Consider the following 122,214-nt stretch of genomic DNA (forward strand, 5'->3'; position numbering starts at 1 on the left):
ACTTGTATCTTGTTCGCCCGATCTTAATGTTGTGGCCACCACTCAGGTGTCTCACTAGGGAAACTCTTTGACACGTCCATGATTTCCCTGAGTGGACGTGGGGGCAGGCGGTCTCGGTGCACTTGAAGTGTCTTGGAAGTGGGAACCAAATGATGAGGGTTGTTCCCTGTCTTTGTGGCTGTTGGTCCGCACTTGGGGTGTCTGGGGCTGCCCTGTTCGCGTTGTTCTCTTCTCCAGGGGCAGGGGACCCACGGTTGGGGGGTCTTTGTGTGTTATTCTGATCGTTTATTCCTCCAGGGGTTCCGTTCCTCACGTGGTTCAGGAGCCCGTTGATCTCCTGGCTCATTGTTAGGGCATCCCGGCTGTCATTGCTGCTGTCGGATTCATTCTGTACCCTCCTGAATGTATAGCGCCTGTTCCGGGGTCTTTGGGAGACAGGGCTATCCCAGAAGTCCCGTTCGTCGCTGACGCCGACCCCTAAAACCGTCACCTGGCCTGTGGCTGTCTGGGAGTCGTCGCTGGGGTCGGCCCTAGTGGTGGGAATCTTGGTGGAGCCAGGGCCGGCCCTCAGGGGTGTCTTGCCGGCCCTCAGGGGTGTCTTGCCGGCCCTCAGGGGTGTATTGCCGGCCCTCAGGGGTGAATTTCCGGCCCCAACACCACCGGGTTTTCGTGTGTAGTGTGTTCCTGGGCGAACGTCGCTGGCGCCGACCCCTGGTCCAGTTTCCACAACTATGGCTGTCTGGGAGTCGTCGCTGGGGTTGGCCCCAGTGGTGTATGTCCTGGCACTGCCAGGGCCTGCCCTCAGGGGTGTATTGCCTGCTCCAGCCCTTAATTGTTTGTTGGTGGCGTCAGCCCTAGGGCTAGTGTCGCTGGAGCCGACCCCGGGGCTTGCGTCGCTGGTGCCGACCCCCCGATCCGCGGGCGTCGAGCCGGACCTCAGGTGTGAAGCGCCCGCCAATCTGGGCTTATTGGTCTGGTCGCTTAAGCCGATTCCGCCAGCTGATCTGATTAAGTCGCCTAGGCCGACCCTCGATGTAAAACTGTAGAACGGCGTCCTAGATGGGGTCGTCCTTGGAGCCAACATATCCGGGTCGTCCTCGGGGCTGTCATCGCTGATGGTGATCATCTCATCAGGGACTACTTTCACATTCCTGGTCCCCGGGTTTGTCCTGCCGAAGGTGGTCCCAGTAGAGGTCCTCCTCGAGGCCGCCTCGCCAAGGGCGACCCCGGTGGTACTGGTGGAGTCACGGGGTATCCTCACATCTCCTTCCACACCCTGCGCGTCGACCTTACCCTGAGCCAGCCGCACAGGACTGGCCCCAGGGCAAGGGAGTATGGTCCTCCTCGAGGCCGCCTCGCCAAGGGCGACCCCGGTGGTGCTGGTGGAGTCACGGGGTAGCCTCACATCTCCTTCCACACCCTGCGCGTCGACCTTACCCTGAGCCAGCCGCACAGGACTGGCCCCAGGGCAAGGGAGTACGGTCCTCCTCGAGGCCGCCTCGCCAAGGGCGACCCCGGTGGTGCTGGTGGAGTCACGGCGTATCCTCACATCTCCTTCCACACCCTGCGCGTCGACCTTACCCTGAGCCAGCCGCACAGGACTGGCCCCAGGGCAAGGGAGTATGGTCCTCCTCGAGGCCGCCTCGCCAAGGGCGACCCCGGTGGTGCTGGTGGAGTCACGGGGTAGCCTCACATCTCCTTCCACACCCTGCGTGTCGACCTTACCCTGAGCCAGCCGCACAGGACTGGCCCCAGGGCAAGGGAGTATGGTCCTCCTCGAGGCCGCCTCGCCAAGGGCGACCCCGGTGGTGCTGGTGGAGTCACGGGGTATCCTCACATCTCCTTCCACACCCTGCGCGTCGACCTTACCCTGAGCCAGCCGCACAGGACTGGCCCCAGGGCAAGGGAGTATGGTCCTCCTCGAGGCCGCCTCGCCAAGGGCGACCCCGGTGGTGCTGGTGGAGTCACGGGGTATCCTCACATCTCCTTCCACACCCTGCGCGTCGACCTTGCCCTGAGCCAGCCGCACAGGACTGGCCCCAGGGCAAGGGAGTATGGTCCTCCTCGAGGCCGCCTCGCCAAGGGCGACCCCGGTGGTGCTGGTGGAGTCACGGGGTAGCCTCACATCTCCTTCCACACCCTGTGCGTCGACCTTACCCTGAGCCAGCCGCACAGGACTGGCCCCAGGGCAAGGGAGTATGGTCCTCCTCGAGGCCGCCTCGCCAAGGGCGACCCCGGTGGTGCTGGTGGAGTCACGGGGTAGCCTCACATCTCCTTCCACACCCTGCGCGTCGACCTTACCCTGAGCCAGCCGCACAGGACTGGCCCCAGGGCAAGGGAGTATGGTCCTCCTCGAGGCCGCCTCGCCAAGGGCGACCCCGGTGGTGCTGGTGGAGTCACGGGGTATCCTCACATCTCCTTCCACACCCTGCGCGTCGACCTTACCCTGAGCCAGCCGCACAGGACTGGCCCCAGGGCAAGGGAGTATGGTCCTCCTCGAGGCCGCCTCGCCAAGGGCGACCCCGGTGGTGCTGGTGGAGTCACGGGGTAGCCTCACATCTCCTTCCACACCCTGCGCGTCGACCTTACCCTGAGCCAGCCGCACAGGACTGGCCCCAGGGCAAGGGAGTATGGTCCTCCTCGAGGCCGCCTCGCCAAGGGCGACCCCGGTGGTGCTGGTGGAGTCACGGGGTATCCTCACATCTCCTTCCACACCCTGCGCGTCGACCTTACCCTGAGCCAGCCGCACAGGACTGGCCCCAGGGCAAGGGAGTATGGTCCTCCTCGAGGCCGCCTCGCCAAGGGCGACCCCGGTGTTGTTCGTGGAGTGGGCCAGCCTCACAGCGCTGACCCCCGCTTTTCTGCCTCGGGCGTCGACCCCACCCTGAGCCAGCCTCCCAAGACTGACCCTAGAGTGGGGGAGTATGGTCCTCCTTGAGGCCGCCTCGCCAAGGGCGACCTCATGGCCGGCGGTCGTCGTCATCCATGCAGTAGACTCATCAAGGTCGATTACCAGGCAGTCGTCATCACTGGAGTCGTCTTCTTCTTGCAGGGTTTGGTCCTCCACCCCCCCTGGGACCGTCAGCCTTGAAGGCCGTCGTGGATCCATCACATGTGATGGACGCGCGAGGCCGTGACTGGGCTAGAGACAGACATTGACTATGTTGCCCCATTAACTCCGAAAAACGGGCGTGCGGACGGCAACACAGTCAGTGTTTAGCATAGGCTATGTTCGTCCTCCAGCACCTGGCTCAAGGCACAGATGTGGAGGAAGACAGAGTCTATGGTCTCTCCTTCAGGCGACTGGCCCCGGACAGGCCAGCCCCTGAAGGTCGACGGCAATCACAGGGGACTTGCCGTTTTGCCAGCCACTATGTAAAGTTTGAGAAGCTTGCTCCCCCCTTTACCAGTGATCGGGTCTGGGCTAACTCCCAAAGCCGCCACTAGATGGCTGGACGGTCGGTGTTTGGTGGAAGCGCGCTCGCTGATTGGGCCGGTCCTTTAACTCCTTCTTGCCCGGAGGGGAAGGTCGTGCGGACACCGACACAAACTATGCAAGCATAAATTGCGTTTCCCTCCGAGCTCCTTGAGCCTTATACAAGGCAGAAGCTCAGAGAGAAACGCAATTTATTGCGTTTCCCACCGAAAGACTGGCCCCGGACAAGCCAGTCGGTGGAGGTGGACAGCAAGCCGTGAGGCTTGCTGTCTCACCGGTCGAGGCGGATGGGCGACGCGGCGACCCAACTCCCTGGTAGTTTTAAGACTACCAGGATCGCTGAAGTGTAGATTCTACTATTCCTTTAACTCCTTGCGGGCGTGCGGACAATAGTACAGTACTACACTTTGATCTTAGCCAAAAGGCCGAGAAGCGATAGGATGCATGGTTGCTCTGCAACACCAGGCAACAATTGCGGCTAGAAACCACGTAGCGAGTTTCAATTGCAAAAGGGCATGTGATTATCGTTGAGTAATATTCGAATTCAAGCATACATATAAACGCCATGCAGTAAAGGCTTTAACCATTTCTTACCTGATCAATGAATTTATATATATATGCAAATTCATGATATTACATGGTTTCATTCATGAGTAGTGAATATGTAACTGGCGGCAAAGTGGTAAACAGACTCGCGTGGCGTTTCACGAATTCGCTCCTGGCCAGGGAGTATAGCGCTTAACTCTAATACATAAACCTCCATTTGTCATGTGTCTTAAGGTAGCTACAGCTTTTGAAAAGTACAATAACGAATTAAAAGTGCAAGGGGCCTGTTACGCCAACGCTCGTCAAAAAATATAAATAGGAGACGTTCTCTCTCTGATACCATAACAGAAAACGAACAGCACTATTACGCGCCAACTATTCCATTTTTGTATATATATCACGACTTTTTCACATCTAACACTTTGCTTGATACATCGTTTTCACAAACCGGAGACGAGGCGAAGCGAGGCAGGGCTGGGTGGCGAGAGGCTAGAGGCTAGAGGCTAGAGGCGAGAGGCGAGAGGCGAGAGGCGAGAGGCGAGAGGCGAGAGGCGAGAGACGAGAGACGAGAGACGAGAGACGAGAGACGAGAGACGAGAGACGAGAGACGAGAGACGAGAGACGAGAGACGAGAGACGAGAGACGAGAGACTAGAGACTAGAGACTAGAGACTAGAGACTAGAGACTAGAGACGAGAGACGAGAGACGAGAGACGAGAGACGAGAGACGTGACGTGATGCCATGCCATGCCATGCCATGCCATGCCATGCCATTCAATGCCTTGTGATTCAATACCATGCAGTTCAATGCGATGCGATGCAATGACATGCGATTCGATGCCATGCGAGGCGAGGCGAGGCGATGCATCATCTAACATAACGCGATTCCCTGGAAAACGACTCTGTTGTTGAATGAACAACAAAGCTAAGATATAAGAAGATGTAAGTAATTCGAGAAGTCTGAGTACTGTAGGTACTATAGCAAATTCATTGCTTAATATATGTGAATGTGTAAGGAATCCATCCATCGCTTTTACCGAGTATACAAATACTCGGTCATTGTTGGTGTTTAGGGAGGTAAATGAAGTATTGCAAAGCTAATTACGAAACTAGCTTTCACAATGACATTTGGTGGTTGGTCGCTTTGCAAATTATAGTAGATTCTATATCAATTTTATTCGTTATTTTACGTGAATGAATGTGTGCCTGCATACATTGCCTAAATAAAGAATGTAAATATACGTCGGTGGTGTTTAGAGGGGTGAATGAAGCATTTGAAATCTAAATAGGAAACTAGCATTCAAATGGAGAGGGGTGAGAGTGCAGGTGCGCTTGAACTTGGGTGGGTTCTGGGTTTCATTGACGTATATATTACAGGTGAATGTGTGCATCGAATGCTCGATTGAAGTATATAAATACACATTGTTAGTGTGTATTGAGGTAAATGATGGATTGTAAAGCTAATCAAGACACTGGAATTCACTTTGAGGCTAGTGGCTGGCCGGCTGGCAGGCAAGCGTGGAAGTGGCAAACGATCGTTGAGTTGCCGTGTAAAACCACACCAAAGCAACACCTCCCTCCATCTCAAGTCGAATTTCGTCTTTATTACGCATTGGTACATTCCAGCAATGGTAAATTAAATAGATAAACGTCTAATCTTGATGTATGTATGAATATAATTTCGCCGTCAGAGCCGACTAAGGAATTCCGAGTGATATACACACACACTCCTCCCTCCCTCACTCACAAGGGAGAGTGAGTAAGTAATTTCGTAAAAAAAGAGAATAGCATGCCAACAATGGGTAACTATTATAGTTAGGTTCTCGATCATAGTAAACCCGTTGATTTAGAGTTTATTTGCACAATGACCACATCATATTAGATGCCATTTAAATACCAAATCCAGTTCTCCAGTAAATGCAGACACAAGTCTAACACTATTCAACCCATCTCTACCAGCCTTTTCATAACAAACCACTAAGCTACCTAAACCAGTTTCCACACTTATATAAATAGAGAAAAACTTCACCCTATATAACCTATCTCAGAAAACAAACAAAATCAATTAAAATTGCACTAACTGGCAACCCCCCATTCATAAAATCAACTTCTTTCCTTCCACACCAACCATCGTATTTCTTTGCTCGCACATAATCTTTAATCTAAAGTTATTAAATGATATTACTCACCTCACTCTCCTTCTTTCTCCTTCTTTCTCCTTCCTTCCTTCCTTCCTTCCTTCCTTCCTTCCTTCCTTCCTTCCTTCCTTCCTTCCTTCCTTCCTTCCTTCCTTCCTTCCTTCCTTCCTTCCCTCTAACTCGTTGCAGTTGTTCAGCTTCGACCCATCAAACCCGGACTCGACTGACGACTCACTTCTGCTGCTCGTTCCAAGGCTTTTTCCTCATACGATGTTGGCTGGTGTGAAGTAATTACTGCAATTCAAATTAACACGATTCATTAATGTACATAACCAATTAACATAATCGTCTCCTACTTGATTTTGACTAGTTGATAGGGTTGTTTTTGGTCTCCCCGAAGGGAGTGGACCGATCCCAGAGGTACTGCAATACCGGGCCGATCCGCGGCAAAGGTGGAGCAAGCTCCTAGCACTTCGCCATGTTGCAAAAATCAGTTTAATATCGAGGATCCCACATGGGGATCGTATCAGATATTAAGCTGATAAGAACAGATTTAATTTTTTATTGACGAATGTTTTACATATTGCTTACAATAGCCTTGTGTCTTCACAAGGGTGCATGGGTACATAGTTACATTGGTGTACATAGAATACAATATACATTTTCATACATAGTTGTTAAGGGATCTTTATTTACATTGTGCCGTCTGCCATTAAAAAACTCAAAACAGATGTAATATACAAATTGATATTCTGAAATGAGAAAAAGGTACAGACATGTAAACTAGTATTGTCGAGCGCCTGTGATGTGCTCTATGTACATCATCCGTGACCACCGGATGGTGTCGCTCACGCATAGCCTCCTAAACAGCCTCTGATATCTTCTAGAGGCCAGCCTGTTCATTGGTTTGTCGTTCTTAGGGTCGTATGATCCGAGTGATCCTACAATAAAGGCATATACAGTGACCTGCCTGTAGGTCCGTCTCATTGTCGCTGCTAGCTCTGCATACTTTTCTTCTTTGCCTAGTCTAGCTTCTGCGAAGGCGTCTGGTCCGTTTTCGAAGGGGCAAGTGACGTCAATCAGCATCACCTCTCCGTTTTTTTCTAGAACAATGTCTGGTCTTAGTACATTGTTCGTTCCTGGAACTTGCCGGTTAGTGGAAATGATCTTCCAGTGTCTTCCTTCTGAGGCCTTCAGGATACGATCGACCAGCGCGTTGTGTCGCTGGATCATCGCATTTGATAGCCTCAGGCAATGGTTGATGACGTGGGGTAGCGTCTCGTTCTGGTGGCGACATCTCCTACACCGTTGGTCTCCGTTGATGTTGAATCGGCGGGCTCCGTTTAGGGGTAGAAGATTCAGTCGTGCCCTGTGGATGAAACGCCAGTCAGCAAAGGTTGTAAAAGCCCCGTCCCTAATAAATGCAGACGAAGCCCTCTCCCTCCCAACTTGCTCCATGACTTTCCCCTGGTCAGGTTTACTTCTCAGGTCGTCGTCGCGAAGGCCTCTGTGATGGTTTCTGATGTTCCTTGCGACCAACCTTCTTTCTTTGTGAGTCATAGTTCTCTCCCCACAACAGACTTCCAATGCATCTCCGTCTGTAGACCACTTGGTGTTCAACCTTCCTGACGAGTTGCGGGCTCTTGACCAGAGCGTCTCATGTCCAGAGGGTCTTTGTTCCAAGTCGTCTTTTGAGAGATACTGGCATACATTTTCCAGAGTTGCTTCTTGGCGAATTCTTCGCGACGTTACTCTCTTGCAGTCGTCCCTGGCGATATTCCTCGTTTCTAGATCCGGCGTGGTGAGAAGTTTGAATGCGGAGTCTATGACGAATATGTCAGAGTCTTCTGCGGCGAGGGGTATGCCGCACGAGCCTGCTGCACTCTTTCCATACAGGTAGCCATTGGTTGCCCGCTGTGGCAGGTATAGAGTTTCTTTTATTAGTGGTCTTAAACGGTCATCAAGTTCCTGCCAGTCTCCCTTTCTCAGTTGCCAAGTTCTCATGGCGAACACCGTTGTTGGGAAGACGAAGGACTTCAGGGCATCGATCCTCTGCCAGGGAGCCAATTTACTTGACATTATGGCTACGCCTAGTTGCTTGAACTCATCGATTGCATTTGCGTTCGGGAGGAGGTGGAAACCTACCGGTCTACCTAGGAATTTGGTTTCCTCCCCATCTCGTCTGCTGCAAATCTGCGATTCCCCTATTGTAAATATGGAGTTTCGCATTCCCCTTGGTTGTCGTCCAGACATGTGCATTGACGAGCATTTCCTTGGGTTGAGTTTTAGGTGCAACTCTTCACAGGCTGCAGAGGTGATGTTGATGAGGTTCTGTAGGCCTTCCGCTGTCCTGGAGAGCAGGGTTATGTCATCTGCGTAGGCAAGGCAGGGATGCTTGAGACCTGGGTCTGCTTGTAGTCCGGTGTTGATGATGGACCTCACTATAGGTTCAATTGCGATGTTGAACAATAAGCCACTGATGGGGCATCCTTGTCTGACCCCGCAATCAGCTGGGATATCATTTGTTTCACCACTCGCCGTTTGAATCTTGGTGGAATTTCCTCTTGTAATGCCCTGGATCACCGTGACAAAGTCTGCTCCCACGCCCATCCGTGTGAGGGAGGCGTCGATGAGTTCTAATGGCACGGAACCAAAGGCGTTTGTGAGGTCAAGTGACGCAATGCAAATCTCTTTGTTGCTGTCTCGTGCCTCGTCAAGGTAGTGCTGGATGATGTAATTGTGCTCAAGGACCCCGTCTGATGCCATAAATCCTTTTTGCGCAGAGCACAGGGCCTGATTTTGCTCAATCCATCTCCTCAGTCTTGCGGCCAGAACTCCTGTGTATAGCTTGTAGATTGTCCTACACAGAGCAATGGGCCGCCAATTATTGATGTCGTGTGGGTCACCATCCTTGGGAATGAGGATGGTTCTTGACGTTTTCCAGTCCTGGGGGATCTTTTTCTGTTGCAGGCAGATGTTGAATATCGCCGCTATCACCTTACAGTCAGGGTCAGCCTGTTTCCAGTGTCTGTAGGTGATTCTGTCATTCCCAGGGGCGCTGTTTTCAGCTCTCATCAGCCTCACCCCCACTTCCCCTTCTCTAATTGGGTCCAGATTAATTTCAGCGCGATCTTCCTGTGCATCCGATATGGACTGAAGTGTGGCTGGGTCTTCTATTGGTGGTTGAGCGGCTAGGACTTCTGAGAAATGCCTTTCTATGGTCTCACAGGGGATCTCACAGCGGCGACTTTCTCCTGATGTGATCAGCCTCACTGCCCTTCGTCTGTTCCTTCTGTAAAGGCGTTGGATCGCCTTGCAGTTGTTGACATCGATGGCTGGGGGGGCTGGTCTACTCTCGTCTATCCGGATGTTGCAGTGGGCTTGGACCGCTTCTGTAATTTCATTCAGGAGGCTCGAGAACTCGTCCCAGTTCGGGGAGCGTAGCAGTGCCAGCAGGGGAGCGTAGAAGGGTTCTAGTGCCCAGTCTTGGGTCGCCTCATCTGGTTGCAGTTCTTGTTGGTCGGCCTCGTCTGGTTCTTGATCTAGCCGTACCGCTTCACCACCGTTGTCAAGTATTTGAGACACATCTCCCCCGTGGTCTTCATTGTCGTCCTCGCCGCTCGCCTCTGGGGAGGCCCGGTCTTCGTCCTCACGCCCTGTGGGATCAGGGTGGATAGGAGAGGGGTGTTGGGTGAAAGGAACCTGTATCACAATGGGTGATAGAGGGGGGGGTGGTCGGTGAGGCTGTGGGTGCTGGAGAGGGGGTAGGATTGGTGGGGGTGAGGGGGTGGGGGATGGTACTGGGGATAGCGGAATAGGTGATGCGGGTGGTGGTGGCGGGGGTGAGGGGGTGGGGGATGGTACTGGGGATAAAGGAATAGGTGATGCGGGTGGTGGTGGAGTGGGGTTGGTGGGTGGGGGGGGTAGGGTGTCAGGGCGGTGAGGTGCTGGGTCAGGTGCTTGGGTGCGGGGTGGCTCCCTTCCGTCTGGGTCCTGTTGGTTGTCGTTCCGTCGCTCCGGGCCTGTTCGTCTCACGTGGTACAGCTCATGACTCATTTTCCCTATGACTGAATTGCATGAAAAGTCGCAATTCGGTCTGTTACATGGGAACGCTAGCTGGACGCTGTCATCTTGTCTTGCTGCCATAATACCTTGAAGCCGAGCACATGAGTGGGTGGACGGTCTTAGTCCCAACGTTTTTCTGCACCCTGCACACTTGTATTTTGTTTGCCCGATCTTAATGTTGTGGCCACCACTCAGGTGTCTCACTAGGGAAACTCTTTGACACGTCCATGATTTCCCTGAGTGGACGTGGGGGCAGGCGGTCTCAGTGCACTTGAAGTGTCTCGGTAGTGGGAACCAAATGATGAGGGTTGTTCCCTGTCTTTGTGGCTGTTGGTCCGCACTTGGGGTGTCAGGGGCTGCCCTGTTCGCGTTGTTCTCTTCTCCAGGGGCGGGGGACCCATGGTTGGGGGGTCTTTGTGTATTATTCTGATCGATTATTCCTCCAGGGGTTCCGTTCCTCACTTGGTTCAGGAGCCCGTTGATCTCCTGGCTCATTGTTAGGGCATCCTGGCTGTCATTGCTGCTGTCGGATTCATTCTGGACCCTCCTGAATGTATAGCGCCTGTTCCGGGGTCTTTGGGAGACAGGGCTATCCCAGAAGTCTCGTTCGTCGCTGGCGCCGACCCCCAAAACCGTCACCTGGCCTGTGGCTGTCTGGGAGTTGTCGCTGGGGTCGGCCCTAGTGGTGGAAATCTTGGTGGAGCCAGGGCCGGCCCTCAGGGGTGTCTTGCTGGCCCTCAGGGGTGTATTGCCGGCCCTCAGGGGTGAATTGCCGGCCCCAATCCTACCGGGTTTTCGTGTGTGGTGTGTTCCTGGGCGAACGTCGCTGGCGCCGACCCCTGGTCCAGTCTCCGCAACTATGGCTGTCTGGGAGTCGTCGCTGGGGTTGGCCCCAGTGGTGTATGTCCTGGTACTGCCAGGGCCTGCCCTCAGGGGTGTATTGCCTGCTCCAGCCCTTAATTGTTTGTTGGTGGAGTCAGCCTTAGGGCTAGTGTCGCTGGAGCCGACCCCGGGGCTTGCGTCGCTGGTGCCGACCCCCCGATCCGCGGGCGTCGAGCCGGACCTCAGGTGTGAAGCGCCCGCCAATCTGGGCTTATTGGTCTGGTCGCTTAAGCCGATTCCGCCAGCTGATCTGATTAAGTCGCCTGGGCCGACCCTCGATGTAAAGCTGTAGAACGGCGTCCTAGATGGGGTCGTCCTTGGAGCCAACATATCCGGGTCGTCCTCGGGGCTGTCGTCGCTGATGGTGATCATCTCATCAGGGACCACTTTCACATTCCTGGTCCCCGGGTTTGTCCTGCCGAAGGTGGTCCCAGTAGAGGTCCCTCTCGGGGCCGCCTCGCCAAGGGCGACCTCGGGGCGTCTAGTATCGTCGGTAGCCGGCCTCGTAGCACTGGCCTCCTTCCTCTCGTTTGTCGAGTCGACCTTTCCCTGAGCCAGCCGCACAGGACTGGCCCCAGGGCAAGGGAGTGTGGTCCTCCTCGAGGCCGCCTCGCCAAGGGCGACCCCGGTGGTGCTGGTGGAGTCACGGGGTAGCCTCACATCTCCTTCCACACCCTGTGCGTCGACCTTACCCTGAGCCAGCCGCACAGGACTGGCCCCAGGGCAAGGGAGTATGGTCCTCCTCGAGGCCGCCTCGCCAAGGGCGACCCCGGTGGTGCTGGTGGAGTCACGGGGTATCCTCACTTCTCCTTCCACACCCTGCGCGTCGACCTTACCCTGAGCCAGCCGCACAGGACTGGCCCCAGGGCAAGGGAGTATGGTCCTCCTCGAGGCCGCCTCGCCAAGGGCGACCCCGGTGGTGCTGGTGGAGTCACGGGGTAGCCACACATCTCCTTCCACACCCTGCGCGTCGACCTTACCCTGAGCCAGCCGCACAGGACTGGCCCCAGGGCAAGGGAGTATGGTCCTCCTCGAGGCCGCCTCGCCAAGGGCGACCCCGGTGGTGCTGGTGGAGTCACGGGGTATCCTCACATCTCCTTCCACACCCTGCGCGTCGACCTTACCCTGAGCCAGCCGCACAGGACTGGCCCCAGGGCAAGGGAGTATGGTCCTCCTCGAGGCCGCCTCGCCAAGGGCGACCCCGGTGGTGCTGGTGGAGTCACGGGGTATCCTCACATCTCCTTCCACACCCTGCGCGTCGACCTTACCCTGAGCCAGCCGCACAGGACTGGCCCCAGGGCAAGGGAGTATGGTCCTCCTCGAGGCCGCCTCGCCAAGGGCGACCCCGGTGGTGCTGGTGGGGTCACGGGGTATCCTCACATCTCCTTCCACACCCTGCGCGTCGACCTTACCCTGAGCCAGCCGCACAGGACTGGCCCCAGGGCAAGGGAGTATGGTCCTCCTCGAGGCCGCCTCGCCAAGGGCGACCCCGGTGGTGCTGGTGGAGTCGCGGGGTATCCTCACATCTCCTTCCACGCCCTGCGCGTCGACCTTACCCTGAGCCAGCCGCACAGGACTGGCCCCAGGGCAAGGGAGTATGGTCCTCCTCGAGGCCGCCTCGCCAAGGGCGACCCCGGTGGTGCTGGTGGAGTCACGGGGTATCCTCACATCTCCTTCCACACCCTGCGCGTCGACCTTACCCTGAGCCAGCCGCACAGGACTGGCCCCAGGGCAAGGGAGTATGGTCCTCCTCGAGGCCGCCTCGCCAAGGGCGACCCCGGTGGTGCTGGTGGAGTCACGGGGTATCCTCACATCTCCTCCTACACCCTGCGCGTCGACCTTACCCTGAGCCAGCCGCACAGGACTGGCCCCAGGGCAAGGGAGTATGGTCCTCCTCGAGGCCGCCTCGCCAAGGGCGACCCCGGTGGTGCTGGTGGAATCACGGGCTATCCTCACATCTCCTCCTACACCCTGCGCGTCGACCTTACCCTGAGCCAGCCGCACAGGACTGGCCCCAGGGCAAGGGAGTATGGTCCTCCTCGAGGCCGCCTCGCCAAGGGCGACCCCGGTGGTGCTGGTGGAGTCACGGGGTATCCTCACATCTCCTTCCACACCCTGCGCGTCGACCTTACCCTGAGCCAGCCGCACAGGACTGGCCCCAGGGCAAGGGAGTATGGTCCTCCTCGAGGCCGCCTCGCCAAGGGCGACCCCGGTGTTGTTCGTGGAGTGGGCCAGCCTCACAGCGCTGACCCCCGCTTTTCTGCCTCGGGCGTCGACCCCACCCCGAGCCAGCCTCCCAAGACTGACCCCAGAGTGGGGGAGTATGGTCCTCCTTGAGGCCGCCTCGCCAAGGGCGACCTCATGGCCGGCGGTCGTCGTCATCCATGCAGTGGACTCATCAAGGTCGATTACCAGGCAGTCGTCGTCACTGGAGTCGTCTTCTTCCATTCTTGCATCACTAGGGACAGGGCATGTAGTCGTCCTTGAGTCATTGTCCGTCTTGAGCACCGAGGCCGACTCACCAAGGTCGACCTCGGTTCCCACCAATGCTGCTGGTCCATCGTTCTGGCGGCCGGTGTGGTGTGGGTTGTGTCTGTGGGCAGCGACCTGGGTTGTCGCCTGCAGGGTTTGGTCCTCCACCTCCCATGGGACCGTCAGCCTTGAAGGCCGTCGTGGATCCATCACATGTGATGGACGCACGAGGCCGTGACTGGGCTAGAGACAGACATTGACTATGTTGCCCCATTAACTCCGAAAAACGGGCGTGCGGACGACAACACAGTCAGTGTTTAGCATAGGCTATGTTCGTCCTCCAGCACCTGGCTCAAGGCACAGATGTGGAGGAAGACAGAGTCTATGGTCTCTCCTTCAGGCGACTGGCCCCGGACAGGCCAGCCCCTGAAGGTCGACGGCAATCACAGGGGACTTGCCGTTTTGCCAGCCACTATGTAAAGTTTGAGAAGCTTGCTCCCCCCTTTACCAGTGATCGGGTCTGGGCTAACTCCCAAAGCCGCCACTAGATGGCTGGACGGTCGGTGTTGGTGGAAGCGCGCTCGCTGATTGGGCCGGTCCTTTAACTCCTTCTTACCCGGAGGGGAAGGTCGTGCGGACACCGACACAATCTATGCAAGCATAAATTGAGTTTCCCTCCGAGCTCCTTGAGCCTTGTACAAGGCAGAAGCTCAGAGAGTAACGCAATTTATTGCGTTTCCCACCGAAAGACTGGCCCCGGACAAGCCAGTCGGTGGAGGTGGACAGCAAGCCGTGAGGCTTGCTGTCTCACCGGTCGAGGCGGATGGGCGACGCGGCGACCCAACTCCCTCTTCCCACAGGTAGTTTTAAGACTACCAGGATCGCTGAAGTGTAGATTCTACTATTCCTTTAACTCCTTGCGGGCGTGCGGACAATAGTACAGTACTACACTTTGATCTTAGCCAAAAGGCCGAGAAGCGATAGGATGCATGGTTGCTCTGCAACACCAGGCAACAATTGCGGCTAGAAACCACGTAGCGAGTTTCAATTGCAAAAGGGCATGTGATTATCGTTGAGTAATATTCGAATTCAAGCATACATATAAACGCCATGCAGTAAAGGCTTTAACCATTTCTTACCTGATCAATGAATTTATATATATATGCAAATTCATGATATTACATGGTTTCATTCATGAGTAGTGAATATGTAACTGGCGGCAAAGTGGTAAACAGACTCGCGTGGCGTTTCACGAATTCGCTCCTGGCCAGGGAGTATAGCGCTTAACTCTAATACATAAACCTCCATTTGTCATGTGTCTTAAGGTAGCTACAGCTTTTGAAAAGTACAATAACGAATTAAAAGTGCAAGGGGCCTGTTACGCCAACGCTCGTCAAAAAATATAAATAGGAGACGTTCTCTCTCTGATACCATAACAGAAAACGAACAGCACTATTACGCGCCAACTATTCCATTTTTGTATATATATCACGACTTTTTCACATCTAACACTTTGCTTGATACATCGTTTTCACAAACCGGAGACGAGGCGAAGCGAGGCAGGGCTGGGTGGCGAGAGGCTAGAGGCTAGAGGCTAGAGGCTAGAGGCTAGAGGCGAGAGGCGAGAGGCGAGAGGCGAGAGGCGAGAGGCGAGAGGCGAGAGGCGAGAGACGAGAGACGAGAGACGAGAGACGAGAGACGAGAGACGAGAGACGAGAGACGAGAGACGAGAGACGAGAGACGAGAGACGAGAGACGAGAGACGAGAGACGAGAGACGAGAGACGAGAGACGAGAGACTAGAGACTAGAGACTAGAGACTAGAGACTAGAGACTAGAGACGAGAGACGAGAGACGAGAGACGAGAGACGAGAGACGTGACGTGATGCCATGCCATGCCATGCCATGCCATGCCATGCCATTCAATGCCTTGTGATTCAATACCATGCAGTTCAATGCGATGCGATGCAATGACATGCGATTCGATGCCATGCGAGGCGAGGCGAGGCGATGCATCATCTAACATAACGCGATTCCCTGGAAAACGACTCTGTTGTTGAATGAACAACAAAGCTAAGATATAAGAAGATGTAAGTAATTCGAGAAGTCTGAGTACTGTAGGTACTATAGCAAATTCATTGCTTAATATATGTGAATGTGTAAGGAATCCATCCATCGCTTTTACCGAGTATACAAATACTCGGTCATTGTTGGTGTTTAGGGAGGTAAATGAAGTATTGCAAAGCTAATTACGAAACTAGCTTTCACAATGACATTTGGTGGTTGGTCGCTTTGCAAATTATAGTAGATTCTATATCAATTTTATTCGTTATTTTACGTGAATGAATGTGTGCCTGCATACATTGCCTAAATAAAGAATGTAAATATACGTCGGTGGTGTTTAGAGGGGTGAATGAAGCATTTGAAATCTAAATAGGAAACTAGCATTCAAATGGAGAGGGGTGAGAGTGCAGGTGCGCTTGAACTTGGGTGGGTTCTGGGTTTCATTGACGTATATATTACAGGTGAATGTGTGCATCGAATGCTCGATTGAAGTATATAAATACACATTGTTAGTGTGTATTGAGGTAAATGATGGATTGTAAAGCTAATCAAGACACTGGAATTCACTTTGAGGCTAGTGGCTGGCCGGCTGGCAGGCAAGCGTGGAAGTGGCAAACGATCGTTGAGTTGCCGTGTAAAACCACACCAAAGCAACACCTCCCTCCATCTCAAGTCGAATTTCGTCTTTATTACGCATTGGTACATTCCAGCAATGGTAAATTAAATAGATAAACGTCTAATCTTGATGTATGTATGAATATAATTTCGCCGTCAGAGCCGACTAAGGAATTCCGAGTGATATACACACACACTCCTCCCTCCCTCACTCACAAGGGAGAGTGAGTAAGTAATTTCGTAAAAAAAGAGAATAGCATGCCAACAATGGGTAACTATTATAGTTAGGTTCTCGATCATAGTAAACCCGTTGATTTAGAGTTTATTTGCACAATGACCACATCATATTAGATGCCATTTAAATACCAAATCCAGTTCTCCAGTAAATGCAGACACAAGTCTAACACTATTCAACCCATCTCTACCAGCCTTTTCATAACAAACCACTAAGCTACCTAAACCAGTTTCCACACTTATATAAATAGAGAAAAACTTCACCCTATATAACCTATCTCAGAAAACAAACAAAATCAATTAAAATTGCACTAACTGGCAACCCCCCATTCATAAAATCAACTTCTTTCCTTCCACACCAACCATCGTATTTCTTTGCTCGCACATAATCTTTAATCTAAAGTTATTAAATGATATTACTCACCTCACTCTCCTTCTTTCTCCTTCTTTCTCCTTCCTTCCTTCCTTCCTTCCTTCCTTCCTTCCTTCCTTCCTTCCTTCCTTCCTTCCTTCCTTCCTTCCTTCCTTCCTTCCTTCCTTCCTTCCCTCTAACTCGTTGCAGTTGTTCAGCTTCGACCCATCAAACCCGGACTCGACTGACGACTCACTTCTGCTGCTCGTTCCAAGGCTTTTTCCTCATACGATGTTGGCTGGTGTGAAGTAATTACTGCAATTCAAATTAACACGATTCATTAATGTACATAACCAATTAACATAATCGTCTCCTACTTGATTTTGACTAGTTGATAGGGTTGTTTTTGGTCTCCCCGAAGGGAGTGGACCGATCCCAGAGGTACTGCAATACCGGGCCGATCCGCGGCAAAGGTGGAGCAAGCTCCTAGCACTTCGCCATGTTGCAAAAATCAGTTTAATATCGAGGATCCCACATGGGGATCGTATCAGATATTAAGCTGATAAGAACAGATTTAATTTTTTATTGACGAATGTTTTACATATTGCTTACAATAGCCTTGTGTCTTCACAAGGGTGCATGGGTACATAGTTACATTGGTGTACATAGAATACAATATACATTTTCATACATAGTTGTTAAGGGATCTTTATTTACATTGTGCCGTCTGCCATTAAAAAACTCAAAACAGATGTAATATACAAATTGATATTCTGAAATGAGAAAAAGGTACAGACATGTAAACTAGTATTGTCGAGCGCCTGTGATGTGCTCTATGTACATCATCCGTGACCACCGGATGGTGTCGCTCACGCATAGCCTCCTAAACAGCCTCTGATATCTTCTAGAGGCCAGCCTGTTCATTGGTTTGTCGTTCTTAGGGTCGTATGATCCGAGTGATCCTACAATAAAGGCATATACAGTGACCTGCCTGTAGGTCCGTCTCATTGTCGCTGCTAGCTCTGCATACTTTTCTTCTTTGCCTAGTCTAGCTTCTGCGAAGGCGTCTGGTCCGTTTTCGAAGGGGCAAGTGACGTCAATCAGCATCACCTCTCCGTTTTTTTCTAGAACAATGTCTGGTCTTAGTACATTGTTCGTTCCTGGAACTTGCCGGTTAGTGGAAATGATCTTCCAGTGTCTTCCTTCTGAGGCCTTCAGGATACGATCGACCAGCGCGTTGTGTCGCTGGATCATCGCATTTGATAGCCTCAGGCAATGGTTGATGACGTGGGGTAGCGTCTCGTTCTGGTGGCGACATCTCCTACACCGTTGGTCTCCGTTGATGTTGAATCGGCGGGCTCCGTTTAGGGGTAGAAGATTCAGTCGTGCCCTGTGGATGAAACGCCAGTCAGCAAAGGTTGTAAAAGCCCCGTCCCTAATAAATGCAGACGAAGCCCTCTCCCTCCCAACTTGCTCCATGACTTTCCCCTGGTCAGGTTTACTTCTCAGGTCGTCGTCGCGAAGGCCTCTGTGATGGTTTCTGATGTTCCTTGCGACCAACCTTCTTTCTTTGTGAGTCATAGTTCTCTCCCCACAACAGACTTCCAATGCATCTCCGTCTGTAGACCACTTGGTGTTCAACCTTCCTGACGAGTTGCGGGCTCTTGACCAGAGCGTCTCATGTCCAGAGGGTCTTTGTTCCAAGTCGTCTTTTGAGAGATACTGGCATACATTTTCCAGAGTTGCTTCTTGGCGAATTCTTCGCGACGTTACTCTCTTGCAGTCGTCCCTGGCGATATTCCTCGTTTCTAGATCCGGCGTGGTGAGAAGTTTGAATGCGGAGTCTATGACGAATATGTCAGAGTCTTCTGCGGCGAGGGGTATGCCGCACGAGCCTGCTGCACTCTTTCCATACAGGTAGCCATTGGTTGCCCGCTGTGGCAGGTATAGAGTTTCTTTTATTAGTGGTCTTAAACGGTCATCAAGTTCCTGCCAGTCTCCCTTTCTCAGTTGCCAAGTTCTCATGGCGAACACCGTTGTTGGGAAGACGAAGGACTTCAGGGCATCGATCCTCTGCCAGGGAGCCAATTTACTTGACATTATGGCTACGCCTAGTTGCTTGAACTCATCGATTGCATTTGCGTTCGGGAGGAGGTGGAAACCTACCGGTCTACCTAGGAATTTGGTTTCCTCCCCATCTCGTCTGCTGCAAATCTGCGATTCCCCTATTGTAAATATGGAGTTTCGCATTCCCCTTGGTTGTCGTCCAGACATGTGCATTGACGAGCATTTCCTTGGGTTGAGTTTTAGGTGCAACTCTTCACAGGCTGCAGAGGTGATGTTGATGAGGTTCTGTAGGCCTTCCGCTGTCCTGGAGAGCAGGGTTATGTCATCTGCGTAGGCAAGGCAGGGATGCTTGAGACCTGGGTCTGCTTGTAGTCCGGTGTTGATGATGGACCTCACTATAGGTTCAATTGCGATGTTGAACAATAAGCCACTGATGGGGCATCCTTGTCTGACCCCGCAATCAGCTGGGATATCATTTGTTTCACCACTCGCCGTTTGAATCTTGGTGGAATTTCCTCTTGTAATGCCCTGGATCACCGTGACAAAGTCTGCTCCCACGCCCATCCGTGTGAGGGAGGCGTCGATGAGTTCTAATGGCACGGAACCAAAGGCGTTTGTGAGGTCAAGTGACGCAATGCAAATCTCTTTGTTGCTGTCTCGTGCCTCGTCAAGGTAGTGCTGGATGATGTAATTGTGCTCAAGGACCCCGTCTGATGCCATAAATCCTTTTTGCGCAGAGCACAGGGCCTGATTTTGCTCAATCCATCTCCTCAGTCTTGCGGCCAGAACTCCTGTGTATAACTTGTAGATTGTCCTACACAGAGCAATGGGCCGCCAATTATTGATGTCGTGTGGGTCACCATCCTTGGGAATGAGGATGGTTCTTGACGTTTTCCAGTCCTGGGGGATCTTTTTCTGTTGCAGGCAGATGTTGAATATCGCCGCTATCACCTTACAGTCAGGGTCAGCCTGTTTCCAGTGTCTGTAGGTGATTCTGTCATTCCCAGGGGCGCTGTTTTCAGCTCTCATCAGCCTAACCCCCACTTCCCCTTCTCTAATTGGGTCCAGATTAATTTCAGCGCGATCTTCCTGTGCTTCCGGTATGGACTGGAGTGTGGCTGGGTCTTCTATTGGTGGTTGAGCGGCTAGGACCTCTGAGAAATGCCTCTCTATGGTCTCACAGGGGATCTCACAGCGGCGACTTTCTCCTGATGTGATCAGCCTCACTGCCCTTCGTCTGTTCCTTCTGTAAAGGCGTTGGATCGCCTTGCAGTTGTTGACATCGATGGCCGGGGGGGCTGGTCTACTCTCGTCTACCCGGATGTTGCAGTGGGCTTGGACCGCTTCTGTAATTTCGTTCAGGAGGCTCGAGAACTCGCCTCAGTCCGGGGAGCGTAGCAGTGCCAGTAGGGGAGCGTAGAAGGGTTCAAGTGCCCAGTCTTGGGTCGCCTCATCTGGTTGCAGTTCTTGTTGGTCGGCCTCGTCTGGTTCTTGATCTAGCCGTACCGCTTCATCACCGTTGTCAAGTATTTGAGACACATCACCCACGTGGTCTTCATTGTCGTCCTCGCCGCTCGCCTCTGGGGAGGCCCGGTCTTCGTCCTCATGCCCTGTGGGGTCAGGGTGGATAGGAGAGGGGTGTTGGGGGAAAGGAACCTGTATCACAATGGGTGATAGAGGGGGGGGTGGTCGGTGAGGCTGTGGGTGCTGGAGAGGGGGTAGGATTGGTGGGGGTGAGGGGGTGGGGGATGGTACTGGGGATAAAGGAATAGGTGATGCGGGTGGTGGTGGTGTGGGTTCAAGGATGGGGTTGGTGGGTGGGGGGGGTAGGGTGTCAGGGCGGTGAGGTGCTGGGTCAGGTGCTTGGGTGCGGGGTGGCTCCCTTCCTTCTGGGTCCTGTTGGTTGTCGTTCCGTCGTTCCGGGCCTGTTCGTCTCACGTGGTACAGTTCATGACTCATTTTCCCTATGACTGAATTGCATGAAAAGTCGCAATTCGGTCTGTTACATGGGAACGCTAACTGGACGCTGTCATCTTGTCTTGCTGCCATAATACCTTGAAGCCGAGCACATGAGTGGGTGGACGGTCTTTGTCCCAACGTTTTTCTGCACCCTGCACACTTGTATCTTGTTCGCCCGATCTTAATGTTGTGGCCACCACTCAGGTGTCTCACTAGGGAAACTCTTTGACACGTCCATGATTTCCCTGAGTGGACGTGGGGGCAGGCGGTCTCGGTGCACTTGAAGTGTCTTGGAAGTGGGAACCAAATGATGAGGGTTGTTCCCTGTCTTTGTGGCTGTTGGTCCGCACTTGGGGTGTCTGGGGCTGCCCTGTTCGCGTTGTTCTCTTCTCCAGGGGCAGGGGACCCACGGTTGGGGGGTCTTTGTGTGTTATTCTGATCGTTTATTCCTCCAGGGGTTCCGTTCCTCACGTGGTTCAGGAGCCCGTTGATCTCCTGGCTCATTGTTAGGGCATCCCGGCTGTCATTGCTGCTGTCGGATTCATTCTGTACCCTCCTGAATGTATAGCGCCTGTTCCGGGGTCTTTGGGAGACAGGGCTATCCCAGAAGTCCCGTTCGTCGCTGACGCCGACCCCTAAAACCGTCACCTGGCCTGTGGCTGTCTGGGAGTCGTCGCTGGGGTCGGCCCTAGTGGTGGGAATCTTGGTGGAGCCAGGGCCGGCCCTCAGGGGTGTCTTGCCGGCCCTCAGGGGTGTCTTGCCGGCCCTCAGGGGTGTATTGCCGGCCCTCAGGGGTGAATTTCCGGCCCCAACACCACCGGGTTTTCGTGTGTAGTGTGTTCCTGGGCGAACGTCGCTGGCGCCGACCCCTGGTCCAGTTTCCACAACTATGGCTGTCTGGGAGTCGTCGCTGGGGTTGGCCCCAGTGGTGTATGTCCTGGCACTGCCAGGGCCTGCCCTCAGGGGTGTATTGCCTGCTCCAGCCCTTAATTGTTTGTTGGTGGCGTCAGCCCTAGGGCTAGTGTCGCTGGAGCCGACCCCGGGGCTTGCGTCGCTGGTGCCGACCCCCCGATCCGCGGGCGTCGAGCCGGACCTCAGGTGTGAAGCGCCCGCCAATCTGGGCTTATTGGTCTGGTCGCTTAAGCCGATTCCGCCAGCTGATCTGATTAAGTCGCCTAGGCCGACCCTCGATGTAAAACTGTAGAACGGCGTCCTAGATGGGGTCGTCCTTGGAGCCAACATATCCGGGTCGTCCTCGGGGCTGTCATCGCTGATGGTGATCATCTCATCAGGGACTACTTTCACATTCCTGGTCCCCGGGTTTGTCCTGCCGAAGGTGGTCCCAGTAGAGGTCCTCCTCGAGGCCGCCTCGCCAAGGGCGACCCCGGTGGTACTGGTGGAGTCACGGGGTATCCTCACATCTCCTTCCACACCCTGCGCGTCGACCTTACCCTGAGCCAGCCGCACAGGACTGGCCCCAGGGCAAGGGAGTATGGTCCTCCTCGAGGCCGCCTCGCCAAGGGCGACCCCGGTGGTGCTGGTGGAGTCACGGGGTAGCCTCACATCTCCTTCCACACCCTGCGCGTCGACCTTACCCTGAGCCAGCCGCACAGGACTGGCCCCAGGGCAAGGGAGTACGGTCCTCCTCGAGGCCGCCTCGCCAAGGGCGACCCCGGTGGTGCTGGTGGAGTCACGGCGTATCCTCACATCTCCTTCCACACCCTGCGCGTCGACCTTACCCTGAGCCAGCCGCACAGGACTGGCCCCAGGGCAAGGGAGTATGGTCCTCCTCGAGGCCGCCTCGCCAAGGGCGACCCCGGTGGTGCTGGTGGAGTCACGGGGTAGCCTCACATCTCCTTCCACACCCTGCGTGTCGACCTTACCCTGAGCCAGCCGCACAGGACTGGCCCCAGGGCAAGGGAGTATGGTCCTCCTCGAGGCCGCCTCGCCAAGGGCGACCCCGGTGGTGCTGGTGGAGTCACGGGGTATCCTCACATCTCCTTCCACACCCTGCGCGTCGACCTTACCCTGAGCCAGCCGCACAGGACTGGCCCCAGGGCAAGGGAGTATGGTCCTCCTCGAGGCCGCCTCGCCAAGGGCGACCCCGGTGGTGCTGGTGGAGTCACGGGGTATCCTCACATCTCCTTCCACACCCTGCGCGTCGACCTTGCCCTGAGCCAGCCGCACAGGACTGGCCCCAGGGCAAGGGAGTATGGTCCTCCTCGAGGCCGCCTCGCCAAGGGCGACCCCGGTGGTGCTGGTGGAGTCACGGGGTAGCCTCACATCTCCTTCCACACCCTGTGCGTCGACCTTACCCTGAGCCAGCCGCACAGGACTGGCCCCAGGGCAAGGGAGTATGGTCCTCCTCGAGGCCGCCTCGCCAAGGGCGACCCCGGTGGTGCTGGTGGAGTCACGGGGTAGCCTCACATCTCCTTCCACACCCTGCGCGTCGACCTTACCCTGAGCCAGCCGCACAGGACTGGCCCCAGGGCAAGGGAGTATGGTCCTCCTCGAGGCCGCCTCGCCAAGGGCGACCCCGGTGGTGCTGGTGGAGTCACGGGGTATCCTCACATCTCCTTCCACACCCTGCGCGTCGACCTTACCCTGAGCCAGCCGCACAGGACTGGCCCCAGGGCAAGGGAGTATGGTCCTCCTCGAGGCCGCCTCGCCAAGGGCGACCCCGGTGGTGCTGGTGGAGTCACGGGGTAGCCTCACATCTCCTTCCACACCCTGCGCGTCGACCTTACCCTGAGCCAGCCGCACAGGACTGGCCCCAGGGCAAGGGAGTATGGTCCTCCTCGAGGCCGCCTCGCCAAGGGCGACCCCGGTGGTGCTGGTGGAGTCACGGGGTATCCTCACATCTCCTTCCACACCCTGCGCGTCGACCTTACCCTGAGCCAGCCGCACAGGACTGGCCCCAGGGCAAGGGAGTATGGTCCTCCTCGAGGCCGCCTCGCCAAGGGCGACCCCGGTGTTGTTCGTGGAGTGGGCCAGCCTCACAGCGCTGACCCCCGCTTTTCTGCCTCGGGCGTCGACCCCACCCTGAGCCAGCCTCCCAAGACTGACCCTAGAGTGGGGGAGTATGGTCCTCCTTGAGGCCGCCTCGCCAAGGGCGACCTCATGGCCGGCGGTCGTCGTCATCCATGCAGTAGACTCATCAAGGTCGATTACCAGGCAGTCGTCATCACTGGAGTCGTCTTCTTCTTGCAGGGTTTGGTCCTCCACCCCCCCTGGGACCGTCAGCCTTGAAGGCCGTCGTGGATCCATCACATGTGATGGACGCGCGAGGCCGTGACTGGGCTAGAGACAGACATTGACTATGTTGCCCCATTAACTCCGAAAAACGGGCGTGCGGACGGCAACACAGTCAGTGTTTAGCATAGGCTATGTTCGTCCTCCAGCACCTGGCTCAAGGCACAGATGTGGAGGAAGACAGAGTCTATGGTCTCTCCTTCAGGCGACTGGCCCCGGACAGGCCAGCCCCTGAAGGTCGACGGCAATCACAGGGGACTTGCCGTTTTGCCAGCCACTATGTAAAGTTTGAGAAGCTTGCTCCCCCCTTTACCAGTGATCGGGTCTGGGCTAACTCCCAAAGCCGCCACTAGATGGCTGGACGGTCGGTGTTTGGTGGAAGCGCGCTCGCTGATTGGGCCGGTCCTTTAACTCCTTCTTGCCCGGAGGGGAAGGTCGTGCGGACACCGACACAAACTATGCAAGCATAAATTGCGTTTCCCTCCGAGCTCCTTGAGCCTTATACAAGGCAGAAGCTCAGAGAGAAACGCAATTTATTGCGTTTCCCACGAAAGACTGGCCCCGGACAAGCCAGTCGGTGGAGGTGGACAGCAAGCCGTGAGGCTTGCTGTCTCACCGGTCGAGGCGGATGGGCGACGCGGCGACCCAACTCCCTGGTAGTTTTAAGACTACCAGGATCGCTGAAGTGTAGATTCTACTATTCCTTTAACTCCTTGCGGGCGTGCGGACAATAGTACAGTACTACACTTTGATCTTAGCCAAAAGGCCGAGAAGCGATAGGATGCATGGTGCTCTGCAACACCAGGCAACAATTGCGGCTAGAAACCACGTAGCGAGTTTCAATTGCAAAGGGCATGTGATTATCGTTGAGTAATATTCGAATTCAAGCATACATATAAACGCCATGCAGTAAAGGCTTTAACCAAGTTCTTTACCTGATCAATGAATTTATATATATATGCAAATTCATGATATACATGGTTCATTCATGAGTAGGAATATGTAACTGGCGGCAAAGTGGTAAACAGACTCGCGTGGCGTTTCACGAATTCGCTCCTGGCCAGGGAGTATAGCGCTTAACTCTAATACATAAACCTCCATTGTCATGTGTCTTAAGTAGCTACAGCTTTTGAAAAGTATCAAATAACGAATTAAAAGTGCAAGGGGGCCTGTTACGCCAACGCTCGTCAAAAAATATAAATAGGAGACGTTCTTCTCTCTGATACCATAACAGAAACGAACAGCACTATTACGCGCCAACTATTCCATTTTTGTATATATATCACGACTTTTTCACATCTAACACTTTGCTGATACATCGTTTTCACAAACCGGAGACGAGGCGAAGCGAGGCAGGGCTGGGTGGCGACGAGGCTAGAGGCTAGAGGCTAGAGGCGAGAGGCGAGAGGCGAGAGGCGAGAGGCGAGAAGGCGAGAGGCGAGAGACGAGAGACGAGAGACGAGAGACGAGAGACGAGAGACGAGAGACGAGAGACCGAGAGACGAGAGACGAGAGACGAGACGAGAGACGAGAGACTAGAGACTAGAGACTAGAGACTAGAGACTAGAGACTAGAGACGAGAGACGAGAGACGAGAGACGAGAGACGAGAGACGTGACGTGATGCCATGCATGCCATGCCATGCCATGCCCATGCCATTCAATGCCTTGTGATTCAATACCATGCAGTTCAATGCGATGCGATGCAATGACATGCGATTCGATGCCATGCGAGGCGAGGCGAGGCGATGCATCATCTAACATAACGCGATTCCCTGGAAAACGACTCTGTTGTTGAATGAACAACAAAGCTAAGATATAAGAAGATGTAAGTAATTCGAGAAGTCTGAGTACTGTAGGTACTATAGCAAATTCATTGCTTAATATATGTGAATGTGTAAGGAATCCATCCATCGCTTTTACCGAGTATACAAATACTCGGTCATTGTTGGTGTTTAGGGAGGTAAATGAAGTATTGCAAAGCTAATTACGAAACTAGCTTTCACAATGACATTTGGTGGTTGGTCGCTTTGCAAATTATAGTAGATTCTATATCAATTTTATTCGTTATTTTACGTGAATGAATGTGTGCCTGCATACATTGCCTAAATAAAGAATGTAAATATACGTCGGTGGTGTTTAGAGGGGTGAATGAAGCATTTGAAATCTAAATAGGAAACTAGCATTCAAATGGAGAGGGGTGAGAGTGCAGGTGCGCTTGAACTTGGGTGGGTTCTGGGTTTCATTGACGTATATATTACAGGTGAATGTGTGCATCGAATGCTCGATTGAAGTATATAAATACACATTGTTAGTGTGTATTGAGGTAAATGATGGATTGTAAAGCTAATCAAGACACTGGAATTCACTTTGAGGCTAGTGGCTGGCCGGCTGGCAGGCAAGCGTGGAAGTGGCAAACGATCGTTGAGTTGCCGTGTAAAACCACACCAAAGCAACACCTCCCTCCATCTCAAGTCGAATTTCGTCTTTATTACGCATTGGTACATTCCAGCAATGGTAAATTAAATAGATAAACGTCTAATCTTGATGTATGTATGAATATAATTTCGCCGTCAGAGCCGACTAAGGAATTCCGAGTGATATACACACACACTCCTCCCTCCCTCACTCACAAGGGAGAGTGAGTAAGTAATTTCGTAAAAAAAGAGAATAGCATGCCAACAATGGGTAACTATTATAGTTAGGTTCTCGATCATAGTAAACCCGTTGATTTAGAGTTTATTTGCACAATGACCACATCATATTAGATGCCATTTAAATACCAAATCCAGTTCTCCAGTAAATGCAGACACAAGTCTAACACTATTCAACCCATCTCTACCAGCCTTTTCATAACAAACCACTAAGCTACCTAAACCAGTTTCCACACTTATATAAATAGAGAAAAACTTCACCCTATATAACCTATCTCAGAAAACAAACAAAATCAATTAAAATTGCACTAACTGGCAACCCCCCATTCATAAAATCAACTTCTTTCCTTCCACACCAACCATCGTATTTCTTTGCTCGCACATAATCTTTAATCTAAAGTTATTAAATGATATTACTCACCTCACTCTCCTTCTTTCTCCTTCTTCTCTCCTTCTTCCTTCCTTCCTTCCTTCCTTCCTTCCTTCCTTCCTTCCTTCCTTCCTTCCTTCCTTCCTTCCTTCCTTCCTTCCTTCCTTCCTTCCCTCTAACTCGTTGCAGTTGTTCAGCTTCGACCCATCAAACCCGGACTCGACTGACGACTCACTTCTGCTGCTCGTTCCAAGGCTTTTTCCTCATACGATGTTGGCTGGTGTGAAGTAATTACTGCAATTCAAATTAACACGATTCATTAATGTACATAACCAATTAACATAATCGTCTCCTACTTGATTTTGACTAGTTGATAGGGTTGTTTTTGGTCTCCCCGAAGGGAGTGGACCGATCCCAGAGGTACTGCAATACCGGGCCGATCCGCGGCAAAGGTGGAGCAAGCTCCTAGCACTTCGCCATGTTGCAAAAATCAGTTTAATATCGAGGATCCCACATGGGGATCGTATCAGATATTAAGCTGATAAGAACAGATTTAATTTTTTATTGACGAATGTTTTACATATTGCTTACAATAGCCTTGTGTCTTCACAAGGGTGCATGGTACATAGTTACATTGGTGTACATAGAATACAATATACATTTTCATACATAGTTGTTAAGGGATCTTTATTTACATTGTGCCGTCTGCCATTAAAAAACTCAAAACAGATGTAATATACAAATTGATATTCTGAAATGAGAAAAAGGTACAGACATGTAAACTAGTATTGTCGAGCGCCTGTGATGTGCTCTATGTACATCATCCGTGACCACCGGATGGTGTCGCTCACGCATAGCCTCCTAAACAGCCTCTGATATCTTCTAGAGGCCAGCCTGTTCATTGGTTTGTCGTTCTTAGGGTCGTATGATCCGAGTGATCCTACAATAAAGGCATATACAGTGACCTGCCTGTAGGTCCGTCTCATTGTCGCTGCTAGCTCTGCATACTTTTCTTCTTTGCCTAGTCTAGCTTCTGCGAAGGCGTCTGGTCCGTTTTCGAAGGGGCAAGTGACGTCAATCAGCATCACCTCTCCGTTTTTTCTAGAACAATGTCTGGTCTTAGTACATTGTTCGTTCCTGGAACTTGCCGGTTAGTGGAAATGATCTTCCAGTGTCTTCCTTCTGAGGCCTTCAGGATACGATCGACCAGCGCGTTGTGTCGCTGGATCATCGCATTTGATAGCCTCAGGCAATGGTTGATGACGTGGGGTAGCGTCTCGTTCTGGTGGCGACATCTCCTACACCGTTGGTCTCCGTTGATGTTGAATCGGCGGGCTCCGTTTAGGGTAGAAGATTCAGTCGTGCCCTGTGGATGAAACGCCAGTCAGCAAAGGTTGTAAAAGCCCCGTCCCTAATAAATGCAGACGAAGCCCTCTCCCTCCCAACTTGCTCCATGACTTTCCCCTGGTCAGGTTTACTTCTCAGGTCGTCGTCGCGAAGGCCTCTGTGATGGTTTCTGATGTTCCTTGCGACCAACCTTCTTTCTTTGTGAGTCATAGTTCTCTCCCCACAACAGACTTCCAATGCATCTCCGTCTGTAGACCACTTGGTGTTCAACCTTCCTGACGAGTTGCGGGCTCTTGACCAGAGCGTCTCATGTCCAGAGGGTCTTTGTTCCAAGTCGTCTTTTGAGAGATACTGGCATACATTTTCCAGAGTTGCTTCTTGGCGAATTCTTCGCGACGTTACTCTCTTGCAGTCGTCCCTGGCGATATTCCTCGTTTCTAGATCCGGCGTGGTGAGAAGTTTGAATGCGGAGTCTATGACGAATATGTCAGAGTCTTCTGCGGCGAGGGGTATGCCGCACGAGCCTGCTGCACTCTTTCCATACAGGTAGCCATTGGTTGCCCGCTGTGGCAGGTATAGAGTTTCTTTTATTAGTGGTCTTAAACGGTCATCAAGTTCCTGCCAGTCTCCCTTTCTCAGTTGCCAAGTTCTCATGGCGAACACCGTTGTTGGGAAGACGAAGGACTTCAGGGCATCGATCCTCTGCCAGGGAGCCAATTTACTTGACATTATGGCTACGCCTAGTTGCTTGAACTCATCGATTGCATTTGCGTTCGGGAGGAGGTGGAAACCTACCGGTCTACCTAGGAATTTGGTTTCCTCCCCATCTCGTCTGCTGCAAATCTGCGATTCCCCTATTGTAAATATGGAGTTTCGCATTCCCCTTGGTTGTCGTCCAGACATGTGCATTGACGAGCATTTCCTTGGGTTGAGTTTTAGTGCAACTCTTCACAGGCTGCAGAGGTGATGTTGATGAGGTTCTGTAGGCCTTCCGCTGTCCTGGAGAGCAGGGTTATGTCATCTGCGTAGGCAAGGCAGGGATGCTTGAGACCTGGGTCTGCTTGTAGTCCGGTGTTGATGATGGACCTCACTATAGGTTCAATGCGATGTTGAACAATAAGCCACTGATGGGGCATCCTTGTCTGACCCCGCAATCAGCTGGGATATCATTTGTTTCACCACTCGCCGTTTGAATCTTGGTGGAATTTCCTCTTGTAATGCCCTGGATCACCGTGACAAAGTCTGCTCCCACGCCCATCCGTGTGAGGGAGGCGTCGATGAGTTCTAATGGCACGGAACCAAAGGCGTTTGTGAGGTCAAGTGACGCAATGCAAATCTCTTTGTTGCTGTCTCGTGCCTCGTCAAGGTAGTGCTGGATGATGTAATTGTGCTCAAGGACCCCGTCTGATGCCATAAATCCTTTTTGCGCAGAGCACAGGGCCTGATTTTGCTCAATCCATCTCCTCAGTCTTGCGGCCAGAACTCCTGTGTATAGCTTGTAGATTGTCCTACACAGAGCAATGGGCCGCCAATTATTGATGTCGTGTGGGTCACCATCCTTGGGAATGAGGATGGTTCTTGACGTTTTCCAGTCCTGGGGATCTTTTTCTGTTGCAGGCAGATGTTGAATATCGCCGCTATCACCTTACAGTCAGGGTCAGCCTGTTTCCAGTGTCTGTAGGTGATTCTGTCATTCCCAGGGGCGCTGTTTTCAGCTCTCATCAGCCTCACCCCCACTTCCCCTTCTCTAATTGGGTCCAGATTAATTTCAGCGCGATCTTCCTGTGCATCCGATATGGACTGAAGTGTGGCTGGGTCTTCTATTGGTGGTTGAGCGGCTAGGACTTCTGAGAAATGCCTTTCTATGGTCTCACAGGGGATCTCACAGCGGCGACTTTCTCCTGATGTGATCAGCCTCACTGCCCTTCGTCTGTTCCTTCTGTAAAGGCGTTGGATCGCCTTGCAGTTGTTGACATCGATGGCTGGGGGGCTGGTCTACTCTCGTCTATCCGGATGTTGCAGTGGGCTTGGACCGCTTCTGTAATTTCATTCAGGAGGCTCGAGAACTCGTCCCAGTTCGGGGAGCGTAGCAGTGCCAGCAGGGGAGCGTAGAAGGGTTCTAGTGCCCAGTCTTGGGTCGCCTCATCTGGTTGCAGTTCTTGTTGGTCGGCCTCGTCTGGTTCTTGATCTAGCCGTACCGCTTCACCACCGTTGTCAAGTATTTGAGACACATCCCCGTGGTCTTCATTGTCGTCCTCGCCGCTCGCCTCTGGGGAGGCCCGGTCTTCGTCCTCACGCCCTGTGGGATCAGGGTGGATAGGAGAGGGGTGTTGGGTGAAAGGAACCTGTATCACAATGGGTGATAGAGGGGGGGGTGGTCGGTGAGGCTGTGGGTGCTGGAGAGGGGGTAGGATTGGTGGGGTGAGGGGGTGGGGGATGGTACTGGGGATAGCGGAATAGGTGATGCGGGTGGTGGTGGCGGGGGTGAGGGGTGGGGGATGGTACTGGGGATAAAGGAATAGGTGATGCGGGTGGTGGTGGAGTGGGGTTGGTGGGTGGGGGGGGTAGGGTGTCAGGGCGGTGAGGTGCTGGGTCAGGTGCTTGGGTGCGGGGTGGCTCCCTTCCGTCTGGGTCCTGTTGGTTGTCGTTCCGTCGCTCCGGGCCTGTTCGTCTCACGTGGTACAGCTCATGACTCATTTTCCCTATGACTGAATTGCATGAAAAGTCGCAATTCGGTCTGTTACATGGGAACGCTAGCTGGACGCTGTCATCTTGTCTTGCTGCCATAATACCTTGAAGCCGAGCACATGAGTGGGTGGACGGTCTTAGTCCCAACGTTTTTCTGCACCCTGCACACTTGTATTTTGTTTGCCCGATCTTAATGTTGTGGCCACCACTCAGGTGTCTCACTAGGGAAACTCTTTGACACGTCCATGATTTCCCTGAGTGGACGTGGGGGCAGGCGGTCTCAGTGCACTTGAAGTGTCTCGGTAGTGGGAACCAAATGATGAGGGTTGTTCCCTGTCTTTGTGGCTGTTGGTCCGCACTTGGGGTGTCAGGGGCTGCCCTGTTCGCGTTGTTCTCTTCTCCAGGGGCGGGGGACCCATGGTTGGGGGGTCTTTGTGTATTATTCTGATCGATTATTCCTCCAGGGGTTCCGTTCCTCACTTGGTTCAGGAGCCCGTTGATCTCCTGGCTCATTGTTAGGGCATCCTGGCTGTCATTGCTGCTGTCGGATTCATTCTGGACCCTCCTGAATGTATAGCGCCTGTTCCGGGTCTTTGGGAGACAGGGCTATCCCAGAAGTCTCGTTCGTCGCTGGCGCCGACCCCAAAACCGTCACCTGGCCTGTGGCTGTCTGGGAGTTGTCGCTGGGGTCGGCCCTAGTGGTGGAAATCTTGGTGGAGCCAGGGCCGGCCCTCAGGGGTGTCTTGCTGGCCCTCAGGGGTGTATTGCCGGCCCTCAGGGGTGAATTGCCGGCCCCAATCCTACCGGGTTTTCGTGTGTGGTGTGTTCCTGGGCGAACGTCGCTGGCGCCGACCCCTGGTCCAGTCTCCGCAACTATGCTGTCTGGGAGTCGTCGCTGGGGTTGGCCCCAGTGGTGTATGTCCTGGTACTGCCAGGGCCTGCCCTCAGGGGGTGTATTGCCTGCTCCAGCCCTTAATTGTTTGTTGGTGGAGTCAGCCTTAGGGCTAGTGTCGCTGGAGCCGACCCCGGGGCTTGCGTCGCTGGTGCCGACCCCCCGATCCGCGGGCGTCGAGCCGGACCTCAGGTGTGAAGCGCCCGCCAATCTGGGCTTATTGGTCTGGTCGCTTAAGCCGATTCCGCCAGCTGATCTGATTAAGTCGCCTGGGCCGACCCTCGATGTAAAGCTGTAGAACGGCGTCCTAGATGGGGTCGTCCTTGGAGCCAACATATCCGGGTCGTCCTCGGGGCTGTCGTCGCTGATGGTGATCATCTCATCAGGGACCACTTTCACATTCCTGGTCCCCGGGTTTGTCCTGCCGAAGGTGGTCCCAGTAGTAGAGGTCCCTCTCGGGGCCGCCTCGCCAAGGGCGACCTCGGGGCGTCTAGTATCGTCGGTAGCCGGCCTCGTAGCACTGGCCTCCTTCCTCTCGTTTGTCGAGTCGACCTTTCCCTGAGCCAGCCGCACAGGACTGGCCCCAGGGCAAGGGAGTGTGGTCCTCCTCGAGGCCGCCTCGCCAAGGGCGACCCCGGTGGTGCTGGTGGAGTCACGGGGTAGCCTCACATCTCCTTCCACACCCTGTGCGTCGACCTTACCCTGAGCCAGCCGCACAGGACTGGCCCCAGGGCAAGGGAGTATGGTCCTCCTCGAGGCCGCCTCGCCAAGGGCGACCCCGGTGGTGCTGGTGGAGTCACGGGGTATCCTCACTTCTCCTTCCACACCCTGCGCGTCGACCTACCCTGAGCCAGCCGCACAGGACTGGCCCCAGGGCAAGGGAGTATGGTCCTCCTCGAGGCCGCCTCGCCAAGGGCGACCCCGGGGTGCTGGTGGAGTCACGGGGTAGCCACACATCTCTTCCACACCCTGCGCGTCGACCTTACCCTGAGCCAGCCGCACAGGACTGGCCCCAAGGGAGGAGTATGGTCCTCCTCGAGGCCGCCTCGCCAAGGGCGACCCCGGTGGTGCTGGTGGAGTCACGGGGTATCCTCACATCTCCTTCCACACCCTGCGCGTCGACCTTACCCTGAGCCAGCCGCACAGGACTGGCCCCAGGGCAAGGGAGTATGGTCCTCCTCGAGGCCGCCTCGCCAAGGGCGACCCCGGTGGTGCTGGTGGAGTCACGGGGTATCCTCACATCTCCTTCCACACCCTGCGCGTCGACCTTACCCTGAGCCAGCCGCACAGGACTGGCCCCAGGGCAAGGGAGTATGGTCCTCCTCGAGGCCGCCTCGCCAAGGGCGACCCCGGTGGTGCTGGTGGGGTCACGGGGTATCCTCACATCTCCTTCCACACCCTGCGCGTCGACCTTACCCTGAGCCAGCCGCACAGGACTGGCCCCAGGGCAAGGGAGTATGGTCCTCCTCGAGGCCGCCTCGCCAAGGGCGACCCGGTGGTGCTGGTGGAGTCGCGGGGTATCCTCACATCTCCTTCCACACCCTGCGCGTCGACCTTACCCTGAGCCAGCCGCACAGGACTGGCCCCAGGGCAAGGGAGTATGGTCCTCCTCGAGGCCGCCTCGCCAAGGGCGACCCCGGTGGTGCTGGTGGAGTCACGGGGTATCCTCACATCTCCTTCCACACCCTGCGCGTCGACCTTACCCTGAGCCAGCCGCACAGGACTGGCCCCAGGGCAAGGGAGTATGGTCCTCCTCGAGGCCGCCTCGCCAAGGGCGACCCCGGTGGTGCTGGTGGAGTCACGGGGTATCCTCACATCTCCTCCTACACCCTGCGCGTCGACCTTACCCTGAGCCAGCCGCACAGGACTGGCCCCAGGGCAAGGGAGTATGGTCCTCCTCGAGGCCGCCTCGCCAAGGGCGACCCCGGTGGTGCTGGTGGAATCACGGGCTATCCTCACATCTCCTCCTACACCCTGCGCGTCGACCTTACCCTGAGCCAGCCGCACAGGACTGGCCCCAGGGCAAGGGAGTATGGTCCTCCTCGAGGCCGCCTCGCCAAGGGCGACCCCGGTGGTGCTGGTGGAGTCACGGGGTATCCTCACATCTCCTTCCACACCCTGCGCGTCGACCTTACCCTGAGCCAGCCGCACAGGACTGGCCCCAGGGCAAGGGAGTATGGTCCTCCTCGAGGCCGTCGCCAGGGCGACCCCGGTGTTGTTCGTGGAGTGGGCCAGCCTCACAGCGCTGACCCCCGCTTTTCTGCCTCGGGCGTCGACCCCACCCCGAGCCAGCCTCCCAAGACTGACCCCAGAGTGGGGGAGTATGGTCCTCCTTGAGGCCGCCTCGCCAAGGGCGACCTCATGGCCGGCGGTCGTCGTCATCCATGCAGTGGACTCATCAAGGTCGATTACCAGGCAGTCGTCGTCACTGGAGTCGTCTTCTTCCATTCTTGCATCACTAGGGACAGGGCATGTAGTCGTCCTTGAGTCATTGTCCGTCTTGAGCACCGAGGCCGACTCACCAAGGTCGACCTCGGTTCCCACCAATGCTGCTGGTCCATCGTTCTGGCGGCCGGTGTGGTGTGGGTTGTGTCTGTGGGCAGCGACCTGGGTTGTCGCCTGCAGGGTTTGGTCCTCCACCTCCCATGGGACCGTCAGCCTTGAAGGCCGTCGTGGATCCATCACATGTGATGGACGCACGAGGCGTGACTGGGCTAGAGACAGACATTGACTATGTTGCCCCATTAACTCCGAAAAACGGGCGTGCGGACGACAACACAGTCAGTGTTTAGCATAGGCTATGTTCGTCCTCCAGCACCTGGCTCAAGGCACAGATGTGGAGGAAGACAGAGTCTATGGTTCTCCTTCAGGCGACTGGCCCCGGACAGGCCAGCCCCTGAAGGTCGACGGCAATCACAGGGGACTTGCCGTTTTGCCAGCCACTATGTAAAGTTTGAGAAAGCTTGCTCCCCCCTTTACCAGTGATCGGGTCTGGGCTAACTCCCAAAGCCGCCACTAGATGGCTGGACGGTCGGTGTTGGTGGAAGCGCGCTCGCTGATTGGGCGGTCCTTTAACTCCTTCTTACCCGGAGGGGAAGGTCGTGCGGACACCGACACAATCTATGCAAGCATAAATTGAGTTTCCCTCCGAGCTCCTTGAGCCTTGTACAAGGCAGAAGCTCAGAGAGTAACGCAATTTATTGCGTTTCCCACCGAAAGACTGGCCCCGGACAAGCCAGTCGGTGGAGGTGGACAGCAAGCCGTGAGGCTTGCTGTCTCACCGGGTCGAGGCGGATGGGCGACGCGGCGACCCAACTCCCTCTTCCCACAGGTAGTTTTAAGACTACCAGGATCGCTGAAGTGTAGATTCTACTATTCCTTTAACTCCTTGCGGCGTGCGGACAATAGTACAGTACTACACTTTGATCTTAGCCAAAAGGCCGAGAAGCGATAGGATGCATGGTTGCTCTGCAACACCAGGCAACAATTGCGGCTAGAAACCACGTAGCGAGTTTCAATTGCAAAAGGGCATTGATTATCGTTGAGTAATATTCGAATCAAGCATACATATAAACGCCATGCAGTAAAGGCTTTAAACCATTTCTTACCTGATCAATGAATTTATATATATATGAAATTCATGATATTACATGGTTTTCATTCATGAGTAGTGAATGTAACTGGCGGCAAAGTGGTAAACAGACTCGCGTGGCGTTTCACGAATTCGCTCCTGGCCAGGGAGTATAGCGCTTAACTCTAATACATAAACCTCCATTTGTCATGTGTCTTAAGGTAGCTACAGCTTTTGAAAAGTACAATAACGAATTAAAAGTGCAAGGGGCCTGTTACGCCAACGCTCGTCAAAAATATAAATAGGAGACGTTCTCTCTCTGATACATAACAAAAACGAACAGCACTATTACGCGCCAACTATTCCATTTTTGTATATATATCACGACTTTTTTCACATCTAACACTTTGCTTGATACATCGTTTTCACAAACCGGAGACGAGGCGAAGCGAGGCAGGGCTGGGTGGCGAGAGGCTAGAGGCTAGAGGCTAGAGGCTAGAGGCTAGAGGCGAGAGGCGAGAGGCGAGAGGCGAGAGGCGAGAGGCGAGAGGCGAGAGGCGAGAGACGGAGACGAGAGACGAGAGACGAGAGACGAGAGAGAGACGAGAGACGAGAGACGAGAGACGAGACGAGAGACGAGAGACGAGAGACGAGAGACGAGAGACGAGAGACGAGAGACGAGAGACGAGAGACTAGAGACTAGAGACTAGAGACTAGAGACTAGAGACTAGAGACGAGAGACGAGAGACGAGAGACGAGAGACGAGAGACGTGACGTGATGCCATGCCATGCCATGCCATGCCATGCCATGCCATTCAATGCCTTGTGATTCAATACCATGCAGTTCAATGCGATGCGATGCAATGACATGCGATTCGATGCCATGCGAGGCGAGGCGAGGCGATGCATCATCTAACATAACGCGATTCCCTGGAAAACGACTCTGTTGTTGAATGAACAACAAAGCTAAGATATAAGAAGATGTAAGTAATTCGAGAAGTCTGAGTACTGTAGGTACTATAGCAAATTCATTGCTTAATATATGTGAATGTGTAGGAATCATCCATCGCTTTTACCGAGTATACAAATACTCGGTCATTGTTGGTGTTTAGGGAGGTAAATGAAGTATTGCAAAGCTAATTACGAAACTAGCTTCACAATGACATTTGGTGTTGGTCGCTTTGCAAATTATAGTAGATTCTATATCAATTTTATTCGTTATTTTACGTGAATGAATGTGTGCCTGCATACATTGCCTAAATAAAGAATGTAAATATACGTCGGTGGTGTTTAGAGGGGTGAATGAAGCATTTGAAATCTAAATAGGAAACTAGCATTCAAATGGAGAGGGGTGAGAGTGCAGGTGCGCTTGAACTTGGGTGGGTTCTGGGTTTCATTGACGTATATATTACAGGTGAATGTGTGCATCGAATGCTCGATTGAAGTATATAAATACACATTGTTAGTGTGTATTGAGGTAAATGATGGATTGTAAAGCTAATCAAGACACTGGAATTCACTTTGAGGCTAGTGGCTGGCCGGCTGGCAGGCAAGCGTGGAAGTGGCAAACGATCGTTGAGTTGCCGTGTAAAACCACACCAAGCAACACCTCCCTCCATCTCAAGTCGAATTTCGTCTTTATTACGCATTGGTACATTCCAGCAATGGTAAATTAATAGATAAACGTCTAATCTTGATGTATGTATGAATATAATTTCGCCGTCAGAGCCGACTAAGGAATTCCGAGTGATATACACACACACTCCTCCCTCCCTCACTCACAAGGGAGAGTGAGTAAGTAATTTCGTAAAAAAAGAGAATAGCATGCCAACAATGGGTAACTATTATAGTTAGGTTCTCGATCATAGTAAACCCGTTGATTTAGAGTTATTTGCACAATGACCAAATCATATTAGATGCCATTTAAATACCAAATCCAGTTCTCCAGTAAATGCAGACACAAGTCTAACACTATTCAACCCATCTCTACCAGCCTTTTCATAACAAACCACTAAGCTACCTAAACCAGTTTCCACATTATATAAATAGAGAAAAACTTCACCCTATATAACCTATCTCAGAAAACAAACAAAATCAATTAAAATTGCACTAACTGGCAACCCCCCATTCATAAAATCAACTTCTTTCCTTCCACACCAACCATCGTATTTCTTTGCTCGCACATAATCTTTAATCTAAAGTTATTATTAAATGATATTACTCACCTCACTCTCCTTCTTTCTCCTTCTTTCTCCTTCCTTCCTCCTTCCTTCCTTCCTTCCTTCCTTCCTTCCTTCCTTCCTTCCTTCCTTCCTTCCTTCCTTCCTTCCTTCCTTCCTTCCTTCCCTCTAACTCGTTGCAGTTGTTCAGCTTCGACCCATCAAACCCGGACTCGACTGACGACTCACTTCTGCTGCTCGTTCCAAGGCTTTTTCCTCATACGATGTTGGCTGGTGTGAAGTAATTACTGCAATTCAAATTAACACGATTCATTAATGTACATAACCAATTAACATAATCGTCTCCTACTTGATTTTGACTAGTTGATAGGGTTGTTGTTTTTGGTCTCCCCGAAGGGAGTGGACCGATCCCAGAGGTACTGCAATACCGGGCCGATCCGCGGCAAAGGTGGAGCAAGCTCCTAGCACTTCGCCATGTTGCAAAAATCAGTTTAATATCGAGGATCCCACATGGGGATCGTATCAGATATTAAGCTGATAAGAACAGATTTAATTTTTTTATTGACGAATGTTTTACATATTGCTTACAATAGCCTTGTGTCTTCACAAGGGTGCATGGGTACATAGTTACATTGGTGTACATAGAATACAATATACATTTTCATACATAGTTGTAAGGGATCTTTATTTACATTGTGCCGTCTGCCATTAAAAAACTCAAAACAGATGTAATATACAAATTGATATTCTGAAATGAGAAAAAGGACAGACATGTAAACTAGTATTGTCGAGCGCCTGTGATGTGCTCTATGTACATCATCCGGACCACCGGATGGTGTCGCTCACGCATAGCCTCCTAAACAGCCTCTGATATCTTCTAGAGGCCAGCCTGTTCATTGGTTTGTCGTTCTTAGGGTCGTATGATCCGAGTGATCCTACAATAAAGGCATATACAGTGACCTGCCTGTAGGTCCGTCTCATTGTCGCTGCTAGCTCTGCATACTTTTCTTCTTTGCCTAGTCTAGCTTCTGCGAAGGCGTCTGGTCCGTTTCGAAGGGGCAAGTGACGTCAATCAGCATCACCTCTCCGTTTTTTTCTAGAACAATGTCTGTCTTAGTACTTGTTCGTTCCTGGAACTTGCCGGTTAAGTGGAAATGATTCTGAGTGTCTTCCTTCTGAGGCCTTCAGGATACGATCGACAGCGCGTTGTGTCGCTGGATCATCGCATTTGATAGCCTCAGGCAATGGTTGATGACGTGGGTAGCGTCTCGTTCTGGTGGCGACATCTCCTACACGTTGGTCTCCGTTGATGTTGAATCGGCGGGCTCCGTTTAGGGGTAGAAGATTCAGTCGTGCCCTGGGATGAAACGCCAGTCAGCAAAGGTTGTAAAAGCCCCGTCCCTAATAAATGCAGACGAAGCCCTCTCCCTCCCACTTGCTCCATGACTTTCCCCTGGTCAGGTTTACTTCTCAGGTCGTCGTCGCGAAGGCCTCTGTGATGGTTTCTGATGTTCCTTGCGACCAACCTTCTTCTTTGTGAGTCATAGTTCTCTCCCCACAACAGACTTCCAATGCATCTCCGTCTGTAGACCACTTGGTGTTCAACCTTCCTGACGAGTTGCGGGCTCTCTGACCAGAGCGTCTCATGTCCAGAGGGTCTTTGTTCCAGTAGTCGTTGAGAAGATACTGGCATACATTTTCCAGAGTTGCTTCTTGGCGAATTCTTCGCGACGTTACTCTCTTGCAGTCGTCCCTGGCGATATTCCTCGTTTCTAGATCGGCGTGGTGAGAAGTTTGAATGCGGAGTCTATGACGAATAGTCAGAGTCTTCTGCGGCGAGGGGTATGCCGCACGAGCCTGCTGCACTCTTTCCATACAGGTAGCCATTGGTGTGCCCGCTGTGGCAGGTATAGAGTTTCTTTATTATAGGTCTTAAAACGGTCATCAAGTTCCTGCCAGTCTCCCTTTCTCAGTTGCCAAGTTTCATGGCGAACACCGTTGTTGGGAAGACGAAGGACTTCAGGGCATCGATCCTCGCCAGGGAGCCAATTTACTTGACATTATGGCTACGCCTAGTTGCTTGAACTCATCGATTGCATTTGCGTTCGGGAGGAGGTGGAAACCTACCGGTCTACCTAGGAATTTGGTTTCCTCCCCATCTCGTCTGCTGCAAATCTGCGATTCCCCTATTGTAAATATGGAGTTTCGCATTCCCCTTGGTTGTCGTCCAGACATGTGCATTGACGAGCATTTCCTTGGGTTGAGTTTTAGGTGCAACTCTTCACAGGCTGCAGAGGTGATGTTGATGAGGTTCTGTAGCCTTCCGCTGTCCTGGAGAGCAGGGTTATGTCATCTGCGTAGGCAAGGCAGGGATGCTTGAGACCTGGGTCTGCTTGTAGTCCGGTGTTGATGATGGACCTCACTATAGGTTCAATTGCGATGTTGAACAATAAGCCACTGATGGGGCATCCTTGTCTGACCCCGCAATCAGCTGGGATATCATTTGTTTCACCACTCGCCGTTTGAATCTTGGTGGAATTTCCTCTTGTAATGCCCTGGATCACCGTGACAAAGTCTGCTCCCACGCCCATCCGTGGAGGGAGGCGTCGATGAGTTCTAATGGCACGGAACCAAAGGCGTTTGTGAGGTCAAGTGACGCAATGCAAATCTTTGTTGCTGTCTCGTGCCTCGTCAAGGTAGTGCTGGATGATGTAATTGTGCTCAAGGACCCGCGTCTGATGCCATAAATCCTTTTGCGCAGAGCACAGGGCCTGATTTTGCTCAATCCATCTCCTCAGTCTTGCGGCCAGAACTCCTGGTAACTTGTAGATTGTCCTACACAGAGCAATGGGCCGCCAATTATTGATGTCGTGTGGGTCACCATCCTTGGGAATGAGGATGGTTCTTGACGTTTTCCAGTCCTGGGGGATCTTTTTCTGTTGCAGGCAGATGTTTGAATATCGCCGCTATCACCTTACAGTCAGGGTCAGCCTGTTTCCAGTGTCTGTAGGTGATTCTGTCATTCCAGGGGCGCTGTTTCAGCTCTCATCAGCCTACCCCCACTTCCCTTCTCTAATTGGTCCAGATTAATTTCAGCGCGATCTTCCTGTGCATCCGATATGGACTGAAGTGTGGCTGGGTCTTCTATTGGTGGTTGAGCGGCTAGGACTTCTGAGAAATGCCTTTCTATGGTCTCACAGGGGATCTCACAGCGGCGACTTTCTCCTGATGTGATCAGCCTCACTGCCCTTCGTCTGTTCCTTCTGTAAAGGCGTTGGATCGCCTTGCAGTTGTTGACATCGATGGCTGGGGGGCTGGTCTACTCTCGTCTATCCGGATGTTGCAGTGGGCTTGGACCGCTTCTGTAATTTCATTCAGGAGGCTCGAGAACTCGTCCCAGTTCGGGGAGCGTAGCAGTGCCAGCAGGGGAGCGTAGAAGGGTTCTAGTGCCCAGTCTTGGGTCGCCTCATCTGGTTGCAGTTCTTGTTGGTCGGCCTCGTCTGGTTCTTGATCTAGCCGTACCGCTTCACCACCGTTGTCAAGTATTTGAGACACATCTCCCCCGTGGTCTTCATTGTCGTCCTCGCCGCTCGCCTCTGGGGAGGCCCGGTCTTCGTCCTCACGCCCTGTGGGATCAGGGTGGATAGGAGAGGGGTGTTGGGTGAAAGGAACCTGTATCACAATGGGTGATAGAGGGGGGGGTGGTCGGTGAGGCTGTGGGTGCTGGAGAGGGGTAGGATTGGTGGGGGTGAGGGGGTGGGGGATGGTACTGGGGATAGCGGAATAGGTGATGCGGGTGGTGGTGGCGGGGGTGAGGGGGTGGGGGATGGTACTGGGGATAAAGGAATAGGTGATGCGGGTGGTGGTGGAGTGGGGTTGGTGGGTGGGGGGGTAGGGTGTCAGGGCGGTGAGGTGCTGGGTCAGGTGCTTGGGTGCGGGGTGGCTCCCTTCCGTCTGGGTCCTGTTGGTTGTCGTTCCGTCGCTCCGGGCCTGTTCGTCTCACGTGGTACAGCTCATGACTCATTTTCCCTATGACTGAATTGCATGAAAAGTCGCAATTCGGTCTGTTACATGGGAACGCTAGCTGGACGCTGTCATCTTGTCTTGCTGCCATAATACCTTGAAGCCGAGCACATGAGTGGGTGGACGGTCTTAGTCCCAACGTTTTTCTGCACCCTGCACACTTGTATTTTGTTTGCCCGATCTTAATGTTGTGGCCACCACTCAGGTGTCTCACTAGGGAAACTCTTTGACACGTCCATGATTTCCCTGAGTGGACGTGGGGGCAGGCGGTCTCAGTGCACTTGAAGTGTCTCGGTAGTGGGAACCAAATGATGAGGGTTGTTCCCTGTCTTTGTGGCTGTTGGTCCGCACTTGGGGTGTCAGGGGCTGCCCTGTTCGCGTTGTTCTCTTCTCCAGGGGCGGGGGACCCATGGTTGGGGGTCTTTGTGTATTATTCTGATCGATTATTCCTCCAGGGGTTCCGTTCCTCACTTGGTTCAGGAGCCCGTTGATCTCCTGGCTCATTGTTAGGGCATCCTGGCTGTCATTGCTGCTGTCGGATTCATTCTGGACCCTCCTGAATGTATAGCGCCTGTTCCGGGGTCTTTGGGAGACAGGGCTATCCCAGAAGTCTCGTTCGTCGCTGGCGCCGACCCCCAAAACCGTCACCTGGCCTGTGGCTGTCTGGGAGTGTGCTGTCGTCGTGGGGTCGGCCCTAGTGGTGGAAATCTTGGTGGAGCCAGGGCCGGCCCTCAGGGGTGTCTTGCTGGCCCTCAGGGGTGTATTGCCGGCCCTCAGGGGTGAATTGCCGGCCCCAATCCTACCGGGTTTTCGTGTGTGTGGTGTGTTCCTGGGCGAACGTCGCTGGCGCCGACCCCTGGTCCAGTCTCCGCAACTATGGCTGTCTGGGAGTCGTCGTCGCTGGGGTTGGCCCCAGTGGTGTATGTCCTGGTACTGCCAGGGCCTGCCCTCAGGGGTGTATTGCCTGCTCCAGCCCTTAATTGTTTGTTGGTGGAGTCAGCCTTAGGGCTAGTGTCGCTGGAGCCGACCCCGGGGCTTGCGTCGCTGGTGCCGACCCCCCGATCCGCGGGCGTCGAGCCGGACCTCAGGTGTGAAGCGCCCGCCAATCTGGGCTTATTGGTCTGGTCGCTTAAGCCGATTCCGCCAGCTGATCTGATTAAGTCGCCTGGGCCGACCCTCGATGTAAAGCTGTAGAACGGCGTCCTAGATGGGGTCGTCCTTGGAGCCAACATATCCGGGTCGTCCTCGGGGCTGTCGTCGCTGATGGTGATCATCTCATCAGGGACCACTTTCACATTCCTGGTCCCCGGGTTTGTCCTGCCGAAGGTGGTCCCAGTAGAGGTCCCTCTCGGGGCCGCCTCGCCAAGGGCGACCTCGGGGCGTCTAGTATCGTCGGTAGCCGGCCTCGTAGCACTGGCCTCCTTCCTCTCGTTTGTCGAGTCGACCTTTCCCTGAGCCAGCCGCACAGGACTGGCCCCAGGGCAAGGGAGTGTGGTCCTCCTCGAGGCCGCCTCGCCAAGGGCGACCCCGGTGGTGCTGGTGGAGTCACGGGGTAGCCTCACATCTCCTTCCACACCCTGTGCGTCGACCTTACCCTGAGCCAGCCGCACAGGACTGGCCCCAGGGCAAGGGAGTATGGTCCTCCTCGAGGCCGCCTCGCCAAGGGCGACCCCGGTGGTGCTGGTGGAGTCACGGGGTATCCTCACTTCTCCTTCCACACCCTGCGCGTCGACCTTACCCTGAGCCAGCCGCACAGGACTGGCCCCAGGGCAAGGGAGTATGGTCCTCCTCGAGGCCGCCTCGCCAAGGCGACCCCGGTGGTGCTGGTGGAGTCACGGGGTAGCCAACATCTCCTTCCACACCCTGCGCGTCGACCTTACCCTGAGCCAGCCGCACAGGACTGGCCCCAGGGCAAGGGAGTATGGTCCTCCTCGAGGCCGCCTCGCCAAGGGCGACCCCGGTGGTGCTGGTGGAGTCACGGGGTATCCTCACATCTCCTTCCACACCCTGCGCGTCGACCTTACCCTGAGCCAGCCGCACAGGACTGGCCCCAGGGCAAGGGAGTATGGTCCTCCTCGAGGCCGCCTCGCCAAGGGCGACCCCGGTGGTGCTGGTGGAGTCACGGGGTATCCTCACATCTCCTTCCACACCCTGCGCGTCGACCTTACCCTGAGCCAGCCGCACAGGACTGGCCCCAGGGCAAGGGAGTATGGTCCTCCTCGAGGCCGCCTCGCCAAGGGCGACCCCGGTGGTGCTGGTGGGGTCACGGGGTATCCTCACATCTCCTTCCACACCCTGCGCGTCGACCTTACCCTGAGCCAGCCGCACAGGACTGGCCCCAGGGCAAGGGAGTATGGTCCTCCTCGAGGCCGCCTCGCCAAGGGCGACCCCGGTGGTGCTGGTGGAGTCGCGGGGTATCCTCACATCTCCTTCCACGCCCTGCGCGTCGACCTTACCCTGAGCCAGCCGCACAGGACTGGCCCCAGGGCAAGGGAGTATGGTCCTCCTCGAGGCCGCCTCGCCAAGGGCGACCCCGGTGGTGCTGGTGGAGTCACGGGGTATCCTCACATCTCCTTCCACACCCTGCGCGTCGACCTTACCCTGAGCCAGCCGCACAGGACTGGCCCCAGGGCAAGGGAGTATGGTCCTCCTCGAGGCCGCCTCGCCAAGGGCGACCCCGGTGGTGCTGGTGGAGTCACGGGGTATCCTCACATCTCCTCCTACACCCTGCGCGTCGACCTTACCCTGAGCCAGCCGCACAGGACTGGCCCAGGGCAAGGGAGTATGGTCCTCCTCGAGGCCGCCTCGCCAAGGGCGACCCGGTGGTGCTGGTGGAATCACGGGCTATCCTCACATCTCCTCCTACACCCTGCGCGTCGACCTTACCCTGAGCCAGCCGCACAGGACTGGCCCCAGGGCAAGGGAGTATGGTCCTCCTCGAGGCCGCCTCGCCAAGGGCGACCCCGGTGGTGCTGGTGGAGTCACGGGGTATCCTCACATCTCCTTCCACACCCTGCGCGTCGACCTTACCCTGAGCCAGCCGCACAGGACTGGCCCCAGGGCAAGGGAGTATGGTCCTCCTCGAGGCCGCCTCGCCAAGGGCGACCCCGGTGTTGTTTCGTGGAGTGGGCCAGCCTCACAGCGCTGACCCCGCTTTTCTGCCTCGGGCGTCGACCCCACCCCGAGCCAGCCTCCCAAGACTGACCCCAGAGTGGGGGAGTATGGTCCTCCTTGAGGCCGCCTCGCCAAGGGCGACCTCATGGCCGGCGGTCGTCGTCATCCATGCAGTGGACTCATCAAGGTCGATTACCAGGCAGTCGTCGTCACTGGAGTCGTCTTCTTCCATTCTTGCATCACTAGGGACAGGGCATGTAGTCGTCCTTGAGTCATTGTCCGTCTTGAGCACCGAGGCCGACTCACCAAGGTCGACCTCGGTTCCCACCAATGCTGCTGGTCCATCGTTCTGGCGGCCGGTGTGGTGTGGGTTGTGTCTGTGGGCAGCGACCTGGGTTGTCGCCTGCAGGGTTTGGTCCTCCACCTCCCATGGGACCGTCAGCCTTGAAGGCCGTCGTGGATCCATCACATGTGATGGACGCACGAGGCCGTGACTGGGCTAGAGACAGACATTGACTATGTTGCCCCATTAACTCCGAAAAACGGGCGTGCGGACGACAACACAGTCAGTGTTTAGCATAGGCTATGTTCGTCCTCCAGCACCTGGCTCAAGGCACAGATGTGGAGGAAGACAGAGTCTATGGTCTCTCCTTCAGGCGACTGGCCCCGGACAGGCCAGCCCTGAAGGTCGACGGCAATCACAGGGGACTTGCCGTTTTGCCAGCCACTATGTAAAGTTTGAGAAGCTTGCTCCCCCCTTTACCAGTGATCGGGTCTGGGCTAACTCCCAAAGCCGCCACTAGATGGCTGGACGGTCGGTGTTGGTGGAAGCGCGCTCGCTGATTGGGCGGTCCTTTAACTCCTTCTTACCCGGAGGGGAAGGTCGTGCGGACACCGACACAATCTATGCAAGCATAAATTGAGTTTCCCTCGAGCTCCTTGAGCCTTGTACAAGGCAGAAGCTCAGAGAGTAACGCAATTTATTGCGTTTCCCACCGAAAGACTGGCCCCGGACAAGCCAGTCGGTGGAGGTGGACAGCAAGCCGTGAGGCTTGCTGTCTCACCGGTCGAGGCGGATGGGCGACGCGGCGACCCAACTCCCTCTTCCCACAGGTAGTTTTAAGACTACCAGGATCGCTGAAGTGTAGATTCTACTATTCCTTTAACTCCTTGCGGGCGTGCGGACAATAGTACAGTACTACACTTTGATCTTAGCCAAAAGGCCGAGAAGCGATAGGATGCATGGTTGCTCTGCAACACCAGGCAACAATTGCGGCTAGAAACCACGTAGCGAGTTTCAATTGCAAAAGGGCATGTGATTATCGTTGAGTAATATTCGAATTCAAGCATACATATAAACGCCATGCAGTAAAGGCTTTAACCATTTCTTACCTGATCAATGAATTTATATATATATGCAAATTCATGATATTACATGGTTTCATTCATGAGTAGTGAATATGTAACTGGCGGCAAAGTGGTAAACAGACTCGCGTGGCGTTTCACGAATTCGCTCCTGGCCAGGGAGTATAGCGCTTAACTCTAATACATAAACCTCCATTTGTCATGTGTCTTAAGGTAGCTACAGCTTTTGAAAAGTACAATAACGAATTAAAAGTGCAAGGGGCCTGTTACGCCAACGCTCGTCAAAAAATATAAATAGGAGACGTTCTCTCTCTGATACCATAACAGAAAACGAACAGCACTATTACGCGCCAACTATTCCATTTTTGTATATATATCACGACTTTTTCACATCTAACACTTTGCTTGATACATCGTTTTCACAAACCGGAGACGAGGCGAAGCGAGGCAGGGCTGGGTGGCGAGAGGCTAGAGGCTAGAGGCTAGAGGCTAGAGGCTAGAGGCGAGAGGCGAGAGGCGAGAGGCGAGAGGCGAGAGGCGAGAGGCGAGAGGCGAGAGACGAGAGACGAGAGACGAGAGACGAGAGACGAGAGAGAGACGAGAGACGAGAGACGAGAGACGAGAGACGAGAGACGAGAGACGAGAGACGAGAGACGAGAGACGAGAGAGAGACGAGAGACGAGAGACTAGAGACTAGAGACTAGAGACTAGAGACTAGAGACTAGAGACGAGAGACGAGAGACGAGAGACGAGAGACGAGAGACGTGACGTGATGCCATGCCATGCCATGCCATGCCATGCCATGCCATTCAATGCCTTGTGATTCAATACCATGCAGTTCAATGCGATGCGATGCAATGACATGCGATTCGATGCCATGCGAGGCGAGGCGAGGCGATGCATCATCTAACATAACGCGATTCCCTGGAAAACGACTCTGTTGTTGAATGAACAACAAAGCTAAGATATAAGAAGATGTAAGTAATTCGAGAAGTCTGAGTACTGTAGGTACTATAGCAAATTCATTGCTTAATATATGTGAATGTGTAAGGAATCCATCCATCGCTTTTACCGAGTATACAAATACTCGGTCATTGTTGGTGTTTAGGGAGGTAAATGAAGTATTGCAAAGCTAATTACGAAACTAGCTTTCACAATGACATTTGGTGGTTGGTCGCTTTGCAAATTATAGTAGATTCTATATCAATTTTATTCGTTATTTTACGTGAATGAATGTGTGCCTGCATACATTGCCTAAATAAAGAATGTAAATATACGTCGGTGGTGTTTAGAGGGGTGAATGAAGCATTTGAAATCTAAATAGGAAACTAGCATTCAAATGGAGAGGGGTGAGAGTGCAGGTGCGCTTGAACTTGGGTGGGTTCTGGGTTTCATTGACGTATATATTACAGGTGAATGTGTGCATCGAATGCTCGATTGAAGTATATAAATACACATTGTTAGTGTGTATTGAGGTAAATGATGGATTGTAAAGCTAATCAAGACACTGGAATTCACTTTGAGGCTAGTGGCTGGCCGGCTGGCAGGCAAGCGTGGAAGTGGCAAACGATCGTTGAGTTGCCGTGTAAAACCACACCAAAGCAACACCTCCCTCCATCTCAAGTCGAATTTCGTCTTTATTACGCATTGGTACATTCCAGCAATGGTAAATTAAATAGATAAACGTCTAATCTTGATGTATGTATGAATATAATTTCGCCGTCAGAGCCGACTAAGGAATTCCGAGTGATATACACACACACTCCTCCCTCCCTCACTCACAAGGGAGAGTGAGTAAGTAATTTCGTAAAAAAAGAGAATAGCATGCCAACAATGGGTAACTATTATAGTTAGGTTCTCGATCATAGTAAACCCGTTGATTTAGAGTTTATTTGCACAATGACCACATCATATTAGATGCCATTTAAATACCAAATCCAGTTCTCCAGTAAATGCAGACACAAGTCTAACACTATTCAACCCATCTCTACCAGCCTTTTCATAACAAACCACTAAGCTACCTAAACCAGTTTCCACACTTATATAAATAGAGAAAAACTTCACCCTATATAACCTATCTCAGAAAACAAACAAAATCAATTAAAATTGCACTAACTGGCAACCCCCCATTCATAAAATCAACTTCTTTCCTTCCACACCAACCATCGTATTTCTTTGCTCGCACATAATCTTTAATCTAAAGTTATTAAATGATATTACTCACCTCACTCTCCTTCTTTCTCCTTCTTTCTCCTTCCTTCCTTCCTTCCTTCCTTCCTTCCTTCCTTCCTTCCTTCTTCCTTCCTTCCTTCCTTCCTTCCTTCCTTCCTTCCTTCCTTCCTTCCTTCCCTCTAACTCGTTGCAGTTGTTCAGCTTCGACCCATCAAACCCGGACTCGACTGACGACTCACTTCTGCTGCTCGTTCCAAGGCTTTTTCCTCATACGATGTTGGCTGGTGTGAAGTAATTACTGCAATTCAAATTAACACGATTCATTAATGTACATAACCAATTAACATAATCGTCTCCTACTTGATTTTGACTAGTTGATAGGGTTGTTTTTGGTCTCCCCGAAGGGAGTGGACCGATCCCAGAGGTACTGCAATACCGGGCCGATCCGCGGCAAAGGTGGAGCAAGCTCCTAGCACTTCGCCATGTTGCAAAAATCAGTTTAATATCGAGGATCCCACATGGGGATCGTATCAGATATTAAGCTGATAAGAACAGATACTACACTTTGATCTTAGCCAAAAGGCCGAGAAGCGATAGGATGCATGGTTGCTCTGCAACACCAGGCAACAATTGCGGCTAGAAACCACGTAGCGAGTTTCAATTGCAAAAGGGCATGTGATTATCGTTGAGTAATATTCGAATTCAAGCATACATATAAACGCCATGCAGTAAAGGCTTTAACCATTTCTTACCTGATCAATGAATTTATATATATATGCAAATTCATGATATTACATGGTTTCATTCATGAGTAGTGAATATGTAACTGGCGGCAAAGTGGTAAACAGACTCGCGTGGCGTTTCACGAATTCGCTCCTGGCCAGGGAGTATAGCGCTTAACTCTAATACATAAACCTCCATTTGTCATGTGTCTTAAGGTAGCTACAGCTTTTGAAAAGTACAATAACGAATTAAAAGTGCAAGGGGCCTGTTACGCCAACGCTCGTCAAAAAATATAAATAGGAGACGTTCTCTCTCTGATACCATAACAGAAAACGAACAGCACTATTACGCGCCAACTATTCCATTTTTGTATATATATCACGACTTTTTCACATCTAACACTTTGCTTGATACATCGTTTTCACAAACCGGAGACGAGGCGAAGCGAGGCAGGGCTGGGTGGCGAGAGGCTAGAGGCTAGAGGCTAGAGGCGAGAGGCGAGAGGCGAGAGGCGAGAGGCGAGAGGCGAGAGGCGAGAGACGAGAGACGAGAGACGAGAGACGAGAGACGAGAGACGAGAGACGAGAGACGAGAGACGAGAGACGAGAGACGAGAGACGAGAGACGAGAGACGAGAGACGAGAGACGAGAGACGAGAGACGAGAGACGAGAGACGAGAGACTAGAGACTAGAGACTAGAGACTAGAGACTAGAGACTAGAGACGAGAGACGAGAGACGAGAGACGAGAGACGAGAGACGTGACGTGATGCCATGCCATGCCATGCCATGCCATGCCATGCCATTCAATGCCTTGTGATTCAATACCATGCAGTTCAATGCGATGCGATGCAATGACATGCGATTCGATGCCATGCGAGGCGAGGCGAGGCGATGCATCATCTAACATAACGCGATTCCCTGGAAAACGACTCTGTTGTTGAATGAACAACAAAGCTAAGATATAAGAAGATGTAAGTAATTCGAGAAGTCTGAGTACTGTAGGTACTATAGCAAATTCATTGCTTAATATATGTGAATGTGTAAGGAATCCATCCATCGCTTTTACCGAGTATACAAATACTCGGTCATTGTTGGTGTTTAGGGAGGTAAATGAAGTATTGCAAAGCTAATTACGAAACTAGCTTTCACAATGACATTTGGTGGTTGGTCGCTTTGCAAATTATAGTAGATTCTATATCAATTTTATTCGTTATTTTACGTGAATGAATGTGTGCCTGCATACATTGCCTAAATAAAGAATGTAAATATACGTCGGTGGTGTTTAGAGGGGTGAATGAAGCATTTGAAATCTAAATAGGAAACTAGCATTCAAATGGAGAGGGGTGAGAGTGCAGGTGCGCTTGAACTTGGGTGGGTTCTGGGTTTCATTGACGTATATATTACAGGTGAATGTGTGCATCGAATGCTCGATTGAAGTATATAAATACACATTGTTAGTGTGTATTGAGGTAAATGATGGATTGTAAAGCTAATCAAGACACTGGAATTCACTTTGAGGCTAGTGGCTGGCCGGCTGGCAGGCAAGCGTGGAAGTGGCAAACGATCGTTGAGTTGCCGTGTAAAACCACACCAAAGCAACACCTCCCTCCATCTCAAGTCGAATTTCGTCTTTATTACGCATTGGTACATTCCAGCAATGGTAAATTAAATAGATAAACGTCTAATCTTGATGTATGTATGAATATAATTTCGCCGTCAGAGCCGACTAAGGAATTCCGAGTGATATACACACACACTCCTCCCTCCCTCACTCACAAGGGAGAGTGAGTAAGTAATTTCGTAAAAAAAGAGAATAGCATGCCAACAATGGGTAACTATTATAGTTAGGTTCTCGATCATAGTAAACCCGTTGATTTAGAGTTTATTTGCACAATGACCACATCATATTAGATGCCATTTAAATACCAAATCCAGTTCTCCAGTAAATGCAGACACAAGTCTAACACTATTCAACCCATCTCTACCAGCCTTTTCATAACAAACCACTAAGCTACCTAAACCAGTTTCCACACTTATATAAATAGAGAAAAACTTCACCCTATATAACCTATCTCAGAAAACAAACAAAATCAATTAAAATTGCACTAACTGGCAACCCCCCATTCATAAAATCAACTTCTTTCCTTCCACACCAACCATCGTATTTCTTTGCTCGCACATAATCTTTAATCTAAAGTTATTAAATGATATTACTCACCTCACTCTCCTTCTTTCTCCTTCTTTCTCCTTCCTTCCTTCCTTCCTTCCTTCCTTCCTTCCTTCCTTCCTTCCTTCCTTCCTTCCTTCCTTCCTTCCTTCCTTCCTTCCTTCCTTCCTTCCCTCTAACTCGTTGCAGTTGTTCAGCTTCGACCCATCAAACCCGGACTCGACTGACGACTCACTTCTGCTGCTCGTTCCAAGGCTTTTTCCTCATACGATGTTGGCTGGTGTGAAGTAATTACTGCAATTCAAATTAACACGATTCATTAATGTACATAACCAATTAACATAATCGTCTCCTACTTGATTTTGACTAGTTGATAGGGTTGTTTTTGGTCTCCCCGAAGGGAGTGGACCGATCCCAGAGGTACTGCAATACCGGGCCGATCCGCGGCAAAGGTGGAGCAAGCTCCTAGCACTTCGCCATGTTGCAAAAATCAGTTTAATATCGAGGATCCCACATGGGGATCGTATCAGATATTAAGCTGATAAGAACAGATACTACACTTTGATCTTAGCCAAAAGGCCGAGAAGCGATAGGATGCATGGTTGCTCTGCAACACCAGGCAACAATTGCGGCTAGAAACCACGTAGCGAGTTTCAATTGCAAAAGGGCATGTGATTATCGTTGAGTAATATTCGAATTCAAGCATACATATAAACGCCATGCAGTAAAGGCTTTAACCATTTCTTACCTGATCAATGAATTTATATATATATGCAAATTCATGATATTACATGGTTTCATTCATGAGTAGTGAATATGTAACTGGCGGCAAAGTGGTAAACAGACTCGCGTGGCGTTTCACGAATTCGCTCCTGGCCAGGGAGTATAGCGCTTAACTCTAATACATAAACCTCCATTTGTCATGTGTCTTAAGGTAGCTACAGCTTTTGAAAAGTACAATAACGAATTAAAAGTGCAAGGGGCCTGTTACGCCAACGCTCGTCAAAAAATATAAATAGGAGACGTTCTCTCTCTGATACCATAACAGAAAACGAACAGCACTATTACGCGCCAACTATTCCATTTTTGTATATATATCACGACTTTTTCACATCTAACACTTTGCTTGATACATCGTTTTCACAAACCGGAGACGAGGCGAAGCGAGGCAGGGCTGGGTGGCGAGAGGCTAGAGGCTAGAGGCTAGAGGCGAGAGGCGAGAGGCGAGAGGCGAGAGGCGAGAGAGAGGCGAGAGACGAGAGACGAGAGACGAGAGACGAGAGACGAGAGACGAGAGAGAGAGAGAGACGAGAGACGAGACGAGAGACGAGAGACGAGAGACGAGAGACGAGAGACGAGAGACGAGAGACGAGAGACGAGAGACGAGAGACTAGAGACTAGAGACTAGAGACTAGAGACTAGAGACTAGAGACGAGAGACGAGAGACGAGAGACGAGAGACGAGAGACGTGACGTGATGCCATGCCATGCCATGCCATGCCATGCCATGCCATTCAATGCCTTGTGATTCAATACCATGCAGTTCAATGCGATGCGATGCAATGACATGCGATTCGATGCCATGCGAGGCGAGGCGAGGCGATGCATCATCTAACATAACGCGATTCCCTGGAAAACGACTCTGTTGTTGAATGAACAACAAAGCTAAGATATAAGAAGATGTAAGTAATTCGAGAAGTCTGAGTACTGTAGGTACTATAGCAAATTCATTGCTTAATATATGTGAATGTGTAAGGAATCCATCCATCGCTTTTACCGAGTATACAAATACTCGGTCATTGTTGGTGTTTAGGGAGGTAAATGAAGTATTGCAAAGCTAATTACGAAACTAGCTTTCACAATGACATTTGGTGGTTGGTCGCTTTGCAAATTATAGTAGATTCTATATCAATTTTATTCGTTATTTTACGTGAATGAATGTGTGCCTGCATACATTGCCTAAATAAAGAATGTAAATATACGTCGGTGGTGTTTAGAGGGGTGAATGAAGCATTTGAAATCTAAATAGGAAACTAGCATTCAAATGGAGAGGGGTGAGAGTGCAGGTGCGCTTGAACTTGGGTGGGTTCTGGGTTTCATTGACGTATATATTACAGGTGAATGTGTGCATCGAATGCTCGATTGAAGTATATAAATACACATTGTTAGTGTGTATTGAGGTAAATGATGGATTGTAAAGCTAATCAAGACACTGGAATTCACTTTGAGGCTAGGCTGGCCGGCTGGCAGGCAAGCGTGGAAGTGGCAAACGATCGTTGAGTTGCCGTGTAAAACCACACCAAAGCAACACCTCCCTCCATCTCAAGTCGAATTTCGTCTTTATTACGCATTGGTACATTCCAGCAATGGTAAATTAAATAGATAAACGTCTAATCTTGATGTATGTATGAATATAATTTCGCCGTCAGAGCCGACTAAGGAATTCCGAGTGATATACACACACACTCCTCCCTCCCTCACTCACAAGGGAGAGTGAGTAAGTAATTTCGTAAAAAAAGAGAATAGCATGCCAACAATGGGTAACTATTATAGTTAGGTTCTCGATCATAGTAAACCCGTTGATTTAGAGTTTATTTGCACAATGACCACATCATATTAGATGCCATTTAAATACCAAATCCAGTTCTCCAGTAAATGCAGACACAAGTCTAACACTATTCAACCCATCTCTACCAGCCTTTTCATAACAAACCACTAAGCTACCTAAACCAGTTTCCACACTTATATAAATAGAGAAAAACTTCACCCTATATAACCTATCTCAGAAAACAAACAAAATCAATTAAAATTGCACTAACTGGCAACCCCCCATTCATAAAATCAACTTCTTTCCTTCCACACCAACCATCGTATTTCTTTGCTCGCACATAATCTTTAATCTAAAGTTATTAAATGATATTACTCACCTCACTCTCCTTCTTTCTCCTTCTTTCTCCTTCCTTCCTTCCTTCCTTCCTTCCTTCCTTCCTTCCTTCCTCCTCTTCCTTCCTTCCTTCCTTCCTTCCTTCCTTCCTTCCTTCCTTCCTTCCTTCCCTCTAACTCGTTGCAGTTGTTCAGCTTCGACCCATCAAACCCGGACTCGACTGACGACTCACTTCTGCTGCTCGTTCCAAGGCTTTTTCCTCATACGATGTTGGCTGGTGTGAAGTAATTACTGCAATTCAAATTAACACGATTCATTAATGTACATAACCAATTAACATAATCGTCTCCTACTTGATTTTGACTAGTTGATAGGGTTGTTTTTGGTCTCCCCGAAGGGAGTGGACCGATCCCAGAGGTACTGCAATACCGGGCCGATCCGCGGCAAAGGTGGAGCAAGCTCCTAGCACTTCGCCATGTTGCAAAAATCAGTTTAATATCGAGGATCCCACATGGGGATCGTATCAGATATTAAGCTGATAAGAACAGATTTAATTTTTTATTGACGAATGTTTTACATATTGCTTACAATAGCCTTGTGTCTTCACAAGGGTGCATGGGTACATAGTTACATTGGTGTACATAGAATACAATATACATTTTCATACATAGTTGTTAAGGGATCTTTATTTACATTGTGCCGTCTGCCATTAAAAAACTCAAAACAGATGTAATATACAAATTGATATTCTGAAATGAGAAAAAGGTACAGACATGTAAACTAGTATTGTCGAGCGCCTGTGATGTGCTCTATGTACATCATCCGTGACCACCGGATGGTGTCGCTCACGCATAGCCTCCTAAACAGCCTCTGATATCTTCTAGAGGCCAGCCTGTTCATTGGTTTGTCGTTCTTAGGGTCGTATGATCCGAGTGATCCTACAATAAAGGCATATACAGTGACCTGCCTGTAGGTCCGTCTCATTGTCGCTGCTAGCTCTGCATACTTTTCTTCTTTGCCTAGTCTAGCTTCTGCGAAGGCGTCTGGTCCGTTTTCGAAGGGGCAAGTGACGTCAATCAGCATCACCTCTCCGTTTTTTTCTAGAACAATGTCTGGTCTTAGTACATTGTTCGTTCCTGGAACTTGCCGGTTAGTGGAAATGATCTTCCAGTGTCTTCCTTCTGAGGCCTTCAGGATACGATCGACCAGCGCGTTGTGTCGCTGGATCATCGCATTTGACAGCCTCAGGCAATGGTTGATGACGTGGGGTAGCGTCTCGTTCTGGTGGCGACATCTCCTACACCGTTGGTCTCCGTTGATGTTGAATCGGCGGGCTCCGTTTAGGGGTAGAAGATTCAGTCGTGCCCTGTGGATGAAACGCCAGTCAGCAAAGGTTGTAAAAGCCCCGTCCCTAATAAATGCAGACGAAGCCCTCTCCCTCCCAACTTGCTCCATGACTTTCCCCTGGTCAGGTTTACTTCTCAGGTCGTCGTCGCGAAGGCCTCTGTGATGGTTTCTGATGTTCCTTGCGACCAACCTTCTTTCTTTGTGAGTCATAGTTCTCCCCACAACAGACTTCCAATGCATCTCCGTCTGTAGACCACTTGGTGTTCAACCTTCCTGACGAGTTGCGGGCTCTTGACCAGAGCGTCTCATGTCCAGAGGGTCTTTGTTCCAAGTCGTCTTTTGAGAGATACTGGCATACATTTTCCAGAGTTGCTTCTTGGCGAATTCTTCGCGACGTTACTCTCTTGCAGTCGTCCCTGGCGATATTCCTCGTTTCTAGATCCGGCGTGGTGAGAAGTTTGAATGCGGAGTCTATGACGAATATGTCAGAGTCTTCTGCGGCGAGGGGTATGCCGCACGAGCCTGCTGCACTCTTTCCATACAGGTAGCCATTGGTTGCCCGCTGTGGCAGGTATAGAGTTTCTTTTATTAGTGGTCTTAAACGGTCATCAAGTTCCTGCCAGTCTCCCTTTCTCAGTTGCCAAGTTCTCATGGCGAACACCGTTGTTGGGAAGACGAAGGACTTCAGGGCATCGATCCTCTGCCAGGGAGCCAATTTACTTGACATTATGGCTACGCCTAGTTGCTTGAACTCATCGATTGCTTTGCGTTCGGGAGGAGGTGGAAACCTACCGGTCTACCTAGGAATTTGGTTTCCTCCCCATCTCGTCTGCTGCAAATCTGCGATTCCCCTATTGTAAATATGGAGTTTCGCATTCCCCTTGGTTGTCGTCCAGACATGTGCATTGACGAGCATTTCCGGGTTGAGTTTTAGGTGCAACTCTTCACAGGCTGCAGAGGTGATGTTGATGAGGTTCTGTAGGCCTTCCGCTGTCCTGGAGAGCAGGGTTATGTCATCTGCGTAGGCAAGGCAGGGATGCTTGAGACCTGGGTCTGCTTGTAGTCCGGTGTTGATGATGGACCTCACTATAGGTTCAATTGCGATGTTGAACAATAAGCCACTGATGGGGCATCCTTGTCTGACCCCGCAATCAGCTGGGATATCATTTGTTTCACCACTCGCCGTTTGAATCTTGGTGGAATTTCCTCTTGTAATGCCCTGGATCACCGTGACAAAGTCTGCTCCCACGCCCATCCGTGTGAGGGAGGCGTCGATGAGTTCTAATGGCACGGAACCAAAGGCGTTTGTGAGGTCAAGTGACGCAATGCAAATCTCTTTGTTGCTGTCTCGTGCCTCGTCAAGGTAGTGCTGGATGATGTAATTGTGCTCAAGGACCCCGTCTGATGCCATAAATCCTTTTTGCGCAGAGCACAGGGCCTGATTTTGCTCAATCCATCTCCTCAGTCTTGCGGCCAGAACTCTGTGTATAGCTTGTAGATTGTCCTACACAGAGCAATGGGCCGCCAATTATTGATGTCGTGTGGGTCACCATCCTTGGGAATGAGGATGGTTCTTGACGTTTTCCAGTCCTGGGGGATCTTTTTCTGTTGCAGGCAGATGTTGAATATCGCCGCTATCACCTTACAGTCAGGGTCAGCCTGTTTCCAGTGTCTGTAGGTGATTCTGTCATTCCCAGGGGCGCTTTTCTTCAGCTCTCTCAGCCTAACCCCCACTTCCCCTTCTCTAATTGGGTCCAGATTAATTTCAGCGCGATCTTCCTGTGCATCCGATATGGACTGAAGTGTGGCTGGGTCTTCTATTGGTGGTTGAGCGGCTAGGACTTCTGAGAAATGCCTTTCTATGGTCTCACAGGGGATCTCACAGCGGCGACTTTCTCCTGATGTGATCAGCCTCACTGCCCTTCGTCTGTTCCTTCTGTAAAGGCGTTGGATCGCCTTGCAGTTGTTGACATCGATGGCTGGGGGGGCTGGTCTACTCTCGTCTATCCGGATGTTGCAGTGGGCTTGGACCGCTTCTGTAATTTCATTCAGGAGGCTCGAGAACTCGTCCCAGTTCGGGGAGCGTAGCAGTGCCAGCAGGGGAGCGTAGAAGGGTTCTAGTGCCCAGTCTTGGGTCGCCTCATCTGGTTGCAGTTCTTGTTGGTCGGCCTCGTCTGGTTCTTGATCTAGCCGTACCGCTTCACCACCGTTGTCAAGTATTTGAGACACATCTCCCCCGTGGTCTTCATTGTCGTCCTCGCCGCTCGCCTCTGGGGAGGCCCGGTCTTCGTCCTCACGCCCTGTGGGATCAGGGTGGATAGGAGAGGGGTGTTGGGGAAAGGAACCTGTATCACAATGGGTGATAGAGGGGGGGGTGGTCGGTGAGGCTGTGGGTGCTGGAGAGGGGGTAGGATTGGTGGGGGTGAGGGGGTGGGGGATGGTACTGGGGATACGGAATAGGTGATGCGGGTGGTGGTGGGGGGTGAGGGGGTGGGGGATGGTACTGGGGATAAAGGAATAGGTGATGCGGGTGGTGGTGGAGTGGGGTTTGGGGGTGGGGGGGGTAGGGTGTCAGGGCGGTGAGGTGCTGGGTCAGGTGCTTGGGTGCGGGGTGGCTCCCTTCCGTCTGGGTCCTGTTGGTTGTCGTTCCGTCGCTCCGGGCCTGTTCGTCTCACGTGGTACAGCTCATGACTCATTTTCCCTATGACTGAATTGCATGAAAAGTCGCAATTCGGTCTGTTACATGGGAACGCTAGCTGGACGCTGTCATCTTGTCTTGCTGCCATAATACCTTGAAGCCGAGCACATGAGTGGGTGGACGGTCTTAGTCCCAACGTTTTTCTGCACCCTGCACACTTGTATTTTGTTTGCCCGATCTTAATGTTGTGGCCACCACTCAGGTGTCTCACTAGGGAAACTCTTTGACACGTCCATGATTTCCCTGAGTGGACGTGGGGGCAGGCGGTCTCAGTGCACTTGAAGTGTCTCGGTAGTGGGAACCAAATGATGAGGGTTGTTCCCTGTCTTTGTGGCTGTTGGTCCGCACTTGGGGTGTCAGGGGCTGCCCTGTTCGCGTTGTTCTCTTCTCCAGGGGCGGGGGACCCATGGTTGGGGGGTCTTTGTGTATTATTCTGATCGATTATTCCTCCAGGGGTTCCGTTCCTCACTTGGTTCAGGAGCCCGTTGATCTCCTGGCTCATTGTTAGGGCATCCTGGCTGTCATTGCTGCTGTCGGATTCATTCTGGACCCTCCTGAATGTATAGCGCCTGTTCCGGGGTCTTTGGGAGACAGGGCTATCCCAGAAGTCTCGTTCGTCGCTGGCGCCGACCCCCAAAACCGTCACCTGGCCTGTGGCTGTCTGGGAGTTGTCGCTGGGGTCGGCCCTAGGTGGAAATCTTGGTGGAGCCAGGGCCGGCCCTCAGGGGTGTCTTGCTGGCCCTCAGGGGTGTATTGCCGGCCCTCAGGGGTGAATTGCCGGCCCCAATCCTACCGGGTTTTCGTGTGTAGTGTGTTCCTGGGCGAACGTCGCTGGCGCCGACCCCTGGTCCAGTCTCCGCAACTATGGCTGTCTGGGAGTCGTCGCTGGGGTTGGCCCCAGTGGTGTATGTCCTGGTACTGCCAGGGCCTGCCCTCAGGGGTGTATTGCCTGCTCCAGCCCTTAATTGTTTGTTGGTGGAGTCAGCCTTAGGGCTAGTGTCGCTGGAGCCGACCCCGGGGCTTGCGTCGCTGGTGCCGACCCCCCGATCCGCGGGCGTCGAGCCGGACCTCAGGTGTGAAGCGCCCGCCAATCTGGGCTTATTGGTCTGGTCGCTTAAGCCGATTCCGCCAGCTGATCTGATTAAGTCGCCTGGGCCGACCCTCGATGTAAAGCTGTAGAACGGCGTCCTAGATGGGGTCGTCCTTGGAGCCAACATATCCGGGTCGTCCTCGGGGCTGTCGTCGCTGATGGTGATCATCTCATCAGGGACCACTTTCACATTCCTGGTCCCCGGGTTTGTCCTGCCGAAGGTGGTCCCAGTAGAGGTCCCTCTCGGGGCCGCCTCGCCAAGGGCGACCTCGGGGCGTCTAGTATCGTCGGTAGCCGGCCTCGTAGCACTGGCCTCCTTCCTCTCGTTTGTCGAGTCGACCTTTCCCTGAGCCAGCCGCACAGGACTGGCCCCAGGGCAAGGGAGTGTGGTCCTCCTCGAGGCCGCCTCGCCAAGGGCGACCCCGGTGGTGCTGGTGGAGTCACGGGGTAGCCTCACATCTCCTTCCACACCCTGCGTCGACCTTACCTGAGCCAGCCGCACAGGACTGGCCCCAGGGCAAGGGAGTATGGTCCTCCTCGAGGCCGCCTCGCCAAGGGCGACCCCGGTGGTGCTGGTGGAGTCACGGGTATCCTCACTTCTCCTTCCACACCCTGCGCGTCGACCTTACCCTGAGCCAGCCGCACAGGACTGGCCCCAGGGCAAGGGAGTATGGTCCTCTCGAGGCCGCCTCGCCAAGGGCGACCCCGGTGGTGGGTGGAGTCACGGGGTAGCCACACATCTCCTTCCACACCCTGCGCGTCGACCTTACCCTGAGCCAGCCGCACAGGACTGGCCCCAGGGCAAGGGAGTATGGTCCTCCTCGAGGCCGCCTCGCCAAGGGCGACCCCGGTGGTGCTGGTGGAGTCACGGGGTATCCTCACATCTCCTTCCACACCCTGCGCGTCGACCTTACCCTGAGCCAGCCGCACAGGACTGGCCCCAGGGCAAGGGAGTATGGTCCTCCTCGAGGCCGCCTCGCCAAGGGGACCCCGGTGGTGCTGGTGGAGTCACGGGGGTATCCTCACATCTCCTTCCACACCCTGCGCGTCGACCTTACCCTGAGCCAGCCGCACAGGACTGGCCCCAGGGCAAGGGAGTATGGTCCTCCTCGAGGCCGCCTCGCCAAGGGCGACCCCGGTGGTGCGGTGGGGTCACGGGGTATCCTCACATCTCTTCCACACCCTGCGCGTCGACCTTACCCTGAGCCAGCCGCACAGGACTGGCCCCAGGGCAAGGGAGTATGGTCCTCCTCGAGGCCGCCTCGCCAAGGGCGACCCGGTGGTGCTGGTGGAGTCGCGGGGTATCCTCACATCTCCTTCCACACCCTGCGCGTCGACCTTACCCTGAGCCAGCCGCACAGGACTGGCCCAGGGCAAGGGAGTATGGTCCTCCTCGAGGCCGCCTCGCCAAGGGCGACCCCGGTGGTGCTGGTGGAGTCACGGGGTATCCTCACATCTCCTTCCACACCCTGCGCGTCGACCTTACCCTGAGCCAGCCGCACAGGACTGGCCCCAGGGCAAGGGAGTATGGTCCTCCTCGAGGCCGCCTCGCCAAGGGCGACCCCGGTGGTGCTGGTGGAGTCACGGGGTATCCTCACATCTCCTCCTACACCCTGCGCGTCGACCTTACCCTGAGCCAGCCGCACAGGACTGGCCCCAGGGCAAGGGAGTATGGTCCTCCTCGAGGCCGCCTCGCCAAGGGCGACCCCGGTGGTGCTGGTGGAATCACGGGCTATCCTCACATCTCCTCCTACACCCTGCGCGTCGACCTTACCCTGAGCCAGCCGCACAGGACTGGCCCCAGGGCAAGGGAGTATGGTCCTCCTCGAGGCCGCCTCGCCAAGGGCGACCCCGGTGGTGCTGGTGGAGTCACGGGGTATCCTCACATCTCCTTCCACACCCTGCGCGTCGACCTTACCCTGAGCCAGCCGCACAGGACTGGCCCCAGGGCAAGGGAGTATGGTCCTCCTCGAGGCCGCCTCGCCAAGGGCGACCCCGGTGTTGTTCGTGGAGTGGGCCAGCCTCACAGCGCTGACCCCCGCTTTTCTGCCTCGGGCGTCGACCCCACCCCGAGCCAGCCTCCCAAGACTGACCCCAGAGTGGGGGAGTATGGTCCTCCTTGAGGCCGCCTCGCCAAGGGCGACCTCATGGCCGGCGGTCGTCGTCATCCATGCAGTGGACTCATCAAGGTCGATTACCAGGCAGTCGTCGTCACTGGAGTCGTCTTCTTCCATTCTTGCATCACTAGGGACAGGGCATGTAGTCGTCCTTGAGTCATTGTCCGTCTTGAGCACCGAGGCCGACTCACCAAGGTCGACCTCGGTTCCCACCAATGCTGCTGGTCCATCGTTCTGGCGGCCGGTGTGGTGTGGGTTGTGTCTGTGGGCAGCGACCTGGGTTGTCGCCTGCAGGGTTTGGTCCTCCACCTCCCATGGGACCGTCAGCCTTGAAGGCCGTCGTGGATCCATCACATGTGATGGACGCACGAGGCCGTGACTGGGCTAGAGACAGACATTGACTATGTTGCCCCATTAACTCCGAAAAACGGGCGTGCGGACGACAACACAGTCAGTGTTTAGCATAGGCTATGTTCGTCCTCCAGCACCTGGCTCAAGGCACAGATGTGGAGGAAGACAGAGTCTATGGTCTCTCCTTCAGGCGACTGGCCCCGGACAGGCCAGCCCCTGAAGGTCGACGGCAATCACAGGGGACTTGCCGTTTTGCCAGCCACTATGTAAAGTTTGAGAAGCTTGCTCCCCCCTTTACCAGTGATCGGGTCTGGGCTAACTCCCAAAGCCGCCACTAGATGGCTGGACGGTCGGTGTTGGTGGAAGCGCGCTCGCTGATTGGGCGGTCCTTTAACTCCTTCTTACCCGGAGGGGAAGGTCGTGCGGACACCGACACAATCTATGCAAGCATAAATTGAGTTTCCCTCCGAGCTCCTTGAGCCTTGTACAAGGCAGAAGCTCAGAGAGTAACGCAATTTATTGCGTTTCCCACCGAAAGACTGGCCCCGGACAAGCCAGTCGGTGGAGGTGGACAGCAAGCCGTGAGGCTTGCTGTCTCACCGGTCGAGGCGGATGGGCGACGCGGCGACCCAACTCCCTCTTCCACAGGTAGTTTTAAGACTACCAGGATCGCTGAAGTGTAGATTCTACTATTCCTTTAACTCCTTGCGGGCGTGCGGACAAGTACAGTACTACACTTTGATCTTAGCCAAAAGGCCGAGAAGCGATAGGATGCATGGTTGCTCTGCAACACCAGGCAACAATTGCGGCTAGAAACCACGTAGCGAGTTTCAATTGCAAAAGGGCATGTGATTATCGTTGAGTAATATTCGAATTCAAGCATACATATAAACGCCATGCAGTAAAGGCTTTAACCATTTCTTACCTGATCAATGAATTTATATATATATGCAAATTCATGATATTACATGGTTTCATTCATGAGTAGTGAATATGTAACTGGCGGCAAAGTGGTAAACAGACTCGCGTGGCGTTTCACGAATTCGCTCCTGGCCAGGGAGTATAGCGCTTAACTCTAATACATAAACCTCCATTTGTCATGTGTCTTAAGGTAGCTACAGCTTTTGAAAAGTACAATAACGAATTAAAAGTGCAAGGGGCCTGTTACGCCAACGCTCGTCAAAAAATATAAATAGGAGACGTTCTCTCTCTGATACCATAACAGAAAACGAACAGCACTATTACGCGCCAACTATTCCATTTTTGTATATATATCACGACTTTTTCACATCTAACACTTTGCTTGATACATCGTTTTCACAAACCGGAGACGAGGCGAAGCGAGGCAGGGCTGGGTGGCGAGAGGCTAGAGGCTAGAGGCTAGAGGCTAGAGGCTAGAGGCGAGAGGCGAGAGGCGAGAGGCGAGAGGCGAGAGGCGAGAGGCGAGAGGCGAGAGACGAGAGACGAGAGACGAGAGACGAGAGACGAGAGACGAGAGACGAGAGACGAGAGACGAGACGAGAGACGAGAGACGAGAGACGAGAGACGAGAGACGAGAGACGAGAGACGAGAGACGAGAGACGAGAGACTAGAGACTAGAGACTAGAGACTAGAGACTAGAGACGAGAGACGAGAGACGAGAGACGAGAGACGAGAGACGTGACGTGATGCCATGCCATGCCATGCCATGCCATGCCATGCCATTCAATGCCTTGTGATTCAATACCATGCAGTTCAATGCGATGCGATGCAATGACATGCGATTCGATGCCATGCGAGGCGAGGCGAGGCGATGCATCATCTAACATAACGCGATTCCTGGAAAACGACTCTGTTGTTGAATGAACAACAAAGCTAAGATATAAGAAGATGTAAGTAATTCGAGAAGTCTGAGTACTGTAGGTACTATAGCAAATTCATTGCTTAATATATGTGAATGTGTAAGGAATCCATCCATCGCTTTTACCGAGTATACAAATACTCGGGTCATTGTTGGTGTTTAGGGAGGTAAATGAAGTATTGCAAAGCTAATTACGAAACTAGCTTTCACAATGACATTTGGTGGTTGGTCGCTTTGCAAATTATAGTAGATTCTATATCAATTTTATTCGTTATTTTACGTGAATGAATGTGTGCCTGCATACATTGCCTAAATAAAGAATGTAAATATACGTCGGTGGTGTTTAGAGGGGTGAATGAAGCATTTGAAATCTAAATAGGAAACTAGCATTCAAATGGAGAGGGGTGAGAGTGCAGGTGCGCTTGAACTTGGTGGGTTCTGGGTTTCATTGACGTATATATTACAGGTGAATGTGTGCATCGAATGCTCGATTGAAGTATATAAATACACATTGTTAGTGTGTATTGAGGTAAATGATGGATTGTAAAGCTAATCAAGACACTGGAATTCACTTTGAGGCTAGTGGCTGGCCGGCTGGCAGGCAAGCGTGGAAGTGGCAAACGATCGTTGAGTTGCCGTGTAAAAACCACACCAAAGCAACACCTCCCTCCATCTCAAGTCGAATTTCGTCTTTATTACGCATTGGTACATTCCAGCAATGGTAAATTAAATAGATAAACGTCTAATCTTGATGTATGTATGAATATAATTTCGCCGTCAGAGCCGACTAAGGAATTCCGAGTGATATACACACACACATCCTCCCTCCCTCACTCACAAGGGAGAGTGAGTAAGTAATTTCGTAAAAAAAGAGAATAGCATGCCAACAATGGGTAACTATTATAGTTAGGTTCTCGATCATAGTAAACCCGTTGATTTAGAGTTTATTTGCACAATGACCACATCATATTAGATTGCCATTTAAATACCAAATCCAGTTCTCCAGTAATGCAGACACAAGTCTAACACTATTCAACCCATCTCTACCAGCCTTTTCATAACAAACCACTAAGCTACCTAAACCAGTTTCCACACTTATATAAATAGAGAAAAACTTCACCCTATATAACCTATCTCAGAAAACAAACAAAATCAATTAAATTGCACTAACTGGCAACCCCCCATTCATAAAATCAACTTCTTTCCTTCCACACCAACCATCGTATTTCTTTGCTCGCACATAATCTTTAATCTAAAGTTATTAAATGATATTACTCACCTCACTCTCCTTCTTTCTCCTTCTTTCTCCTTCCTTCCTTCCTTCCTTCCTTCCTTCCTTCCTTCCTTCCTTCCTTCCTTCCTTCCTTCCTTCCTTCCTTCCTTCCTTCCTTCCTTCCTTCCCTCTAACTCGTTGCAGTTGTTCAGCTTCGACCCATCAAACCCGGACTCGACTGACGACTCACTTCTGCTGCTCGTTCCAAGGCTTTTTCCTCATACGATGTTGGCTGGTGTGAAGTAATTACTGCAATTCAAATTAACACGATTCATTAATGTACATAACCAATTAACATAATCGTCTCCTACTTGATTTTGACTAGTTGATAGGGTTGTTTTTTGGTCTCCCGAAGGGAGTGGACCGATCCCAGAGGTACTGCAATACCGGGCCGATCCGCGGCAAAGGTGGAGCAAGCTCCTAGCACTTCGCCATGTTGCAAAAATCAGTTTAATATCGAGGATCCCACATGGGGATCGTATCAGATATTAAGCTGATAAGAACAGATTTAATTTTTATTGACGAATGTTTTACATATTGCTTACAATAGCCTTGTGTCTTCACAAGGGTGCATGGGTACATAGTTACATTGGTGTACATAGAATACAATATACATTTTCATACATAGTTGTTAAGGGATCTTTATTTACATTGTGCCGTCTGCCATTAAAAAACTCAAAACAGATGTAATATACAAATTGATATTCTGAAATGAGAAAAAGGTACAGACATGTAAACTAGTATTGTCGAGCGCCTGTGATGTGCTCTATGTACATCATCCGTGACCACCGGATGGTGTCGCTCACGCATAGCCTCCTAAACAGCCTCTGATATCTTCTAGAGGCCAGCCTGTTCATTGGTTTGTCGTTCTTAGGGTCGTATGATCCGAGTGATCCTACAATAAAGGCATATACAGTGACCTGCCTGTAGGTCCGTCTCATTGTCGCTGCTAGCTCTGCATACTTTTCTTCTTTGCCTAGTCTAGCTTCTGCGAAGGCGTCTGGTCCGTTTTCGAAGGGGCAAGTGACGTCAATCAGCATCACCTCTCCGTTTTTTTCTAGAACAATGTCTGGTCTTAGTACATTGTTCGTTCCTGGAACTTGCCGGTTAGTGGAAATGATCTTCCAGTGTCTTCCTTCTGAGGCCTTCAGGATACGATCGACCAGCGCGTTGTGTCGCTGGATCATCGCATTTGATAGCCTCAGGCAATGGTTGATGACGTGGGGTAGCGTCTCGTTCTGGTGGCGACATCTCCTACACCGTTGGTCTCCGTTGATGTTGAATCGGCGGGCTCCGTTTAGGGGTAGAAGATTCAGTCGTGCCCTGTGATGAAACGCCAGTCAGCAAAGGTTGTAAAAGCCCCGTCCCTAATAAATGCAGACGAAGCCCTCTCCCTCCCAACTTGCTCCATGACTTTCCCCTGGTCAGGTTTACTTCTCAGGTCGTCGTCGCGAAGGCCTCTGTGATGGTTTCTGATGTTCCTTGCGACCAACCTTCTTTCTTTGTGAGTCATAGTTCTCTCCCACAACAGACTTCCAATGCATCTCCGTCTGTAGACCACTTGGTGTTCAACCTTCCTGACGAGTTGCGGGCTCTTGACCAGAGCGTCTCATGTCCAGAGGGTCTTTGTTCCAAGTCGTCTTTTGAGAGATACTGGCATACATTTTCCAGAGTTGCTTCTTGGCGAATTCTTCGCGACGTTACTCTCTTGCAGTCGTCCCTGGCGATATTCCTCGTTTCTAGATCCGGCGTGGTGAGAAGTTTGAATGCGGAGTCTATGACGAATATGTCAGAGTCTTCTGCGGCGAGGGGTATGCCGCACGAGCCTGCTGCACTCTTTCCATACAGGTAGCCATTGGTTGCCCGCTGTGGCAGGTATAGAGTTTCTTTTATTAGTGGTCTTAAACGGTCATCAAGTTCCTGCCAGTCTCCCTTTCTCAGTTGCCAAGTTCTCATGGCGAACACCGTTGTTGGGAAGACGAAGGACTTCAGGGCATCGATCCTCTGCCAGGGAGCCAATTTACTTGACATTATGGCTACGCCTAGTTGCTTGAACTCATCGATTGCATTTGCGTTCGGGAGGAGGTGGAAACCTACCGGTCTACCTAGGAATTTGGTTTCCTCCCCATCTCGTCTGCTGCAAATCTGCGATTCCCCTATTGTAAATATGGAGTTTCGCATTCCCTTGGTTGTCGTCCAGACATGTGCATTGACGAGCATTTCCTTGGGTTGAGTTTTAGGTGCAACTCTTCACAGGCTGCAGAGGTGATGTTGATGAGGTTCTGTAGGCCTTCCGCTGTCCTGGAGAGCAGGGTTATGTCATCTGCGTAGGCAAGGCAGGGATGCTTGAGACCTGGGTCTGCTTGTAGTCCGGTGTTGATGATGGACCTCACTATAGGTTCAATTGCGATGTTGAACAATAAGCCACTGATGGGGCATCCTTGTCTGACCCCGCAATCAGCTGGGATATCATTTGTTTCACCACTCGCCGTTTGAATCTTGGTGGAATTTCCTCTTGTAATGCCCTGGATCACCGTGACAAAGTCTGCTCCCACGCCCATCCGTGTGAGGGAGGCGTCGATGAGTTCTAATGGCACGGAACCAAAGGCGTTTGTGAGGTCAAGTGACGCAATGCAAATCTCTTTGTTGCTGTCTCGTGCCTCGTCAAGGTAGTGCTGGATGATGTAATTGTGCTCAAGGACCCCGTCTGATGCCATAAATCCTTTTTGCGCAGAGCACAGGGCCTGATTTTGCTCAATCCATCTCCTCAGTCTTGCGGCCAGAACTCCTGTGTATAACTTGTAGATTGTCCTACACAGAGCAATGGGCCGCCAATTATTGATGTCGTGTGGGTCACCATCCTTGGGAATGAGGATGGTTCTTGACGTTTTCCAGTCCTGGGGGATCTTTTTCTGTTGCAGGCAGATGTTGAATATCGCCGCTATCACCTTACAGTCAGGGTCAGCCTGTTTCCAGTGTCTGTAGGTGATTCTGTCATTCCCAGGGGCGCTGTTTTCAGCTCTCATCAGCCTAACCCCCACTTCCCCTTCTCTAATTGGGTCCAGATTAATTTCAGCGCGATCTTCCTGTGCTTCCGGTATGGACTGGAGTGTGGCTGGGTCTTCTATTGGTGGTTGAGCGGCTAGGACCTCTGAGAAATGCCTCTCTATGGTCTCACAGGGGATCTCAACAGCGGCGACTTTCTCCTGATGTGATCAGCCTCACTGCCCTTCGTCTGTTCCTTCTGTAAAGGCGTTGGATCGCCTTGCAGTTGTTGACATCGATGGCCGGGGGGGCTGGTCTACTCTCGTCTACCCGGATGTTGCAGTGGGCTTGGACCGCTTCTGTAATTTCGTTCAGGAGGCTCGAGAACTCGCCTCAGTCCGGGGAGCGTAGCAGTGCCAGTAGGGGAGCGTAGAAGGGTTCAAGTGCCCAGTCTTGGGTCGCCTCATCTGGTTGCAGTTCTTGTTGGTCGGCCTCGTCTGGTTCTTGATCTAGCCGTACCGCTTCATCACCGTTGTCAAGTATTTGAGACACATCACCCACGTGGTCTTCATTGTCGTCCTCGCCGCTCGCCTCTGGGGAGGCCCGGTCTTCGTCCTCATGCCCTGTGGGGTCAGGGTGGATAGGAGAGGGGTGTTGGGGGAAAGGAACCTGTATCACAATGGGTGATAGAGGGGGGGGTGGTCGGTGAGGCTGTGGGTGCTGGAGAGGGGGTAGGATTGGTGGGGGTGAGGGGGTGGGGGATGGTACTGGGGATAAAGGAATAGGTGATGCGGGTGGTGGTGGTGTGGGTTCAAGGATGGGGTTGGTGGGTGGGGGGGGGTAGGGTGTCAGGGCGGTGAGGTGCTGGGTCAGGTGCTTGGGTGCGGGGTGGCTCCCTTCCTTCTGGGTCCTGTTGGTTGTCGTTCCGTCGTTCCGGGCCTGTTCGTCTCACGTGGTACAGTTCATGACTCATTTTCCCTATGACTGAATTGCATGAAAAGTCGCAATTCGGTCTGTTACATGGGAACGCTAACTGGACGCTGTCATCTTGTCTTGCTGCCATAATACCTTGAAGCCGAGCACATGAGTGGGTGGACGGTCTTTGTCCCAACGTTTTTCTGCACCCTGCACACTTGTATCTTGTTCGCCCGATCTTAATGTTGTGGCCACCACTCAGGTGTCTCACTAGGGAAACTCTTTGACACGTCCATGATTTCCCTGAGTGGACGTGGGGGCAGGCGGTCTCGGTGCACTTGAAGTGTCTTGGAAGTGGGAACCAAATGATGAGGGTTGTTCCCTGTCTTTGTGGCTGTTGGTCCGCACTTGGGGTGTCTGGGGCTGCCCTGTTCGCGTTGTTCTCTTCTCCAGGGGCAGGGGACCCACGGTTGGGGGGTCTTTGTGTGTTATTCTGATCGTTTATTCCTCCAGGGGTTCCGTTCCTCACGTGGTTCAGGAGCCCGTTGATCTCCTGGCTCATTGTTAGGGCATCCCGGCTGTCATTGCTGCTGTCGGATTCATTCTGTACCCTCCTGAATGTATAGCGCCTGTTCCGGGGTCTTTGGGAGACAGGGCTATCCCAGAAGTCCCGTTCGTCGCTGACGCCGACCCCTAAAACCGTCACCTGGCCTGTGGCTGTCTGGGAGTCGTCGCTGGGGTCGGCCCTAGTGGTGGGAATCTTGGTGGAGCCAGGGCCGGCCCTCAGGGGTGTCTTGCCGGCCCTCAGGGGTGTCTTGCCGGCCCTCAGGGGTGTATTGCCGGCCCTCAGGGGTGAATTTCCGGCCCCAACACCACCGGGTTTTCGTGTGTAGTGTGTTCCTGGGCGAACGTCGCTGGCGCCGACCCCTGGTCCAGTTTCCACAACTATGGCTGTCTGGGAGTCGTCGCTGGGGTTGGCCCCAGTGGTGTATGTCCTGGCACTGCCAGGGCCTGCCCTCAGGGGTGTATTGCCTGCTCCAGCCCTTAATTGTTTGTTGGTGGCGTCAGCCCTAGGGCTAGTGTCGCTGGAGCCGACCCCGGGGCTTGCGTCGCTGGTGCCGACCCCCCGATCCGCGGGCGTCGAGCCGGACCTCAGGTGTGAAGCGCCCGCCAATCTGGGCTTATTGGTCTGGTCGCTTAAGCCGATTCCGCCAGCTGATCTGATTAAGTCGCCTAGGCCGACCCTCGATGTAAAACTGTAGAACGGCGTCCTAGATGGGGTCGTCCTTGGAGCCAACATATCCGGGTCGTCCTCGGGGCTGTCATCGCTGATGGTGATCATCTCATCAGGGACTACTTTCACATTCCTGGTCCCCGGGTTTGTCCTGCCGAAGGTGGTCCCAGTAGAGGTCCTCCTCGAGGCCGCCTCGCCAAGGGCGACCCCGGTGGTACTGGTGGAGTCACGGGGTATCCTCACATCTCCTTCCACACCCTGCGCGTCGACCTTACCCTGAGCCAGCCGCACAGGACTGGCCCCAGGGCAAGGGAGTATGGTCCTCCTCGAGGCCGCCTCGCCAAGGGCGACCCCGGTGGTGCTGGTGGAGTCACGGGGTAGCCTCACATCTCCTTCCACACCCTGCGCGTCGACCTTACCCTGAGCCAGCCGCACAGGACTGGCCCCAGGGCAAGGGAGTACGGTCCTCCTCGAGGCCGCCTCGCCAAGGGCGACCCCGGTGGTGCTGGTGGAGTCACGGCGTATCCTCACATCTCCTTCCACACCCTGCGCGTCGACCTTACCCTGAGCCAGCCGCACAGGACTGGCCCCAGGGCAAGGGAGTATGGTCCTCCTCGAGGCCGCCTCGCCAAGGGCGACCCCGGTGGTGCTGGTGGAGTCACGGGGTAGCCTCACATCTCCTTCCACACCCTGCGTGTCGACCTTACCCTGAGCCAGCCGCACAGGACTGGCCCCAGGGCAAGGGAGTATGGTCCTCCTCGAGGCCGCCTCGCCAAGGGCGACCCCGGTGGTGCTGGTGGAGTCACGGGGTATCCTCACATCTCCTTCCACACCCTGCGCGTCGACCTTACCCTGAGCCAGCCGCACAGGACTGGCCCCAGGGCAAGGGAGTATGGTCCTCCTCGAGGCCGCCTCGCCAAGGGCGACCCCGGTGGTGCTGGTGGAGTCACGGGGTATCCTCACATCTCCTTCCACACCCTGCGCGTCGACCTTGCCCTGAGCCAGCCGCACAGGACTGGCCCCAGGGCAAGGGAGTATGGTCCTCCTCGAGGCCGCCTCGCCAAGGGCGACCCCGGTGGTGCTGGTGGAGTCACGGGGTAGCCTCACATCTCCTTCCACACCCTGTGCGTCGACCTTACCCTGAGCCAGCCGCACAGGACTGGCCCCAGGGCAAGGGAGTATGGTCCTCCTCGAGGCCGCCTCGCCAAGGGCGACCCCGGTGGTGCTGGTGGAGTCACGGGGTAGCCTCACATCTCCTTCCACACCCTGCGCGTCGACCTTACCCTGAGCCAGCCGCACAGGACTGGCCCCAGGGCAAGGGAGTATGGTCCTCCTCGAGGCCGCCTCGCCAAGGGCGACCCCGGTGGTGCTGGTGGAGTCACGGGGTATCCTCACATCTCCTTCCACACCCTGCGCGTCGACCTTACCCTGAGCCAGCCGCACAGGACTGGCCCCAGGGCAAGGGAGTATGGTCCTCCTCGAGGCCGCCTCGCCAAGGGCGACCCCGGTGGTGCTGGTGGAGTCACGGGGTAGCCTCACATCTCCTTCCACACCCTGCGCGTCGACCTTACCCTGAGCCAGCCGCACAGGACTGGCCCCAGGGCAAGGGAGTATGGTCCTCCTCGAGGCCGCCTCGCCAAGGGCGACCCCGGTGGTGCTGGTGGAGTCACGGGGTATCCTCACATCTCCTTCCACACCCTGCGCGTCGACCTTACCCTGAGCCAGCCGCACAGGACTGGCCCCAGGGCAAGGGAGTATGGTCCTCCTCGAGGCCGCCTCGCCAAGGGCGACCCCGGTGTTGTTCGTGGAGTGGGCCAGCCTCACAGCGCTGACCCCCGCTTTTCTGCCTCGGGCGTCGACCCCACCCTGAGCCAGCCTCCCAAGACTGACCCTAGAGTGGGGGAGTATGGTCCTCCTTGAGGCCGCCTCGCCAAGGGCGACCTCATGGCCGGCGGTCGTCGTCATCCATGCAGTAGACTCATCAAGGTCGATTACCAGGCAGTCGTCATCACTGGAGTCGTCTTCTTCTTGCAGGGTTTGGTCCTCCACCCCCCCTGGGACCGTCAGCCTTGAAGGCCGTCGTGGATCCATCACATGTGATGGACGCGCGAGGCCGTGACTGGGCTAGAGACAGACATTGACTATGTTGCCCCATTAACTCCGAAAAACGGGCGTGCGGACGGCAACACAGTCAGTGTTTAGCATAGGCTATGTTCGTCCTCCAGCACCTGGCTCAAGGCACAGATGTGGAGGAAGACAGAGTCTATGGTCTCTCCTTCAGGCGACTGGCCCCGGACAGGCCAGCCCCTGAAGGTCGACGGCAATCACAGGGGACTTGCCGTTTTGCCAGCCACTATGTAAAGTTTGAGAAGCTTGCTCCCCCCTTTACCAGTGATCGGGTCTGGGCTAACTCCCAAAGCCGCCACTAGATGGCTGGACGGTCGGTGTTTGGTGGAAGCGCGCTCGCTGATTGGGCCGGTCCTTTAACTCCTTCTTGCCCGGAGGGGAAGGTCGTGCGGACACCGACACAAACTATGCAAGCATAAATTGCGTTTCCCTCCGAGCTCCTTGAGCCTTATACAAGGCAGAAGCTCAGAGAGAAACGCAATTTATTGCGTTTCCCACCGAAAGACTGGCCCCGGACAAGCCAGTCGGTGGAGGTGGACAGCAAGCCGTGAGGCTTGCTGTCTCACCGGTCGAGGCGGATGGGCGACGCGGCGACCCAACTCCCTGGTAGTTTTAAGACTACCAGGATCGCTGAAGTGTAGATTCTACTATTCCTTTAACTCCTTGCGGGCGTGCGGACAATAGTACAGTACTACACTTTGATCTTAGCCAAAAGGCCGAGAAGCGATAGGATGCATGGTTGCTCTGCAACACCAGGCAACAATTGCGGCTAGAAACCACGTAGCGAGTTTCAATTGCAAAAGGGCATGTGATTATCGTTGAGTAATATTCGAATTCAAGCATACATATAAACGCCATGCAGTAAAGGCTTTAACCATTTCTTACCTGATCAATGAATTTATATATATATGCAAATTCATGATATTACATGGTTTCATTCATGAGTAGTGAATATGTAACTGGCGGCAAAGTGGTAAACAGACTCGCGTGGCGTTTCACGAATTCGCTCCTGGCCAGGGAGTATAGCGCTTAACTCTAATACATAAACCTCCATTTGTCATGTGTCTTAAGGTAGCTACAGCTTTTGAAAAGTACAATAACGAATTAAAAGTGCAAGGGGCCTGTTACGCCAACGCTCGTCAAAAAATATAAATAGGAGACGTTCTCTCTCTGATACCATAACAGAAAACGAACAGCACTATTACGCGCCAACTATTCCATTTTTGTATATATATCACGACTTTTTCACATCTAACACTTTGCTTGATACATCGTTTTCACAAACCGGAGACGAGGCGAAGCGAGGCAGGGCTGGGTGGCGAGAGGCTAGAGGCTAGAGGCTAGAGGCGAGAGGCGAGAGGCGAGAGGCGAGAGGCGAGAGGCGAGAGGCGAGAGACGAGAGACGAGAGACGAGAGACGAGAGACGAGAGACGAGAGACGAGAGACGAGAGACGAGAGACGAGAGACGAGAGACGAGAGACGAGAGACTAGAGACTAGAGACTAGAGACTAGAGACTAGAGACTAGAGACGAGAGACGAGAGACGAGAGACGAGAGACGAGAGACGTGACGTGATGCCATGCCATGCCATGCCATGCCATGCCATGCCATTCAATGCCTTGTGATTCAATACCATGCAGTTCAATGCGATGCGATGCAATGACATGCGATTCGATGCCATGCGAGGCGAGGCGAGGCGATGCATCATCTAACATAACGCGATTCCCTGGAAAACGACTCTGTTGTTGAATGAACAACAAAGCTAAGATATAAGAAGATGTAAGTAATTCGAGAAGTCTGAGTACTGTAGGTACTATAGCAAATTCATTGCTTAATATATGTGAATGTGTAAGGAATCCATCCATCGCTTTTACCGAGTATACAAATACTCGGTCATTGTTGGTGTTTAGGGAGGTAAATGAAGTATTGCAAAGCTAATTACGAAACTAGCTTTCACAATGACATTTGGTGGTTGGTCGCTTTGCAAATTATAGTAGATTCTATATCAATTTTATTCGTTATTTTACGTGAATGAATGTGTGCCTGCATACATTGCCTAAATAAAGAATGTAAATATACGTCGGTGGTGTTTAGAGGGGTGAATGAAGCATTTGAAATCTAAATAGGAAACTAGCATTCAAATGGAGAGGGGTGAGAGTGCAGGTGCGCTTGAACTTGGGTGGGTTCTGGGTTTCATTGACGTATATATTACAGGTGAATGTGTGCATCGAATGCTCGATTGAAGTATATAAATACACATTGTTAGTGTGTATTGAGGTAAATGATGGATTGTAAAGCTAATCAAGACACTGGAATTCACTTTGAGGCTAGTGGCTGGCCGGCTGGCAGGCAAGCGTGGAAGTGGCAAACGATCGTTGAGTTGCCGTGTAAAACCACACCAAAGCAACACCTCCCTCCATCTCAAGTCGAATTTCGTCTTTATTACGCATTGGTACATTCCAGCAATGGTAAATTAAATAGATAAACGTCTAATCTTGATGTATGTATGAATATAATTTCGCCGTCAGAGCCGACTAAGGAATTCCGAGTGATATACACACACACTCCTCCCTCCCTCACTCACAAGGGAGAGTGAGTAAGTAATTTCGTAAAAAAAGAGAATAGCATGCCAACAATGGGTAACTATTATAGTTAGGTTCTCGATCATAGTAAACCCGTTGATTTAGAGTTTATTTGCACAATGACCACATCATATTAGATGCCATTTAAATACCAAATCCAGTTCTCCAGTAAATGCAGACACAAGTCTAACACTATTCAACCCATCTCTACCAGCCTTTTCATAACAAACCACTAAGCTACCTAAACCAGTTTCCACACTTATATAAATAGAGAAAAACTTCACCCTATATAACCTATCTCAGAAAACAAACAAAATCAATTAAAATTGCACTAACTGGCAACCCCCCATTCATAAAATCAACTTCTTTCCTTCCACACCAACCATCGTATTTCTTTGCTCGCACATAATCTTTAATCTAAAGTTATTAAATGATATTACTCACCTCACTCTCCTTCTTTCTCCTTCTTTCTCCTTCCTTCCTTCCTTCCTTCCTTCCTTCCTTCCTTCCTTCCTTCCTTCCTTCCTTCCTTCCTTCCTTCCTTCCTTCCTTCCTTCCTTCCTTCCCTCTAACTCGTTGCAGTTGTTCAGCTTCGACCCATCAAACCCGGACTCGACTGACGACTCACTTCTGCTGCTCGTTCCAAGGCTTTTTCCTCATACGATGTTGGCTGGTGTGAAGTAATTACTGCAATTCAAATTAACACGATTCATTAATGTACATAACCAATTAACATAATCGTCTCCTACTTGATTTTGACTAGTTGATAGGGTTGTTTTTGGTCTCCCCGAAGGGAGTGGACCGATCCCAGAGGTACTGCAATACCGGGCCGATCCGCGGCAAAGGTGGAGCAAGCTCCTAGCACTTCGCCATGTTGCAAAAATCAGTTTAATATCGAGGATCCCACATGGGGATCGTATCAGATATTAAGCTGATAAGAACAGATTTAATTTTTTATTGACGAATGTTTTACATATTGCTTACAATAGCCTTGTGTCTTCACAAGGGTGCATGGGTACATAGTTACATTGGTGTACATAGAATACAATATACATTTTCATACATAGTTGTTAAGGGATCTTTATTTACATTGTGCCGTCTGCCATTAAAAAACTCAAAACAGATGTAATATACAAATTGATATTCTGAAATGAGAAAAAGGTACAGACATGTAAACTAGTATTGTCGAGCGCCTGTGATGTGCTCTATGTACATCATCCGTGACCACCGGATGGTGTCGCTCACGCATAGCCTCCTAAACAGCCTCTGATATCTTCTAGAGGCCAGCCTGTTCATTGGTTTGTCGTTCTTAGGGTCGTATGATCCGAGTGATCCTACAATAAAGGCATATACAGTGACCTGCCTGTAGGTCCGTCTCATTGTCGCTGCTAGCTCTGCATACTTTTCTTCTTTGCCTAGTCTAGCTTCTGCGAAGGCGTCTGGTCCGTTTTCGAAGGGGCAAGTGACGTCAATCAGCATCACCTCTCCGTTTTTTTCTAGAACAATGTCTGGTCTTAGTACATTGTTCGTTCCTGGAACTTGCCGGTTAGTGGAAATGATCTTCCAGTGTCTTCCTTCTGAGGCCTTCAGGATACGATCGACCAGCGCGTTGTGTCGCTGGATCATCGCATTTGATAGCCTCAGGCAATGGTTGATGACGTGGGGTAGCGTCTCGTTCTGGTGGCGACATCTCCTACACCGTTGGTCTCCGTTGATGTTGAATCGGCGGGCTCCGTTTAGGGGTAGAAGATTCAGTCGTGCCCTGTGGATGAAACGCCAGTCAGCAAAGGTTGTAAAAGCCCCGTCCCTAATAAATGCAGACGAAGCCCTCTCCCTCCCAACTTGCTCCATGACTTTCCCCTGGTCAGGTTTACTTCTCAGGTCGTCGTCGCGAAGGCCTCTGTGATGGTTTCTGATGTTCCTTGCGACCAACCTTCTTTCTTTGTGAGTCATAGTTCTCTCCCCACAACAGACTTCCAATGCATCTCCGTCTGTAGACCACTTGGTGTTCAACCTTCCTGACGAGTTGCGGGCTCTTGACCAGAGCGTCTCATGTCCAGAGGGTCTTTGTTCCAAGTCGTCTTTTGAGAGATACTGGCATACATTTTCCAGAGTTGCTTCTTGGCGAATTCTTCGCGACGTTACTCTCTTGCAGTCGTCCCTGGCGATATTCCTCGTTTCTAGATCCGGCGTGGTGAGAAGTTTGAATGCGGAGTCTATGACGAATATGTCAGAGTCTTCTGCGGCGAGGGGTATGCCGCACGAGCCTGCTGCACTCTTTCCATACAGGTAGCCATTGGTTGCCCGCTGTGGCAGGTATAGAGTTTCTTTTATTAGTGGTCTTAAACGGTCATCAAGTTCCTGCCAGTCTCCCTTTCTCAGTTGCCAAGTTCTCATGGCGAACACCGTTGTTGGGAAGACGAAGGACTTCAGGGCATCGATCCTCTGCCAGGGAGCCAATTTACTTGACATTATGGCTACGCCTAGTTGCTTGAACTCATCGATTGCATTTGCGTTCGGGAGGAGGTGGAAACCTACCGGTCTACCTAGGAATTTGGTTTCCTCCCCATCTCGTCTGCTGCAAATCTGCGATTCCCCTATTGTAAATATGGAGTTTCGCATTCCCCTTGGTTGTCGTCCAGACATGTGCATTGACGAGCATTTCCTTGGGTTGAGTTTTAGGTGCAACTCTTCACAGGCTGCAGAGGTGATGTTGATGAGGTTCTGTAGGCCTTCCGCTGTCCTGGAGAGCAGGGTTATGTCATCTGCGTAGGCAAGGCAGGGATGCTTGAGACCTGGGTCTGCTTGTAGTCCGGTGTTGATGATGGACCTCACTATAGGTTCAATTGCGATGTTGAACAATAAGCCACTGATGGGGCATCCTTGTCTGACCCCGCAATCAGCTGGGATATCATTTGTTTCACCACTCGCCGTTTGAATCTTGGTGGAATTTCCTCTTGTAATGCCCTGGATCACCGTGACAAAGTCTGCTCCCACGCCCATCCGTGTGAGGGAGGCGTCGATGAGTTCTAATGGCACGGAACCAAAGGCGTTTGTGAGGTCAAGTGACGCAATGCAAATCTCTTTGTTGCTGTCTCGTGCCTCGTCAAGGTAGTGCTGGATGATGTAATTGTGCTCAAGGACCCCGTCTGATGCCATAAATCCTTTTTGCGCAGAGCACAGGGCCTGATTTTGCTCAATCCATCTCCTCAGTCTTGCGGCCAGAACTCCTGTGTATAGCTTGTAGATTGTCCTACACAGAGCAATGGGCCGCCAATTATTGATGTCGTGTGGGTCACCATCCTTGGGAATGAGGATGGTTCTTGACGTTTTCCAGTCCTGGGGGATCTTTTTCTGTTGCAGGCAGATGTTGAATATCGCCGCTATCACCTTACAGTCAGGGTCAGCCTGTTTCCAGTGTCTGTAGGTGATTCTGTCATTCCCAGGGGCGCTGTTTTCAGCTCTCATCAGCCTCACCCCCACTTCCCCTTCTCTAATTGGGTCCAGATTAATTTCAGCGCGATCTTCCTGTGCATCCGATATGGACTGAAGTGTGGCTGGGTCTTCTATTGGTGGTTGAGCGGCTAGGACTTCTGAGAAATGCCTTTCTATGGTCTCACAGGGGATCTCACAGCGGCGACTTTCTCCTGATGTGATCAGCCTCACTGCCCTTCGTCTGTTCCTTCTGTAAAGGCGTTGGATCGCCTTGCAGTTGTTGACATCGATGGCTGGGGGGGCTGGTCTACTCTCGTCTATCCGGATGTTGCAGTGGGCTTGGACCGCTTCTGTAATTTCATTCAGGAGGCTCGAGAACTCGTCCCAGTTCGGGGAGCGTAGCAGTGCCAGCAGGGGAGCGTAGAAGGGTTCTAGTGCCCAGTCTTGGGTCGCCTCATCTGGTTGCAGTTCTTGTTGGTCGGCCTCGTCTGGTTCTTGATCTAGCCGTACCGCTTCACCACCGTTGTCAAGTATTTGAGACACATCTCCCCCGTGGTCTTCATTGTCGTCCTCGCCGCTCGCCTCTGGGGAGGCCCGGTCTTCGTCCTCACGCCCTGTGGGATCAGGGTGGATAGGAGAGGGGTGTTGGGTGAAAGGAACCTGTATCACAATGGGTGATAGAGGGGGGGGTGGTCGGTGAGGCTGTGGGTGCTGGAGAGGGGGTAGGATTGGTGGGGGTGAGGGGGTGGGGGATGGTACTGGGGATAGCGGAATAGGTGATGCGGGTGGTGGTGGCGGGGGTGAGGGGGTGGGGGATGGTACTGGGGATAAAGGAATAGGTGATGCGGGTGGTGGTGGAGTGGGGTTGGTGGGTGGGGGGGGTAGGGTGTCAGGGCGGTGAGGTGCTGGGTCAGGTGCTTGGGTGCGGGGTGGCTCCCTTCCGTCTGGGTCCTGTTGGTTGTCGTTCCGTCGCTCCGGGCCTGTTCGTCTCACGTGGTACAGCTCATGACTCATTTTCCCTATGACTGAATTGCATGAAAAGTCGCAATTCGGTCTGTTACATGGGAACGCTAGCTGGACGCTGTCATCTTGTCTTGCTGCCATAATACCTTGAAGCCGAGCACATGAGTGGGTGGACGGTCTTAGTCCCAACGTTTTTCTGCACCCTGCACACTTGTATTTTGTTTGCCCGATCTTAATGTTGTGGCCACCACTCAGGTGTCTCACTAGGGAAACTCTTTGACACGTCCATGATTTCCCTGAGTGGACGTGGGGGCAGGCGGTCTCAGTGCACTTGAAGTGTCTCGGTAGTGGGAACCAAATGATGAGGGTTGTTCCCTGTCTTTGTGGCTGTTGGTCCGCACTTGGGGTGTCAGGGGCTGCCCTGTTCGCGTTGTTCTCTTCTCCAGGGGCGGGGGACCCATGGTTGGGGGGTCTTTGTGTATTATTCTGATCGATTATTCCTCCAGGGGTTCCGTTCCTCACTTGGTTCAGGAGCCCGTTGATCTCCTGGCTCATTGTTAGGGCATCCTGGCTGTCATTGCTGCTGTCGGATTCATTCTGGACCCTCCTGAATGTATAGCGCCTGTTCCGGGGTCTTTGGGAGACAGGGCTATCCCAGAAGTCTCGTTCGTCGCTGGCGCCGACCCCCAAAACCGTCACCTGGCCTGTGGCTGTCTGGGAGTTGTCGCTGGGGTCGGCCCTAGTGGTGGAAATCTTGGTGGAGCCAGGGCCGGCCCTCAGGGGTGTCTTGCTGGCCCTCAGGGGTGTATTGCCGGCCCTCAGGGGTGAATTGCCGGCCCCAATCCTACCGGGTTTTCGTGTGTGGTGTGTTCCTGGGCGAACGTCGCTGGCGCCGACCCCTGGTCCAGTCTCCGCAACTATGGCTGTCTGGGAGTCGTCGCTGGGGTTGGCCCCAGTGGTGTATGTCCTGGTACTGCCAGGGCCTGCCCTCAGGGGTGTATTGCCTGCTCCAGCCCTTAATTGTTTGTTGGTGGAGTCAGCCTTAGGGCTAGTGTCGCTGGAGCCGACCCCGGGGCTTGCGTCGCTGGTGCCGACCCCCCGATCCGCGGGCGTCGAGCCGGACCTCAGGTGTGAAGCGCCCGCCAATCTGGGCTTATTGGTCTGGTCGCTTAAGCCGATTCCGCCAGCTGATCTGATTAAGTCGCCTGGGCCGACCCTCGATGTAAAGCTGTAGAACGGCGTCCTAGATGGGGTCGTCCTTGGAGCCAACATATCCGGGTCGTCCTCGGGGCTGTCGTCGCTGATGGTGATCATCTCATCAGGGACCACTTTCACATTCCTGGTCCCCGGGTTTGTCCTGCCGAAGGTGGTCCCAGTAGAGGTCCCTCTCGGGGCCGCCTCGCCAAGGGCGACCTCGGGGCGTCTAGTATCGTCGGTAGCCGGCCTCGTAGCACTGGCCTCCTTCCTCTCGTTTGTCGAGTCGACCTTTCCCTGAGCCAGCCGCACAGGACTGGCCCCAGGGCAAGGGAGTGTGGTCCTCCTCGAGGCCGCCTCGCCAAGGGCGACCCCGGTGGTGCTGGTGGAGTCACGGGGTAGCCTCACATCTCCTTCCACACCCTGTGCGTCGACCTTACCCTGAGCCAGCCGCACAGGACTGGCCCCAGGGCAAGGGAGTATGGTCCTCCTCGAGGCCGCCTCGCCAAGGGCGACCCCGGTGGTGCTGGTGGAGTCACGGGGTATCCTCACTTCTCCTTCCACACCCTGCGCGTCGACCTTACCCTGAGCCAGCCGCACAGGACTGGCCCCAGGGCAAGGGAGTATGGTCCTCCTCGAGGCCGCCTCGCCAAGGGCGACCCCGGTGGTGCTGGTGGAGTCACGGGGTAGCCACACATCTCCTTCCACACCCTGCGCGTCGACCTTACCCTGAGCCAGCCGCACAGGACTGGCCCCAGGGCAAGGGAGTATGGTCCTCCTCGAGGCCGCCTCGCCAAGGGCGACCCCGGTGGTGCTGGTGGAGTCACGGGGTATCCTCACATCTCCTTCCACACCCTGCGCGTCGACCTTACCCTGAGCCAGCCGCACAGGACTGGCCCCAGGGCAAGGGAGTATGGTCCTCCTCGAGGCCGCCTCGCCAAGGGCGACCCCGGTGGTGCTGGTGGAGTCACGGGGTATCCTCACATCTCCTTCCACACCCTGCGCGTCGACCTTACCCTGAGCCAGCCGCACAGGACTGGCCCCAGGGCAAGGGAGTATGGTCCTCCTCGAGGCCGCCTCGCCAAGGGCGACCCCGGTGGTGCTGGTGGGGTCACGGGGTATCCTCACATCTCCTTCCACACCCTGCGCGTCGACCTTACCCTGAGCCAGCCGCACAGGACTGGCCCCAGGGCAAGGGAGTATGGTCCTCCTCGAGGCCGCCTCGCCAAGGGCGACCCCGGTGGTGCTGGTGGAGTCGCGGGGTATCCTCACATCTCCTTCCACGCCCTGCGCGTCGACCTTACCCTGAGCCAGCCGCACAGGACTGGCCCCAGGGCAAGGGAGTATGGTCCTCCTCGAGGCCGCCTCGCCAAGGGCGACCCCGGTGGTGCTGGTGGAGTCACGGGGTATCCTCACATCTCCTTCCACACCCTGCGCGTCGACCTTACCCTGAGCCAGCCGCACAGGACTGGCCCCAGGGCAAGGGAGTATGGTCCTCCTCGAGGCCGCCTCGCCAAGGGCGACCCCGGTGGTGCTGGTGGAGTCACGGGGTATCCTCACATCTCCTCCTACACCCTGCGCGTCGACCTTACCCTGAGCCAGCCGCACAGGACTGGCCCCAGGGCAAGGGAGTATGGTCCTCCTCGAGGCCGCCTCGCCAAGGGCGACCCCGGTGGTGCTGGTGGAATCACGGGCTATCCTCACATCTCCTCCTACACCCTGCGCGTCGACCTTACCCTGAGCCAGCCGCACAGGACTGGCCCCAGGGCAAGGGAGTATGGTCCTCCTCGAGGCCGCCTCGCCAAGGGCGACCCCGGTGGTGCTGGTGGAGTCACGGGGTATCCTCACATCTCCTTCCACACCCTGCGCGTCGACCTTACCCTGAGCCAGCCGCACAGGACTGGCCCCAGGGCAAGGGAGTATGGTCCTCCTCGAGGCCGCCTCGCCAAGGGCGACCCCGGTGTTGTTCGTGGAGTGGGCCAGCCTCACAGCGCTGACCCCCGCTTTTCTGCCTCGGGCGTCGACCCCACCCCGAGCCAGCCTCCCAAGACTGACCCCAGAGTGGGGGAGTATGGTCCTCCTTGAGGCCGCCTCGCCAAGGGCGACCTCATGGCCGGCGGTCGTCGTCATCCATGCAGTGGACTCATCAAGGTCGATTACCAGGCAGTCGTCGTCACTGGAGTCGTCTTCTTCCATTCTTGCATCACTAGGGACAGGGCATGTAGTCGTCCTTGAGTCATTGTCCGTCTTGAGCACCGAGGCCGACTCACCAAGGTCGACCTCGGTTCCCACCAATGCTGCTGGTCCATCGTTCTGGCGGCCGGTGTGGTGTGGGTTGTGTCTGTGGGCAGCGACCTGGGTTGTCGCCTGCAGGGTTTGGTCCTCCACCTCCCATGGGACCGTCAGCCTTGAAGGCCGTCGTGGATCCATCACATGTGATGGACGCACGAGGCCGTGACTGGGCTAGAGACAGACATTGACTATGTTGCCCCATTAACTCCGAAAAACGGGCGTGCGGACGACAACACAGTCAGTGTTTAGCATAGGCTATGTTCGTCCTCCAGCACCTGGCTCAAGGCACAGATGTGGAGGAAGACAGAGTCTATGGTCTCTCCTTCAGGCGACTGGCCCCGGACAGGCCAGCCCCTGAAGGTCGACGGCAATCACAGGGGACTTGCCGTTTTGCCAGCCACTATGTAAAGTTTGAGAAGCTTGCTCCCCCCTTTACCAGTGATCGGGTCTGGGCTAACTCCCAAAGCCGCCACTAGATGGCTGGACGGTCGGTGTTGGTGGAAGCGCGCTCGCTGATTGGGCCGGTCCTTTAACTCCTTCTTACCCGGAGGGGAAGGTCGTGCGGACACCGACACAATCTATGCAAGCATAAATTGAGTTTCCCTCCGAGCTCCTTGAGCCTTGTACAAGGCAGAAGCTCAGAGAGTAACGCAATTTATTGCGTTTCCCACCGAAAGACTGGCCCCGGACAAGCCAGTCGGTGGAGGTGGACAGCAAGCCGTGAGGCTTGCTGTCTCACCGGTCGAGGCGGATGGGCGACGCGGCGACCCAACTCCCTCTTCCCACAGGTAGTTTTAAGACTACCAGGATCGCTGAAGTGTAGATTCTACTATTCCTTTAACTCCTTGCGGGCGTGCGGACAATAGTACAGTACTACACTTTGATCTTAGCCAAAAGGCCGAGAAGCGATAGGATGCATGGTTGCTCTGCAACACCAGGCAACAATTGCGGCTAGAAACCACGTAGCGAGTTTCAATTGCAAAAGGGCATGTGATTATCGTTGAGTAATATTCGAATTCAAGCATACATATAAACGCCATGCAGTAAAGGCTTTAACCATTTCTTACCTGATCAATGAATTTATATATATATGCAAATTCATGATATTACATGGTTTCATTCATGAGTAGTGAATATGTAACTGGCGGCAAAGTGGTAAACAGACTCGCGTGGCGTTTCACGAATTCGCTCCTGGCCAGGGAGTATAGCGCTTAACTCTAATACATAAACCTCCATTTGTCATGTGTCTTAAGGTAGCTACAGCTTTTGAAAAGTACAATAACGAATTAAAAGTGCAAGGGGCCTGTTACGCCAACGCTCGTCAAAAAATATAAATAGGAGACGTTCTCTCTCTGATACCATAACAGAAAACGAACAGCACTATTACGCGCCAACTATTCCATTTTTGTATATATATCACGACTTTTTCACATCTAACACTTTGCTTGATACATCGTTTTCACAAACCGGAGACGAGGCGAAGCGAGGCAGGGCTGGGTGGCGAGAGGCTAGAGGCTAGAGGCTAGAGGCTAGAGGCTAGAGGCGAGAGGCGAGAGGCGAGAGGCGAGAGGCGAGAGGCGAGAGGCGAGAGGCGAGAGACGAGAGACGAGAGACGAGAGACGAGAGACGAGAGACGAGAGACGAGAGACGAGAGACGAGAGACGAGAGACGAGAGACGAGAGACGAGAGACGAGAGACGAGAGACGAGAGACGAGAGACGAGAGACTAGAGACTAGAGACTAGAGACTAGAGACTAGAGACTAGAGACGAGAGACGAGAGACGAGAGACGAGAGACGAGAGACGTGACGTGATGCCATGCCATGCCATGCCATGCCATGCCATGCCATTCAATGCCTTGTGATTCAATACCATGCAGTTCAATGCGATGCGATGCAATGACATGCGATTCGATGCCATGCGAGGCGAGGCGAGGCGATGCATCATCTAACATAACGCGATTCCCTGGAAAACGACTCTGTTGTTGAATGAACAACAAAGCTAAGATATAAGAAGATGTAAGTAATTCGAGAAGTCTGAGTACTGTAGGTACTATAGCAAATTCATTGCTTAATATATGTGAATGTGTAAGGAATCCATCCATCGCTTTTACCGAGTATACAAATACTCGGTCATTGTTGGTGTTTAGGGAGGTAAATGAAGTATTGCAAAGCTAATTACGAAACTAGCTTTCACAATGACATTTGGTGGTTGGTCGCTTTGCAAATTATAGTAGATTCTATATCAATTTTATTCGTTATTTTACGTGAATGAATGTGTGCCTGCATACATTGCCTAAATAAAGAATGTAAATATACGTCGGTGGTGTTTAGAGGGGTGAATGAAGCATTTGAAATCTAAATAGGAAACTAGCATTCAAATGGAGAGGGGTGAGAGTGCAGGTGCGCTTGAACTTGGGTGGGTTCTGGGTTTCATTGACGTATATATTACAGGTGAATGTGTGCATCGAATGCTCGATTGAAGTATATAAATACACATTGTTAGTGTGTATTGAGGTAAATGATGGATTGTAAAGCTAATCAAGACACTGGAATTCACTTTGAGGCTAGTGGCTGGCCGGCTGGCAGGCAAGCGTGGAAGTGGCAAACGATCGTTGAGTTGCCGTGTAAAACCACACCAAAGCAACACCTCCCTCCATCTCAAGTCGAATTTCGTCTTTATTACGCATTGGTACATTCCAGCAATGGTAAATTAAATAGATAAACGTCTAATCTTGATGTATGTATGAATATAATTTCGCCGTCAGAGCCGACTAAGGAATTCCGAGTGATATACACACACACTCCTCCCTCCCTCACTCACAAGGGAGAGTGAGTAAGTAATTTCGTAAAAAAAGAGAATAGCATGCCAACAATGGGTAACTATTATAGTTAGGTTCTCGATCATAGTAAACCCGTTGATTTAGAGTTTATTTGCACAATGACCACATCATATTAGATGCCATTTAAATACCAAATCCAGTTCTCCAGTAAATGCAGACACAAGTCTAACACTATTCAACCCATCTCTACCAGCCTTTTCATAACAAACCACTAAGCTACCTAAACCAGTTTCCACACTTATATAAATAGAGAAAAACTTCACCCTATATAACCTATCTCAGAAAACAAACAAAATCAATTAAAATTGCACTAACTGGCAACCCCCCATTCATAAAATCAACTTCTTTCCTTCCACACCAACCATCGTATTTCTTTGCTCGCACATAATCTTTAATCTAAAGTTATTAAATGATATTACTCACCTCACTCTCCTTCTTTCTCCTTCTTTCTCCTTCCTTCCTTCCTTCCTTCCTTCCTTCCTTCCTTCCTTCCTTCCTTCCTTCCTTCCTTCCTTCCTTCCTTCCTTCCTTCCTTCCTTCCTTCCTTCCCTCTAACTCGTTGCAGTTGTTCAGCTTCGACCCATCAAACCCGGACTCGACTGACGACTCACTTCTGCTGCTCGTTCCAAGGCTTTTTCCTCATACGATGTTGGCTGGTGTGAAGTAATTACTGCAATTCAAATTAACACGATTCATTAATGTACATAACCAATTAACATAATCGTCTCCTACTTGATTTTGACTAGTTGATAGGGTTGTTTTTGGTCTCCCCGAAGGGAGTGGACCGATCCCAGAGGTACTGCAATACCGGGCCGATCCGCGGCAAAGGTGGAGCAAGCTCCTAGCACTTCGCCATGTTGCAAAAATCAGTTTAATATCGAGGATCCCACATGGGGATCGTATCAGATATTAAGCTGATAAGAACAGATACTACACTTTGATCTTAGCCAAAAGGCCGAGAAGCGATAGGATGCATGGTTGCTCTGCAACACCAGGCAACAATTGCGGCTAGAAACCACGTAGCGAGTTTCAATTGCAAAAGGGCATGTGATTATCGTTGAGTAATATTCGAATTCAAGCATACATATAAACGCCATGCAGTAAAGGCTTTAACCATTTCTTACCTGATCAATGAATTTATATATATATGCAAATTCATGATATTACATGGTTTCATTCATGAGTAGTGAATATGTAACTGGCGGCAAAGTGGTAAACAGACTCGCGTGGCGTTTCACGAATTCGCTCCTGGCCAGGGAGTATAGCGCTTAACTCTAATACATAAACCTCCATTTGTCATGTGTCTTAAGGTAGCTACAGCTTTTGAAAAGTACAATAACGAATTAAAAGTGCAAGGGGCCTGTTACGCCAACGCTCGTCAAAAAATATAAATAGGAGACGTTCTCTCTCTGATACCATAACAGAAAACGAACAGCACTATTACGCGCCAACTATTCCATTTTTGTATATATATCACGACTTTTTCACATCTAACACTTTGCTTGATACATCGTTTTCACAAACCGGAGACGAGGCGAAGCGAGGCAGGGCTGGGTGGCGAGAGGCTAGAGGCTAGAGGCTAGAGGCGAGAGGCGAGAGGCGAGAGGCGAGAGGCGAGAGGCGAGAGACGAGAGACGAGAGACGAGAGACGAGAGACGAGAGACGAGAGACGAGAGACGAGAGACGAGAGACGAGAGACGAGAGACGAGAGACGAGAGACGAGAGACGAGAGACGAGAGACGAGAGACGAGAGACGAGAGACGAGAGACGAGAGACTAGAGACTAGAGACTAGAGACTAGAGACTAGAGACTAGAGACGAGAGACGAGAGACGAGAGACGAGAGACGAGAGACGTGACGTGATGCCATGCCATGCCATGCCATGCCATGCCATGCCATTCAATGCCTTGTGATTCAATACCATGCAGTTCAATGCGATGCGATGCAATGACATGCGATTCGATGCCATGCGAGGCGAGGCGAGGCGATGCATCATCTAACATAACGCGATTCCCTGGAAAACGACTCTGTTGTTGAATGAACAACAAAGCTAAGATATAAGAAGATGTAAGTAATTCGAGAAGTCTGAGTACTGTAGGTACTATAGCAAATTCATTGCTTAATATATGTGAATGTGTAAGGAATCCATCCATCGCTTTTACCGAGTATACAAATACTCGGTCATTGTTGGTGTTTAGGGAGGTAAATGAAGTATTGCAAAGCTAATTACGAAACTAGCTTTCACAATGACATTTGGTGGTTGGTCGCTTTGCAAATTATAGTAGATTCTATATCAATTTTATTCGTTATTTTACGTGAATGAATGTGTGCCTGCATACATTGCCTAAATAAAGAATGTAAATATACGTCGGTGGTGTTTAGAGGGGTGAATGAAGCATTTGAAATCTAAATAGGAAACTAGCATTCAAATGGAGAGGGGTGAGAGTGCAGGTGCGCTTGAACTTGGGTGGGTTCTGGGTTTCATTGACGTATATATTACAGGTGAATGTGTGCATCGAATGCTCGATTGAAGTATATAAATACACATTGTTAGTGTGTATTGAGGTAAATGATGGATTGTAAAGCTAATCAAGACACTGGAATTCACTTTGAGGCTAGTGGCTGGCCGGCTGGCAGGCAAGCGTGGAAGTGGCAAACGATCGTTGAGTTGCCGTGTAAAACCACACCAAAGCAACACCTCCCTCCATCTCAAGTCGAATTTCGTCTTTATTACGCATTGGTACATTCCAGCAATGGTAAATTAAATAGATAAACGTCTAATCTTGATGTATGTATGAATATAATTTCGCCGTCAGAGCCGACTAAGGAATTCCGAGTGATATACACACACACTCCTCCCTCCCTCACTCACAAGGGAGAGTGAGTAAGTAATTTCGTAAAAAAAGAGAATAGCATGCCAACAATGGGTAACTATTATAGTTAGGTTCTCGATCATAGTAAACCCGTTGATTTAGAGTTTATTTGCACAATGACCACATCATATTAGATGCCATTTAAATACCAAATCCAGTTCTCCAGTAAATGCAGACACAAGTCTAACACTATTCAACCCATCTCTACCAGCCTTTTCATAACAAACCACTAAGCTACCTAAACCAGTTTCCACACTTATATAAATAGAGAAAAACTTCACCCTATATAACCTATCTCAGAAAACAAACAAAATCAATTAAAATTGCACTAACTGGCAACCCCCCATTCATAAAATCAACTTCTTTCCTTCCACACCAACCATCGTATTTCTTTGCTCGCACATAATCTTTAATCTAAAGTTATTAAATGATATTACTCACCTCACTCTCCTTCTTTCTCCTTCTTTCTCCTTCCTTCCTTCCTTCCTTCCTTCCTTCCTTCCTTCCTTCCTTCCTTCCTTCCTTCCTTCCTTCCTTCCTTCCTTCCTTCCTTCCTTCCTTCCTTCCCTCTAACTCGTTGCAGTTGTTCAGCTTCGACCCATCAAACCCGGACTCGACTGACGACTCACTTCTGCTGCTCGTTCCAAGGCTTTTTCCTCATACGATGTTGGCTGGTGTGAAGTAATTACTGCAATTCAAATTAACACGATTCATTAATGTACATAACCAATTAACATAATCGTCTCCTACTTGATTTTGACTAGTTGATAGGGTTGTTTTTGGTCTCCCCGAAGGGAGTGGACCGATCCCAGAGGTACTGCAATACCGGGCCGATCCGCGGCAAAGGTGGAGCAAGCTCCTAGCACTTCGCCATGTTGCAAAAATCAGTTTAATATCGAGGATCCCACATGGGGATCGTATCAGATATTAAGCTGATAAGAACAGATACTACACTTTGATCTTAGCCAAAAGGCCGAGAAGCGATAGGATGCATGGTTGCTCTGCAACACCAGGCAACAATTGCGGCTAGAAACCACGTAGCGAGTTTCAATTGCAAAAGGGCATGTGATTATCGTTGAGTAATATTCGAATTCAAGCATACATATAAACGCCATGCAGTAAAGGCTTTAACCATTTCTTACCTGATCAATGAATTTATATATATATGCAAATTCATGATATTACATGGTTTCATTCATGAGTAGTGAATATGTAACTGGCGGCAAAGTGGTAAACAGACTCGCGTGGCGTTTCACGAATTCGCTCCTGGCCAGGGAGTATAGCGCTTAACTCTAATACATAAACCTCCATTTGTCATGTGTCTTAAGGTAGCTACAGCTTTTGAAAAGTACAATAACGAATTAAAAGTGCAAGGGGCCTGTTACGCCAACGCTCGTCAAAAAATATAAATAGGAGACGTTCTCTCTCTGATACCATAACAGAAAACGAACAGCACTATTACGCGCCAACTATTCCATTTTTGTATATATATCACGACTTTTTCACATCTAACACTTTGCTTGATACATCGTTTTCACAAACCGGAGACGAGGCGAAGCGAGGCAGGGCTGGGTGGCGAGAGGCTAGAGGCTAGAGGCTAGAGGCGAGAGGCGAGAGGCGAGAGGCGAGAGGCGAGAGGCGAGAGACGAGAGACGAGAGACGAGAGACGAGAGACGAGAGACGAGAGACGAGAGACGAGAGACGAGAGACGAGAGACGAGAGACGAGAGACGAGAGACGAGAGACGAGAGACGAGAGACGAGAGACGAGAGACGAGAGACGAGAGACTAGAGACTAGAGACTAGAGACTAGAGACTAGAGACTAGAGACGAGAGACGAGAGACGAGAGACGAGAGACGAGAGACGTGACGTGATGCCATGCCATGCCATGCCATGCCATGCCATGCCATTCAATGCCTTGTGATTCAATACCATGCAGTTCAATGCGATGCGATGCAATGACATGCGATTCGATGCCATGCGAGGCGAGGCGAGGCGATGCATCATCTAACATAACGCGATTCCCTGGAAAACGACTCTGTTGTTGAATGAACAACAAAGCTAAGATATAAGAAGATGTAAGTAATTCGAGAAGTCTGAGTACTGTAGGTACTATAGCAAATTCATTGCTTAATATATGTGAATGTGTAAGGAATCCATCCATCGCTTTTACCGAGTATACAAATACTCGGTCATTGTTGGTGTTTAGGGAGGTAAATGAAGTATTGCAAAGCTAATTACGAAACTAGCTTTCACAATGACATTTGGTGGTTGGTCGCTTTGCAAATTATAGTAGATTCTATATCAATTTTATTCGTTATTTTACGTGAATGAATGTGTGCCTGCATACATTGCCTAAATAAAGAATGTAAATATACGTCGGTGGTGTTTAGAGGGGTGAATGAAGCATTTGAAATCTAAATAGGAAACTAGCATTCAAATGGAGAGGGGTGAGAGTGCAGGTGCGCTTGAACTTGGGTGGGTTCTGGGTTTCATTGACGTATATATTACAGGTGAATGTGTGCATCGAATGCTCGATTGAAGTATATAAATACACATTGTTAGTGTGTATTGAGGTAAATGATGGATTGTAAAGCTAATCAAGACACTGGAATTCACTTTGAGGCTAGTGGCTGGCCGGCTGGCAGGCAAGCGTGGAAGTGGCAAACGATCGTTGAGTTGCCGTGTAAAACCACACCAAAGCAACACCTCCCTCCATCTCAAGTCGAATTTCGTCTTTATTACGCATTGGTACATTCCAGCAATGGTAAATTAAATAGATAAACGTCTAATCTTGATGTATGTATGAATATAATTTCGCCGTCAGAGCCGACTAAGGAATTCCGAGTGATATACACACACACTCCTCCCTCCCTCACTCACAAGGGAGAGTGAGTAAGTAATTTCGTAAAAAAAGAGAATAGCATGCCAACAATGGGTAACTATTATAGTTAGGTTCTCGATCATAGTAAACCCGTTGATTTAGAGTTTATTTGCACAATGACCACATCATATTAGATGCCATTTAAATACCAAATCCAGTTCTCCAGTAAATGCAGACACAAGTCTAACACTATTCAACCCATCTCTACCAGCCTTTTCATAACAAACCACTAAGCTACCTAAACCAGTTTCCACACTTATATAAATAGAGAAAAACTTCACCCTATATAACCTATCTCAGAAAACAAACAAAATCAATTAAAATTGCACTAACTGGCAACCCCCCATTCATAAAATCAACTTCTTTCCTTCCACACCAACCATCGTATTTCTTTGCTCGCACATAATCTTTAATCTAAAGTTATTAAATGATATTACTCACCTCACTCTCCTTCTTTCTCCTTCTTTCTCCTTCCTTCCTTCCTTCCTTCCTTCCTTCCTTCCTTCCTTCCTTCCTTCCTTCCTTCCTTCCTTCCTTCCTTCCTTCCTTCCTTCCTTCCTTCCTTCCTTCCTTCCCTCTAACTCGTTGCAGTTGTTCAGCTTCGACCCATCAAACCCGGACTCGACTGACGACTCACTTCTGCTGCTCGTTCCAAGGCTTTTTCCTCATACGATGTTGGCTGGTGTGAAGTAATTACTGCAATTCAAATTAACACGATTCATTAATGTACATAACCAATTAACATAATCGTCTCCTACTTGATTTTGACTAGTTGATAGGGTTGTTTTTGGTCTCCCCGAAGGGAGTGGACCGATCCCAGAGGTACTGCAATACCGGGCCGATCCGCGGCAAAGGTGGAGCAAGCTCCTAGCACTTCGCCATGTTGCAAAAATCAGTTTAATATCGAGGATCCCACATGGGGATCGTATCAGATATTAAGCTGATAAGAACAGATTTAATTTTTTATTGACGAATGTTTTACATATTGCTTACAATAGCCTTGTGTCTTCACAAGGGTGCATGGGTACATAGTTACATTGGTGTACATAGAATACAATATACATTTTCATACATAGTTGTTAAGGGATCTTTATTTACATTGTGCCGTCTGCCATTAAAAAACTCAAAACAGATGTAATATACAAATTGATATTCTGAAATGAGAAAAAGGTACAGACATGTAAACTAGTATTGTCGAGCGCCTGTGATGTGCTCTATGTACATCATCCGTGACCACCGGATGGTGTCGCTCACGCATAGCCTCCTAAACAGCCTCTGATATCTTCTAGAGGCCAGCCTGTTCATTGGTTTGTCGTTCTTAGGGTCGTATGATCCGAGTGATCCTACAATAAAGGCATATACAGTGACCTGCCTGTAGGTCCGTCTCATTGTCGCTGCTAGCTCTGCATACTTTTCTTCTTTGCCTAGTCTAGCTTCTGCGAAGGCGTCTGGTCCGTTTTCGAAGGGGCAAGTGACGTCAATCAGCATCACCTCTCCGTTTTTTTCTAGAACAATGTCTGGTCTTAGTACATTGTTCGTTCCTGGAACTTGCCGGTTAGTGGAAATGATCTTCCAGTGTCTTCCTTCTGAGGCCTTCAGGATACGATCGACCAGCGCGTTGTGTCGCTGGATCATCGCATTTGACAGCCTCAGGCAATGGTTGATGACGTGGGGTAGCGTCTCGTTCTGGTGGCGACATCTCCTACACCGTTGGTCTCCGTTGATGTTGAATCGGCGGGCTCCGTTTAGGGGTAGAAGATTCAGTCGTGCCCTGTGGATGAAACGCCAGTCAGCAAAGGTTGTAAAAGCCCCGTCCCTAATAAATGCAGACGAAGCCCTCTCCCTCCCAACTTGCTCCATGACTTTCCCCTGGTCAGGTTTACTTCTCAGGTCGTCGTCGCGAAGGCCTCTGTGATGGTTTCTGATGTTCCTTGCGACCAACCTTCTTTCTTTGTGAGTCATAGTTCTCTCCCCACAACAGATTTCCAATGCATCTCCGTCTGTAGACCACTTGGTGTTCAACCTTCCTGACGAGTTGCGGGCTCTTGACCAGAGCGTCTCATGTCCAGAGGGTCTTTGTTCCAAGTCGTCTTTTGAGAGATACTGGCATACATTTTCCAGAGTTGCTTCTTGGCGAATTCTTCGCGACGTTACTCTCTTGCAGTCGTCCCTGGCAATATTCCTCGTTTCTAGATCCGGCGTGGTGAGAAGTTTGAATGCGGAGTCTATGACGAATATGTCAGAGTCTTCTGCGGCGAGGGGTATGCCGCACGAGCCTGCTGCACTCTTTCCATACAGGTAGCCATTGGTTGCCCGCTGTGGCAGGTATAGAGTTTCTTTTATTAGTGGTCTTAAACGGTCATCAAGTTCCTGCCAGTCTCCCTTTCTCAGTTGCCAAGTTCTCATGGCGAACACCGTTGTTGGGAAGACGAAGGACTTCAGGGCATCGATCCTCTGCCAGGGAGCCAATTTACTTGACATTATGGCTACGCCTAGTTGCTTGAACTCATCGATTGCGTTTGCGTTCGGGAGGAGGTGGAAACCTACCGGTCTACCTAGGAATTTGGTTTCCTCCCCATCTCGTCTGCTGCAAATCTGCGATTCCCCTATTGTAAATATGGAGTTTCGCATTCCCCTTGGTTGTCGTCCAGACATGTGCATTGACGAGCATTTCCTTGGGTTGAGTTTTAGGTGCAACTCTTCACAGGCTGCAGAGGTGATGTTGATGAGGTTCTGTAGGCCTTCCGCTGTCCTGGAGAGCAGGGTTATGTCATCTGCGTAGGCAAGGCAGGGATGCTTGAGACCTGGGTCTGCTTGTAGTCCGGTGTTGATGATGGACCTCACTATAGGTTCAATTGCGATGTTGAACAATAAGCCACTGATGGGGCATCCTTGTCTGACCCCGCAATCAGCTGGGATATCATTTGTTTCACCACTCGCCGTTTGAATCTTGGTGGAATTTCCTCTTGTAATGCCCTGGATCACCGTGACAAAGTCTGCTCCCACGCCCATCCGTGTGAGGGAGGCGTCGATGAGTTCTAATGGCACGGAACCAAAGGCGTTTGTGAGGTCAAGTGACGCAATGCAAATCTCTTTGTTGCTGTCTCGTGCCTCGTCAAGGTAGTGCTGGATGATGTAATTGTGCTCAAGGACCCCGTCTGATGCCATAAATCCTTTTTGCGCAGAGCACAGGGCCTGATTTTGCTCAATCCATCTCCTCAGTCTTGCGGCCAGAACTCCTGTGTATAGCTTGTAGATTGTCCTACACAGAGCAATGGGCCGCCAATTATTGATGTCGTGTGGGTCACCATCCTTGGGAATGAGGATGGTTCTTGACGTTTTCCAGTCCTGGGGGATCTTTTTCTGTTGCAGGCAGATGTTGAATATCGCCGCTATCACCTTACAGTCAGGGTCAGCCTGTTTCCAGTGTCTGTAGGTGATTCTGTCATTCCCAGGGGCGCTGTTTTCAGCTCTCATCAGCCTAACCCCCACTTCCCCTTCTCTAATTGGGTCCAGATTAATTTCAGCGCGATCTTCCTGTGCATCCGATATGGACTGAAGTGTGGCTGGGTCTTCTATTGGTGGTTGAGCGGCTAGGACTTCTGAGAAATGCCTTTCTATGGTCTCACAGGGGATCTCACAGCGGCGACTTTCTCCTGATGTGATCAGCCTCACTGCCCTTCGTCTGTTCCTTCTGTAAAGGCGTTGGATCGCCTTGCAGTTGTTGACATCGATGGCTGGGGGGGCTGGTCTACTCTCGTCTATCCGGATGTTGCAGTGGGCTTGGACCGCTTCTGTAATTTCATTCAGGAGGCTCGAGAACTCGTCCCAGTTCGGGGAGCGTAGCAGTGCCAGCAGGGGAGCGTAGAAGGGTTCTAGTGCCCAGTCTTGGGTCGCCTCATCTGGTTGCAGTTCTTGTTGGTCGGCCTCGTCTGGTTCTTGATCTAGCCGTACCGCTTCATCACTGTTGTCAAGTATTTGAGACACATCTCCCCCGTGGTCTTCATTGTCGTCCTCGCCGCTCGCCTCTGGGGAGGCCCGGTCTTCGTCCTCACGCCCTGTGGGATCAGGGTGGATAGGAGAGGGGTGTTGGGGGAAAGGAACCTGTATCACAATGGGTGATAGAGGGGGGGGTGGTCGGTGAGGCTGTGGGTGCTGGAGAGGGGGTAGGATTGGTGGGGGTGAGGGGGTGGGGGATGGTACTGGGGATAACGGAATAGGTGATGCGGGTGGTGGTGGCGGGGGTGAGGGGGTGGGGGATGGTACTGGGGATAAAGGAATAGGTGATGCGGGTGGTGGTGGAGTGGGGTTGGTGGGTGGGGGGGGTAGGGTGTCAGGGCGGTGAGGTGCTGGGTCAGGTGCTTGGGTGCGGGGTGGCTCCCTTCCGTCTGGGTCCTGTTGGTTGTCGTTCCGTCGCTCGGGGCCTGTTCGTCTCACGTGGTACAGCTCATGACTCATTTTCCCTATGACTGAATTGCATGAAAAGTCGCAATTCGGTCTGTTACATGGGAACGCTAGCTGGACGCTGTCATCTTGTCTTGCTGCCATAATACCTTGAAGCCGAGCACATGAGTGGGTGGACGGTCTTAGTCCCAACGTTTTTCTGCACCCTGCACACTTGTATTTTGTTTGCCCGATCTTAATGTTGTGGCCACCACTCAGGTGTCTCACTAGGGAAACTCTTTGACACGTCCATGATTTCCCTGAGTGGACGTGGGGGCAGGCGGTCTCAGTGCACTTGAAGTGTCTCGGTAGTGGGAACCAAATGATGAGGGTTGTTCCCTGTCTTTGTGGCTGTTGGTCCGCACTTGGGGTGTCTGGGGCTGCCCTGTTCGCGTTGTTCTCTTCTCCAGGGGCAGGGGACCCATGGTTGGGGGGTCTTTGTGTATTATTCTGATCGATTATTCCTCCAGGGGTTCCGTTCCTCACTTGGTTCAGGAGCCCGTTGATCTCCTGGCTCATTGTTAGGGCATCCTGGCTGTCATTGCTGCTGTCGGATTCATTCTGGACCCTCCTGAATGTATAGCGCCTGTTCCGGGGTCTTTGGGAGACAGGGCTATCCCAGAAGTCTCGTTCGTCGCTGACGCCGACCCCCAAAACCGTCACCTGGCCTGTGGCTGTCTGGGAGTTGTCGCTGGGGTCGGCCCTAGTGGTGGAAATCTTGGTGGAGCCAGGGCCGGCCCTCAGGGGTGTCTTGCTGGCCCTCAGGGGTGTATTGCCGGCCCTCAGGGGTGAATTGCCGGCCCCAATCCTACCGGGTTTTCGTGTGTAGTGTGTTCCTGGGCGAACGTCGCTGGCGCCGACCCCTGGTCCAGTCTCCGCAACTATGGCTGTCTGGGAGTCGTCGCTGGGGTTGGCCCCAGTGGTGTATGTCCTGGTACTGCCAGGGCCTGCCCTCAGGGGTGTATTGCCTGCTCCAGCCCTTAATTGTTTGTTGGTGGAGTCAGCCTTAGGGCTAGTGTCGCTGGAGCCGACCCCGGGGCTTGCGTCGCTGGTGCCGACCCCCCGATCCGCGGGCGTCGAGCCGGGCCTCAGGTGTGAAGCGCCCGCCAATCTGGGCTTATTGGTCTGGTCGCTTAAGCCGATTCCGCCAGCTGATCTGATTAAGTCGCCTGGGCCGACCCTCGATGTAAAGCTGTAGAACGGCGTCCTAGATGGGGTCGCCCTTGGAGCCAACATATCCGGGTCGTCCTCGGGGCTGTCGTTGCTGATGGTGATCATCTCATCAGGGACCACTTTCACATTCCTGGTCCCCGGGTTTGTCCTGCCGAAGGTGGTCCCAGTAGAGGTCCCTCTCGGGGCCGCCTCGCCAAGGGCGACCTCGGGGCGTCTAGTATCGTCGGTAGCCGGCCTCGTAGCACTGGCCTCCTTCCTCTCGTTTGTCGAGTCGACCTTTCCCTGAGCCAGCCGCACAGGACTGGCCCCAGGGCAAGGGAGTGTGGTCCTCCTCGAGGCCGCCTCGCCAAGGGCGACCCCGGTGGTGCTGGTGGAGTCACGGGGTAGCCTCACATCTCCTTCCACACCCTGCGCGTCGACCTTACCCTGAGCCAGCCGCACAGGACTGGCCCCAGGGCAAGGGAGTATGGTCCTCCTCGAGGCCGCCTCGCCAAGGGCGACCCCGGTGGTGCTGGTGGAGTCACGGGGTATCCTCACTTCTCCTTCCACACCCTGCGCGTCGACCTTACCCTGAGCCAGCCGCACAGGACTGGCCCCAGGGCAAGGGAGTATGGTCCTCCTCGAGGCCGCCTCGCCAAGGGCGACCCCGGTGGTGCTGGTGGAGTCACGGGGTAGCCACACATCTCCTTCCACCCCCTGCGCGTCGACCTTACCCTGAGCCAGCCGCACAGGACTGGCCCCAGGGCAAGGGAGTATGGTCCTCCTCGAGGCCGCCTCGCCAAGGGCGACCCCGGTGGTGCTGGTGGAGTCACGGGGTATCCTCACATCTCCTTCCACACCCTGCGCGTCGACCTTACCCTGAGCCAGCCGCACAGGACTGGCCCCAGGGCAAGGGAGTATGGTCCTCCTCGAGGCCGCCTCGCCAAGGGCGACCCCGGTGGTGCTGGTGGAGTCACGGGGTATCCTCACATCTCTTTCCACACCCTGCGCGTCGACCTTACCCTGAGCCAGCCGCACAGGACTGGCCCCAGGGCAAGGGAGTATGGTCCTCCTCGAGGCCGCCTCGCCAAGGGCGACCCCGGTGGTGCTGGTGGGGTCACGGGGTATCCTCACATCTCCTTCCACACCCTGCGCGTCGACCTTACCCTGAGCCAGCCGCACAGGACTGGCCCCAGGGCAAGGGAGTATGGTCCTCCTCGAGGCCGCCTCGCCAAGGGCGACCCCGGTGGTGCTGGTGGAGTCACGGGGTATCCTCACATCTCCTTCCACACCCTGCGCGTCGACCTTACCCTGAGCCAGCCACATAGGACTGGCCCCGGGGCAAGGGAGTATGGTCCTCCTCGAGGCCGCCTCGCCAAGGGCGACCCCGGTGGTGCTGGTGGAGTCACGGGGTATCCTCACATCTCCTTCCACACCCTGCGCGTCGACCTTACCCTGAGCCAGCCGCACAGGACTGGCCCCAGGGCAAGGGAGTATGGTCCTCCTCGAGGCCGCCTCGCCAAGGGCGACCCCGGTGGTGCTGGTGGAGTCACGGGGTATCCTCACATCTCCTCCTACACCCTGCGCGTCGACCTTACCCTGAGCCAGCCGCACAGGACTGGCCCCAGGGCAAGGGAGTATGGTCCTCCTTGAGGCCGCCTCGCCAAGGGCGACCCCGGTGGTGCTGGTGGAATCACGGGGTATCCTCACATCTCCTCCTACACCCTGCGCGTCGACCTTACCCTGAGCCAGCCGCACAGGACTGGCCCCAGGGCAAGGGAGTATGGTCCTCCTCGAGGCCGCCTCGCCAAGGGCGACCCCGGTGTTGTTCGTGGAGTGGGCCAGCCTCACAGCGCTGACCCCCGCTTTTCTGCCTCGGGCGTCGACCCCACCCCGAGCCAGCCTCCCAAGACTGACCCCAGAGTGGGGGAGTATGGTCCTCCTTGAGGCCGCCTCGCCAAGGGCGACCTCATGGCCGGCGGTCGTCGTCATCCATGCAGTGGACTCATCAAGGTCGATTACCAGGCAGTCGTCGTCACTGGAGTCGTCTTCTTCCATTCTTGCATCACTAGGGACAGGGCATGTAGTCGTCCTTGAGTCATTGTCCGTCTTGAGCACCGAGGCCGACTCACCAAGGTCGACCTCGGTTCCCACCAATGCTGCTGGTCCATCGTTCTGGCGGCCGGTGTGGTGTGGGTTGTGTCTGTGGGCAGCGACCTGGGTTGTCGCCTGCAGGGTTTGGTCCTCCACCTCCCATGGGACCGTCAGCCTTGAAGGCCGTCGTGGATCCATCACATGTGATGGACGCACGAGGCCGTGACTGGGCTAGAGACAGACATTGACTATGTTGCCCCATTAACTCCGAAAAACGGGCGTGCGGACGACAACACAGTCAGTGTTTAGCATAGGCTATGTTCGTCCTCCAGCACCTGGCTCAAGGCACAGATGTGGAGGAAGACAGAGTCTATGGTCTCTCCTTCAGGCGACTGGCCCCGGACAGGCCAGCCCCTGAAGGTCGACGGCAATCACAGGGGACTTGCCGTTTTGCCAGCCACTATGTAAAGTTTGAGAAGCTTGCTCCCCCCTTTACCAGTGATCGGGTCTGGGCTAACTCCCAAAGCCGCCACTAGATGGCTGGACGGTCGGTGTTGGTGGAAGCGCGCTCGCTGATTGGGCCGGTCCTTTAACTCCTTCTTACCCGGAGGGGAAGGTCGTGCGGACACCGACACAATCTATGCAAGCATAAATTGAGTTTCCCTCTGAGCTCCTTGAGCCTTGTACAAGGCAGAAGCTCAGAGAGAAACGCAATTTATTGCGTTTCCCACCGAAAGACTGGCCCCGGACAAGCCAGTCGGTGGAGGTGGACAGCAAGCCGTGAGGCTTGCTGTCTCACCGGTCGAGGCGGATGGGCGACGCGGCGACCCAACTCCCTCTTCCCACAGGTAGTTTTAAGACTACCAGGATCGCTGAAGTGTAGATTCTACTATTCCTTTAACTCCTTGCGGGCGTGCGGACAATAGTACAGTACTACACTTTGATCTTAGCCAAAAGGCCGAGAAGCGATAGGATGCATGGTTGCTCTGCAACACCAGGCAACAATTGCGGCTAGAAACCACGTAGCGAGTTTCAATTGCAAAAGGGCATGTGATTATCGTTGAGTAATATTCGAATTCAAGCATACATATAAACGCCATGCAGTAAAGGCTTTAACCATTTCTTACCTGATCAATGAATTTATATATATATGCAAATTCATGATATTACATGGTTTCATTCATGAGTAGTGAATATGTAACTGGCGGCAAAGTGGTAAACAGACTCGCGTGGCGTTTCACGAATTCGCTCCTGGCCAGGGAGTATAGCGCTTAACTCTAATACATAAACCTCCATTTGTCATGTGTCTTAAGGTAGCTACAGCTTTTGAAAAGTACAATAACGAATTAAAAGTGCAAGGGGCCTGTTACGCCAACGCTCGTCAAAAAATATAAATAGGAGACGTTCTCTCTCTGATACCATAACAGAAAACGAACAGCACTATTACGCGCCAACTATTCCATTTTTGTATATATATCACGACTTTTTCACATCTAACACTTTGCTTGATACATCGTTTTCACAAACCGGAGACGAGGCGAAGCGAGGCAGGGCTGGGTGGCGAGAGGCTAGAGGCTAGAGGCTAGAGGCTAGAGGCTAGAGGCGAGAGGCGAGAGGCGAGAGGCGAGAGGCGAGAGGCGAGAGGCGAGAGACGAGAGACGAGAGACGAGAGACGAGAGACGAGAGACGAGAGACGAGAGACGAGAGACGAGAGACGAGAGACGAGAGACGAGAGACGAGAGACGAGAGACGAGAGACGAGAGACGAGAGACTAGAGACTAGAGACTAGAGACTAGAGACTAGAGACTAGAGACGAGAGACGAGAGACGAGAGACGAGAGACGAGAGACGAGAGACGTGACGTGATGCCATGCCATGCCATGCCATGCCATGCCATGCCATTCAATGCCTTGTGATTCAATACCATGCAGTTCAATGCGATGCGATGCAATGACATGCGATTCGATGCCATGCGAGGCGAGGCGAGGCGATGCATCATCTAACATAACGCGATTCCCTGGAAAACGACTCTGTTGTTGAATGAACAACAAAGCTAAGATATAAGAAGATGTAAGTAATTCGAGAAGTCTGAGTACTGTAGGTACTATAGCAAATTCATTGCTTAATATATGTGAATGTGTAAGGAATCCATCCATCGCTTTTACCGAGTATACAAATACTCGGTCATTGTTGGTGTTTAGGGAGGTAAATGAAGTATTGCAAAGCTAATTACGAAACTAGCTTTCACAATGACATTTGGTGGTTGGTCGCTTTGCAAATTATAGTAGATTCTATATCAATTTTATTCGTTATTTTACGTGAATGAATGTGTGCCTGCATACATTGCCTAAATAAAGAATGTAAATATACGTCGGTGGTGTTTAGAGGGGTGAATGAAGCATTTGAAATCTAAATAGGAAACTAGCATTCAAATGGAGAGGGGTGAGAGTGCAGGTGCGCTTGAACTTGGGTGGGTTCTGGGTTTCATTGACGTATATATTACAGGTGAATGTGTGCATCGAATGCTCGATTGAAGTATATAAATACACATTGTTAGTGTGTATTGAGGTAAATGATGGATTGTAAAGCTAATCAAGACACTGGAATTCACTTTGAGGCTAGTGGCTGGCCGGCTGGCAGGCAAGCGTGGAAGTGGCAAACGATCGTTGAGTTGCCGTGTAAAACCACACCAAAGCAACACCTCCCTCCATCTCAAGTCGAATTTCGTCTTTATTACGCATTGGTACATTCCAGCAATGGTAAATTAAATAGATAAACGTCTAATCTTGATGTATGTATGAATATAATTTCGCCGTCAGAGCCGACTAAGGAATTCCGAGTGATATACACACACACTCCTCCCTCCCTCACTCACAAGGGAGAGTGAGTAAGTAATTTCGTAAAAAAAGAGAATAGCATGCCAACAATGGGTAACTATTATAGTTAGGTTCTCGATCATAGTAAACCCGTTGATTTAGAGTTTATTTGCACAATGACCACATCATATTAGATGCCATTTAAATACCAAATCCAGTTCTCCAGTAAATGCAGACACAAGTCTAACACTATTCAACCCATCTCTACCAGCCTTTTCATAACAAACCACTAAGCTACCTAAACCAGTTTCCACACTTATATAAATAGAGAAAAACTTCACCCTATATAACCTATCTCAGAAAACAAACAAAATCAATTAAAATTGCACTAACTGGCAACCCCCCATTCATAAAATCAACTTCTTTCCTTCCACACCAACCATCGTATTTCTTTGCTCGCACATAATCTTTAATCTAAAGTTATTAAATGATATTACTCACCTCACTCTCCTTCTTTCTCCTTCTTTCTCCTTCCTTCCTTCCTTCCTTCCTTCCTTCCTTCCTTCCTTCCTTCCTTCCTTCCTTCCTTCCTTCCTTCCTTCCTTCCTTCCTTCCTTCCTTCCTTCCTTCCCTCTAACTCGTTGCAGTTGTTCAGCTTCGACCCATCAAACCCGGACTCGACTGACGACTCACTTCTGCTGCTCGTTCCAAGGCTTTTTCCTCATACGATGTTGGCTGGTGTGAAGTAATTACTGCAATTCAAATTAACACGATTCATTAATGTACATAACCAATTAACATAATCGTCTCCTACTTGATTTTGACTAGTTGATAGGGTTGTTTTTGGTCTCCCCGAAGGGAGTGGACCGATCCCAGAGGTACTGCAATACCGGGCCGATCCGCGGCAAAGGTGGAGCAAGCTCCTAGCACTTCGCCATGTTGCAAAAATCAGTTTAATATCGAGGATCCCACATGGGGATCGTATCAGATATTAAGCTGATAAGAACAGATACTACACTTTGATCTTAGCCAAAAGGCCGAGAAGCGATAGGATGCATGGTTGCTCTGCAACACCAGGCAACAATTGCGGCTAGAAACCACGTAGCGAGTTTCAATTGCAAAAGGGCATGTGATTATCGTTGAGTAATATTCGAATTCAAGCATACATATAAACGCCATGCAGTAAAGGCTTTAACCATTTCTTACCTGATCAATGAATTTATATATATATGCAAATTCATGATATTACATGGTTTCATTCATGAGTAGTGAATATGTAACTGGCGGCAAAGTGGTAAACAGACTCGCGTGGCGTTTCACGAATTCGCTCCTGGCCAGGGAGTATAGCGCTTAACTCTAATACATAAACCTCCATTTGTCATGTGTCTTAAGGTAGCTACAGCTTTTGAAAAGTACAATAACGAATTAAAAGTGCAAGGGGCCTGTTACGCCAACGCTCGTCAAAAAATATAAATAGGAGACGTTCTCTCTCTGATACCATAACAGAAAACGAACAGCACTATTACGCGCCAACTATTCCATTTTTGTATATATATCACGACTTTTTCACATCTAACACTTTGCTTGATACATCGTTTTCACAAACCGGAGACGAGGCGAAGCGAGGCAGGGCTGGGTGGCGAGAGGCTAGAGGCTAGAGGCTAGAGGCGAGAGGCGAGAGGCGAGAGGCGAGAGGCGAGAGGCGAGAGACGAGAGACGAGAGACGAGAGACGAGAGACGAGAGACGAGAGACGAGAGACGAGAGACGAGAGACGAGAGACGAGAGACGAGAGACGAGAGACGAGAGACGAGAGACGAGAGACGAGAGACGAGAGACGAGAGACGAGAGACGAGAGACTAGAGACTAGAGACTAGAGACTAGAGACTAGAGACTAGAGACGAGAGACGAGAGACGAGAGACGAGAGACGAGAGACGTGACGTGATGCCATGCCATGCCATGCCATGCCATGCCATGCCATTCAATGCCTTGTGATTCAATACCATGCAGTTCAATGCGATGCGATGCAATGACATGCGATTCGATGCCATGCGAGGCGAGGCGAGGCGATGCATCATCTAACATAACGCGATTCCCTGGAAAACGACTCTGTTGTTGAATGAACAACAAAGCTAAGATATAAGAAGATGTAAGTAATTCGAGAAGTCTGAGTACTGTAGGTACTATAGCAAATTCATTGCTTAATATATGTGAATGTGTAAGGAATCCATCCATCGCTTTTACCGAGTATACAAATACTCGGTCATTGTTGGTGTTTAGGGAGGTAAATGAAGTATTGCAAAGCTAATTACGAAACTAGCTTTCACAATGACATTTGGTGGTTGGTCGCTTTGCAAATTATAGTAGATTCTATATCAATTTTATTCGTTATTTTACGTGAATGAATGTGTGCCTGCATACATTGCCTAAATAAAGAATGTAAATATACGTCGGTGGTGTTTAGAGGGGTGAATGAAGCATTTGAAATCTAAATAGGAAACTAGCATTCAAATGGAGAGGGGTGAGAGTGCAGGTGCGCTTGAACTTGGGTGGGTTCTGGGTTTCATTGACGTATATATTACAGGTGAATGTGTGCATCGAATGCTCGATTGAAGTATATAAATACACATTGTTAGTGTGTATTGAGGTAAATGATGGATTGTAAAGCTAATCAAGACACTGGAATTCACTTTGAGGCTAGTGGCTGGCCGGCTGGCAGGCAAGCGTGGAAGTGGCAAACGATCGTTGAGTTGCCGTGTAAAACCACACCAAAGCAACACCTCCCTCCATCTCAAGTCGAATTTCGTCTTTATTACGCATTGGTACATTCCAGCAATGGTAAATTAAATAGATAAACGTCTAATCTTGATGTATGTATGAATATAATTTCGCCGTCAGAGCCGACTAAGGAATTCCGAGTGATATACACACACACTCCTCCCTCCCTCACTCACAAGGGAGAGTGAGTAAGTAATTTCGTAAAAAAAGAGAATAGCATGCCAACAATGGGTAACTATTATAGTTAGGTTCTCGATCATAGTAAACCCGTTGATTTAGAGTTTATTTGCACAATGACCACATCATATTAGATGCCATTTAAATACCAAATCCAGTTCTCCAGTAAATGCAGACACAAGTCTAACACTATTCAACCCATCTCTACCAGCCTTTTCATAACAAACCACTAAGCTACCTAAACCAGTTTCCACACTTATATAAATAGAGAAAAACTTCACCCTATATAACCTATCTCAGAAAACAAACAAAATCAATTAAAATTGCACTAACTGGCAACCCCCCATTCATAAAATCAACTTCTTTCCTTCCACACCAACCATCGTATTTCTTTGCTCGCACATAATCTTTAATCTAAAGTTATTAAATGATATTACTCACCTCACTCTCCTTCTTTCTCCTTCTTTCTCCTTCCTTCCTTCCTTCCTTCCTTCCTTCCTTCCTTCCTTCCTTCCTTCCTTCCTTCCTTCCTTCCTTCCTTCCTTCCTTCCTTCCCTCTAACTCGTTGCAGTTGTTCAGCTTCGACCCATCAAACCCGGACTCGACTGACGACTCACTTCTGCTGCTCGTTCCAAGGCTTTTTCCTCATACGATGTTGGCTGGTGTGAAGTAATTACTGCAATTCAAATTAACACGATTCATTAATGTACATAACCAATTAACATAATCGTCTCCTACTTGATTTTGACTAGTTGATAGGGTTGTTTTTGGTCTCCCCGAAGGGAGTGGACCGATCCCAGAGGTACTGCAATACCGGGCCGATCCGCGGCAAAGGTGGAGCAAGCTCCTAGCACTTCGCCATGTTGCAAAAATCAGTTTAATATCGAGGATCCCACATGGGGATCGTATCAGATATTAAGCTGATAAGAACAGATACTACACTTTGATCTTAGCCAAAAGGCCGAGAAGCGATAGGATGCATGGTTGCTCTGCAACACCAGGCAACAATTGCGGCTAGAAACCACGTAGCGAGTTTCAATTGCAAAAGGGCATGTGATTATCGTTGAGTAATATTCGAATTCAAGCATACATATAAACGCCATGCAGTAAAGGCTTTAACCATTTCTTACCTGATCAATGAATTTATATATATATGCAAATTCATGATATTACATGGTTTCATTCATGAGTAGTGAATATGTAACTGGCGGCAAAGTGGTAAACAGACTCGCGTGGCGTTTCACGAATTCGCTCCTGGCCAGGGAGTATAGCGCTTAACTCTAATACATAAACCTCCATTTGTCATGTGTCTTAAGGTAGCTACAGCTTTTGAAAAGTACAATAACGAATTAAAAGTGCAAGGGGCCTGTTACGCCAACGCTCGTCAAAAAATATAAATAGGAGACGTTCTCTCTCTGATACCATAACAGAAAACGAACAGCACTATTACGCGCCAACTATTCCATTTTTGTATATATATCACGACTTTTTCACATCTAACACTTTGCTTGATACATCGTTTTCACAAACCGGAGACGAGGCGAAGCGAGGCAGGGCTGGGTGGCGAGAGGCTAGAGGCTAGAGGCTAGAGGCTAGAGGCTAGAGGCGAGAGGCGAGAGGCGAGAGGCGAGAGGCGAGAGGCGAGAGGCGAGAGACGAGAGACGAGAGACGAGAGACGAGAGACGAGAGACGAGAGACGAGAGACGAGAGACGAGAGACGAGAGACGAGAGACGAGAGACGAGAGACGAGAGACGAGAGACGAGAGACTAGAGACTAGAGACTAGAGACTAGAGACTAGAGACTAGAGACGAGAGACGAGAGACGAGAGACGAGAGACGAGAGACGAGAGACGTGACGTGATGCCATGCCATGCCATGCCATGCCATGCCATGCCATTCAATGCCTTGTGATTCAATACCATGCAGTTCAATGCGATGCGATGCAATGACATGCGATTCGATGCCATGCGAGGCGAGGCGAGGCGATGCATCATCTAACATAACGCGATTCCCTGGAAAACGACTCTGTTGTTGAATGAACAACAAAGCTAAGATATAAGAAGATGTAAGTAATTCGAGAAGTCTGAGTACTGTAGGTACTATAGCAAATTCATTGCTTAATATATGTGAATGTGTAAGGAATCCATCCATCGCTTTTACCGAGTATACAAATACTCGGTCATTGTTGGTGTTTAGGGAGGTAAATGAAGTATTGCAAAGCTAATTACGAAACTAGCTTTCACAATGACATTTGGTGGTTGGTCGCTTTGCAAATTATAGTAGATTCTATATCAATTTTATTCGTTATTTTACGTGAATGAATGTGTGCCTGCATACATTGCCTAAATAAAGAATGTAAATATACGTCGGTGGTGTTTAGAGGGGTGAATGAAGCATTTGAAATCTAAATAGGAAACTAGCATTCAAATGGAGAGGGGTGAGAGTGCAGGTGCGCTTGAACTTGGGTGGGTTCTGGGTTTCATTGACGTATATATTACAGGTGAATGTGTGCATCGAATGCTCGATTGAAGTATATAAATACACATTGTTAGTGTGTATTGAGGTAAATGATGGATTGTAAAGCTAATCAAGACACTGGAATTCACTTTGAGGCTAGTGGCTGGCCGGCTGGCAGGCAAGCGTGGAAGTGGCAAACGATCGTTGAGTTGCCGTGTAAAACCACACCAAAGCAACACCTCCCTCCATCTCAAGTCGAATTTCGTCTTTATTACGCATTGGTACATTCCAGCAATGGTAAATTAAATAGATAAACGTCTAATCTTGATGTATGTATGAATATAATTTCGCCGTCAGAGCCGACTAAGGAATTCCGAGTGATATACACACACACTCCTCCCTCCCTCACTCACAAGGGAGAGTGAGTAAGTAATTTCGTAAAAAAAGAGAATAGCATGCCAACAATGGGTAACTATTATAGTTAGGTTCTCGATCATAGTAAACCCGTTGATTTAGAGTTTATTTGCACAATGACCACATCATATTAGATGCCATTTAAATACCAAATCCAGTTCTCCAGTAAATGCAGACACAAGTCTAACACTATTCAACCCATCTCTACCAGCCTTTTCATAACAAACCACTAAGCTACCTAAACCAGTTTCCACACTTATATAAATAGAGAAAAACTTCACCCTATATAACCTATCTCAGAAAACAAACAAAATCAATTAAAATTGCACTAACTGGCAACCCCCCATTCATAAAATCAACTTCTTTCCTTCCACACCAACCATCGTATTTCTTTGCTCGCACATAATCTTTAATCTAAAGTTATTAAATGATATTACTCACCTCACTCTCCTTCTTTCTCCTTCTTTCTCCTTCCTTCCTTCCTTCCTTCCTTCCTTCCTTCCTTCCTTCCTTCCTTCCTTCCTTCCTTCCTTCCTTCCTTCCTTCCTTCCTTCCTTCCCTCTAACTCGTTGCAGTTGTTCAGCTTCGACCCATCAAACCCGGACTCGACTGACGACTCACTTCTGCTGCTCGTTCCAAGGCTTTTTCCTCATACGATGTTGGCTGGTGTGAAGTAATTACTGCAATTCAAATTAACACGATTCATTAATGTACATAACCAATTAACATAATCGTCTCCTACTTGATTTTGACTAGTTGATAGGGTTGTTTTTGGTCTCCCCGAAGGGAGTGGACCGATCCCAGAGGTACTGCAATACCGGGCCGATCCGCGGCAAAGGTGGAGCAAGCTCCTAGCACTTCGCCATGTTGCAAAAATCAGTTTAATATCGAGGATCCCACATGGGGATCGTATCAGATATTAAGCTGATAAGAACAGATACTACACTTTGATCTTAGCCAAAAGGCCGAGAAGCGATAGGATGCATGGTTGCTCTGCAACACCAGGCAACAATTGCGGCTAGAAACCACGTAGCGAGTTTCAATTGCAAAAGGGCATGTGATTATCGTTGAGTAATATTCGAATTCAAGCATACATATAAACGCCATGCAGTAAAGGCTTTAACCATTTCTTACCTGATCAATGAATTTATATATATATGCAAATTCATGATATTACATGGTTTCATTCATGAGTAGTGAATATGTAACTGGCGGCAAAGTGGTAAACAGACTCGCGTGGCGTTTCACGAATTCGCTCCTGGCCAGGGAGTATAGCGCTTAACTCTAATACATAAACCTCCATTTGTCATGTGTCTTAAGGTAGCTACAGCTTTTGAAAAGTACAATAACGAATTAAAAGTGCAAGGGGCCTGTTACGCCAACGCTCGTCAAAAAATATAAATAGGAGACGTTCTCTCTCTGATACCATAACAGAAAACGAACAGCACTATTACGCGCCAACTATTCCATTTTTGTATATATATCACGACTTTTTCACATCTAACACTTTGCTTGATACATCGTTTTCACAAACCGGAGACGAGGCGAAGCGAGGCAGGGCTGGGTGGCGAGAGGCTAGAGGCTAGAGGCTAGAGGCTAGAGGCTAGAGGCGAGAGGCGAGAGGCGAGAGGCGAGAGGCGAGAGGCGAGAGGCGAGAGACGAGAGACGAGAGACGAGAGACGAGAGACGAGAGACGAGAGACGAGAGACGAGAGACGAGAGACGAGAGACGAGAGACGAGAGACGAGAGACGAGAGACGAGAGACGAGAGACTAGAGACTAGAGACTAGAGACTAGAGACTAGAGACTAGAGACGAGAGACGAGAGACGAGAGACGAGAGACGAGAGACGAGAGACGTGACGTGATGCCATGCCATGCCATGCCATGCCATGCCATGCCATTCAATGCCTTGTGATTCAATACCATGCAGTTCAATGCGATGCGATGCAATGACATGCGATTCGATGCCATGCGAGGCGAGGCGAGGCGATGCATCATCTAACATAACGCGATTCCCTGGAAAACGACTCTGTTGTTGAATGAACAACAAAGCTAAGATATAAGAAGATGTAAGTAATTCGAGAAGTCTGAGTACTGTAGGTACTATAGCAAATTCATTGCTTAATATATGTGAATGTGTAAGGAATCCATCCATCGCTTTTACCGAGTATACAAATACTCGGTCATTGTTGGTGTTTAGGGAGGTAAATGAAGTATTGCAAAGCTAATTACGAAACTAGCTTTCACAATGACATTTGGTGGTTGGTCGCTTTGCAAATTATAGTAGATTCTATATCAATTTTATTCGTTATTTTACGTGAATGAATGTGTGCCTGCATACATTGCCTAAATAAAGAATGTAAATATACGTCGGTGGTGTTTAGAGGGGTGAATGAAGCATTTGAAATCTAAATAGGAAACTAGCATTCAAATGGAGAGGGGTGAGAGTGCAGGTGCGCTTGAACTTGGGTGGGTTCTGGGTTTCATTGACGTATATATTACAGGTGAATGTGTGCATCGAATGCTCGATTGAAGTATATAAATACACATTGTTAGTGTGTATTGAGGTAAATGATGGATTGTAAAGCTAATCAAGACACTGGAATTCACTTTGAGGCTAGTGGCTGGCCGGCTGGCAGGCAAGCGTGGAAGTGGCAAACGATCGTTGAGTTGCCGTGTAAAACCACACCAAAGCAACACCTCCCTCCATCTCAAGTCGAATTTCGTCTTTATTACGCATTGGTACATTCCAGCAATGGTAAATTAAATAGATAAACGTCTAATCTTGATGTATGTATGAATATAATTTCGCCGTCAGAGCCGACTAAGGAATTCCGAGTGATATACACACACACTCCTCCCTCCCTCACTCACAAGGGAGAGTGAGTAAGTAATTTCGTAAAAAAAGAGAATAGCATGCCAACAATGGGTAACTATTATAGTTAGGTTCTCGATCATAGTAAACCCGTTGATTTAGAGTTTATTTGCACAATGACCACATCATATTAGATGCCATTTAAATACCAAATCCAGTTCTCCAGTAAATGCAGACACAAGTCTAACACTATTCAACCCATCTCTACCAGCCTTTTCATAACAAACCACTAAGCTACCTAAACCAGTTTCCACACTTATATAAATAGAGAAAAACTTCACCCTATATAACCTATCTCAGAAAACAAACAAAATCAATTAAAATTGCACTAACTGGCAACCCCCCATTCATAAAATCAACTTCTTTCCTTCCACACCAACCATCGTATTTCTTTGCTCGCACATAATCTTTAATCTAAAGTTATTAAATGATATTACTCACCTCACTCTCCTTCTTTCTCCTTCTTTCTCCTTCCTTCCTTCCTTCCTTCCTTCCTTCCTTCCTTCCTTCCTTCCTTCCTTCCTTCCTTCCTTCCTTCCTTCCTTCCTTCCTTCCTTCCTTCCCTCTAACTCGTTGCAGTTGTTCAGCTTCGACCCATCAAACCCGGACTCGACTGACGACTCACTTCTGCTGCTCGTTCCAAGGCTTTTTCCTCATACGATGTTGGCTGGTGTGAAGTAATTACTGCAATTCAAATTAACACGATTCATTAATGTACATAACCAATTAACATAATCGTCTCCTACTTGATTTTGACTAGTTGATAGGGTTGTTTTTGGTCTCCCCGAAGGGAGTGGACCGATCCCAGAGGTACTGCAATACCGGGCCGATCCGCGGCAAAGGTGGAGCAAGCTCCTAGCACTTCGCCATGTTGCAAAAATCAGTTTAATATCGAGGATCCCACATGGGGATCGTATCAGATATTAAGCTGATAAGAACAGATACTACACTTTGATCTTAGCCAAAAGGCCGAGAAGCGATAGGATGCATGGTTGCTCTGCAACACCAGGCAACAATTGCGGCTAGAAACCACGTAGCGAGTTTCAATTGCAAAAGGGCATGTGATTATCGTTGAGTAATATTCGAATTCAAGCATACATATAAACGCCATGCAGTAAAGGCTTTAACCATTTCTTACCTGATCAATGAATTTATATATATATGCAAATTCATGATATTACATGGTTTCATTCATGAGTAGTGAATATGTAACTGGCGGCAAAGTGGTAAACAGACTCGCGTGGCGTTTCACGAATTCGCTCCTGGCCAGGGAGTATAGCGCTTAACTCTAATACATAAACCTCCATTTGTCATGTGTCTTAAGGTAGCTACAGCTTTTGAAAAGTACAATAACGAATTAAAAGTGCAAGGGGCCTGTTACGCCAACGCTCGTCAAAAAATATAAATAGGAGACGTTCTCTCTCTGATACCATAACAGAAAACGAACAGCACTATTACGCGCCAACTATTCCATTTTTGTATATATATCACGACTTTTTCACATCTAACACTTTGCTTGATACATCGTTTTCACAAACCGGAGACGAGGCGAAGCGAGGCAGGGCTGGGTGGCGAGAGGCTAGAGGCTAGAGGCTAGAGGCTAGAGGCTAGAGGCGAGAGGCGAGAGGCGAGAGGCGAGAGGCGAGAGGCGAGAGGCGAGAGACGAGAGACGAGAGACGAGAGACGAGAGACGAGAGACGAGAGACGAGAGACGAGAGACGAGAGACGAGAGACGAGAGACGAGAGACGAGAGACGAGAGACGAGAGACGAGAGACTAGAGACTAGAGACTAGAGACTAGAGACTAGAGACTAGAGACGAGAGACGAGAGACGAGAGACGAGAGACGAGAGACGAGAGACGTGACGTGATGCCATGCCATGCCATGCCATGCCATGCCATGCCATTCAATGCCTTGTGATTCAATACCATGCAGTTCAATGCGATGCGATGCAATGACATGCGATTCGATGCCATGCGAGGCGAGGCGAGGCGATGCATCATCTAACATAACGCGATTCCCTGGAAAACGACTCTGTTGTTGAATGAACAACAAAGCTAAGATATAAGAAGATGTAAGTAATTCGAGAAGTCTGAGTACTGTAGGTACTATAGCAAATTCATTGCTTAATATATGTGAATGTGTAAGGAATCCATCCATCGCTTTTACCGAGTATACAAATACTCGGTCATTGTTGGTGTTTAGGGAGGTAAATGAAGTATTGCAAAGCTAATTACGAAACTAGCTTTCACAATGACATTTGGTGGTTGGTCGCTTTGCAAATTATAGTAGATTCTATATCAATTTTATTCGTTATTTTACGTGAATGAATGTGTGCCTGCATACATTGCCTAAATAAAGAATGTAAATATACGTCGGTGGTGTTTAGAGGGGTGAATGAAGCATTTGAAATCTAAATAGGAAACTAGCATTCAAATGGAGAGGGGTGAGAGTGCAGGTGCGCTTGAACTTGGGTGGGTTCTGGGTTTCATTGACGTATATATTACAGGTGAATGTGTGCATCGAATGCTCGATTGAAGTATATAAATACACATTGTTAGTGTGTATTGAGGTAAATGATGGATTGTAAAGCTAATCAAGACACTGGAATTCACTTTGAGGCTAGTGGCTGGCCGGCTGGCAGGCAAGCGTGGAAGTGGCAAACGATCGTTGAGTTGCCGTGTAAAACCACACCAAAGCAACACCTCCCTCCATCTCAAGTCGAATTTCGTCTTTATTACGCATTGGTACATTCCAGCAATGGTAAATTAAATAGATAAACGTCTAATCTTGATGTATGTATGAATATAATTTCGCCGTCAGAGCCGACTAAGGAATTCCGAGTGATATACACACACACTCCTCCCTCCCTCACTCACAAGGGAGAGTGAGTAAGTAATTTCGTAAAAAAAGAGAATAGCATGCCAACAATGGGTAACTATTATAGTTAGGTTCTCGATCATAGTAAACCCGTTGATTTAGAGTTTATTTGCACAATGACCACATCATATTAGATGCCATTTAAATACCAAATCCAGTTCTCCAGTAAATGCAGACACAAGTCTAACACTATTCAACCCATCTCTACCAGCCTTTTCATAACAAACCACTAAGCTACCTAAACCAGTTTCCACACTTATATAAATAGAGAAAACTTCACCCTATATAACCTATCTCAGAAAACAAACAAAATCAATTAAAATTGCACTAACTGGCAACCCCCCATTCATAAAATCAACTTCTTTCCTTCCACACCAACCATCGTATTTCTTTGCTCGCACATAATCTTTAATCTAAAGTTATTAAATGATATTACTCACCTCACTCTCCTTCTTTCTCCTTCTTTCTCCTTCCTTCCTTCCTTCCTTCCTTCCTTCCTTCCTTCCTTCCTTCCTTCCTTCCTTCCTTCCTTCCTTCCTTCCTTCCTTCCTTCCTTCCTTCCTTCCTTCCTTCCCTCTAACTCGTTGCAGTTGTTCAGCTTCGACCCATCAAACCCGGACTCGACTGACGACTCACTTCTGCTGCTCGTTCCAAGGCTTTTTCCTCATACGATGTTGGCTGGTGTGAAGTAATTACTGCAATTCAAATTAACACGATTCATTAATGTACATAACCAATTAACATAATCGTCTCCTACTTGATTTTGACTAGTTGATAGGGTTGTTTTTGGTCTCCCCGAAGGGAGTGGACCGATCCCAGAGGTACTGCAATACCGGGCCGATCCGCGGCAAAGGTGGAGCAAGCTCCTAGCACTTCGCCATGTTGCAAAAATCAGTTTAATATCGAGGATCCCACATGGGGATCGTATCAGATATTAAGCTGATAAGAACAGATACTACACTTTGATCTTAGCCAAAAGGCCGAGAAGCGATAGGATGCATGGTTGCTCTGCAACACCAGGCAACAATTGCGGCTAGAAACCACGTAGCGAGTTTCAATTGCAAAAGGGCATGTGATTATCGTTGAGTAATATTCGAATTCAAGCATACATATAAACGCCATGCAGTAAAGGCTTTAACCATTTCTTACCTGATCAATGAATTTATATATATATGCAAATTCATGATATTACATGGTTTCATTCATGAGTAGTGAATATGTAACTGGCGGCAAAGTGGTAAACAGACTCGCGTGGCGTTTCACGAATTCGCTCCTGGCCAGGGAGTATAGCGCTTAACTCTAATACATAAACCTCCATTTGTCATGTGTCTTAAGGTAGCTACAGCTTTTGAAAAGTACAATAACGAATTAAAAGTGCAAGGGGCCTGTTACGCCAACGCTCGTCAAAAAATATAAATAGGAGACGTTCTCTCTCTGATACCATAACAGAAAACGAACAGCACTATTACGCGCCAACTATTCCATTTTTGTATATATATCACGACTTTTTTCACATCTAACACTTTGCTTGATACATCGTTTTCACAAACCGGAGACGAGGCGAAGCGAGGCAGGGCTGGGTGGCGAGAGGCTAGAGGCTAGAGGCTAGAGGCTAGAGGCTAGAGGCGAGAGGCGAGAGGCGAGAGGCGAGAGGCGAGAGGCGAGAGGCGAGAGACGAGAGACGAGAGACGAGAGACGAGAGACGAGAGACGAGAGACGAGAGACGAGAGACGAGAGACGAGAGACGAGAGACGAGAGACGAGAGACGAGAGACGAGAGACGAGAGACGAGAGACGAGAGGACTAGAGACTAGAGACTAGAGACTAGAGACTAGAGACTAGAGACGAGAGACGAGAGACGAGAGACGAGAGACGAGAGACGAGAGACGTGACGTGATGCCATGCCATGCCATGCCATGCCATGCCATGCCATTCAATGCCTTGTGATTCAATACCATGCAGTTCAATGCGATGCGATGCAATGACATGCGATTCGATGCCATGCGAGGCGAGGCGAGGCGATGCATCATCTAACATAACGCGATTCCCTGGAAAACGACTCTGTTGTTGAATGAACAACAAAGCTAAGATATAAGAAGATGTAAGTAATTCGAGAAGTCTGAGTACTGTAGGTACTATAGCAAATTCATTGCTTAATATATGTGAATGTGTAAGGAATCCATCCATCGCTTTTACCGAGTATACAAATACTCGGTCATTGTTGGTGTTTAGGGAGGTAAATGAAGTATTGCAAAGCTAATTACGAAACTAGCTTTCACAATGACATTTGGTGGTTGGTCGCTTTGCAAATTATAGTAGATTCTATATCAATTTTATTCGTTATTTTACGTGAATGAATGTGTGCCTGCATACATTGCCTAAATAAAGAATGTAAATATACGTCGGTGGTGTTTAGAGGGGTGAATGAAGCATTTGAAATCTAAATAGGAAACTAGCATTCAAATGGAGAGGGGTGAGAGTGCAGGTGCGCTTGAACTTGGGTGGGTTCTGGGTTTCATTGACGTATATATTACAGGTGAATGTGTGCATCGAATGCTCGATTGAAGTATATAAATACACATTGTTAGTGTGTATTGAGGTAAATGATGGATTGTAAAGCTAATCAAGACACTGGAATTCACTTTGAGGCTAGTGGCTGGCCGGCTGGCAGGCAAGCGTGGAAGTGGCAAACGATCGTTGAGTTGCCGTGTAAAACCACACCAAAGCAACACCTCCCTCCATCTCAAGTCGAATTTCGTCTTTATTACGCATTGGTACATTCCAGCAATGGTAAATTAAATAGATAAACGTCTAATCTTGATGTATGTATGAATATAATTTCGCCGTCAGAGCCGACTAAGGAATTCCGAGTGATATACACACACACTCCTCCCTCCCTCACTCACAAGGGAGAGTGAGTAAGTAATTTCGTAAAAAAAGAGAATAGCATGCCAACAATGGGTAACTATTATAGTTAGGTTCTCGATCATAGTAAACCCGTTGATTTAGAGTTTATTTGCACAATGACCACATCATATTAGATGCCATTTAAATACCAAATCCAGTTCTCCAGTAAATGCAGACACAAGTCTAACACTATTCAACCCATCTCTACCAGCCTTTTCATAACAAACCACTAAGCTACCTAAACCAGTTTCCACACTTATATAAATAGAGAAAAACTTCACCCTATATAACCTATCTCAGAAAACAAACAAAATCAATTAAAATTGCACTAACTGGCAACCCCCCATTCATAAAATCAACTTCTTTCCTTCCACACCAACCATCGTATTTCTTTGCTCGCACATAATCTTTAATCTAAAGTTATTAAATGATATTACTCACCTCACTCTCCTTCTTTCTCCTTCTTTCTCCTTCCTTCCTTCCTTCCTTCCTTCCTTCCTTCCTTCCTTCCTTCCTTCCTTCCTTCCTTCCTTCCTTCCTTCCTTCCTTCCTTCCTTCCTTCCTTCCTTCCTTCCCTCTAACTCGTTGCAGTTGTTCAGCTTCGACCCATCAAACCCGGACTCGACTGACGACTCACTTCTGCTGCTCGTTCCAAGGCTTTTTCCTCATACGATGTTGGCTGGTGTGAAGTAATTACTGCAATTCAAATTAACACGATTCATTAATGTACATAACCAATTAACATAATCGTCTCCTACTTGATTTTGACTAGTTGATAGGGTTGTTTTTTGGTCTCCCCGAAGGGAGTGGACCGATCCCAGAGGTACTGCAATACCGGGCCGATCCGCGGCAAAGGTGGAGCAAGCTCCTAGCACTTCGCCATGTTGCAAAAATCAGTTTAATATCGAGGATCCCACATGGGGATCGTATCAGATATTAAGCTGATAAGAACAGATACTACACTTTGATCTTAGCCAAAAGGCCGAGAAGCGATAGGATGCATGGTTGCTCTGCAACACCAGGCAACAATTGCGGCTAGAAACCACGTAGCGAGTTTCAATTGCAAAAGGGCATGTGATTATCGTTGAGTAATATTCGAATTCAAGCATACATATAAACGCCATGCAGTAAAGGCTTTAACCATTTCTTACCTGATCAATGAATTTATATATATATGCAAATTCATGATATTACATGGTTTCATTCATGAGTAGTGAATATGTAACTGGCGGCAAAGTGGTAAACAGACTCGCGTGGCGTTTCACGAATTCGCTCCTGGCCAGGGAGTATAGCGCTTAACTCTAATACATAAACCTCCATTTGTCATGTGTCTTAAGGTAGCTACAGCTTTTGAAAAGTACAATAACGAATTAAAAGTGCAAGGGGCCTGTTACGCCAACGCTCGTCAAAAAATATAAATAGGAGACGTTCTCTCTCTGATACCATAACAGAAAACGAACAGCACTATTACGCGCCAACTATTCCATTTTTGTATATATATCACGACTTTTTCACATCTAACACTTTGCTTGATACATCGTTTTCACAAACCGGAGACGAGGCGAAGCGAGGCAGGGCTGGGTGGCGAGAGGCTAGAGGCTAGAGGCTAGAGGCTAGAGGCTAGAGGCGAGAGGCGAGAGGCGAGAGGCGAGAGGCGAGAGGCGAGAGGCGAGAGACGAGAGACGAGAGACGAGAGACGAGAGACGAGAGACGAGAGACGAGAGACGAGAGACGAGAGACGAGAGACGAGAGACGAGAGACGAGAGACGAGAGACGAGAGACGAGAGACGAGAGACGAGAGACGAGAGACTAGAGACTAGAGACTAGAGACTAGAGACTAGAGACTAGAGACGAGAGACGAGAGACGAGAGACGAGAGACGAGAGACGAGAGACGTGACGTGATGCCATGCCATGCCATGCCATGCCATGCCATGCCATTCAATGCCTTGTGATTCAATACCATGCAGTTCAATGCGATGCGATGCAATGACATGCGATTCGATGCCATGCGAGGCGAGGCGAGGCGATGCATCATCTAACATAACGCGATTCCCTGGAAAACGACTCTGTTGTTGAATGAACAACAAAGCTAAGATATAAGAAGATGTAAGTAATTCGAGAAGTCTGAGTACTGTAGGTACTATAGCAAATTCATTGCTTAATATATGTGAATGTGTAAGGAATCCATCCATCGCTTTTACCGAGTATACAAATACTCGGTCATTGTTGGTGTTTAGGGAGGTAAATGAAGTATTGCAAAGCTAATTACGAAACTAGCTTTCACAATGACATTTGGTGGTTGGTCGCTTTGCAAATTATAGTAGATTCTATATCAATTTTATTCGTTATTTTACGTGAATGAATGTGTGCCTGCATACATTGCCTAAATAAAGAATGTAAATATACGTCGGTGGTGTTTAGAGGGGTGAATGAAGCATTTGAAATCTAAATAGGAAACTAGCATTCAAATGGAGAGGGGTGAGAGTGCAGGTGCGCTTGAACTTGGGTGGGTTCTGGGTTTCATTGACGTATATATTACAGGTGAATGTGTGCATCGAATGCTCGATTGAAGTATATAAATACACATTGTTAGTGTGTATTGAGGTAAATGATGGATTGTAAAGCTAATCAAGACACTGGAATTCACTTTGAGGCTAGTGGCTGGCCGGCTGGCAGGCAAGCGTGGAAGTGGCAAACGATCGTTGAGTTGCCGTGTAAAACCACACCAAAGCAACACCTCCCTCCATCTCAAGTCGAATTTCGTCTTTATTACGCATTGGTACATTCCAGCAATGGTAAATTAAATAGATAAACGTCTAATCTTGATGTATGTATGAATATAATTTCGCCGTCAGAGCCGACTAAGGAATTCCGAGTGATATACACACACACTCCTCCCTCCCTCCCTCACTCACAAGGGAGAGTGAGTAAGTAATTTCGTAAAAAAAGAGAATAGCATGCCAACAATGGGTAACTATTATAGTTAGGTTCTCGATCATAGTAAACCCGTTGATTTAGAGTTTATTTGCACAATGACCACATCATATTAGATGCCATTTAAATACCAAATCCAGTTCTCCAGTAAATGCAGACACAAGTCTAACACTATTCAACCCATCTCTACCAGCCTTTTCATAACAAACCACTAAGCTACCTAAACCAGTTTCCACACTTATATAAATAGAGAAAAACTTCACCCTATATAACCTATCTCAGAAAACAAACAAAATCAATTAAAATTGCACTAACTGGCAACCCCCCATTCATAAAATCAACTTCTTTCCTTCCACACCAACCATCGTATTTCTTTGCTCGCACATAATCTTTAATCTAAAGTTATTAAATGATATTACTCACCTCACTCTCCTTCTTTCTCCTTCTTTCTCCTTCCTTCCCTTCCTTCCTTCCTTCCTTCCTTCCTTCCTTCCTTCCTTCCTTCCTTCCTTCCTTCCTTCCTTCCTTCCTTCCTTCCTTCCTTCCTTCCTTCCCTCTAACTCGTTGCAGTTGTTCAGCTTCGACCCATCAAACCCGGACTCGACTGACGACTCACTTCTGCTGCTCGTTCCAAGGCTTTTTCCTCATACGATGTTGGCTGGTGTGAAGTAATTACTGCAATTCAAATTAACACGATTCATTAATGTACATAACCAATTAACATAATCGTCTCCTACTTGATTTTGACTAGTTGATTAGGGTTGTTTTTGGTCTCCCCGAAGGGAGTGGACCGATCCCAGAGGTACTGCAATACCGGGCCGATCCGCGGCAAAGGTGGAGCAAGCTCCTAGCACTTCGCCATGTTGCAAAAATCAGTTAATATCGGGATCCCACATGGGGATCGTATCAGATATTAAGCCTGATAAGAACAGATACTACACTTTGATCTTAGCCAAAAGGCCGAGAAGCGATAGGATGCATGGTTGCTCTGCAACACCAGGCAACAATTGCGGCTAGAAACCACGTAGCGAGTTTCAATTGCAAAAGGGCATGTGATTATCGTTGAGTAATATTCGAATTCAAGCATACATATAAACGCCATGCAGTAAAGGCTTTAACCATTTCTTACCTGATCAATGAATTTATATATATATGCAAATTCATGATATTACATGGTTTCATTCATGAGTAGTGAATATGTAACTGGCGGCAAAGTGGTAAACAGACTCGCGTGGCGTTTCACGAATTCGCTCCTGGCCAGGGAGTATAGCGCTTAACTCTAATACATAAACCTCCATTTGTCATGTGTCTTAAGGTAGCTACAGCTTTTGAAAAGTACAATAACGAATTAAAAGTGCAAGGGGCCTGTTACGCCAACGCTCGTCAAAAAATATAAATAGGAGACGTTCTCTCTCTGATACCATAACAGAAAACGAACAGCACTATTACGCGCCAACTATTCCATTTTTGTATATATATCACGACTTTTTCACATCTAACACTTTGCTTGATACATCGTTTTCACAAACCGGAGACGAGGCGAAGCGAGGCAGGGCTGGGTGGCGAGAGGCTAGAGGCTAGAGGCTAGAGGCGAGAGGCGAGAGCGAGAGGCGAGAGGCGAGAGGCGAGAGGCGAGAGACGAGAGACGAGAGACGAGAGACGAGAGACGAGAGACGAGAGACGAGAGACGAGAGACGAGAGACGAGAGACGAGAGACGAGAGACGAGAGACGAGAGACGAGAGACGAGAGACGAGAGACGAGAGACGAGAGACTAGACTAGAGACTAGAGACTAGAGACTAGAGACTAGAGACGAGAGACGAGAGACGAGAGACGAGAGACGAGAGACGTGACGTGATGCCATGCCATGCCATGCCATGCCATGCCATGCCATTCAATGCCTTGTGATTCAATACCATGCAGTTCAATGCGATGCGATGCAATGACATGCGATTCGATGCCATGCGAGGCGAGGCGAGGCGATGCATCATCTAACATAACGCGATTCCCTGGAAAACGACTCTGTTGTTGAATGAACAACAAAGCTAAGATATAAGAAGATGTAAGTAATTCGAGAAGTCTGAGTACTGTAGGTACTATAGCAAATTCATTGCTTAATATATGTGAATGTGTAAGGAATCCATCCATCGCTTTTACCGAGTATACAAATACTCGGTCATTGTTGGTGTTTAGGGAGGTAAATGAAGTATTGCAAAGCTAATTACGAAACTAGCTTTCACAATGACATTTGGTGGTTGGTCGCTTTGCAAATTATAGTAGATTCTATATCAATTTTATTCGTTATTTTACGTGAATGAATGTGTGCCTGCATACATTGCCTAAATAAAGAATGTAAATATACGTCGGTGGTGTTTAGAGGGGTGAATGAAGCATTTGAAATCTAAATAGGAAACTAGCATTCAAATGGAGAGGGGTGAGAGTGCAGGTGCGCTTGAACTTGGGTGGGTTCTGGGTTTCATTGACGTATATATTACAGGTGAATGTGTGCATCGAATGCTCGATTGAAGTATATAAATACACATTGTTAGTGTGTATTGAGGTAAATGATGGATTGTAAAGCTAATCAAGACACTGGAATTCACTTTGAGGCTAGTGGCTGGCCGGCTGGCAGGCAAGCGTGGAAGTGGCAAACGATCGTTGAGTTGCCGTGTAAAACCACACCAAAGCAACACCTCCCTCCATCTCAAGTCGAATTTCGTCTTTATTACGCATTGGTACATTCCAGCAATGGTAAATTAAATAGATAAACGTCTAATCTTGATGTATGTATGAATATAATTTCGCCGTCAGAGCCGACTAAGGAATTCCGAGTGATATACACACACACTCCTCCCTCCCTCACTCACAAGGGAGAGTGAGTAAGTAATTTCGTAAAAAAAGAGAATAGCATGCCAACAATGGGTAACTATTATAGTTAGGTTCTCGATCATAGTAAACCCGTTGATTTAGAGTTTATTTGCACAATGACCACATCATATTAGATGCCATTTAAATACCAAATCCAGTT

The 122,214-nt window shown here is 50.6% G+C and overlaps 11 non-coding genes and 8 pseudogenes across 11 annotated transcripts; all 19 read right to left on the reverse strand.

The window, feature by feature from the left end:
* Positions 1-6,517: 6,517 nt before the first annotated feature.
* Positions 6,518-6,697, reverse strand: LOC138361484 (U2 spliceosomal RNA; annotated as a pseudogene).
* A 10,523-nt stretch (positions 6,698-17,220) lies between these two features.
* Positions 17,221-17,400, reverse strand: LOC138361486 (U2 spliceosomal RNA; annotated as a pseudogene).
* A 10,099-nt stretch (positions 17,401-27,499) lies between these two features.
* LOC138361487 (U2 spliceosomal RNA) lies at positions 27,500-27,679 on the reverse strand (annotated as a pseudogene).
* Positions 27,680-38,173: 10,494 nt separating this feature from the next.
* LOC138361493 (U2 spliceosomal RNA) lies at positions 38,174-38,354 on the reverse strand (annotated as a pseudogene).
* Positions 38,355-48,855: 10,501 nt separating this feature from the next.
* Positions 48,856-49,048, reverse strand: LOC138361474 (U2 spliceosomal RNA). The gene has a single exon (XR_011226978.1). It is a non-coding gene; the product is annotated as a U2 spliceosomal RNA (small nuclear RNA).
* Positions 49,049-51,741: 2,693 nt separating this feature from the next.
* LOC138361485 (U2 spliceosomal RNA) lies at positions 51,742-51,934 on the reverse strand. The gene has a single exon (XR_011226986.1). It is a non-coding gene; the product is annotated as a U2 spliceosomal RNA (small nuclear RNA).
* A 2,687-nt stretch (positions 51,935-54,621) lies between these two features.
* Positions 54,622-54,801, reverse strand: LOC138361489 (U2 spliceosomal RNA; annotated as a pseudogene).
* A 10,494-nt stretch (positions 54,802-65,295) lies between these two features.
* Positions 65,296-65,474, reverse strand: LOC138361492 (U2 spliceosomal RNA; annotated as a pseudogene).
* Positions 65,475-75,575: 10,101 nt separating this feature from the next.
* Positions 75,576-75,755, reverse strand: LOC138361490 (U2 spliceosomal RNA; annotated as a pseudogene).
* A 10,527-nt stretch (positions 75,756-86,282) lies between these two features.
* LOC138361494 (U2 spliceosomal RNA) lies at positions 86,283-86,475 on the reverse strand. The gene has a single exon (XR_011226987.1). It is a non-coding gene; the product is annotated as a U2 spliceosomal RNA (small nuclear RNA).
* Positions 86,476-89,172: 2,697 nt separating this feature from the next.
* Positions 89,173-89,365, reverse strand: LOC138361495 (U2 spliceosomal RNA). The gene has a single exon (XR_011226988.1). It is a non-coding gene; the product is annotated as a U2 spliceosomal RNA (small nuclear RNA).
* A 2,698-nt stretch (positions 89,366-92,063) lies between these two features.
* On the reverse strand, positions 92,064-92,243 carry LOC138361491 (U2 spliceosomal RNA; annotated as a pseudogene).
* A 10,380-nt stretch (positions 92,244-102,623) lies between these two features.
* Positions 102,624-102,816, reverse strand: LOC138361496 (U2 spliceosomal RNA). Its single transcript, XR_011226989.1, has one exon. It is a non-coding gene; the product is annotated as a U2 spliceosomal RNA (small nuclear RNA).
* Positions 102,817-105,501: 2,685 nt separating this feature from the next.
* Positions 105,502-105,694, reverse strand: LOC138361475 (U2 spliceosomal RNA). Its single transcript, XR_011226979.1, has one exon. It is a non-coding gene; the product is annotated as a U2 spliceosomal RNA (small nuclear RNA).
* A 2,682-nt stretch (positions 105,695-108,376) lies between these two features.
* On the reverse strand, positions 108,377-108,569 carry LOC138361476 (U2 spliceosomal RNA). The gene has a single exon (XR_011226980.1). It is a non-coding gene; the product is annotated as a U2 spliceosomal RNA (small nuclear RNA).
* A 2,686-nt stretch (positions 108,570-111,255) lies between these two features.
* LOC138361477 (U2 spliceosomal RNA) lies at positions 111,256-111,448 on the reverse strand. Its single transcript, XR_011226981.1, has one exon. It is a non-coding gene; the product is annotated as a U2 spliceosomal RNA (small nuclear RNA).
* A 2,697-nt stretch (positions 111,449-114,145) lies between these two features.
* Positions 114,146-114,338, reverse strand: LOC138361478 (U2 spliceosomal RNA). The gene has a single exon (XR_011226982.1). It is a non-coding gene; the product is annotated as a U2 spliceosomal RNA (small nuclear RNA).
* Positions 114,339-117,053: 2,715 nt separating this feature from the next.
* On the reverse strand, positions 117,054-117,246 carry LOC138361479 (U2 spliceosomal RNA). The gene has a single exon (XR_011226983.1). It is a non-coding gene; the product is annotated as a U2 spliceosomal RNA (small nuclear RNA).
* A 2,721-nt stretch (positions 117,247-119,967) lies between these two features.
* LOC138361480 (U2 spliceosomal RNA) lies at positions 119,968-120,159 on the reverse strand. The gene has a single exon (XR_011226984.1). It is a non-coding gene; the product is annotated as a U2 spliceosomal RNA (small nuclear RNA).
* Positions 120,160-122,214: the final 2,055 nt, after the last annotated feature.

This window comes from Procambarus clarkii, unplaced genomic scaffold, assembly GCF_040958095.1.
Source record: "Procambarus clarkii isolate CNS0578487 unplaced genomic scaffold, FALCON_Pclarkii_2.0 HiC_scaffold_408, whole genome shotgun sequence".
NCBI classification, from domain to species: Eukaryota; Metazoa; Arthropoda; class Malacostraca; order Decapoda; family Cambaridae; genus Procambarus; species Procambarus clarkii.